Source organism: Myotis daubentonii, chromosome 12 (assembly GCF_963259705.1).
Source record: "Myotis daubentonii chromosome 12, mMyoDau2.1, whole genome shotgun sequence".
Lineage (NCBI taxonomy): Eukaryota > Metazoa > Chordata > Mammalia > Chiroptera > Vespertilionidae > Myotis > Myotis daubentonii.
In genome coordinates this window covers 14,981,185-15,123,784 of record NC_081851.1, presented here as the reverse complement: position 1 = coordinate 15,123,784, position 142,600 = coordinate 14,981,185, and the positions used below count along the sequence as shown (strand labels likewise).

At 50.1% G+C, this 142,600-nt stretch overlaps 1 protein-coding gene and 2 pseudogenes across 1 annotated transcript; 2 read left to right on the top strand and 1 right to left on the bottom strand.

Moving 5' to 3' along the window:
• The first annotated feature begins 40,995 nt into the window (after nucleotides 1-40,995).
• LOC132213910 (protein Daple-like) lies at nucleotides 40,996-129,841 on the top strand. The gene is made up of 33 exons (XM_059660790.1): nucleotides 40,996-41,055; nucleotides 41,611-41,705; nucleotides 48,437-48,542; nucleotides 52,822-52,891; nucleotides 56,780-56,838; nucleotides 57,626-57,709; nucleotides 60,675-60,815; nucleotides 61,251-61,369; nucleotides 62,075-62,156; nucleotides 62,470-62,619; nucleotides 65,741-65,887; nucleotides 67,071-67,197; nucleotides 70,268-70,413; nucleotides 77,397-77,534; nucleotides 79,956-80,366; nucleotides 80,857-81,098; nucleotides 83,893-84,036; nucleotides 86,179-86,325; nucleotides 86,431-86,470; nucleotides 87,947-88,092; nucleotides 90,708-90,797; nucleotides 92,509-92,747; nucleotides 98,459-98,653; nucleotides 115,660-115,676; nucleotides 123,231-123,344; nucleotides 123,756-123,869; nucleotides 124,872-124,955; nucleotides 125,301-125,594; nucleotides 126,771-126,884; nucleotides 127,932-128,078; nucleotides 128,514-128,633; nucleotides 128,775-128,913; nucleotides 129,429-129,841. The coding sequence occupies exons 1-33, from the start codon at nucleotides 40,996-40,998 to the stop codon at nucleotides 129,839-129,841; spliced, it is 4,734 nt and encodes a 1,577-aa protein (XP_059516773.1).
• On the bottom strand, nucleotides 44,968-47,164 carry LOC132213856 (V-type proton ATPase subunit D-like; annotated as a pseudogene).
• LOC132213855 (RNA-binding protein 7-like) lies at nucleotides 71,123-72,075 on the top strand (annotated as a pseudogene).
• Nucleotides 129,842-142,600: the final 12,759 nt, after the last annotated feature.

The following is a 142,600-nucleotide window of genomic DNA, read 5'->3' as shown; positions in this document are numbered from 1 at the left end:
ATCCCCCGTCCTCCCCTACCCCCTAGTGTCTTTTGTCCATTGGTTATGCTTATATGCATGCATACAAGTCCTTCCGTTGATCTCTTACCCCACTCCCTCCTGCCCCCCAACCGTTTCCGGCCTTCCCACTGCAGTTTGACAATCTGTTTGAGGCAGCTCTGCCTCTGTATCTATTATTGTTCATAAGTTTATAATTGTCTTTATTATCCATGAATGAGTGAGATCATGTGGTATTTTTCCTTTATTGACTGGCTTATTTCACTTAGCATAATGCTCTCCAGTTCCATCCATGCCGTTGCAAATGGAAGAGTTCCTTTCTTTATAGAGCAGCATAGTATTCCATCGTGTATATGTACCACTGTTTTCTAATCCATTCATCTACTGATGGGCACTTAGGCTGTTTCCAGATCTTAGCTATGTTGAATTGTGCTGCTATGAAGATAGGGGTGCATATGTCCTTTCTGATTGGTGTTTCTGGGTTCTTGGGGTATATTCCTAGAAGTGGGATCACAGGGTCAAATGGGAGTTCCATTTTCAGTTTTTTGAGGAAACTCCATAGTGTCTTCCATAGTGGCTGCACCAGTCTGCATTCCCACCAGCAGTGCACGAGTGTTCCTTTTTCTCCACATCCTCTCCAGCACTTGTCGTTTGTTGATTTGTTGATGATAGCCAGTCTGACAGGTGTGAGATGGTACCTCATTGCTGTTTTGATTTGCATCTCTCAGATGATTAGTGACTTTGAGCATGTTTTCATATGTCTCTTGGCTTTCTGAATGTCCTCTTTTGAAAGGTGTCTGTTCAGGTCTTTGCCCATTTTTTGATTGGATTGTTTACCTTCCTTTTGTTAAGTTGTATGAGTTCCCTATAAATTTTGGAGATTAGGCCCTTATCAGATATGACATTGGCAAATATGTTTTCCCACATGGTGGGTTTTCTCGTTGTTTTGTTGATGGTTTCTTTTGCTGTGCAGAAGCTTTTAATTTTGATGTAGTCCCATTTCTTCATTTTCTCTTTAGTTTCAAGTGCCCTAGGAGCTGTATCAGTGAAGACATTGCTTCGGCATATGTCTGAGATTTTGTTGCCTTTGGATTCTTCTAGAATTTTTATGGTTTCCTGTCGCACATTTAAGTCCTTTATCCATTTTGAGTTCATTTTTGTGTATGTTGTAAGTTGGTGGTCTAGTTTCATTTTCTTGCATATATCTGTCCAATTTTCCCAACACCATTTATTGAAGAGACTGTCTTGGCTCCATTGTATGTTCTTGCCTCCTTTGTCAAATATTAATTGAGCATATTGGTTCGGGCCGATTTCTGGGCTCTCTATTCTATTCCATTGATCTATATGCCTATTCTTGTGCCAGTACCAGGCAGTTTTGAGAACAGTGGCTTTGCAATACAACTTGATATCTAGTATTGAGATCCCACCTACTTTGTTCTCTTTCAGGATTGCTGTAGCTATCCGGGGTCTTTTTTTATTCCAGATGAATTTTTGTAGAGTTCGTTCTAGTTCTATGAAGTATGTCGTTGGTATTTTAATGGGAAGTGCGTTGAATTTATAGATTGCTTTGGGTAGTATGGACATTTTAATGATGTTGATTCTACCAGTCCATAAACACGGTATGTTTTTCCATCCGTTTATGTCTTCCTCTATCTCTTTTTTCAACGTCCTGTAGTTTTTTGAGTAGAGGTCTTTTACCTCTTTAGTTAAGTTTACTCCTAGGTAGCTTAATTTTTTTGGTGTGATGGTAAATGGGATTGTTTTTTTTTTTAGTTTCTCTTTCTGAAAGTTCACTGTTGGTGTATAGAAGTGCCTCAGATTTCTTGGGGTTAATTTTGTATCCTGCTACATTGCCAAATTCATGTATTAAGTCTAGTAGCTTTTTGATGGAGTCTCTAGGGTTTTGTATGTATAATATCATGTCGTCTGCAAATAAGGAGAGTTTTACTTCCTCTTTTCCAATTTGGATGCCTTTTATTTATTTTTCTTTTCTAATTGCAATGGCTAATACTTCCAGTACTATGTTGAATAGGAGTGGTGAGAGTGAGCATCCCTGTCTTGTTCCTGTCCTTAGGGGAAATGGTGTTTGTTTTTGTCCATTGAGTATGATGCTGGCTGTGGGCCTGTCATATATGGCTTTTATTATGTTGAGGTATGATCCTTCTACTCCCACCTTGCTGAGAGTTTTTATCAAAAATAGGTGTTGGATTTTGTCAAATGCTTTTTCTGCATCAATTGATATGACCATATGGGTTTTTTGTTTCAGTTTGTTTATGTGATGTATCACATTTATTGATTTTCGGATATTGTAACATCCTTGCATCCCTGGAATAAGTCCTACTTGGTCATGGTGTATGATCTTTCTGATGTACTGCTGGATCCGATGTGCTAAGATTTTGTTGAGGATTTTGGCATCTATGTTCATGAGGTATATTGGCCTGTAATTCTCTTTCATTGTGTTGTCTTTACCTGGTTTTGGTATTACGGTGATGCTGGCTTCATAGAATGAGCTTGGAAGTGTTCCTTCCTCTTGAATTTTTTTGTGGTAGTCTGAGGAGGATAGGTTTTAGTTCTTCCTTGAGTGTTTTGTAAAACTCCCCTGTGAAGCCATCTGGTCCTGGGCTTTTGTTTGATGGAAGCTTTTTGATGACTACTTCAATTTCTTCCATAGTTACTGGCCTGTTGAGATTTTTAGATTCTTCCTGATTGAGTCTTGGAATGTTGTATTTTTCTGGGAATTTGTCCATTTCCTCCAGGTTGTCTTGTTTGTTGGAGTAGAGCTGCCCATAGTATTTTTTAACAATCATTTGTATTTCTTGTGGGGTCTGTTGTTATTTCGCCTCTATCGTTTCTGATTTTGTTTATTTGGGTCCTCTCTCTTTGCTTCTTGGTGAGTCTGGCTAGAGGTTTGTCAATCTTATTTATCCTTTCAAAGAACCAGCTCTTGGTTTCATTGATGTTCTGTATTGTTTTTTTGCTGATCTATGTCATTTATTTCTGCTCTAATCTTTATTATCTCCTTCCTTCTGCTCACTCTGGGGTTTTCCTGTTGCTCTCTTTCTAATTCTTTGAGTTGTAGAGTTAAATGATTTACTACCATTTTTTCTTGTTTTTTGAGATAGACCTGTAGAGGTATAAAGTTCCCTCTCAGGACTGCTTTCATTGTGTCCCATAGGTTTTGGATTGTTGTGTTTTCATTGTCATTAGTTTCCAGGATGTTTTTAATTTCTTCTTTGATCTCATTGGTAACCCAATCAATATTTAATAGCATGCTATTCAGCTTCCAGGTGTTTGAGTATTTGGGTTGTTTTTGTTGTAGTTTATTGCTAATATTATGCCATCGTGGTCTGCGAAGATACTTTTTATGATTTCAATCTTCTTGAATTTGGGGATACTTTGATTGTGACCCAATATGTGGTCTATTTTTGAAGATGTCCCATGAGGACTTGAGAAGAACGTATATTCCCTGGCTTTGGGGTGAAGTGTTCTGAAGATGTCTATTAAGTCCATCTGATCTAGTGAGTCATTTAGGATTGCTGTATCTTTGCTGATTGTTTATCTATAGGACTTATCCAGTGCTGTCAGTGGTGTATTAAAGTCCCCTACTGAGATTGTATTGTTGTCGATCTCTCCTTTGATATCTTCCAGGAGTTATTTTTTTAATTTGGGTGCTCCTGCATTGGGTGCATATATGTTTAGCAGGGTAATATCTTCTTGTTGTATTGATCCCTTTAGTATGATGAAGTGGCTTTCCTTATCTCTTGTTATGGCCTTCACTTTGAGGTCTATTTTGTCTGATATAAGTATTGCTACCCCAGCTTTCTTTTCCTTTCCATTTGCCTGAAAGATATTTTTCCATGCTTTCACTTTCAGTCTGTGTGAGTCCCTTCTAATGAGGTGGGTTTCTTGTAGACAGCAGATGTATGGGTCATGTTTTTTTTATCCATTCAGCCACTCGATGTCTTTTGGTTGGAGCATTTAGTCCATTTACGTTTAAAGTTATTATTCAAAGGTACTTGTTTGTAGCCATTTCTTTTTTTGTGTGTGGCTGTTTTCTTTCTGAGCTTTTTATTTCTTCTTTTTATACCAGACCCTTTAGCATGTCTTGCATTTCTGGCTTGGTGGTGATAAACTCCCTTAGCCTTTTTTTGTCTGTGAAGCTTCTTATTTCCCCTTCAAGTTTGAATGGTAGCCTTGCTGGATAGAGTATTCTTGGATTCAGCCCTTTGCTTTGCATCGCTTTGTAAATTTCTGTCCATTCTTTTCTGGCCTGATGTGTTTCTGTTGAGAAATCCTTTGATAATCTAATGGAAGATCCCTTGTTTGTGACTTTCTGTCTCTCTCTTGTAGCCTGTAAGATTTTCTCTTTGTCCTGAACATTTGCCATGGTAATTAGGATGTGTCTTGGTGTGGGTCTTTTTGGGTTCACCTTGTTTGGGACTCTATGGGCTTGTGTGACTTTTTTCTTCCCCACCTCAGGGAAGTTTTCTGATAGTATTTCTTCGAATAGGTTTTCTAATCCTTGTTCATCTTTCTGTTGTTCTGGTACCCCTATTATTGGTATGTTGTTTTGTTTCATGGTGTCCCAAAGCTCCCTTAGGCTCTCCTCCTGTCTTTTAATTTTTGTCTCCAATTGCAGTACATTTTGCGTGTGTTTTGCTTCCTTGTCTTCTAATTCACTAATTCGGCACTCCGCTTCTCCTAGTCTACTGTTAATACTTTCAATGGTGTTTTTTATTGCAGCTATATCACTCTTCATTTCTTCTTGGGTCTTACTTAAGTTGTTGATTTTTTCATCTGTTTCTTCTAGCTTCTTCCGTATGTTATTGATTTTTTCATCTGTTTCTTCTTGCTTCTTGCATAAGTTGTTGATTTTATCCTCCATCTGGTTTATGCACTCTAGGACCCTTATTCTGAATTCTTTTTCTGTCATGTTGCATGCAGTAGAAGCAAAGCCTTCTGAGCTCTGGTAACTGTGGGAACAAATGAAGAGATTGAGGACAGGGAACTGCAGATGTCTCCTGTCCCCTCCTCTGCAGCCAGGACTCTCAGACGGGAGAGGGGGACACACAGACACTGGGGTTAGAATTGGAGGGCTGAGGACTGCTCCCCTGGGATTATCTGGGCAGACTGGGAGCCCCCAGGAGGGATGCTGACTGTCCTCACTCTCTGGGTGAGTAGAACTCCAGAGGGAAACTTGGAGTAGGACCCCACACATGGACCCAGACTAGCTACTCCCTGAGCGACAATAGGCGATACAAAGACTCTGCCCCTGTTGCCAGAAAACCAAAATAGTTCCACCTCCCATCCCATATAACACCAATGGGAAAGGCACTGTGTTCATTTAAAGACAGAATTCAGTTCATGAGGCTGAACTCAGATATTAAATTGAGCTAAATATTTTCTTTTGCTCCTCTCCCCTCTATCCATTGGTGGGGGACTCAAGAGCAAATTCATTTAGAAATAAGTATATAAGCTACAATTATTCTGCACATTTAACATACTGAATATATTTGCTACTTTGAGCCGTACTTATCTTTATTCATACAAAACTGCAACTATATCTGACATTTCTTCTTAAAGGTTTTTCTTCCTCGCTACAATGTGCAAAGGAAATTTCTTATTATAAAAATAGTGCTATGGTTTCAGCTGTTGTGTTTCTGTGAAATAAGCTGAGCTTCTTTCACCAGATACTGAGCAGGCGTCTTGTGAAAATAGCACAAAGGCTCTTGTGACGGGAGAACCCTTCCTAGTATCTAGTGATAAAAGTAAATTCAGAATTTGTATATATTTCTTAAACAGAAACCTTCAAAAGTCATTGCTGAATTCCCACTCAGCACTGGGGACTCTTTGGTCCTAGCACAGGCCTAGGCACCTTCTGAGAGGGAGATCCAGTACTGAAAAGGTCAGTTCTAGAAATGTCTGCAAAACATACATTTGGCAAACGAATGAACAAAGAAGCAAAGAAACACTCATAGAGAAGATGTTCCACTCTGCTGACTGAAAGTTTGCTTTCCAAAGGAGGTTTGAAGCTTCCTACTGTTTTTTCAGCTTCTTTGATTTTTAAAGGCAGGACCTTTGAAGTCTAATGGGAGAAAGACAAGAAAGTGCCCCCCACTGTGGGTCTGCTCACCCACAAATGGCCTCCAATGCTGGCCTGCTCGCCCCCAATTGCCCACAATTACCGGCCTGCTTCCCCCCCTCTGCCTTTCCTGCTGGCCTGCTTGCCACCCAACTGACATCCTGATGGCCTGCTTGCTCCCAACTGCCCCCTACTGCCGGCCTGCTCCCCCCCCCCCACCTTTCCTGCCAGCCTGCTTGCCCCCAGCTGCCCTCTCCTCCTGGCCTAATCACCCCTAACTGCCTCTGCCTTGGCCCCACTACCATTTTGGGGGACACCTTATATTTACATTCTGTTGGTGTCATTTTCTATCACTTGTCTGACCTCTTTGGATCTGTTTTGGGGGACAGCCTATATTTACATTCAATGGGGACTCATTGTCCATCAATAGCCTGCCCTCTCTATATCTTTTTGGGAAACATCCTATATTGACATCAATTGGCATAAATTTTTCTCCTGGGGCAGGGGTGGGCAAACTTTTTGACTTGAGGGGCACAATGGGTTCTCAAACAGGACTGGAGGGCCGGAACAAAAGCATGGATGGAGTGTTTGCGTGAACTATTATAAATTCAAAGTAAACATCATTACATAAAAGGTTACGGTCTTTTTTTTTTTAGTTTTATTCATTTCCAACTAGCCAGATCTGGCCCACGGGCCGTAGTTTGCCCATATCTGTCCTGGGGTCTCACCTCTAGTGTGTATATGGCCGGTTTCCTGACACATAGTTTCCGGTTTACTAAGGTGCTCTCCTGGGATGGGCTTGGCCTGGGGACTGGGGCTCTATAAAGAGGTTTTCCTTTGGAGTTAATGTGCTGACAAAGAACTGGGTGTGCAAATGTGTTCTGTCTCTGAGTGCTGTGACATGTAATAATTAGCCATTGATTCTGGAACACAAGGATGGGTTTGTAATAAAATGAGTTGGAGTAGAATTGAGTCCTGGATTTCCTCACCGCTCATCATGGGCAGCGATGTCCAGGCTCAGGGCTCTCCACGTCCGCCCCCGGGTCCTGGGCCCCTGGAATGCAGACCTCCCTCGGCCAGGAGGCCAGAGAATGGGAAACCAGGTTTCCTGTTTCCCAGGCAACCGATCTTCCCAGGACTTGGTGTATTTTAAGTCACTCTAAGTGGAATCTCATTTTGATTTGGGATTTATATCACAGCAGGAGCTCTGCTTACAATGATCCTTGGGTTTTCCAAGGCCATGCAACTAGGAAGAGGCTGAGGAGGGAGGAGGACGGCAGGTGAAGATCCCCCCTGACCTGACCTCATGGCGGCCCGTCCAGCTGCCGCCTGCGTGTCCCTCCTCCCTCACCAGCCTCTTCTGTAAGGTGCCTCCTGTGGCTTCCTTTCCCCTTCTTTCCCAGGCCCTGTCCCTGGGGGAGCCGCCCCCTCCGCGAGCTGCCCTACCCAAAGCTGGGAGCCAGACTGAGCGTGTGGACCCCTGCAGGCCGCCTCCCCTGCGCCATTGCCTGTTGCAGGGTCTGAACCTGACCGGTCACCCCTGGGAGCTCTCAGCCTCTGTCCCCTGATTCTCTCCCATCTGGGACAGCTCTTCAGGGCGCAACTGGCCGGTCCCTGGGTCCCCCCTCATCCTTTCCACAAACACTCATTGAAGCTCCCTGTGTGCTCGCTCCCGGGTTCCACCGTGGAGGCAGCCCCCTCCCTACCCCTCTGCTGGGCTGAGCCACCTGCTCCCCAGCACTGACTGCTCCTGAGCTTCAGGCCTGAGGTCGCTGCCTTAGACCCCCTGCCTGGGCTGCGGGCTTCCCACTCTCCCTGGCTCCTCTGTGCTCCCTGCTTATCCAAGGCCACCAGCTGTCAATCACAGAAGCCAAAACCTGGGGTGCAGGCTGGACCCTCCACTCTCTACTTCCCACAGGTTGTTGCTCCCCTGAACCTGGGTCTGGAATGCATCTGGAATGTGCCAGCCCCTCTTAGCTGACTGTCCTCATCCCAGGTCTCCCCGATACCCGTGTCCCTGGGTCTTGGCAGGGACTGGCCAACTGGTCTGCCTGCCTCCCACAACTTCTCAGGCCCCTGGAACCTCTGGCATCCACCCTGCTCATCTACCTTTGTGAACCTCCCTCCCTCAGCCTCCACACCAGCTACACCCGTCCTTCTGCGGACTATGTGTTTCATGTGACGCACTGCGGGGTGCACCCCACCCACTCTCACCCCCCTCCAGCCCCAGACAAGCTGGTCGTGCACACAGCTTTCACTGCCATCTTCCCCAAAGGCTCCCAGCACTGCTAGCCCAGGCCTCTCCTGGGAAACCCAGATCAGTTCCCAGCTTGGAGGTCCCAAAGACACATCCACCCCACAATGCTCAGCACACCGTTCATGCTCCTCCCCCACCAAAGCCTCTGTGCTCCTCCTCTCATCCGCTCTAACCCCTTCCCCCAGACCATGCTGGGCATCGCCCTCCCTTCCCCGTGTCCTATCCCTCACTCCCCCAGTTGCTCCCAACTCTGACTTCTCACTCACATACCACCCAACCCAGGGGTGGTCCCCCCGGGGCGGTGCCACAGGGTCCTGTTGCTGAGGGAGCACCCAAACCAGGCCCTCCTGAGCTCCAGGGCCCCACCTTTCTGCACTGGCTGGTAGCTGTGCGCTCTGGGGGGTGGTAAACATTCACATGACCGCTCAGGCTCAGGGCTGAGGTCTGCCTGCAGAGAGGGCGGGGTCACCTGTGGCACCAGAGGGGCTCCCCCTGGGGAGAGCAGGAAAGTGAGAAAATGGGAAAAGGTCACACACACCTTGGGAAGGAAGCATCCAGCCAAATTTTATCAACCAACCAGAGGAAGAGGAGGGAGTATATTTATATGTACACACACACACACACACACACACAAACGCACACACACACACAGACTCATACACACACACACAGGTATATAAACATGCAGATACACAGCCCATTGACTCCCTTGGAAAGCTCTCCTTCATTTTTGCCAAACAGGTGAATTTATAGCCACCTTATGCTTGCTCTCGATGACGGATGAGTGTCATTCCAATGAGAATGTTGGGTGATGCTTGCTGTTATGTTAGTAAGTCAGACAAACTGGAGGTGCCTATGAGATCCTCACTCTTTTGTTCATGATGTGAGTGACTACTCAGTCAGGTAGTGCTTTTCTGAATGCCAGCCAGTCCCTCAATTCTTATAATGTGTTGGCACTGCAATGCCTACAGAGGTCTTTTTAAAAAACAGAGAGACAATTTACGTGTCATAATATTCACCCAGGACACACTTTTAGGTTTAATCTTCACTATTAACATTTTGTTCATCACTTTCTCAAGTCTAGAGACAACAGGCACAGACCTCCCACCCACCCTTTTTAATAAATATTCCAGTTTTTCCTCAAATCTGCCAGCCCATGCAATGTTTAATCTTTGTAAATACTAGCCCCTGAAATGAGTCTACTGTTACCTGGCTTTCATTTAAATCCATTTCCTGAGAACTTTTTATGGCGATCATATTTCATTGCATGTATCACACTGTCGTAATCTCTTTTGCTTAACTGTCTGTCCAGAATATTTTACTATTTTTAAATGAATTTATTATTTTAACCAAGAGGAGGAGAGTGCAGACTCTACCACATATGCTTGAATTTCACTCAATGATTTGAGTGACTTCTCTGCCATAAGAACTATTGGTTTTGAATGCTAGAAGAAAAATTATTTTTTCTCAATTTTTATCCTATGTAGAATTAAAAGCCCACTTACTAGTATACAATATACTTATAAGTTCAGTCTGCATTGTTAACGTTATCCATACTCTTTTTTAAGTCTAAGAATTCAATAATACATTAAGCGAAGTCTAGATTTCTAGTATTTGTCATTTTCCCTCATAAAAATATTCTCATCATTGTCTGTGTTAAACTGCTAAAATGATGGTATCGAACATTGATATGATAAGATTTGAATAGCACATCATTGTATCTTCTTTCCAATGTACTGATACAGTAGCAAAAAAATATGCTCAAGAAATTTTATAATTAAACAATAAAATAAAATAATTGGGAAGTGGCAAGTTTTATACATTTTTAAAAGGTTTTTTAAAGTACAATTGTTTTAAATGTACATTTTTTAAACATATGCTTTTGATGGTTCCATACATGCCTGCATCCCTGAAACCAAATTCATCTACTCTTCTCAGTCTTTCTTTCTCTGAATGTGGAATAACTGATGCAATGACAAATTTTGTCTTATATTTTGACATATAAGTCAATAAACTAATGATGCATTTGAAATATTTCCATGTAAAGAAAACACTTATGAATCATATTATAGACTTTCCTCATTATATGTCATCAAGGTGGTTCTCCTGTCTATCTAATCTCAGGTACTTTAGTGGGTTATTTTGCTTAAAATCCCAGTATGTCTGGCCATGTGCGGATTGTGCAGTGAGTCACAGTCTCCTCTGGATAACCCCAACGCTGCAGATTCCATCAAAGGTGAGAGCAATTACAAGAATCAACCAACGAATCTTTAAAATCAGTGGAAGAACAAAGAGATGTTTCTCTCTCTCTCTCCCCATTTTCTCACTCTCTAAAATCAATATATTTGTTTAATTCACCCTGTCAATCCATTCACATTAGAACACCTGCACAGCCCAGGGACCCCATGGTGACGAGAAGCCAGGTTTCATGAGGGCAGAGCATGACATGACTGAGGGAACATGAAGGGAGGTACCTCTGCTGTTAGTGTAGCAGGTAGGGAACCGGGGTGAGCTACACAGTCACCCACAAGAAATGATGACGTCAGTGTGCTCCCTGGAACTAAAATCAAAGCAGCCAGAAGAAGCTCTGGGCCTGGACAAGCCCCTGTGGTCTCTGCACCCTCCAGCCAGGTGTTGAGGTGGGGCTCTTTCAGATTCAGGTGGTTGAGGAGCCCAGATTGCTCTCAGGTGTCAAGGCTGGGAGCCACGGTGGCAGCTGGGCAGGTGGGTGTGGGCAGGCAAGAGCCCTGAGCAGTTGCCAGGGAGAGTTGGTGCTACGTCCTCGTGTGTGACTCTGAGGCCCTCTCTAGTCCAAATCCAGACTGCTGGCCACTCTGTCTCATGGTTAGTGCGAAATGGACTGAGTTCTGCTGCATGAGTTACTAATGGACCTGACCTAGGAGCCGGCATGTGCTCCAAATAAATCAAGGGAGGTCCCACCTATTCCACTGTAATAAATTGCTTCCAACATTGACCTGCACAGACTGATTATCTGACCAGCAGGAGGGTTGCTGGCTGCTGAGCCGAGTGAGCCTCTGGTGTGATGGAAGTGTCTTGAAGTTTAGCAACTAAAGGAGGTGATCAATCAAACTACTAAGAGAGAATGGCCCTGACCTTTCCTTACGGGGTAAACATCCACCCCAACTCGGCCAGTGTGGTTCAATGGTAAGAAGGTCATCCCGCACACCTGAGGGTGGCGAATTAGATTCCCAGTGGTGGGCATGTACCTGGGTTGCAGGTTGGATCCCCAGCCCCGCTTGGGGTGCGTGGGAAAGGCATCCAGTCAATTGGTCTCCCTCACATCAATGTTTCTCTCTCTCTCTTTCCCTACCTAACTCCTACTTTCCACTCTCTGTGGAAGTCATGAAAAAATATCCTAAGTTGAGGATTAACTAAGAAAGGGAGAGAGAGAGAGAGAGAGAGAGAGAGAGAGAGAGAGGACCATTCACCCACTGCCCTGAGATTGAATGTCTGCCTGCACAGCGCCCCCCTCCTCACTCTTTCCTGCCTTTGCTGGGGATATTCCTACTGTAGTTGGCACATTGTCTGTCCATCCTGGGGGTTGGCAGAATGAAGCCCAAACAGGTGGCCTGGTAGGAATTTGGGTTCTGTGTCTGCCTAAGAGGAGCTGGCCAGGCACCGTCTGTCTCCACTCAGTGCTCTCTCTAGCCTGCTCTTCCCCATCCCGAAGTCACCTGACCCACTGCGGCTGCACCTCCTTCTGTATGGGGGGGCACCTCCTGATTCTTTGGTCTGATCGGTTCATCTTTGGAAAGTCCTGCCTACAACCATCCCACAGCACCACTGGAGGTGTTTGAGTCTCTGTTTTTGCATTCTGGGGGTAATTTCCCACTTTGATTTAATTAAAAATAAAGCCCCGTCCTTAAAGGTTCCTGGAGGTACCATGGATTTTCCAGGAAATGGTGCTGGTTTTTTTCAATGGCGGGAACATTCTGCAATACCAGGGTTTCTGGAAGGAGAGGCTTGGCCTTTACATCATAGCACATTGTAGGGATGCATTGTGGCTAGTGTCCCCCCTCCCTAGGTTTGGCCTGTGCAGAGCACACCCCTGATCCTGTAGTGAGGTGATGAACCCTGACCTCTAGGGGACAGTGTGCTGCTGGGCTGTGAGGTTGAACATGGTTAGTGAGGGCGTTTACTGCCAGCCCATGGGCCTGGGTTCTTGAGTGGGTGGGTGGAAGGAAGGCTCTAGAGACCAGAACTTGAATCGGGCTGGATGGAGGGGAACCAGCCAAGGGCAGGCACACATGAGATCTGTAGTGTCTGAGGGCATGGATGTTGTTGAGCCCGCCTCTTCCAGACTCTGGAAGTACTGAGTCTCCTTCCTTTGGGAACTGGGGTTCTAGTGGGGGACAGCCCACAAACCATGGGCAGGAGAGCTGGGACAGAAGGCGGGAGCTCGGGGGAAGGTGGAGCCAGGGCCAGCAGTGGGTCCTTCCTGAGCAAGTCTAGGAAGGGGTGGCAGAGTCCAGGTGGAGGGGCTTCAGGGAGCAGCCAGGCCCTTTTGGGAGCTGAAGGGTGGCCCTGTGGCTGGTTTGAACAACAGGATCAGAAGGTGGGGTCCTGGCTGGGCTGTGGGTGCTCGGTGAGGACTTCACTTTCCCCTCGGGAAGATTCGCAGTTTATCTCAGCCCCCGGCTGCCTTCAGAAGGGCTGCTGTGGGCACCTCCAGCAAACTCCATGCCCAGAGGTAACCTTGCAGGACTGAGTGCAAAGGGAAGGTCCAGGGGCTGAAACAACTTTCAGGGGCTGAAACACTGCCAAATTGTAATATCTCTCCCATCCTCTAGCTGGCCACTTCCATCTCTATTATGTGCTGTGACACCTGACTCCCACAAACTGGGAGCCAAGCAGGAAACCCAGTCCTCAGAGTGACACTCTCCTTCCTAAGCTACCATTCTCATCCTGAAGTGATTCCGCATTTTAAAGTAATCTACAGCTCAGGTTGGTGTGGCTCAGTTGGCTGAGCATCGACCCATTCACTGAGAGGTCACTGGTTGGAGTAAGCCCTGGTCAGTTCACTTGTCTGGGTTTCCTGCTCAGCTTCCAGTAGGGGGCTTGCAGAAGGCAACCGATCCTTGGATCCTGCTCATGGATGATTCTCTGCCTCTCTTGGTCTGCCTTCCTCTCTATCTCTAAATTCAGTAACAACATATTTTTTAGAATAAGGTGATCTATACCTCCACTCTGGTCCATACACTCTCCACTACCTTTTTAAGAAATCTTCATCCTGAATTGCTCCTCAGAGTTCCAGACTCTGGTGAAATACCCTCAGTACTATGTTATACCCTAACAGCCTAAAAAATAAAGTTTTTATATCCCCAACGAACATTGCTCTACCTATACATTTACCCATCTCAGTTGGTGATGCTTCCATACCTCCAGCTGCTAAATCCATGACATCCCATCATCCCTGACTCTTACCTCTCTCTCTCGACCTCAAAATTAGAAATCCAAGTGGCCACACCTAAAACACTAATCCAGAATCTAACTGTTACTTCCATCTCCACAGCCACCCTCCTGGGCCAGTTACCATCACACTAGCACGACTCTCTCAATAGCTAATTTCCTAGCCATCCTACTGCCTCCCTCACACCCACATTATTCATCATGCTGCAGCCACAGGAAGTCTAATGAGACCTGGGTCAAGTCACCTGTCTCCACTGCTCTATAACCCTCATTGCTCCCATCACCTGCAGCACAGACACCCAAGTAGTCACAACATTCGACTAGACCTGACTCCTGTCCCATTGTAGCAGTTCCTATGTAAGAAAAATAAATGGACACTTGCTAGTCCCTGAATTAGTTCAGCCTTCACTCCAAGCCTTTGCACATTCTGGAACCCAGCCATGGAAGGTCCTATCACATCCAATTCCACTGAATTGCTTGCCAAAACCAGGGACCACTTATGTAACTCTAAACCTGGACTTAGGATTCTGGGCTTGGTGTCTCTTCAAGATCCCCAGATCCAAGGACTGGAAGAGTGGTTGGACAGTACCAGGATACCACTATCTCAGAGGCAACAAAGTGTGAGGCCGTAAAATAAGCTCCACAAACCAGTAGGTCTAAGCGATTGTGTATTTGCAGGAATCTGTGGAAAGGGAAAGGGCTGTTGAGAGCCTGGAAACCACCTCCTGGATCCATAGACTCAGGCTGCTCTTTACCCTTGCCCAGCCTTGGGGCCAGGTGATCTAGAGATGACTGCATTACCTCAGGCCTCAGGCCTCAGTGCACACTCTTGACAAGTTCATTATCTTTCAAAGGACTTCACTTTCCTTTGGGTATCCTCTCTCTTCCTGTGTGTTCTTCCTCTGAGTGTTTTTGGGAAAAGTTTAGAACCCTACCTCAGACAATGTCCCTCTTTTGTTCACACCCATCAACTGCCTCAGCTTCCTGAGAATGAAAGGAAAACTTCTCGCACAAAACGTTGCCTCATCTTCTCTATTGCCTTTAGGCACAACACAGGCCCAGGATTCCCGAATTCTCCCAGCTCAGCCACACCAACCAAAACCTCATACATTGGCATTGCAACCCTTCACCCTCTTTCACCATGTCCCACTGTGTGCCACCCATAAGGAACTCACTGTTTTGGACAATGCGACCTGGACTGCAGGACCTGACAGGTGCCCACACCTGAGGCTGGAGGATACATGGTGAGGCCTAGTTGAAGTCTGTAGGAAGAACGGAGCCTCAGAGATGCGGAGGCCTCAGTCCCGCCTGTTTCAGCTTATCAAGCCTCAGATACACTGTTGCTCAGCGGGGACACTGCACCCGATGCCTTGTCCTAATGAGGACTCCGAGCGCTGGGGCCTCTGCCTATGATTACAGAACAAGGAGGTGAAAGTGACCACCAAGAGAAAGAGGAAGTCATGCCCAAACCAATGAGCCCCGGAATAATGCCCTGGTCCTGGGCTTTCATTGGCTAAACCCAGCCATCATTGGGCGCAGTGCCCTTTGGGTGATGTACTTATGCAGGCTCCACAGGTGGCATCAGGATCCGAGGCACTCACTCATGGATCATTGCAAATATTCATGTTGGGGTGCCCACCTGGTGTTGGGAAATAACATTAGGTTTCAGGGACTGGGCACAGGTTTCTGGGAAGTGTTGTCTGCAACTGATCTCTTGATTTGAGATATTATTTCAGATTCTATAAAACTGAGAATCCTCACTGAGGTCAAAAGTATTATTTCAATATTCCTGAAGAGTGTAAATCTAAATGGATATATAATTTTTAAGCTTTTTTTCTTTTAAATTTGACTTTTAGAGAGAGGAAATGAGAGGGAAAGAGAGAAACATCGATCAGCTGCCTCCTGTACACCCTCCACCCACTCCCTGGGCATCCAGCCAGGAAATCTGGGTTGTGCCCTCACCAATAATCAAACTGGCAACCTTTGTGTGCATGGGAAGATGCTCAACAAGCTGAGCCACTCTACTGGGCTGATTTTGTATATTTAATATAAAAATATCACATTATTAAAAGGAAAAGCAGGCTATGACAAAATATATGTGATCTCATCTTATTAATAAAAACAAATTTGAAAGGATACATAGTCCAAGTTCACATGTCGCACATTGTCAGAATGTTTGTAGTCAGTGCACATTGTAAAGCTATGGGGCTAAGAGTTACTGAATGTTTACCACATGTGCCAGGTTCTGGATTCGGTGCTTTACATGCATTATTATTTCAGGTAACCCTGTCTGCCACCTGAGGTCATTTACCCATCTGTTTTACAGAGAGGAAATCCAGGTTCAGAGACTCAATGTAAATTGCCTGATTGTAGAGTTAATACAAGGCAGGGCTGGAAGTCAAACCCATGTTTCTCTAATAACAGAGTTCTGGCTTCTAATGTGAGGCTCTGCTGGCTCCTAGAACTTAGAATAGGAGATGCGTAGCCATTAGGATGGATAGATCTTATTGTGGGTAACAAACAGCCCCAAAGCTTTAGTGGCTTATGGTATAGAAGGCATCTTTCTTGTTCATAACACATGCCCACCCTCATTCTCCTTGGAGCAGTTAAAGGAAAAGCCACCATGTAGGTACATGTAGGTATTATCAGAGATTGGCTGAATGGGTAGGCATGCTCACTGGTTCCAGGCTCTTCTGTTACAGGTGACAGGCTTCCCTCCCACCACATTTCATTGGTCAAAGCACATAACAAGGTTGCAGCCAGCTTCAGGGGGTCAGAAGGAAAACCTGGCCTATTCGGTGGGCCCCATGAACTCGACCACACAGTGCCAACCTCTTTGGGGGCTGTGCAAGGGCAAAAGGGAGGAATGGGGAGTGGTAGGAAATGACAGTGGAGATCAGTCAAGATGGTTTTCTTTCTCTTCATCCTCATGGACTTTGTCACCGAGCTTCCCAAAGCCTTCACTGGCAGGATTCAAAGGAGTGAACTTCAATGCGAGGAGTTTGGTCAGATGTCATTGGCAGCAAACTCAACCCACTTCCGAGTGTGGCCTAGTGTAAATAAATCCATGAGAGCCTCAGTCCACCCACTATTTGGAGGTGAAGATGCACATGTTAGGAGTGTTGATTGGGTACAGGAATGCAAGCACTCGGCATCTGTGTTCTCTTATGTCAACATTCAGTCACTACCTTGTCTCCAACTCTCTGTTCCTTTTCCATTGCCAGGTGAGTGTTCCATCAGGTGGGGCTGATGGTAAGAATGCTGACCTTAACATCAATGGTGAACCTGGGTTTCCATTCATTTTGTGTGTGAACCTCTGCTAAATGTGGTCCCTCCATGTGTCTTCTCATCCCCATTGGAAAGAGAACTGCACCTCATTCTCCCTCGTGGCACCAGTATTTTTCTGTGGCCATGCGCGCCCAGTGGATGACCAGATCACAGAGGTCAGGCAGTGATGCCCTGTGCAGCCCCACACACCTTCCTCTATTAGGTGTCAACCTAGCTTTCTCAGGGGCAATGGTGTTACCTGCTCTCCAGGGCCTGAGATTCCCACAGGACTCTCCCAGCCCTCTCTTGGGGTATCCAGTGTCTCAGTTTTTTGGGGGGGGACTTGGAGCCTAGGATTCTTCTCCCTCAGCTTTCCCCCATATTTGCCCTTCCACTTATTCCTTTCCAGGAATCCTGGATCTTCCAGCTCCTCACAGGTTTAGAATCCTCCCCAAACACACACCTCCACACTCTATAACTCCTTTCTGGCCTCTGAGTCTCCCACAATTCCCCACCTTTTCTCAGCAAGACCCTTTACTTCATCCATCCCTGGGGCCTGAGGTGGGTCCCCCTTGGGGACAACCTCGGTTTGGATGAGCAGGGGTAGAAGGAGCTCAGCCTGGAGGGTGGGGAAAAGAACATATTGTCCTCTCCCTCATCCCTCAGGAGATTGTCTATGCAGCTGCCTGTTGCCGGGGTGCATAGATGCACAAACTCACAGAGAAACAACAAACACAACAGGCACAGGAACACACAGGACAGAACACCCCCAGCCTCAGCTGGGCACTCAGGTGCAGGGCTTATGCCCAGGCTCACAGACCCACATTGTAGACATGTGCAACACCTTGAGGGGAACACACAGACACACAAACACACACCGACACAAACACCCTGGGCCACCCAGTCAGTACAGGCCATACCCCCACACACAATAGACACACAGAGGCACATACCAGAGCAGGCATACACAGACACAGAACACTGACACCAAGAAAATACAAACCCACACAGATAAAACCAGGAACACCCAAAGGGGCAGCAAATTCACACATACAACCAACAGCCACACATGCAGACTGACACTCCCCCAAATGCTGAGTCAAACTAATACTCTGTTCTGAAGGAAACATTAAGAATTAAGGTGCTGCCTGGCCAGGGGGTTAGATCCTTGGTGGGGCATGCCCGGGAGGCAACTGATTGATATTTCCTATGACACTGTTTCCTTTTATCTCTCTCTCTCTCCCCCCCTTATTCTCTAAAATAATAATAATAATAAACATATCTTTAGTTGAAGATAAAAATAATAAGAATAAATAAAATGTTGACTTTTCAAAACATACCATTAAATCTAAAACAATCTCTCTTAAAACAGTTATCAGAATCATTTGAACTCAGGGCATGTGTGTCTCCTTTCACCTAAGAGGCTACTAGAATCCATATCATGGATCTCAGAAAAATCTCACACTATCAGTGTCATTGTCATGCTCCCCAGCTTGCTTTCATTTAAGCACTAACTCCCATGATTGCTGAATAAAGTCATCTCTTTGTTTTTCATTTAGGTTAGACTTTGAGTGTTGAAAATGAACTTACCCATGGGAGAAGGTCATGCTGAGGGATCCAATGTAGCTTTAGACACTGGAGTGTTAGAGTCCATAGTGAACTGGAAACTGTTTTTAAGAAGAGGTACCCAGGCCCTAGCCGGTTTGGCTAGGTGGATAGAGCGTCCACCTGTGAACTGAAGGGTCCTGGATTTGATTCCAGTCAAAGGCACATGCCCTGGTTGCAGGCTTGATCCCCAGTTAGGGGCGTGCAGGAGGCAGCCAACCAATGATTCTTTCTCATCATTGATGTTTCCATTTCTCTCTCCCTCTTCCTTCCTCTCTGAAATCAATAAAAAATATTTTTTTGCAAAAGAAGAGACACCCAGGTTTCTAATGTGTAAAAGCACTGCTGTGACACAGGAAGCACGAGTCAGCCAACTTGCAGGGCTTCTTACAGCAGAGCAGCCCCTGGAGACCATGTGGAGGCTGATGCCGGGTTTGTAAGGATGATTTCCTGACACTGATGTACTGTAAATGTCTAAGGTTCCTCATTATCTCAAATATGATTTCATCTATTGCATACCCAGCCCATATTTGTGACCTTTGGCCAGATTCTTTTTTGAAATTCTGTGGAAGCTTACCATTATTACTGGCTTCTCGTAAATTTCTGCATTTGTCATTTCCCTTTGGAGAACTGTCCTTGAGGGGAATATAGTGAAGTACTTTACAGATAAATGTTTAATCATAATAAGCAAAAATGTTTAAGCCCCTGGCGTTATTATCTGCATTCAGGTCTGTGAATGTCCCTCTGGAAGCTGATTTTGCTGAAGGGGCCACATACCAGCCCTTCAGGAGGCAGCCTGGGGATCAAGGCAAACGGTGGGGCTTCCTGAGAAGGTCATGTCCTTTCACAGCACCCACTGCCCAGCCATGGCCCACTTGCTAATCCTGGTTGTCCAAACCAGCCACAGGGACTTATCTCAGCTCCCAAATGTGCAGGGCAGGCTCCCTGTGGGCCCCCAACCTGCCCTCCGCCACCCTGTCCCGGACTCTCTCAGGGAGGCCCCCACTGACCACCCTTGGCTGCACCTTTCTGGCTGAGCTTCTCTCAACTGTGCTAGCTATACCACCCATTATCTGTGGGCTGTCCTCCACCAGAACGCCAGCTCCCAAGGACGGGGGGCTCCATACTTCCAGAGTCTGGAACAGTCTGGCTCAACAGTGTCCATGCCCTCGCTCCTTACAGGTGCTGCCCACCCTTACCTGCTGCCTTCCATCCAGCCTGAGCCAAGTTTTCATCCCTAGAGCCTTCCCTCAGTGCACCCACTCTCGGGCCCAGCCCCATGTGCTGGCAGGAAACCCCCTCACTGACACTGTCCAAAACCCCAACTTCTCTGCTGTCTCAACCACATCCCCCATTAGCAGACTGTCCCCCAGAGTCCTGGGTCCATCACTTCACCACGGGAGCAGGGGTCTGCTCTGCACAGGCCCATCTTAGGGAGGGGACACACCAGCCACAATGCATCCCCTTCATGTGTTATCTTCTTGAAACCAAGCCTTGCCTTCCGGAAACCCTTGTATTGCAGAATGTTCTAACCATTGAAAAAACTCAGAACCATTTCCTGGAGAGTCCATGCTATCTCCATGACTGGCTAGGGAAGGAGACCTTTATCCTATCTAATAAAGAAGGAATATGCAAATTGACCATAACTCTGCAACAAAGATGGGTGCGCTCACAGCCAATAAGGAGGGAATAAGCAAATTGTTGTGACAAAGATGGAGGCAGCCAGGCCAGGAAGCTTGTGACAAGGCAAGCGGGTGAGCAGCATGATAAGCGCCATCAGCAGGCCCATGCCGGCCATCCACTGCTGCGACCACAGCACAGGGCCCTCACTGGCCGGGGGCAGCAGTGAGGTGGGAGGCGATGTGGGCACCAGCAGTCTCACTGTGGTGGCCATGCCATCAGGGAGAGGTGCGGCAGATGACAGGTTTCAGAGCTTGGAGGTGCCCAGGGCAAGCGCCCCCCGCGCCCATGTCGAGCTGCGGAGGCTGGGGGCGGGGGGTGTGGCAGGGTTGGACCGCATTTGGGGAACACCCCAGAGGTCAGGGTGGCTGGGCCCATGGAGGGAAGTTATTTCACCTCTACCACCTGGCTCACCTGTACAGTGTGCATCAGTCACAACCCCTGCTTGCTAAGAGAAAATGAATTATGTCTTCTCACTTCTGAGTGATGAAATTATGAAAACTTCTAGCTCTTGGCAGTATCTTTTTTATATATATACTAGAGCTCTGGTGCACAAAAATTTGTGCACTCGGGAGTGGGGGGCGGTCCCCTCAGCCCGGCCTGTGACCTCTCGCAGTCTGGGACCCCTCGGGAGATAACTACCTGCTGGCTTAGGCCTGCTCCCGGGTGGCAGAGGGCAGGCCCAATCCCTAGGTGTAGCCCCTGGTTGGGCCCAGAGCAGGGCCGATTGGGGAGTTGGGGTGCTGCCCCCTGTCATGCACAGAGCAGGGAAGATTGGGAGGTCGCGATGCCACCCTCAGTCACGCTCAGGGTAGGGCCGATTGGGGGGTTGGGGCACAGCCCCCTGTCACACTCAAGGCAGGGTCGATGGGGAGGTTGCGGCGCCAGCCCCTGTCATGCACAAAGCAGGGCCAATCAGGGGGTTGGGGCACTGCCCCCTCTCACTCACAGAGCAGGGCCCATCAGGGGGGTTGGGGCTCTGAACCCTGTCACACACAGAGCAGGGTCAATTAGGGGGTTGGGGAGCTCCCCCCTCTCACACAAAGAGCAGGGCCCATCAGGGGGTTGGGGCACTACCACTCTCACACTCAGGACAGGGCCAATGGGGAGGTTATGGCTCTACCTCGTCACACACAGAACAGGGCCCGTGGGGGTGGGGGTTGGAGCGCCGCACCCTGTCACACACAGAGCCGCAGGGCGATCAGGGGGTTGGGGAGCTCCCCCTATCAGATACAGAGCAGGGCTGATCAGGGGGTTGGGGTGCCTTCCCCTGTCATGAACGGAGCAGGGTGGATAGCAAGGTTGTGGCCCCGCCCCCTGTCACACACAGAGCCGCAGAGTGATCAGGGGGTTTGGGCACTGCCCCCTGTCACACTGATCCTGGTGCTGGGAAGCCTCGCGGCTCCGCTGATCCCGGTGCTGGGAGGCATATTACCCTTTTACTATATAGGATAGAGGCCTGGTGCATGGGTTGGGGCCGGCTGGTTTGCCCTGAAGGCTGTCCTGGATCAGGGTGGGGTCCCCACTGGGGTGCCTGGCCAGCCTGGATGAGGGGATGATGGCTGCTTGCAGCTGGTCACACACCCTTCAGGATGGGGGTCCCAAATGGGGTGCCTGGCCAGTCTGGGTGAGGGGCTGAGGGCTGTTTTCAGGCTGGCAGGTGACTGAAGCTCCCAACCACACCTTTTTGGCTTTTTTTTTTATTTTTTTTTTATTCTGGGCCAGCTTTAGCCCTGAGGCTTGGCTCCAGCTCTGAGGCCTCGGCTGCTGAAATCAGGTATCTGGTTTGTTTGGGTTCTATAATCGAAACAATGTTTCAACTCCAGCTCTGAGATCCCGGCTGGCTGAAAGCAGGTTTCTGGGGTTTGGTTAGCTTCTATATTTGTAACAATGTTTCAAACTGCAAGCTCAGAGGCCGGCAGCGGCAGGCGGGGAATGATGGAGTCCTCCGTCACTGAAGCAAGCAAGCCTCATGTTACCTTCAAGCTGCCTGGCTGCCGGCCACCATCTTGGCTGGCAGTTAATTTACATATCACCCTGATTAGCCAATGGGAAGGGTAGCGGATGTACAGCTAATTACCATGTTTCTCTTTTATTAGATAGGATAATATACAAAGTAAATCTATTCCCAGATTGTAAATACAAAGTATTTAGCCATTTACATGCAATAAACATTACCATTTCAAGAAAAATTATTTTAAACATAATATTACATGTCAAATGTTTTTTCAGTGTCTATTGATATGATCATGTGATTTTTGTCTTTCAATTTGTTTATGTGATGTATCACGTTTATTGATTTGTGAATATTGTACCAGCCTTGCAACTCTGGGATAAATTCCACTTGATCATGGTGTATGATCTTTTTAATATATTGCTGGATGCCATTTGCTAATATTTTGTTGAGGATTTTAGCATCTATGTTCATCAGCGATATTGGCCTGTACTTCTCCTTTTTTGTAGTGTCTTTATCTGCTTTTGGAATTAGGATAATGCTGGCCTCATAAAAAGAGCTTGGAAATGTTCCTTCCTCTTGAATTTTCTGAAATAGTTTGAGGAGTATACTGGTAGGTGTTAGTTCTTCTTTGAATGTTTGGTAAAACTCCCTGTGAAGCCATCTGGACCCAGGCTTTTGTTTAGTGGGAGTTTTTTGATTACTACTTCTATTTCATCAGTTGTTATTGGCCCATTCAGGTTTTCTGATTCCTCCTGGTTCAGTTTTGGGAGACTATATTTTTCTAGGAATTTGTCTATTTAACCCCCATTGTCCAGCTTGTTGGCATAGAGTTGTTCATAGTATTTTCTTACAATTCTTTATATTTCTGTGGTGTCAGTGATTACTTCTCCATTTTTATTTCTGATTTTATTTATTTGGTTCCTCTCTCTTTGTTTCTTGATGAGTCTGGCTAATGGTTTATCAATTTTGTTATCCTTTCAAAGAACCAGCTCTTGGTTTCATTGATTTTTTTTGTATAGTGTTTTTAGTCTCTATGTTATTTATTTCTGCTCTAATCTTTATTATGTCCTTCCTTCTACTTACTCTGGGCTTTTCTTGTTTTTCTCTTTCTAGTTCTTTATGTTGTAGGGTTAAATAGTTTATTGCTGATTTTTCTTGTTTTTTGGGGGGAGTTTTTTTCTTTTTAGGTATGCCTGTAGTGCTATGAACTTCCCTCTCAGGATTCCTTTTACTGTGTCCCAGAGATTTGGGGTTGTTCTGCGTTCATTTGCATTTGTTTCCAGGCAGTTTTTTCTTTCTTTCTTGATCTCATTGGTAACCTATTCATTGTTTAATAACATGCTATTTAGCCTCCATGTGTTTGAATGTTTTTCAGTGTTTTTACTATGTTGATTTCTAATTTCATTGCACTGTGATCTGAGAAGATGCTTGATATGATTTCAATCTTCTTGAACTTGTAGGGACTTGTTTTGTGTCCTACCATGTGGTCAATGTTTGTGAATGATCCCTATGCACCTGAGAAGAATGTGTAGTCTGCTGCATTGGGGTGAAATGTTCTATAAATGTCAATTAAACCCATCTGATCTAGTGTGTCCTTTGGAGTCTCTGTTTCCTTGTTAAGTTTTTGTCTGGGACAACTATCCAGTGAAGTCAGAGGGGTGTCAAAGTCCCCTACTATGATTGTATTGTCGTCAATCTCTCCGTTAAAGTTCTCTAGAAGTATTTTTTATATACTTAGGTGCTCCTATGTTGGGTGCCTATATGTTTACCAGGGTTATATCCTCTTGTTGGTTTGATCCCTTTAGTATTATGTAGTGACCTTTGTTGTCTCTTGTGATGGCTTTCATTATAAAGTCAAATTTGTTGGATATGAGTATTGCTACTCCAGCTGTTTGTTTTTCCCCCCATTTGATTTGAATTTTTTTTTCTATCCCGTTATTCTCATATGCTGTTTGTCTTTTGTTTTGAGGTGGGTCTCTTGTAGACAGCATATGGCTGGGTCATGTTTTTTTTTTTTTTTTTTTTTTCAGCTACCTTATGCCTTTTGATTGAAGTATTTAATCCATTTACATTTAGGGTTATTATTGAGAAGTACTTATTTATAGCCATTTTAATTCTGTATGGCTAGGTTTCTCTCTCTGTTTCTTCTTCTCATTACAGCAATCCCTTTAGCATTTCCCTGTAATGCTGGCTTGGTGGTGATGTACTCCTTTAGCATTTTTTGTCTGGGAAACTCTTTGATTTCTGTTTTGAATGATAGCCTTGCTGGATATAGTAATGTTGGTCTCGGATACTTGCCTTTCATTACCTTGAGTACTTCATGCCATTCCCTTCTGGCCTGTAGAGTTTCTAATGAGAAATCAGGTGTCAGTATTATGGGAACTCCTTTGTAGGTAACAGTTTTCTTTTCTCTTGCTGCCTTTAAGATTCTTTGTCTTTTATTTTTGGTATTTTAATTATGATGTGTCTGGACATGGGCCTGTTTGGGTTCTTCTTGCTTGGGGTTCTCTGTGCCTCCTTAACTTGTGTGACTTTTTCCTTTACCAGGTTAGGGAAGTTTTTTGCCATTATTTCTTCAACCACCTTCTCTATTCCTTTCTCCCTTTCTGCCTCTTCTGGCACACCTGCTATTCTAATATTGTTACATTTCTCATTGTCCTACAGCTCCCTCAAGCTGTCCTCCTGTTTTTAAATTTCTTTTTTTTTTTTTTTTGTTCTCTGACTGAGCAACATTTTCAAATTTTCAACTCTATCTTTAAATTCACTGATTTGATCCTCAGCTTCCCCTAATCTGCTATGTATTTCTTCCAATGTGTTCTTTATTTGTGTTAGGTCATTCTTTATCTCAGACTGTTCTTTTCTCATAGTTACTATATCTTTTTTCATGCTGTTGAGCATCTTTACCATCATTACTCTGAACTCTATTTCAGATAAGTTTTTTTTTGTTGTTGTTGTTGTTGTTTTTTTTTGTTTTTTGTTTTTTGTTTTTTACCTTTGCTTCATTTATCTTTTCTTCTGGAGAATTTTCTATTTCTTTCATTTGGGGGTTGTTTCTTTGTATCCTCATTTTGGGTGTCTGTTTGGGTTTGTGACTATGTGTTAGGTATATCCTCTACACCTCTCAATCTCTAGTGCAGGACAGTGTTAAAGGCTGTTTCTGACTAATTAGATCAGGCAAAGACTCAAAGCCTCCTGAGACCACCTCTGCCTACAGACTGATAGGATTCCAACTTGAATTGTGCCCAGGCAAGTGTCCTCAGGTGTGGCAAGGGTTTTTGTTTCAACAGTGTGGGGCAGTTGCTTCTACCTGGAGGCTAATTGTTATTTTTAGTCTCTTAAGTGGCCTCAGGGCAAGGTGTTTTCCAATAGGGTGTGTCAACTGTCTTCCCTGCAGGCAAGGTAAATGTCTATGTGGGAAAGATGTCCTTTGCTGCATGAGAGAATGACTCAGCCCATGAAATTTGGGGTATCTGCCTTCTGAGCTCTGCCCTCCAAGTCCCTAGTCCTGACTTCTTCTCTCAACAGCTCTAGTCCACTTCACCCTCCCTCTACCAGAGGACAAGGTGGGTGGCTCCACAAGGAATTTTGTGTGTTGGCCCTTTAAGAGGGTGTCTTAATTTTCAGCTGTCATCTCCTGGCAGACAGCACCCTGCTGCTTTGCATTGTCAGATCTTATGGGGTACCCTTCTCAGTTTTGGTACTCACTGCTGGGGGACCCAGCTTGGGGATTAGATCCCAGAGTTGTCAGTGGCAACCCCCCACAGCCGAGATATCTCTCTAGATTTCAGTTGCTGCCTGTGGGTGCCTGGCCAGCCCGTTTTGCATCTCCAAATCTCCTACCAGTCTCTATGTGGTCTCCACTTTCGGTCCTCAGGTATCAGGGTTCTCTCTTGTGAATTTTCCATTGATTATTGAGGAAGTTTTTCTGTATTTTAGTTGTAATTAAAGTTTTTTCCTGGGAGCATGTCTGTGCTGTCCTTAGTTTCCATTGTTCTAGGACAGTGATGGCGAACCTTTTGAGCTCGGTGTGCCAGCAGTTTGAAAAACCCTAACTTAACTCTGGTGCCGTGTCTCATATAGAAATTTTTGGATATTTGCAACCATAGTAATACAAAGACTTATATTTTCTATATTCATTTATATATTTAAATGCCATTTAACAAAGAAAAGTCAACCAAAAAAATGAGTTCGCGTGTCACCTCTGACATGTGTGTCATAGGTTTGCTATGACTGTCCTAGGAGCTATATTGATACACATATTGCTATGAGATACGTCTGTATGTTGCTGCCTATGGATTTTAAATTAAAAAAATTAATTTCTAATTACAGTTTATAGTCAATATTTTTCATTTATTTTTTATTAAGAATAATGAATAGAAATCCTGCCAGACATGGAAGCCATTCCAATCCCAACCTAATTGAAGCCAGAATGTTTTAAAGCCCAAAGACGGAGGACCTGCTGGGCCCATTCTCACAAGTGGCCTCTGGGGACAAGGCATCACATAGTTCCCTGGACCAGTGCTCCCACTGGCACAGTTCGCCAGCCAACCACGGCATGGTAAGCAGAGAAATGGAAAGATATTGGAAAATGTTATAGCAATTTCACAGATTATTTTTAAATATATTTTTATTGATTTCAGGGAGGAAGAGAGAGGGAAAGGGAGATAGAAACATCAATGATGAGAGAGAATCTTTGATCAACTGTCTTCTGAATGAGCCACACTGGGAATCAAGCCCACATGTGCTCTGACCTGGAATTGAACCATGACTTCCTGGTTCATAGGTGGTAAGTGCCCTTGACCAGAATCAAACCTGGGACAGCTTTAGTCCACAGGCTGACACTCCAACCACTAGCCAAACTGGCTAGGGCTAAAATGGTTAGTTTTATGTTATATGACCTCCATTTCAGTAAAAACAACAAATGAGAGGAAAAATCAGGCAATTCTTTGCCAGAGATCTGGGAGCATGGGAGTGGGCAGCGGTTCCCTTATTGGATTCCCTGGCAGCCTCCCAGCTGTGGTCCATTGGCTCTCTCCTAGCATCATCCTGCTCCACCACCTAATGGCCAGGGCCTGGCCACCCTGCTCTGCGCCCGGGGCTGCTCATGCTGTTCTACCCTCCGTGTCCAGGTAAGGCAGCCCTGCCAGGGAAATGATGGGCATGCACTTTCCCTTCCCTATTGCTTGCATTTCCTGCCATTGTCCCCCTTCTGGCCTGACCAAACACAAGGCGTTTGTGTTTTTGTCATTCCTCCTTCCGTGGCCAGGGGCTTCCCCCTCACACCTGCTTTCCCACCTCCTTCATGGCCTGAGCAGTCCTCTCTCCCCTTTGCCTCGATCCTCTCTCCTCTTTCCCATTCTCCCTCACATTATGCATTTCTTACCCAGTGAGTTCCCACTGTGGTACTGTCCCTGTGTGGCACTCACCACGCCCTGTGGTGATGTCCCTGAGCATCCACAGGAGTCCTGGCCCCTCTCCCTGAAAAGAGCCGCTGACATGATTGTTCCCACTGACCTTGAGAACCCGTGTCCATTGGAGTACCAAGCGTGGCCTCCAGGCTGCTCAAGGAGACGACCTGCATCTCTCCGGGGTCAGGAATTAAACTCGTGACCCTTACGTCCCTGGGCCAATGCTGTAACCACTGAGCCAAACCAGCCAGGGCAACAATTTTTAACATCTAATGCATTCTACCACTGAGAATACAAAATTATTACAGCTCTTTGGATCACTCTTCATATCTACACTTAAAAATAGTGTGTGACATATAATAATTTTAACAAAATTGCATAAAAGCAGTGATTCAGTTGTATCAAACAAATGAAAATGACAGAGAAAAGACTGGAAAGAGACATATTGTGAAGTTAATAATGATGGTGGCTGGATGGACCACAGCTCATTCATTCTTGAACGTTTTTAATATCTCCCGACTTGTCTATCAGGTAAAGTTTTAAGTCTTTCAACATTTTAAAATAGTCAGTATGCATCTTTTGTTTCATTTTTTTTTTTTGTTAATCCTCACATAAGGATATTTTTTCCATTTTTAAAAAATATGTTTTTATTGATTTCAGAGAGGAATGGAGAGGGATAGAGAGATATAAACATCAATGATGAGAGAGAATCATTGGTTATCTGCCTCCTGCATGCCCCACACTGGGGATTGAGCCCACAACCTGGGCATGTGCCCTGACTGGGAATCAAACGGTGACCTCCTGGTTCATAGGCTGATGCTCAACAACTGAGCAACACTGGCAAGGCTCCATTGGTTTTTAGAGGGAGTGGAAGGGAAGGAGAGAGGAAGAGGGAGAGAAACATCGATGTGAGAGACACATCGATCGGCTGCCTCCTGCATGTGCTCCGACGTGGAGCAGGGGATTGAGCCTACAACTGAGGTACATGCTCTTGACAGGTATTGAACCAACAACCCTTCAGTCTGGGGGCCAAAGCTCTATGTATCTGAGAACCAATGCTCTAGCCACTTAGCATCACCAGCTAGGGCTCCTTTTTTATAATAGAAAATGTAAATCTTTAAAAACATAGTTCAAAATTGAGCCTCTGGCTCCAAGTGGGCTCTGCATATTCTTCGTGCACCACAAGAGGGTGTAGAAGAGGCAGGTCACATAGGAATTCAGCATTTGGACCCCTTGTGGGGCTGCGTGTTCTTTGTACCCCACAAGAGGGCACAGAAGAAATAGCAACCATTAGGAATTCAGGCTGTTACACATGAGAGGGGCCTCACATTCTCTGTGCACCAGAAGAGGGTGCATAAGAGACAGATCCCATCAGGAATTCAATCTTTGGTCCCTACTAGGGCTGCATGTTCTCTGTGCACCACAAGAGGGCGCAAAAGAGACAGCACCCATCAGGAATTTATCCTCTGGTCCTCACATGGGGCTGCATGTTCTCTGTGCACCACAAGAGGGTGCAAAAGAGACACCACCCATCAGGAATTTAGTCTTTGGTCCTCACATGGGGCTGCATATCCTTCGTTCACCACAAGAGGGTGCAGAAGGAATGGCTCCTATCAGGCGTTCAGCCTTAGGTCCTTTTGCGGGGCTGCAAGGTCTCTGTGCAGCACAAGAGGGTGCAGAAAAGACATCTCCCATCAGGAATTCACACTTGGGACCCATTGCGAGGCTGCATGACCTATGGGCACCACAAGAGGGCGTAGAAGAGACACTTTCCAACAGGCATTCAGACTTACGTTGCCACATGGGGCTGCTTGTCCTTCATTCACCACAAGAGGGCGCAGAAGAGGCATCTTTGATCAGGAATTCAGCCTTTGGTACCCACACCTTTGGAATACCTTTGGAATCCTTAGAACCTGATTTATGCTCACATCTTTGCCTAGGTCTCCATCATTCTATCAGTTGGAAAAATATACTTATCTTGGCAGAAATATTGTAATGTGTTGGAGTTGTAAGCCAGCTAGGTGTCTGTAGCCAAGCAAGAGTGTTTTGTGAGGACATTGAAGACACCTCTGCCATGTGACACCTTTAAACACAGTCAGGACTCCCTTTCACTGTAGAGAGGCTCTGCAGGGAGCTTTTGAGTTTGTGCTTCTGGAATGGCATGGCCGGAGACAGATCCAGGGCACTGTCACCATGCTGCCCAGGCCTGCACATTCCTTCATGTGGAGCTAATCCAAAAGGGACAGGAATGGGGGGGTGGTGTCTGCATTCTTAATCTCTGTATTGACAGTCTGCCCCCAGCATCAACAGCCTCTTCTATTTGAGGACCCCCTACCTGAGGGGCACAGCCCCACCTCCACTCTAGGGGCAGGGCTTGGACAGCACGGAGGCTCGTCCAAGTTCTGCTGGTGTGTGCACAGGTATTCCAGTGAACACGGATGAGCACAGGCCAGTCTGCAGGGGCCGGTTTACACCCACAGCTGGTTCGCGGTGAGGGATAAGCAGGTGAGAAGTCTGGTTGCTGATCCACTTCTCCTGGTGATCGCCTTTCTCCAGTCTGGAGTCTCCAGGTGTTTGCCCCTTTGCAGAATCTGGGATCTCCATAATGATGGTCTCAAAATGCCCTTTAATGTAAAGGGATGAAATGAGAGTGTCTTTTTTGAAGTCATGGTTTTCATAGGCCATGTCTGCCATGTACACTGCCCCCACACAGGGATGGGCAAGGTTCCTACACCCTTTCCATCCATTTCGGGAGCAGATAAGTTTCAGGTAGCTGTGAGAGAATGTCATGCAGGACAGTTCACAGTTCTGCCCTCATGACCTTGAGAAGACATGTGACATCCCTAAGCCTCATCTGTATAATGGGAATATTTTTTGAGGACCCAACAGAGATAATACGCATTGTACAGACTAGTATTACAAGGAGGTTTGTTGTTCCTCAGTTTAAAAAGAATACCTAGCAGGTCACAATTGTAGGAACATCCCCCACCCACCGAACTAAAGTGGAACTTTGAAAACCTAGAACCTCATTCAGCCTGGGCCCTCCTGTCCCTGAGGGGCTGGGACTCCTGTGTGAGCTCCAGACCTCCATCCTCCTGTGAATCACGGTGATGCCGCTGACTGGATGTCCCTCCTTGCCCCCTCAGTGTGCAGCTGAGTTCACTCTGAGACTGTGTGAGGCCCGCAGGATGCGAGCCCTGCAGAAAGGCACCTTCGAGAAGGTGGCGGTGTCCCTGGTACCAGCTTTCCCAGCTGGAAACATCCCCCACATCTGCACCCTGATGCCCACCCACCCAGCCTTCTCCAGAGCCCAGTGGTTCCTGGACGAGCTGTTAACTAGGTGAGCACGGTCCCCTCTTCAGCACAGTGGGGCCTCTGCCCACTGCTAGCTGTGGGTCTTCACAATGACAACCTCATAGGGCTGTGGCAGGCACTGCTGTGGGGACCAGCCATGGCAGGGCCTACCTGCCGCCGGCTCTGCAGAAAGGGCTGCTGGACCGTCTATGGTTGTTCATGCCAATTATGTCTCTCTGTCCCATGGAAAGTTCCCTGACTCTCCCATCAGGGACCTGTGGCATCTGAGTGTGGAAAAGCACATGGGGAACAACCTGTCAAGCAGTGAGAGATGTCACCTCGCTGACCGTGTCCTGGTCCTTGGTGGAGCCACATGGGGGATGGCAGGGGAGAGCAGGGCCTCAGGCCCACTCCGATGCACTTGACACCGTGCATTAAGCTCTTACTCCCAGCAGGCAATTTTGGAGACACTTAGCCTGACTTAGTGAATGAAACAGACACAAAACCTGGGCCTCAGTTCTAGGCTGTGGGTCCAGACGTCACGCTGTCCACCATCCATCAGAACTGATGCCATCAATGTGTTTTCTACATTGGGAGGCACACCTCCTTACAGTGACCAGGGTACACACCGCAGGACCAAGTCATAAAGTGAGTGGTCTCTGGGTCCAGAGGGAGGGCCCCCAGAGTCAGCATCGTGGGGACTGTGGGTGGGGGTGGAGAGTGCCTGGCAGAATCCTAATCTTATACATCATCTGTTTCCCAAGAAAGGCCTGGGCTCTGGAGTCTTCTATTCCAGGAGGACAGGAGTCAAAGACGACAGTGGGTGGGGTCCTGGGCCTTGTAGACCCAGAGGAGACGCTGTGCTGAGTTGTCCCTCACAGTCCCCTCCCACCCCCCACAGACCCACCCCGCTCTGCCTGCCCCTCTCCATATCCATCTCCCCTGACCGCGGTGGCCAGGCTCAGAACAGGACTGTGGTGAGCAGGCTGCTCACAAGTCTGTCTCAGTCCTCAGCCCAGATGCCCAGGGCCTGGAGGGTCGGGGTGGGCAGTGCACTGGACCTTCAGGAGAGCTGCCAGTGGGAAAAAGAGTCTCACACAGACTCCGTGTTGAACCTGCTGGATCCCACAACTGCTACAACCAGGACAGCCACACAGGGGCTGGGGGTGGCATGGGGCTGTCCCCTGGGTGGGCAAGGGGGGCCTGCACAGAAGCTCAGATCTAAGCAAGTGTGCCATGGGAGGGCAGAGTGGAAGGAAATCCCAGGACTCTGACTCTGCTGCCCACCTGCCTCTCCCCAGGGCCTTTGCTGCGATGGTGGGGACCTGGCTGGACCAGTTCCAGGGTTTGGGGCATCCCCTTCCTTTCGCCTGCTTCAAGGTAGAGCAGGCCTTGGTGCCCGTCAACTCCCCTGCCTCACACCTGGTGGGCCACGCCCAAAATCTTTGGGTTGAGCTAGAGCATCTGGAGCCCACTGAGGCAACTCAAGAAGGTGAGGGGGAATGATCATCTGGGCAGATGATCTGGGGAGGGCAGGCTCATGGGCTGGAGTTTCCCCAAAGGCAGTGGCATCTTTCCTGTCCGTGGAACGTCATGGGAAAGCCAGGTTTGTGAGTAAATCTGTCTCTTCCTCCTGCTCCATGTCCACGCCCAGAGCTCTGGAGCCAGAGGAGGGGCCTGCCTGGGAGCCAGCACCTGGTCCAGCACCCACCCCAGCCTGGCCTGGCCTGAGGCAGTACCTGAAGCTATTATGGAGCCAGCTACAGTAAAAGCCTTCTCTCCCTCTGTCCTAAGAATTCTAGGCATTAGCTCATATAAATAAGAGGAATGCACTATTTCTAGAGGCCTCGTGCACAAAATTCATGCACTCTGGGGTGAGAGGGGGGTCCCTTAGCCTGGCCTGTGCCCTCTCACAGTCCTGGAGCCAGCAATCAATCGCCCCAAAGAGGTAGGCCTCGCCCACCGGTCAGGGCTCCGTGATGGATTGCCCCCACAGAGGGAGGCTCTGCCACCCCCCACAGCCCGCCAGTCAGTGTCCTGGGCCTCCTTTTGCAGGGCAATCATGGGGCGATGACCGAGCCTCTGACCAATTGCATCGCATCCACCTTTGCTGGCCTGGCGCCAGTGGGTGTCATAGCGTGGTCATCTGGAATGTCATCTGGATGGTTGTTCTGCTGTTCAGTCATTCGGTCGATTTGTATATTATGCTTTTATTACAGATGAGAGAGAGACAGGGAGAGGCAGAAAAAGAAACATGGATGAAAGGTGGAACAGTTGTCTCCTGCCCATCCCCCACTGTAGATAGATCCCCCTAAACCCATTCATGTACCCTAACTGGGAGTTGATCTGACAACCTTTCAGAGCAAGGGACAGTGACCAAGCAACTGAGCCACATCAGCCAAGGTAAGACTAAATGTATGTGTGTATATAGCCTATATAATAAAGTGGTAACATGCAAATTAACCCTCATGCCATCATGCCATCACAAGATGGCTACACCCACAGCAGAGGCGGGGTTCCCATAATGAGCCATAATGAGATATCAGCAGGGTCCTGAGGCTGCATGGCACTGGGCTGGGGCAGGGGACCTGAGGCTGCACCCCCTGCCAGGCTGGGCTTGATGGGGGACCTCAGGTCATGCCCCTCACCCTGTGGGGTTTGATGGGGGACCTCAGGCCATTCCCCCTGCCCTCGGGGCTTGATGGGGGTGGCCCGGCTGGGTCTGGATCTTGCCCAATGGGGGTGGGGCCAGCTGGATCTAGGTCTCATGTGATTTTGAGGAGTACACGGGTGGGCAGGGACTTGACTCTGGGTCTCATGGCACAGTCCAGACTCTGACAGGAGAAAGATTTTCATATACAGTTTACTAATTTTCTTTCATCTCTGACACTTCTATTATAGAGAAAGGGCAAATAGCAATATTAAAATATTTCCTCTAATTAATTCCCTTTTAATGTCCATGAATTTTATGCACCAGGCCACTAGTGTGTGTGTATATATCTATCTATATCTATAACTATATCTATATCTATATCTATATCTATATCTATATCTATATCTATATCTATATCTATATCTATATCTATCTATCTATATCTATATCTATATCTATATCTATATCTATATCTATATCTATATCTATATATATATATATATATATATACATACACTAGGGGCCCGGTGCACGAAATTCGTGCACTGGGTGTGTGTGTGTGGTGGGAGTGTCCCTCAGCCCAGCCTGTCCCCTCTCACATACTGGGAGCCCTCAGGCGTTGACCCCCATCACCTTCCAATCGCAGGATCGGCCCCTTGCCCAGGCCTGACACCTTCGCCAGAGGTGTCAGGCTTGGATAGGGGACCCCCATCTCCCCCTGATCACTGGCTCTGGCCCCCGCCCAGGCCTGAGGCCTCTGGCCCAGGAATCATGCCTGGGCAGGGGACCCCCATCTCCCTCTAATCGCTTGCTCCACGCCCCACCCAAGCCTGACGCCTCTGACCCAGGCTTCAGGCCTGGGCAAGGGGACCATTATATCCCCCCAATCCCTGGCTCAGCCCCCCGCCCAGGACTGATGCCTCGGCCAGAGGAGTTGACCCTCATCACTCACCGATCACCAATCACCGGATCAGCCCCTTGACCAGGCCTGAGGCCTCTGGCAGAGGTGTCAGGCCTGGGCAGGGGACCCCCAGCTCCCCGCGGTTGCAGGCTCCACCCCTGCCGAGGCCTAACGCCTCTGGCCTAGGCGTCCGGCCCGGGCAGCAGGGACCTGCAGTGGCAGCGGGGGGGGGGGGGCGCCACGATCGCGCGGGCTCCGCCTCTGCCCCTGCAGGATGCCTCTGGCTGAGGCGTCAGGCCTGGGCAGCGGGGACCCGCAGCTGCAGCGGCCCCGCAATCGTGGGTTCGCTTTAGGCCAGGCAAGGGACCCCTAGCTCCCGGGACTGCCAGCTTCGACCGTGCCCAGCTCCCATCGCTGGCTCCACCCCTACTTCCTGCTATCACTGGCCAGGGCAGAAAAGGCACCTGATTCTCCCATCATGGCCTTTGCCCTGCCCCCCAGCTCTTAGCTCCCCCCTGGGTTTCTGATCACTGTCAGTGGCAGGGGGCTTCTTCCTGCTTTCCCTTTCGCCTCCCTGCATTGTGCCTACATATGCAAATTAACTGCCATCTTGTTGGCAGTTAATTTGCATATAGCCCTGATTAGCCAATGAAAAGGGTATCGTCGTACACCAATTACCATTTTTCTCTTTTATTAGATAGGATAGAGAGAGAGAGAGAGAGAGAGAGAGAGAGAGAGAGAGGGGAGGGAAAGGGAGAGGGAGAGAGAGAGAGATAGAAACATCAATGATGAGAGAGAATCATTGATGGGCTGCCTCCTGCATGACCCCTACTGGGGATCTAGCCAACAACCTTGGCATGTGCCCTTGACTGGAACCTCTAAGCTAGGGTGGGAGAGTGTGATGCTAATGAGGATCTCAAAGTGTGACCAGAGAAAAGGGGTGAGGGAGAGACAAGAGTGGAAAAGAAGCTAAGATCAGATCATGGAGGGCCTAGACGGATACGCTAAGGATTTTGGACTTATTTCTAAAGGCCATAGGAAACCATTGTTAGTTTTCATAAGAGACATGATCATATTGACATTTTCAAAAGATCCTTCGGGCTGCCCGTAGAGAATGCTTAGGGACCCGGCTATACTAGAGTTTGACAGGTCAGAGAGAACACATGGTATCAGGAGGCCCTGAGGTCAATGTGGTTTAGTACTCTTGCTGCTCACCTTGATGGCTTCACACTAGAATCGTTGTATCAGGAATGTCAAGGTGGAAATCGATCCCACTCATGGGACTTGACAGCTTATGTCTACAAGTTATAATAAGGTAAGAAAATATGCTGGATCTGTTCTCAGACCAAGAGACTCTGAGAATAACATGGAGAACTTGCTAAATACCAGGATTTACTAAAGTGCTAAGGAAAAGGGTGTGGACTCAGCTCAGAGATAGAAAAATAGGTCAGTGGCACCATTATAGGCACCAGAAACAAACTCACATCTAGAAACTTGAAAAATAAAGGTGGCATTGCAGATGGCTGGAGCAGACACGTATGAATCAATAAGGAGTGTGGGTGCCACTGGGGAGACATGGGAGGGTGAGTGACATCAGACCGAATCACAGCGATGGTGAAAATCGGTGCCATGTGCACAAGGATTAAATGCATACAGAAAAAACTGAACATCTGGAAGAGGATATAGCATAGTGTCCTCATCATAATGTAAGGATTGTTTAAACAAAACCCAAAACCACTGAGAAATCTCACCAAATTAAAATGGAAATCTCTGTTGAAAGGACATGGTGAGGAGGGAAAGGGAAGCTTCCTGGCGCACAGAGCTAGAGGAGGCTAGAGCCCAGCATTTAGAAAGAAAGAACTAAAGTCCATCAGGAGAGAAGCAGAAAACCACTAGAGCAGAGGCTCTCAACCTTCTGGCCCTTTAAATACCGTTCCTCATGTTGTGCCCCAACCATAAAATTATTTGCGTTGCTACTTCATAACTGTAATGTTGCTGCTGTTATGAATCATAATGTAAATATCTGATATGCAGGATGGTCTTAAGCGACCCCTGTGAAAGGGTCGTTTGACCGCCAAAGGGATTGCGACCCACAGGTTGAGAACCGCTGCACTAGAGAAATGGGGAGGACGTAGCCACCAGTACCTCCCAGGAAAAGGTCCTTTTCAGTGGCTGAAAAACACGCAAAAAGATACTCAACATGACTAGTAGCCAGGAAATGGACACTAAGACCAAAAGGATGCCCAGTTTCACTCCTGCCAAGATTGGCAAGGATACTGAGCAATGAAGCACGGCCCCTGTGCTGATGCCTAAAGTAGAGCAATACTTGTGAAGCCGCTTTCCTCCTGTTACATCCGAAGCAGCCCCTGCCCAGGTGCCAAAGATTTCACGGACAGGAATGTTCACAGCACAGATCTTAGCAACAGCAAAAAGCTTCACATAACCCAAATGCCCCTCCGCAGGAGAACAAATGTGGTGCAGCCGTAAATGCAATTCTGCCAGGAGGAGTTTACTCCAGTGACAATAAGTCAGCTACAGCCATGAGCACTGAAGGTGAACAAAGCTGAGAAAAAGTGCAAGATGCAGAGAGACACTCACAGCATGACCTCATTTACATAGAGTTGGACTACATTCATAATTTAATGAAGTATTGTACAGAGGTGCATACCTATGAGGTGAAACTGAAAGGGAAATCAAAGATATGGTAAACATAGTATTTTTTATCCACAATAATATTTTACTTTATTTATAACACAAATATTTCTAAATATTCAAAATTAGGAAATTATAGCATAGCCATACAATTGAATATGATGTTTTAGAACGATATATATAATGACAGAAAGTGCTTAATGATCAGGTGACTTGGGTAAACATAATATTTCAAATAGTGGTTGCCACTGGTGAGGACAGAGAGGGCTGTGATGGGTAGAGGGCATTCAGGGTTTTAGGAGGATAGCATTCTGTGTCTTACACTGGGTGCTGAGTAAGCATATGGCTGTTCATTTTTCAGTTTTAAAACTTTATATATACATATAAAGATACTCAAATAAATGTTCCCAGCCCTGGCCGATAGGTTTCGGGTTTGCTCTCCGGTCAGAGCACATACAAGAATCAACCAAATGAATGCATGAATACGTGGAACAACAAATCAATGTTTCTGACTCGCACTCACTCTCTCTCTCTCTCTCTTCCTCTTATTCTGAAATCAATCAGTAAAAAATAAAACACCACAAATAAGTATTTCCTTGCAAAAACTAAATCAAGAAGTAAAGATTCTCAGGATTTTGTTTGAGGGACTAGTTGGTGTCAACACTGTGATAATAGCATCTAACCAGCCAAATATGTTTTTCCTTGAGAACAAATCTTTTAGTCATGGGACTAGCCATTGATGGACTGGCTGCAAACCCAAAGGACGTACAGAGGGCCAATTGACAAGAAAAGATGCTCAATGTCACTAATCATCATGGAAATGTAAACTAAACCATAGTGAGGTATCACCTCACACCTGTCAGAGTGGCTATCGCTAATCAGTCAACAGGTACCAAGTGATGGTGAGGATGTGGGAAAAGGGAACTGATGGTGGCAATGTTAGGACTCAGCTGAGCCACAGCACAGTGCAGAGGAGTCACTGAATGCGCAGACTGTCCACTGCTCCTGTGTGAGTTTCACTTGATGATTTTGGACAGCGCACATTGGCATTATTGATATTTAAAAAAATTTATTTTATTGATTTTTTACAGAGAGGAAGGAAAAGGGATAGAGAGTTAGAAACATCGATGAGAAAGAAACATCGATCAGCTGCCTCCTGCACACCCCCTACTGGGGATGTGCCCACAACCAAGGTATATGCCCTTGACCGGAATCGAACCTGGGACCTTTCAGTCCGCAGGCCGACGCTCTATCCACAGAGCCAAACTGGTTAGGGCAGCATTATTGATTTTTGTTAGAAAAATACACGGGACATATAGTTGGCTGTGCCACCTTAGGTTGATAATTGCTATCTAAGAGGGCATTGAAAAGGGGATCTTTCCTATTTTCTTATTCCCAATTTCTGCTTTTAACTTTATAGACATACTGGAGACTTTATCTCTTCACATGTATTTATTTCATATATGAAAGGGTACAGACCTGTACAGTTCTTTCTTAACACTTTTACTTTATTAGTAACTTTCTCCAAGTAAGGGATTCCGACTCTTTTTTGCTTCTTACCATCCCCTCTTCCTCATCCCCTTTCAAAGCCCCACATGTACAGCCCACATATCTTAAGTGTGGAGATGTTTGCTTATGACTCATCATATGTTTAAAGCCTGTAGTTCAACTTTCCCCAACTAGGAGCCTGATTGTAGCGCTATATCTATTGATTAACAATCCCATGGCAGAACATTCTGAGGGTCTGACTCAGATGGCAGTAAAGCTGCTTGCATACTAGTAAATAAAAGAATTGAATTGTTAGTTTGGGTCAAGGTATTCTCTGAAACTATTGGGAATTTTCATAGGAATTTATAACTAATAAAATTTGAAAATTACCTTCTAAGATCTAATGGAGCCAATTTTCTTTTAATCCTAATCCGAGAATATGTTTATTTATGAGAGAGAGAGAGAGAGAGAGAGAGAGAGAGAGAGAGAGAGAGAGAGAGAGAGAGAAGAGAAAGAGAGACTATCTTCAATGTGAGAAACATCAATTGGTTGCCTCCCATAAGCACCCTGACTGGGGATTGAACCCACAACCTAGGTATGTGTCCTGACCGGGAATCAAACCCACAACTTTTCAATGGAATGATGCTCCAGCCAACTGAGCCACAGCAGCCAGGGCATGGAACTGGTTTTCAGGAAAGAAAACCTTATAATTACTCCTAGAATTTCTGCATACCTGAGGTCCAAAGTTCAGCTAAGTCATTGGGAGTTGATGGAACACCTTGAGGCCTTTGTTGATTGACCTATAATGTATGCAATGTGCTCATCACTGTGCCTGGCTTGCACTCACTCTTTTGTGGTTTCAGGCTGCCTGATCCTGTTTTCTATGTCACTGTTATGTGTTTTCTTTAAAACAGTTCTAGGCTCATAAATTTTGCTGCATTTCTCTGAAACCTTGACCCTGAAATTTGGAAGCAGAGAGTTTAAAATTTTAGCATCCAGTTACCATCTCATTGGCATAAGCTCATATAGTCAATAGTTATTGAAATCTTGATTCATGTAATTATAAAAGAAGTAATTTTCGATATATCAAGATTATTTAAATTGTACGTCATTTGCTGTGTTCTCAGTTCAGGAAAGTACATTTATAACTTTGTTTCCTGTTTAGATCACATTTTGTTTTACATTATTTTAAATCTCATCATGCTTCCCACCAATGAAGGCTACTAGATTTATGTGGTAGGTTCTGTAAGATGAATTGATGTAGGTGGTTATGAAAAAATAACACCTTCAGGAGGGGTTTTGTTTTTCATTTTTGTTCTTTGACTTTAAGCAATTTGATACTATTCATTGGAGCTGGATGGTTATTAAAAATGCTAATTGGTACCCGGCCCCCATCATAAGTCCATGTACTTAAAATTTTTATATTTATTTTTAAATTAAAAAAACTTTAGTTTACCAAAATAAAACCATTACTAGTTCAGAAAATAATTTAAACCCTTTTAGTTCATTTATTGACAGCCTAGCTGTTTAAATTTTGTTCTGAGAATCCTGCATATCTGTTCTCTAAATGTCTTTCTTGGATGTGCTAGCATAATGCTCCTTGCACAGAAAGTTATGTACAAAATCTTTGTGTTGAAATATTTTCCAAATACACAGCTTCATTTTGTTCATGTTTCTTTCTTCTAAATTACATATTAGCTAATATTCTAACAAATCGTTTTAGAACATTCGACTGGTGGAGCTTAGGTGTTGTATGAACTACTGACTGGAGCATCTCCTTTCACTGCCAATGGAGAGGAGAATTCCCAAGCTGAGCTACTAGGTCAGAATTAACAAAATAAAATGAATGGTTACCTCAAAGGAACTGGTCAAATTTCTGTAAGTTGGCTGATGGAAAAAAATAATTTGTAAAATGGAAATTGGCAAAATTACGTTTAAGTGGTTAATTTCCATTTATAATCCTATAGGATGTAGATATAGAACCTTTATATTTCCTTATATCTTATGTGCCCAGAGAGATTTTAAATTTCATAGAGATTTTTAATTTAAATTACATAATGTGTGTGTATTCCGAAGCACTGAGCATTGGGTAGGAGCTGCCAGAGCCCCCGACCCAGCTGCGTTCCCTGCCAGAGCCCTTGGGAATATGGGGCCCAGAGCTGTTAGGAATACAGGCTCAAGAGCCGTTTGGAATGTGGGGTGAGGAGCCTTTTGGAATGTGGGGCGAGTAGCCGTTGGCACTGCTTGGCGCAGAGCTGGTGGGCACAGAGACGGTGGGCCCAGAGCCTGTGTGCAGAGCGATGGACGGTGGATACAGCCTCAGGATGGACGTTGCTGTCCGCGAGCTCATGGAGCTCTTTCTGCAGAGCCCGCTGGTGGCGGGGGTGAGTGCACCTGCCTCCCTTCCCATTGCGGGTGCCCTGGCTCCTCTCCCGCCCCCCTGGGGTCTCCACAGACCCCACCCGCCTGGGCCCTGGCAGTCCCGGGACTCGAGAGTCTTCGCAGGTTTCCAAGCTGGGGGCGGGGGTCCACGCCTGGGGCCTGAGGGGTTTCCTACTCTGGACCCCATGCACTGGGTGCAGGACCCCGTGGCGCTCCCAGCCCTGGACTGAGATGAGTTCACCTGCTCCTGCCGGGGCGCTAGGCTGCGGGTCCAGGAGCGGACGGGATGTGAGTCGTCACCCCGGCCCATGTGGCTGGACCACTCGGGAGAAGCACTCACTCCCCCCAAATACCCTGATGTAGAGTTTGAACTGAGAGCAGCCGGTGGATGTCCGTGACAGGTGAGGGTTGGGGGGGGAGGGGTCTCCAAGTGGGAACGTGTACCGGCTGGGATGGGTGCAGCCCACAGGGCCCCGCTCGCCGTTTCCACGGGAGCCTCAGAATGTGCACATGGGGTGACCTTTCCTGCCTTTCTGTCCGCACCCCCCTCCTCGCAGGTGAAAACTTTGAGCCCAGTCGCCAGCGGCAACGGTGAACACCTGTACATGCACTTGGTGGATGGCATTTTGTTACACCAAGTCATGTCGGAAATGTAAGTTGTCTTCACAGGCAAAGGACAAAACTTTTGATTTAAGGGTGTAGAAATGGAAGCATTTGATTTAAGGTTTGATTTAAGGGTGTAGAAATGGAAGCATTTGATTTAAGGTTTGATTTAAGAATGTAGAAATGGAAGCATTTGATTTAAGGTTTGATTTAAGGGTGTAGAAATGGAAGCATTTGATTTAAGGTTTGATTTAAGGGTGTAGAAATGGAAGCATTTGATTTAAGGTTTGATTTAAGGATGTAGAAATGGACGGTTGCTATGGGAGGGTTTCTCGTGGGCCAGGGGTCCCTCAGGCTATGGGCCCTTTGGCTGCCATTCGTTGGGGATGAACTGCAGGACACTGGGTTGGCAGTTTGTCTGATGAAGGATATTCAGAACTGAGGGACTGGCAAGCACTTGGTGTAGATGGTTCAAACTCAGCTATTAATGTGGTTTAAGCGATGACATTTTAAAAATAAAGCTTTTGAGGGGTCATGGAACTGCAGCGGACAGTGTCTGGCTACAGGAAGTGTTGGGTGGGTCGGGAGCACTGAGCGTGACTGAGGTTTCACTCCTGGTTAGGACGCCGTGTTTCTGAGCCACGTCATCTCCCCTGTTCAGCTGCCCCACAGGGAGTGCAGTCGGTTAGGTGGCTTCTCCCGTTCTGGATTGAAAGCCACTGTGCTGGGAGAGACACAGGGGTCAGGATGCTGAGGGACCCATTTAGCATCTCAAACAGGGTCTGGTGGAGGTTGCACTTGTTAGCGTGCATGCGGGACCACATCCCCTCCTGCTGCTGAATTCTGCAGAGCCTGCCTGACTGCCAGCCTGCCCCACGGAGGTGGTGGCTCCTACCTCTGCACTGTGTTTCAAACTCAGAAACTGCAGGGGAGGTGCTGGAACTTAGCGTCAGTGTGGTTCTGAGGCACTTGAAGGAAAAGAGAACATCCCAACGTTCTCCTTGGAGCAACCCCTGATGCTCACCTACTCACCTGCAGCTAAGCTGTCAGACTTGAGCATAAACCCTCTGGCTAATGAGAATCGGCTCCATTTGTGGCCCACGCAGTGGGAAGAGTTAGCTTTGGCATATTACGTGTTTTAAATGGACTTACCTCAAAAGATCTGTTTTAAGAATTTCCCAAGCACATAGCTCCTTCTGTTTTAATAAGTCATGTGCTATCATGCTGTGGGAGAGGCACTTCAGTACTACTGTGTTTTTTCAAAAGCCCCACCAACCTTACCAACCCACCAACCCTGTGTTTGCTTAGATCATAAACAACAAATCCGTTAGCTTTGGCAGTACTTCTCTGAGAACACGGATGGAAATGAGTTTTCCTGGCATTGTCTCGGGGCAGAGTCAAGTTCTGGCAACCACCCTTCCCCCTCCCCCACCCATGGTGTTAGACCCTGAAAATTACTGGAATCCATTGGTGTGGGGGAGGGGGGGGATGAAACTCCCACCTGTCCTTACCCAAGCCCAAGACTGTTTAAAGAATGAGCAGCACCCCAGCCTCTTCCCTCAGCTCTTACAGGCAGAGGGAGGACAACAGCCCGGGGGCTGTGGCTCTTTCTTCCCTGGCTTTGGAATCCCTGAGCTTTCACCACTTGTTTGTGGATCTGGAGGAAAGAAAGCCTGTTGGACGTTCCTGTGAGAAATGCCAGCTCATCCCTCATTCACACTTGGCCTGTGGCTAAATTCAGTTGGAAGGGCTTTTCCCCTCCCCTTGACAATTTCAAATGTTATTTTCTCCTCAGTGATGTGCCCAGGGAATCATCCAGAAGTGAGAGCCCACCCATTTGAGGGTCTTAAGGCCTTAAGCAGGGCTTCTAGGTCTTTCTGGTGAGGGCAGGCACTGAAGAGGGACAGCGGGGAAGCCCTCTGGGTGGCGTTCCAGAAGGAGGAAGTGCAGGCGAGAGCGGCCCCAGCAGCAGAGTTTACTGCTTGGGGAGGAGCATGACCTGCTCCAGGTGTGGACATGAGGACATTGGTGGCCTTTGGAAGTGGTGGGGATTGACTGGGAAAGGGGTGCAGGAGAACTGGGAGGGGGAGGGGTTTTCTATATAATGACTGGAGTATGTTTCATTTTTAAAAACTCATCAAGCTGTCACTTAAGATGTATGCACTTCACTCTATGTAACAATCCCCTCAATTAAAAAAGAAAAAGAACCCCAGCCCTAGTGTCCACACGTAGGGAGCCAGCGGGGCCTGAAGTCCAGGTATCTCACATCCTAGCTGCCTGACGCTGGGCGGGGCACTCATCACCTCAGTTTGCTCATCTGTGAAATGGGAAGTGAAGTGCCTCCCTTAAGAGATGGTTGTGAGGATTAGATGAGATGATGTGTTAGCATGTAGCGCAGCGCCTGCCACGTAAAAGGTGCTAGTGTCAGTCACTCACTTATGTGTATACCCTCCTTATCCAGGAAGGATTTGAGGCACCCCGTAAGAATTGTTTTTGTGTTTCTTCAGTCTTCCTCCCACATTCTTAGTTTCCTAGATGATGATAATTCATAGCCTTAGCCCTCTCCCATGAGGTCTAGGACAGAACCTGACTCTGGGACCCACGTCCTAGCCCCACATCTGACACTGCACTGAAGCTAAGCCTGTTTTCACTTCTGCCAAGTGGGGAAATGTAACTGCCCAGCAGGGAAGGCTGTTCTGCTTTCCCAAAGCCCGTGTTGGGAGCGTCGACTGAGTGCTGTTCACCTGTTTGGACCAACTCTCCCCAGGTTGATGGGACTGAGGAAAGAGAGCAGCAATCTGCTCACTGGCTTGCTGGAGCTCAGATAAGAGGTTACCTAATGCTTCAGAGCCACCAGGTGGCTGGCTGGAGCTCAGGTGACTGCACCTGGGCAGTGAAGAAGGCTGAGGTAGGGCAGCAGTCTCTGGGCCCTGGCCTCCCAGTGGCATGAGAGTGAGGCCCAGAACTGGTGTGTGTGTGTGTGTGTGTGTGCGTGTGTGTGCGTGCACACCCATGTGCCTGCATGCCTGTGCTGGTGTGCATGTACTTGTGAGAGTGAACACCATTTTGATTTGGCCCAGATTGGAATCAGCAGCATTAGATCTGTTTTTCCCGCAGCAGGAGAGGAGGGGGTTACACATCCTGGGCAAAGTGGGATAGACTTTCCTTAGCAATAGTTGGCTTGTTTGGATTTGGTTCCAAATAACCTTTCTCTGCCTTGAGAGCCTTAAAGGAGGGAGTACTGATGGATGATCATGGTAATTAGTCTGATTGCTCAGGTAGGAAATGCCAGGGCTCTTTGGAGTGGAGCTTCAGTTAGTATTGCTCTTCAGAGCTGGTGGGAGAAGCAGGGGGTGAGAGCCCCGGCCCCACCCTGGTGCGTGGAGTGTGCCTGTGTGCTGAGGCCCTTTGGTTGCTGGCACTCCAGGGGAGTTCCCGTGTGACTCACTACAGAAAAAAAATGAAAGCTCAGGCGACAGCAACAACAAAACAGGAAAAAGCTCTGCGTGTTCCCTACGCTCTGCTATGTTAAGAAGCACATTTGTCAGTTTATGAACTTGTTTCTTATTTCTTAACTAGAGGCCTGTTGCACGAAAAGATTTGTGCAATAGGCTTTCCCTTCCCCTGGCTGCTGGCACCAGTTTTCCTCTGGCACCCGGGAACCAGACCTTCACTCTGGCCACCGCCTTCCATCTTCGCTCTGGACACAGTCTTCTCTGTGGCTGGAGCCTTCAGTCTTTGCTCCTCGTTCCGGCGAGAGTCTTCAGTTTCTGGCCAGAGCTGCTCCTGTAGCTCCTTCCGCCCTCCACCCTCCCCCTCATAGCTTGATCGCGCCTGCAGACCTCACTGTGGGGCTCCTGTGTCCCGGGGGTGCTGCCTTGCCTGCGGCCCCGCTTTTGGATCACGATCAGGATCACGGGCCGCAGGCAAGGCAGCTCCTGGGTCCCGGAGGTGCTACCTTGCATGCGGGCCAGCTTTCCATCGTGATTACCGGCTAGGGGGCAGGCAAAGGCGGCCCCGGTTCTCCAATCCAGGGCTGGGAAGCAGGGCAAAGGTGGCCCCTAGAGCCGCCTTTGCCCTGTCCCCTGGCACTTGCCTGCCGCCTGGGTTTCCAATCACCGTTCTTCCATCCTTCCCCTTTCTCCTCCCATCATTGCGCCTACGTATGCAAATTAACTGCCATCTTTCTTGGCAGTTAATTTGCATATCATCCTGATTAGCCAATGGGAAGTGTAGCGAAGGTACGGTCAATTACCCTTTTTGTCTTTTATTAGATAGGATGTGCTCTCATCCAGGGAGAACTGCACCCTGCAGGTAAATCATTTTGTGATGCCAGGCACACTTCTGCAACCAAAGAGCCTTTGTGGTTTGAATTCTGAAAGCCTCCTTTGTTCCTAAATTAATTTCCACTGAACCGCTCACCTTTATTTCCTCGGTAATGAATGGCTCCATGGGAAACATGTAACGTGTAGGTGGCTTGGCCAGACTCTCCTACTGTGTGGGGTCAGTAAGAACTGTTGTCACCTGACAGTTGAAAAGCGGTCCTCTTGTTTCCTCATGTGACTATTTTAGGGGACCCAGGGCAATTGAATGAAGCCCTTGGCTGAGTATTGCCTGCAATGGATAAAGGGGTTTGCATACATGCCATGCAAGGTGGGGACTCCTAGTGTAGCTAACAAATATGTACTTCATGGCTGCAGTTAATTTAATTAATCTAGTCTTTAACTAAAATGGTGCCATGTTAAGACTTTGAAAGAACCAGGGCAGGAAAGATTGTCAATCAGAAGAGCCTCAGCCTTCTCTTCAGACAGAAGATTGCCAGGCTCCTCCCCTCCCCAGGGGCCCTTTGTTACACCAAGTCTTTCTCAGATTTTTCCTTGCGATTCTTTTCTTCTCCTGTGTTTTCCTTGACCTATATGACTCTTCTCGCTCTCTGTGTCCAGCACTGCAATGATGTATGCAGGGACATGTTCAATCCAGGGGGTGATGACATGTTCAGCGGCATCTGCACACCTGTTGGTTATCTTCATAGCTTCATCCCAAGTCACCAAGGAAGGCTGCCAGAGGCCAGATCCACCAGTAGCCCCATTGCTTTGGCATAATTCCTCACTTAATTTTGCCAATTGTTCCCCACCTCTGGCTAATCTCGTCAGTTCATAGCTGTCAGTTCCTTCATGGGCATGTTCAAATACTGGCCAAGTAACACCTGCTACATCCTCTTTCTTCCCTCACATGTTCACTTGGGCTTTGTTTACATCTTGGTGCTCAAGTCCCCTGCTGTGAACTTGGCCTCAGTGAGTGGGAGACATCTTCTCTCATCACTTCACCCATCAACATTTAAGTCTCTACAATCTTTAGGATCTGTGGGAATCAAAGGTGAAGGCATGGGATTCTTTCTTTAGGAGGTTTATGACCTGTCGGTGCTCCTTTTAATCGGGCCTTCATCATGGTCTGTGCTATTTGCCAGGGAAAGATTTCAATTCGGTCTTTGCAGACACTGTATCTCATTCACAGACATTCTGAGGGTGACTGTTTTCTCGGGTTCCCAGCCGGGCAGTGGGGGCTGCCACAGCCCCAGCCCCAGTGTCCTCCTCTCCAAGTCAGCTGCTTTGTCTTGGTTGACTTTCAAACAGCTTGTGGTGGTGGTGGTTTTTAAATTGTACTTCCAGTGACATCTGACACGTATTTGTAGATATTTTTCCTATTTGTCAATTTTGTATTAATTATTGGCTTCAAATGAGCAGAATGGCATTGATATGGATTTCCATGCCTCCCCCATCTCCCCTTCGTTATGGAGGGGGGCAGGTTACTGCAGAAAGAGGAAGAGGCCTGCCTCTCTTCCATCAGACCAGCTCCCAGGAGGCTCAGTGCCCTCATGAACCCAGGAAGACAGCCCTCATTTGAATTATCACCCCTCCCTGTGTCCTGGGACAGTAACTATTGGGGGGGGGTTGTTATAAAAAGCAGGCAAGGTGGCAGCTAAGGCCTCCTGTTGAGTCTGTTCTCTTCAGATAGGAAAACTTTTTGAGCCTGAGAATTTTGAGAAATATCCTGAAAACATATCGATGGATGAAGTTATATGTCGCTTGATTGAGATTTCCAGTTTTATCACGACCAGACCTGACTTTTGCTGGAGAGTGAAATTAAATGATGCTTTGGGGGTTCCCACATGAATTGCTTGTCTCCACTGCTAGAATGTCTCCTAGGCGGCGTTGTACACCATATAGTGCCACAGACTGATGATGTCGGTTTGTCCAGGTGGAATTGTGTCCCTAGAATGTAAAATCACAGGACCAGCCCGAGACCCAGGCTGGTGACAGAGGAGGGGAACCCATGTGAAGTAGAACATTAATGATTTTATTGATTTAAGTTAGAAAATGTACCATGTTTTCCCTTTTTCTTTCTTGATGGTTCATATATTTTGGCGTGTTCAGTTCCTAACACTCTTAATCTTTAAATATATTTTGGGGTGGATTACTGATTTTCACACAGTGTAACCTTTTGGGTCTGCACTGCATTTGGTGGCGGTTTGTGGGTGCTGCCAGGAGTGGGATCGGGATGACTTTGACTAAGGGCCTGAGTAGGGTTTGCCATGGGGTTGGGAGGGATGTGAATTGTCTAAGGTCCACGGCTCGGCAGGGGCAGGATTAGGGTTTGACTTGGGCCACACTGGTTTCAGCCTCACACTGACCCAGGCTTGGTGAGGGCTACCCAGGCTGGGGAGGGAAGTGTGGCAAATACTGGGAGACACCGTTTCCAGTCTCGTGTTTCTTCCCCTAGAGACCCCAGGCCTAATCAGCGCTTCCACCAGCACGTGAACAACGATGTGAACCTCCGCATTGAGAACTTGACCATCTTGGTCAGACACATTGAGAACTTCTACCAGGTAAGGGCAGCTCTCTGTGCCCCAGGACTTCTGTGTTCCTGGCAATGTCGTCACTCAAAAGGTTTCCCCGCAGGAAGCCCAGAGGAAATGGTGTTCACGGTGAGGCAGCTGCTCGCTGGCACTTGGGGGTTTATCACTGGCATCTTTTATTTCCCCCCGCATTGTGAGAAGGGTCAGATGTTGGATTGCTTTACTTTGTCCAGCTAATGTCCTTTGACCGGTGTGCATGGCATTGGGTCTGGTGCTGTGAGGGCCTCAGAGATGAGTCGCCACTGCGGCCCCAAGCACCAGGCGCATGGGGAGTGTCTGGAATGGACTCTGGGAGGGGCACGCTGATCTGGTTATTGTCCACAGGTCAGCGAGTCTTTGTACAGCAGTAATTCAAGGTGTTGAAGGAGATATGGGACCACAGAGGGTTATGTTGGGTCAGGATCATAATGGATGAGCCCCCGGGTGCAGATGGCAGCACTGGAGTTCAGCGTGTAGAGTGTTCACTTGTCATGCTCACCGTGTCTCTATCTCAGATAGTCCATGGCAGGAGGACCTGATGGTGAAGGGCTGTTAAAATCCCCACCCCAGCCTTGGGAAGGTGGGGTGAAATCTTTGATCTTTATGGTCTTTATATGACCAGCACAGATGCCATATGGACTGAAACTGCCCTGCTGGGCCCTGATTTTCACACATTTTCTGAGCATCAATATCCCCTCTATAAGTTTTTTTAAGATCTCAGGTGAAGCCCAATGACTCTGATTGACTTGGGGGTTGGGGAACCCTAATGCCCTCTGCTCAGCCCCTTCCTTTTCCCCTAGGCGATCTCTGTGGGTTCTTGGGACCTCAGGGAACATGGTTTAAGAACCACTCATTGGCCTGGCCTGTGTGGCTCAGTGGTTGAGCATTGACCTATGAACCAGGAGGTCAATGGTTCAATTCCTGGTCAGAGAATATACCTGGGTTGTAGGCTCGATCTCCAGTGTGGGGCCTTCAGAAAGCAGCCAATCAATGATTCTCTCTCATCTTTGATGTTTCTAACTCTCTCCCACTCTGAAATAAATCCTATATAATAAAGAGGGAATATGCAAATTGACTGTCACTCTGCCACAAAGATGGTGGTGCCCACAGTCGAGGGGTGGGGGTGGGGATGGGGGAGGGTTCCATAACACAAGAAGGCTGCACCCAGAGTGGAGGCCAAGTTCCTTTAATGAGCCTTAATGAGCAATCAGCAGGGACCTGAGGCTGCATCCCCCAAAACCCTCCCCCATGGGGCTTGACAGGGGTCCTCAGGCTGCCCTCCCCCCATGCCATGCCAGACCCGAAGCTATGACCCTGCCCAGCGGGGCTTGACAAGGGTGGGTCCGGCCAGGTCTGGATCTAGCCCAATGGGGCAGAGGGCGGCCTGGTCTGGGTCTCACACAATTTTGAGGCGCACGTGGGTTGACTCCGGGTCCCATGGTGTGCCCCAACTATGACAGGAGGAAGATTTTCATATACATTTTACTAATTTTCTTTCATCTCTGACACTTCTATTATAGAGAAAGGGCAAATAGCAATATTAAAATATTTCCTCTAATTAATCCCCTTTTAATGTGCACCAATTTCATGCACTAGGCCATGAGAGAGAGAGAGAGAGAGAGAGAGAGAGAGAGAGAGAGAGAGAGAATATATATATATAATTTTAGAAACACTCACTGCCCAACAAGTCCCAGATTTATGACTGGGTTTCACTGAGATCTTGGCCAGACTCCGCTTCTGAGCCCTGTTCCCAGCATGCAGCTGTACTCATTCCATCGCCTGTTGGCAACAGAGCACCATGACTCTGAGCAGCCTCTGGGCAGGGCCTTTGAGAGCTCAGATGATGGGGCTGAAGTGGCCTTGTTTCTTTGTCTGAGGGGAGCCACACTCAGCGCCGGGCATGCTGTAGGCTGGTGGGTTTCATCTAGTGCTGCCCACAGGCAGGGGGCAGGGGTGGTGCTGCCATTGAACTTGGGTCTGGGTGTGGAGGGGCTTGATTCCTGGCTGCAGGCACCATTGGTGGTTAGCAGGTGCTTTTGATGCTGTGTGCTAAGTGCCAGGGAAGGCGGATGGTGCCAACAGGTCAACAGACAAGACTCCTAACTCAGGCTGCGTGGGGGCAGTTGGGCCGGCTTCTTGGAGGAAATGACACCTGAGTGGAGTGACGGTGCACAACTGAGTTTCCAGTTTGGAGGGTTGTGGGCGGGAGACGGGGGAAAGGGCATAGACGGGCAGTAAATCCCGTCCACGTCTGTCACAGTCAGCACTTGCCCCAGTTGCTGGGATGATGGCCTGTTTTCCTGGTTTCACATGAATCAAAACCAGGGAGATGCCAAGGTGAGACTCTGGACAGGCAGGCCTCCCGCCTCAGGTGTAGCTGGGAGGGCATCACCTCTCCCTGGGGCTGCGATGGAGGCTTCAGGGGCAGGGAGGTGTCTGAGGCTCTCCTTGAGCAGCACAGAGCAGGCAGGCTCGGGCGAGCTGTGTGGCCATGAGCATGCGGTCCTCTCGTCTCGGCGGCCGTGGAGGGTGCACGCCACTCGGGTCTGGGCTGGACAAGGGGGCTCGACCATGTGGAATTGCAGGCAGTTTGCTGCTCTTGGGCACTGGGTAGCGCTCCAGAACACGGGAACCGTCCCAGGAAGGAAAAGACAGCCAGTCCACCCTCAGGGCCCAGAGAGAAAGGCAGGTAGAAAGAAGGACCCTGCCTCCTGGCCCGGCTTCTGCACTGGCAGCTCTTTGAGGGCAGGGCAGGTGTGCATGGCAGCCTCAGCCCCTCGGCCTGAGAGTGAATGTTTGCTGCAGCACTTGCTAAGGGCTGCAGGGCGTCCCTGCCTCAGTCCTTTTCATGCTGAGAAAGCTGCAGGCCACTTGCCTCTGGGCTGACACGGGCAGGTGTGGGCAGGGTTGTGGTGTGTATTTCCTTCTGATTTATTGGAAAATAAAGCTAAGTTCTGCCCATATAAGTAATATGTGCCTCTTACAAACAGCTAGGAGAACATACAGGTAGTAAGAATAAGAGCCACCCAGAATCCCACCACTGAAAGACAGTCACTATGAGCGGTGTTAGTGTTTCCCCCCAGTTTCTGCATGAGTAGTTTGTGTTTCACTCCCTGCCTTTCATATTCTGCCTTTTTTTCCCTTCCAGCTGACATGATAGCATGTGCATAACTGGTTACTGTCGTGAAGTGACAGTCAAGAAAGTTTTTCAGAAGAAGTACCACCCAGCGTCACCTTGTTGTGAGGGCTTGGATGAAGCGAGACAGTCATTCCTTACTCTGACCAGGGAGGGTGAGAGGTCACCCCCACATAGAGTGGGATCCCTCTGCCCATGGCTTTTCAGTGAGACACGTCACAGTCACCGAACCCAGGCCTGGTCTTGTTTGCCAGGCAACACTTCAGCCACCCTGGCTGTCCTTCTCTGAGGCTTCAGGGCAGGGCACTTAGGAATACCAGGGGCCCCTCTGAAAAGCACCAGCTATTCAAGAAGCTCAAGTTTTTCCTCTGAAAACCTGGGGAGACTTTGTCCTTGACCTTTTACAGAGGACAGGAGCGGGTGAGAAGCAGCATGGCCAGGCTCACCTGAGCGCTGGTGTCTCAGCCAGTGTCTCCGGCCTCCTCCTGGCACGCTGCTTGGACTCCCCTGGGCTTGGGGCCAGGACTCTCACAACCAGCCGGTGTGGCTCAGTGACTGAGCATCAACCTATGAACCTGGAGACCACGATTGGATTCCCAGTCTGGGCACATGCATGGGTTGAGGACTCAATTCCCCAGTAGGGGACGTGAAGGAATCAGCCTATTAATGGTTCTCTGTCATCATTGATGTTTCTCTCCCTCTCCCTCTCCCTCTCCCTCTCCCTCTCCCTCTCCCTCTCCCTCTCCCTCTCCCTCTCCCTCTCCCTCTCCCTCTCCCTCTCCCTCTCCCTCTCGCTCTCCCTATGAAATCAATAAAAACGTATTTAAAAAATTAAAAAGACACTCACACCTGATGCTGCTGTCCTGGCATGTAGACTATCTTCTTCTTCCCAGGGTCTCTGCTCATATGCAGACATAATGTTTATTTGATTATGACGAGGATTGGAAGTCCAGGTAGCTCTGACTTTTCACATTTATTTATATTCTAACTTTTCCTTCCTCTTACATAGCATGTTCCCAGTTACCGTGTAGTGGCTGTGCGCTCACCCAGTGACTGGATAAGCTGTCATTTTGTTAGTCATTCTTTATTTTCGTTTCCTGTTCTCAGTGGTATCTTTCCTCTTTGTTTCTGTAGGAAGTTCTCCAGCAGCAGATCGTAATGAGCCTGCCGGATGTTTCAGTGATTAGCAAAGACCCGCTGTCTGGTGAGTGAAACCCGCCCCCCCCAACCCCGGCGGGCTCGGCCAGTGCCAGTGGCTCTGGGCAGCTGTTGGACACAGAGCTCTGGCTGCCAGCTTGGAGCCAGCAGAGTGAAAACACGTGATCATTCCGGTGAGATTTTGAAGGAAGGGTGTGTTCCTCTGAGGCATGAAGCCAAAGCCCCTGCTTCGGTGGGCTTAGGGGCCCGAGTCTTTGTGGCCTCTCTGGGGGTCTCTCCTCCTCAGTAAATGTGGGGTCAGGGCCACCTTCACAGGGTGGGTACCTTTTGGTAAGAAAGGAGGAATCTGTGGAAGAACTCACATCTCTCTTCCACGGGGACCCTGTGATGCCCTTTTCAGTCTGTGGTGGGTCTCACCAGGAAGTCCTGGCATGTCTGTCATTGGGCCCTGAAGCCCGAGAGGGCAAGGGTTCCAAGTCCTAGCCTCGGACATGTGCTGTGACCTTGAAAGACAGAATGAAATGTGCTCCTGGACATCTTCCAGAAAGTCAGAGTTAATTCATGCTTGTCAGGTGGCTCCCTGGGAGTTAAACAGGGCGGCGGATCTCCTCCCACCCCATCCTGTGTCTCTGCCTGCACCACGGCTCCCGGACAAGCACCCTGTTCTCTTACCTCTGGGCCTTTGCACGTGCTGTTCCTGTGCCTGCAGCGCTCTCGTCCCTGTGTCCTAAATCTCCCCCCTCACCTTGTGGGTCTCAGCTCAGAGGTCACTTCCTTTAAGAAGCCTTGCCTGAATCTCACTGCAGACTAGAGGTCCTTCTCTCAGGTTCCCTTTCCAGCTTTTCTTTGTGGATTTTCTTGGTCTGAGCCAGAGGACTGTGTTGATTACAACAAAGCTCCCAGCAGCCAGAACACATGGGTGCCTGGAAGGGAGTTGTCTGTAGGTTTGTTTCTTCTTTGCCTGCTTAACTGTCCCTGAGCCAATCTCACTGACAGGGACCCACTATCTTCTCTATGTTTGAAACTATTCAAAACCCACAATCTGGTAGATTTAAGAGAATAACAGTTTTTCTTACTTTAAATTCCTGAGAGAAATCAGCCTCCCATAAGAAATTAGAGAACTTCTGCTTTTTCTCTCTCTCTCTCTCTCATAAGTTTCATCGGAATCTGTGTAGGGATAAAAATCACAGGGTGCTTTGTTTGCACCACATGTTTTATTCCACTCACCTGGTGAGAACAAACAGAGCACTGCTTCACCCGAATCTCCTAGTGCCCTGTTTGCTGCCCCAAAGCTTATTTTAAATCATTTTTTCCCATGAAGATTTTTTCTAAAATTAATTCTCTACCTTTAAAACCTTCCCACTCTAACCCCGTGTTAACAAAACTTAGCAAACCGAAATTCTATACTTTTATAACAGTGCTCTGGTTCAGATTTAGTTTTGTCTTAATGCCTGATGGATGTGAACGAATGAATAGAATGAATGAATGAATGAATGAATGAATGGCTCATGGTTGTCATGTGTGTAACTGCTGGTGCTGAGGAAGCGGAACCCTTTGCTCTTTCATTGAGCCGCCTCACACTGTAGATTGAGCTCATGTGTGTCTGTGTGTATCTGTGTGTGTCTGTGTGTACAGGGTTTCTAGTCTCCTCCTTGCTTATGGTCTTGCTACTAGCAGTGGGCCTATCCTACATGTGTTTGCACTTTTAATGCTGTTTTCCTCTGCTGTGACTGGGAACAAAGATTCTCAGAGCTGTTGGAGTTATTCTAAAGTATGGTACACTTAGACCCTCTGCTGTGAACATCAAGATTTTCTGTGTGAACTCTGCCTTCTGTTTCTGCTGTCTGAGCCCTCCAAACACGTTCTTGCTTATGTGTCAGCTCTCTGGTGGCTACAGCACCATGTACAATCCTGGGGGAAGTGAATCGCTGTAGGAAGAGCAGCTGGTGATGGCTGGGAGGGTCTGTGCCTGTAATATCCACCAAAGGGCTTACAAGAGGCACTTGCCTGTCATGTGGGGACTGACTGGGGGGACCCTGGGTGGGACAGTCACTTGGGCACACGGGCTGGTGGGCGAGAGCACTGTGACCATGGAAAGGTTTTAGTGGGACTGTTTGGAGGCTGTTAACACTCCTATGCTCGTTCTCTTTCTTTTTTATCAAAACTGAAATTGTGGCTGATCATCAGCTCAGCATTAATAGAGAAGTGAGTCAGGGCTGTGATTCTATTTATGAATGACTATGGATTGGAGCCTCTTGGGGCAAATGAAATGCCTCAAGTGAAAAAACAATCATAAGGCTTTGAGAATTATTCCATTTAAACACTGAGAAGTTCTACTCTTACTAGCAAAGGGAGTTTTTGACCATAGTAGTTGGATCTGCAGCACCCACCCTTACTGAGCATATTGCAAAGAGCTGGATCTGGATGGTCTGAGGGGACCCTGTGTGATTTTTTTTTTGGTCCTGATTGGCAGGGCTGAGAAGGAGAAGTGTGATAGTGTTGGTCTGGGTCTGGGGAAATCGGGCTTATCATACGTTGGTGTGAGAGAGTGAAATGGCAAAAGCCTTTCCTCCTGACAATTTGGCAGTAGAAAAAGCTTAAAGGATGAGTTTTCCCTTAAGAGGTAAATAAGAATCTGCTTTATAAACCAGCAGCCTGGGGTGGGGAACCTTTTTTCTGCCAAGGGCCATTTGAGTATGTATATAATTCGTGGGCCATACAAAATTATCAACTTAAAAATTAGCTGCTATATTTGGTCAAACAGTTCATTAACTCGCTCCTAATGCCTTGGGAGGGCCAGACCAAATGATTTTGGAGGCCTTATATGGCCCTTGGGCAGGACATTCCCCACCCCTGCTTCCAAGCCCTGGCCTGGGTGGTTCAGTTGGTTGGGCATCGTGCCATGCATCAAAAGGTTGCTGGTTTCATTCCTGGTTAGGGCACATGCCTGGGTTTCCGGCTCTATCTCAAGTTGGGGGGATGGGGGTGAGTGGGAGGGGGTGTGCAGGAGGCAGCCTGTGCATCTCTCTAACACCGATTTGTCTTTCTCTCCCTTCCTCTCTAAATTTCTTTTTAAATAAATTGCTCTTATTTCTTCTAAAACCAAACAAACTAGCCACTGAGATGTTGTTTAGCATCATTTAGATCAGCGGTTCTCAACTTGTGGGTCGTGACCCTTTTAGCGGTCCCCTAAGACCATCCTGCATATCAGATATTTACATTACGATTCACAACAGTTGCAACATTACAGTTATGAAGTAGCAACGAAAATAATTTTATGGTTGGGTCACAACATGAGGAACTGTATTTAAAGGGCCAGAAGGTTGAGAACCACTGATTTAGATTAAAACATTGAAAACTTGAGCCTCTGGAAGGAAACTGGTAAGTTTGTGGCCTTTGTACAAAAGTGACGCCTTACGTTGTCTGGGTTTTCTTTGGAACATTCCAGCCAAACACTGACAGAAACAAACGGGAGGAGGAGGGCGGCGGGACAGATGTGCAGGATGTTGGCAGCGTGAAGCTGGGGGATGCGTCGGGGCTTGTCTATTTGCAATGCTGCAGGATGAACAGGGAGAGTTGTGTGCACCTCACCTTAGAGCCCACTCAGCACTGCCTGCGGAGACGCTTCTCTGCCACTGGGCTTGCTTCCTGCACACACTGACAAGAGATGCTGACGCTGGAGTTCCTGGATTATCATGGGACAATATTTATGACATATTTGAGTGGGAAAGGACCACACATACTTAGGTATAGAATTCTCATTTGGCTTAAATAATATACAAGCCCATACATAGAAAACAGATGGCGGGGTACACCCAGGTTGAAATGATTTTTTTTAGCTTATCTGATTTCCCCCGCAACAGCAGAGTGGTGTATCACCGGTGAGATTTCATGAGAAGATGAGTCTATTAAATATGTTGCTCTTTTGATTTAGGACAAAGTATGGAGGAAATGGAGAAGATGCTGGTGCTGGTGCTGGGCTGTGCTGTCCAAGTAGGGCTTGGGCAAGGGTGGAGCGGGCCTGCCCTTGGCCATCTTGTGTGTGGGTTTGTGGGGATAAACTCCCCCTTAGTGAGTGAGGTAGGAGGGACGCTGCCTTCAGTCCAACATGACACATCCCAGCTTCCCGAGAGAAGGGACCACTCATTAGGTGGCAGCCGATTCTACTCCCAGGGCACCTTTGGCAAGAAGCAAGTGGGGATTCCTCAGCCCGGGGTGTCCTTAGCAAATTGTCCCCAGTATAGGGACACCTAGACCAAAGACCAGAAACTCCATCCAGCCTGGGGGCCCCATCTGACCACCCCCTGATTTTGGAAAAAACTTTCATGGGCACAGGGCCACACTCAATTCTTCCTGTATTATCTCTGGCTGCTCGCACAGCACATGGCAGAGCTGAGACTGAATGGCCCGCAGACTCCGAGATGTTCCTACATCTGGCCCTTTGAAGACGAAGGTTGTCACCCCTGGTGCTCTTGACCTTTATTGGTTTAAGAGTCACTGGAGCTTGTTTAACGTGCAGATTTCTGTGCTTCACCTCCAGTGTTTTCAACCTGATGGGCTTTTTGAAAACAAGTTCCCCCGGTGATTCTGCTGTCGGTGGTCAGAGCAACTTCTGGAGAAACCTCTGTCTAAGGGACAGGAGGGAAGACCAGCTGATGGTTATAAAGGAGGAAGCCAGGGGCTGGGTGGGCAGCTCATTTGGAAACTATTTCTGTGGCTGTGGTGGGCCCAGGTTGCCTCGCTTGCAGAATGCTCCCATTAACACGCGTTACCTCCGCAGTGCGACAGGAAAGGGGAGTTTATTGAAAAAATCCAACAGCTTGACATTGAGACCCAGGTCAGGATCCTGGCTCATATCCGGCAGGTAGGTGTGAGGCTGGCTTTGTGGGGCTTAGCCGTGGACCCCCTCTACCGTGGCAAGCAGGAGGCAGGCTCTCACCACCAAGGAAAAGTTTAAAAACTACATCACCCACTAGTGATTTTCCTAATTTTAGGTTTCATACACGAGACATATTGAACCTGTTTGGAAAGGTAGTCATCAGCAAGCTAAAACAAAATGGGGGGAAAATTTTTTTTAAAAAAATTATACACCCAAATCAAGTCTTCATTTGCCTCCTCTTCTTGCCTAATATGGAGCCAGACTGGTTTTGAGTACTGTCAAGGGGCTTGGGCTCAGAATTTGATGTGCCCTGAAAATGTGTTCTGGCCAATGTGGCTCTGCTTCCCATGGCTGATCTTCCTGGGGAAAGGGTGTCCGTTTCTGTCAGGGACGTGGCAGAGAAACAGGCTGCCAAGTCCCAGAAGGGCTGTCGCTGTAGACTGGGCCCTGGGGTGGGGTCGGGAGGGCTGTGCACTGAGGGCAGCCCCTCTGCCATGGACCTCGGTGACATCAGAGAAGTGGTTTCCCTGGAAACCGGGCCTGTGGGGGCAGCACTGACCTGAAAGTATATTTCCCTGACACGCCCCTCCTCCCTCCAGAAGAAGCTTGTATGATTTAGTTATCTTAGGGGATGTGGCTCAGCCTTCAGTCTGATTGGACAGCTGAGATAAAGGCATGAAAAAGGCATGAGCAGGAGCACAAAGGAGCAGGTGTGGGTCTGGCAGGGGTGGCTGCCATACCCCAGGCCGGAGCCAGGGACAGGCTGGGCTGATGGGCACCATGGGTGGTGGGTGCTGAGTCAGCACTGGAGCAGGAGTGAGAAGCCACTGGTCGCAGTCAAGGGGAAGTCTGCATTGTCCTAAATACGCTCAGCTATTCATGACGGTGAGCGGCCACCTGTTAGCCTGAGGACCATTCTGCTTTTTATTTTTTTTAATCCTCATCCCAGGATATTTTCCCATTGATTTTGAGAGAGAGGAAGAGAGAGGGAAAGACTAAGAGAACTATCAATGTGAGAGAAACACATGAATTGGTTGCCTCCTGAGTGCTTCCTGACCAGGGCCTGGCCAGGGAGGATCCAGCAACTGAGGTACATGCCCTTGACCGGAATCTAACTCGGACCCTTTGGTCTGCAGGCCAATGCTCTATCCACTGAGCCAAACTAGGTAGGGCTATTCTGCCTTTTAATTATCCTTGTGTGTCCTTGTGTTTTGAACATGTATGTATCTGGGTACTAGGTCTTTGCTACTCACTGTTTCCCTGCTCAGCCAGCAGGATAATTAAAATAAAGGAGGGGGGAGGGTTTATAATGCAGCCAGAGGGTCTTGAGTGATAATCACATTTAGGCCTGGCCCTGCGGACGGGGCTTCAGAATTATTGGTGCTTCTCAAGCATTCAGGTGCCGGGCCCCATAAGAGACCCACCGAGTCAGAATTGGGGGAGGAGCAACACGAGCCTTTAATTAAGCTGCTCCTGTGGCCCAGCCGGTGTTGCTCAGTGGTTGAGTGTCAACCCAGGAACCAAGAGGTCATGGTTTGATTCCTGGTATCAGACTCCATCCCCAGTAGGGGGAGTGTAGGAGGCACTTTCTCATCAATGTTTCTCCCTCCCTCCCTCTCCCTTCCTCTCTCAAATCAATAAAAACATATTTTAAAGAAGTAAAACATTTTTTTAAAAAGCTGCTCATGTGACTGCTGTGTGGCTGGGTTGTGTCCCAGGATCCCCTGGGACATGAGAGGCCTTTCCCCAGCACTGGGGCGGGGAGTCCTAGAGCCCAGCCTCGGAGCCCCACATCCCTGCCTTTCTGGTGCCTCTCGCCACAGGCAGAGATTTCTCTGAATTCTCTGAGACCCGCTGAATCCCAATGTTTCCTTTGTGAGGTGGGAAAGGTGAGAAAGTGGATGTCAGTTGAGGAACTGAAAGGTCCTTTTTACTTGTGTTTTTTTTTTTTTGTGGGGTTTTTTAATCCTCATCCAAAGATATTTTTTACTGCTTTTTAGAAAGGGTGAAGAGGGGAGAGGCAAAAGGAGAGGGAGAGAAACACATTGATGTCAGAGAGACATAGACTGGTTGCCTCCCGCATGGGGCTGGGGATCAAACCATCAACTGAGGTATGTGCCCTTTGACCTGGAATCAAGCACGAGACCCTTAGGTCCACAGGCTGACGCTCTAACCACTGAGTGAAACCTGCCAGAGCAGAGTTTTTTTAAGTTACTCTCCACCTCCACTTACCCCTCTGGAAATTGTGAGAACGTTTGTGGTGCACATCACTCAGTGGATTGCCATTTGTTTTCCCCTTTTGAGGCCCACGTGCACGAACACTCACCTTCCCAAACTGAGAAGACAAGGATGGAAACAGCCCTTCTGCCTCCTTAGCAGATCTGGGATCAGGTTGAGAAGGTGAGGTCAGGCCGCAGCCGATTTTGCTCAGTGGTTAGAGTGTCAGACTGCCAACCAAAGGGTCACAGGTTTGATTCTCCGTCAAGGTCATGTACTTGGGTTTCAGGTTTGATCCCTGGCCATCTTCACGTTAGATTTTATTTGGAGAATAAGATGCTATCCCTCCTCACCCTCCACTCCCAAGGCTTACCCTCTTTGTGTGACACATGGATAGATGTGACTGAAATCCCTGGGACAGTTGAGGGAGCTCCCACCCTGGGAGGAGTGCTGTCTGGTGGGAAGTCAGTGTCCTCCTCGAGCTAGTGTGAGAGCAGCAGTGGTGTGTGAGGAAAGAGCTGGGCTGCAGAGTGTGGCTGCACTTGCTGAGGAGCCTGCTCGCCCCCACAGGAACTTGGTGGCTGAAGGTTAATAATGTCAGTGAGGTGGGTCAGCTGTGGGAGAATGGGGACTAGGTCCCAGGGGGCGTGGCCTTGGTAGGTGGGTGCTCTCGGGGACCCCAGCGCTGCTCCCTGCCCAGCCTCCGCAGCACCTTACCCTTGTGTGCCCACAGGTGACCCGCCACCAGGAGAGCCTGTTTGACATGCAGAGGTTGGAGGTCCCAGACATGGCCCTGGAAGAGCTGGAGTCTCTCTCCAGCAACACGACTTTTTGCCTCAGGAGGCTCGTAACTGAACGAGACAGTTGCAGGGAGGTGTGTTTGCGGGTGGCCCAACAGCCTGGGGGATGGCTGGGGAGGGGCCTGGGTCTGGGGCCCTAGTTATGGCCGCGCTCCTCATCCTGACTTCCTCTCAAACTGCACACTGTCTGTCCTCCTGGTCCATTTCTGAGGGGGCAGGGCGTGGGCACTTTCCCTGCAGGCCCAGTCCCCTGAGACACCTGTGTGAGGACAGAGGTTGAGCTTGGGGAGCCTGATCCATGCCCTCGGCCCTTCTGTCTCACTAAATATATCCTCGCTTCTTAAAAACTCCCCACCTTCTCCTGCCTCCCTCCTGGCTTTGCAGTCGCGGCTGCCATCTTCTCTTTTACTTTCTTCCATCTTTTGGTCATTCTTTACCACGTTCTAGTGCGGGCACTGTGCCGGGCACAGGAGCATGCCGGTGAGACCCCTCTGTCTGCCCTCCTGTAGCCGGTCGTGACCATGACCCAGGAGTGGAACACCAGCAGCCGCCCCAGCGAGGACACGCAGCCCCTGGCTGTGGAGCTGGCGGACACCAAGGCCACACTGCACGGCGTCAGGCAGGAGCTGTGAGTCCCCCAGTGACCCGGTCTTTCCACTCTTGTGCCCTGTGTCACCACCCGTTGCTCGCACATGTGGTTCACTGCCATGCGGTGCAGCAAACGGGGCAGCTCTCACAGTGCCCTGGGGTGACGGGGCTCTGCGGCTCTGCTTTGAGCTGGGACCCTGTTGGGCCTGGGCTAGGGCGCCCCCTCCCCTCCCCAGGCCTGCACATCAGGGTTCTGCTGGGCCTGTAGGGCTCCGTCCGGTCCAGACCTGGCAGACTAAGAGCAGCAGCCGGCCGCTCAGCCTCGGGCCCAGTGTGGGTGCTCTTGGCTGGAGGGAGGATGTGTCTCTCCTGTCCCGTCCAGTGGGCCTGCTCCCCCTTTCCTGCAGCTGGTGATGGCACCATGCCCGGTATCTGGGAAGCTGCCCCCTTCACCTCCCTGCCAGGGGGCCTCCCTGCCTGCCTGGCTGTGGAGGGAGCAGTGGCTCTGGGGGCTCCTTCCCTGTCCGCACCTCAGAGGAAAGCTCAGGTCTGTGGTGTAGTCTGAGAGCTGAAGTGACAACTTAAAGCTCACCTTGGACTCCAGAGCGTTATTGCAGCCCCACGTGCAGACGCCCTCCTCACGCCTAGAAGCCAGGACCCCCTCCTTCCCTGCTGTGGTCTCCCAGGTGGTGGGCTTTCCGGATGCTTCTGAGGAGCCCTCACCACGTGTTCTCATCGCCCCCAGGGAGGAGAAGACGAAGCAGCTGGCGGACGCCAGGCATCAGTTGTACCAGCTGGTGCTGGAGCTGCAGGAGGCCCGGCGCAATGTGAGCAGGAGGCCTATCATGTGGGCCGGGGGTGGGGGGCTGGGACGCCCCAGTCACCGGGGCCACAGGCCCAGGAACATGACCTGGGACACCTCTCCCTCCCGCTCAAAGCAGCGCTGCCTGAGAGCCAGCTGTCCTGGGAGCTGCTGGGGGATGACATGCTGCAGTGAGAGCATGTGGGGCCCCCACACAGGGGCCTGCACATGGACCAGCTTGGCCGCCCCTGGCTTCTCCTGGGGCTGCAGGGACTTGGGCCTTTCCCCAACCCCGATGGTGCCCTGAGCCAGGTCCCCTGCCTTTGCCCACCTCCCAGAACATGGAGCTGGCAGCCAGAGCCCAGGCTGCCCGTGCCCCCCTCCCTGAGCTGGACTCCCTGAGGGAGAAGGCGAGGCACGTGGAGAGGCTGGAGATGGGCCTCAGGCAGAAGCAGAAAGACATAGACTTCTATGCAGCCCGCATGAAGGTGAGTCTGACCCAGGTTAGGTGGCCGGTGGGCACTTGGGTCCTGGAAGAGTGGAGAGGAGCCGTGATGCCTCCCCAGCTGGCCCTCTCCCTGCACTGCAGACTGTCTGCCAGACCCCTGGGCTCCCTCTGGTAGTGGAAGGAATAGGATTCAGATTGTGGCTGAAAGGCCCTGATTCTTCTAGGACTTTTCCTTCTCCTCCTTCATGCTGTAGTGATGACTTTCTATTCACTAATCTTTTTCTTTAAGACTCCTTGTAATTTCTATGACTAAATCTTACCAGGACTGTTTCCTCATCTATAAAACAGAGATAACTGTGCTAGTCCGTGAGGTTTATACAGTGAAATAGGAAAGATATATGGTATTTGGGCAAGTCCCATATGAAGCTCTCCGTGGTGTAGCCTACTCAGATCTCAAGGTTATGGGTCTGTTCAGGGGAGGGTGTCAGGGCTGAGGGGGGGGGGATGGAGACCAAGACCCAGGCAGGGTTACTGACACTCTGACCATGCATCCGACGGCTCACATCACCAGCAGGTTTGGGACCCTCTCTTTGAGGATTTGGGAACGTTGCTTCCTCTGCTGAGCCCAGGGTTAGAGGCAGTCTGAGGGAGTGGTGTGAAACCAGGATGTCAGCACACACTGAGTGGGCTGCTGGGTGGTAAGAAATCATCCCGCTGCCAGCAGGAAGCTTGTGAGGGGAGCACAGGTCTGGGAGCACAGGCTGTCCGTCTCCTGGCCAAGCAGCTGGTAGGCAGGTGCACTTGGCCAGGCAGTTTGGCCGGAGACTTCAACATGCTCTCCTGCTGCGGACCGGCCCAGGGGTCCCGGGGCCAGGTGGTGCGGGTTGGGGATGACTGTGGTCCAGGCTTGTTGGTTCCTCCCACCTACTCAGGGTGTGTCTGTTCCCCCAGGAATGTTGGTGGCTCACTCCCCTACCCCCTGGGGAGAAGGCGCCCTGGGTGCTGTGCCCAAGCAGCCCGGCCCAGGAGAGGTGGGGGTGGGAGGCCAGCTCTCGGCTTTGTCCTGGAAATGGTCCCCTGGCCCTACTGGTGATGAAGGGCATCAATCTGCAGCACAGACAGGTGTGGGGCACGGGCACCCTCACTCACAGGTAGGAGGGTTGCGGAAGGTCATGTGCAAGCTTCCCCAGGCTGCCGCCTCCGCAGCCTCCTGCACACGGGGAACCTAAGGCAGGCCCACATCTCAGCCAACACTCTGCCCCGTGGATGGGGGTAGGTTTCAGGGCTCAGCCTCTGTCTCTGTGTCTTTTCTGGGCCTGTCCAAGCAGCCTCGCCCAGTCATGCGGACGCAGTGACTGAAGGCCTGTGTGGCGCCAAGCCCTGCGCCAGGAGCAGGGGATCTAACACAAAGCAAGACTCGCTCCTGGCACTGGGGAGCTTCTGGGCTTTTGCAGGGTTTCCCGTGGGAACCCCTTTTTCGTGTTCTCAAGGTGTGTGCCTCTGGATAACAGCAGCAACATTTCTCATATTGATTAATAATTTTGCTGTGAAACTAGTAATGCCTTACACATGGCATTAGTAAATGAATTACAAGAGAAATAGAGTGGTCCGTGAAGGCCAGGCCACATAGAGAATGAGTCACACTGTTCTCCGAGGCCCATGTGCCGGGGCCCAGGGATCAGCAAGGACAGTGCTCACGCCCCCAATTCCGGCTGGGTTTTGAAGGCTGGGTAGGAGTTGGTTGTAAGGGTGAAGGGGCAGGCTGTGCTATGGAACTCAGGGCCTGGGATTATGGTGATACTGGTGAGTACTGGTGGGTAGACCGGCTGGAACACTAGATCAGAATGCTGGGGGCAGTGGCCAAAGAGGGAGAGCTGGGCCTTCTTCCTGCGTGAAGCCCCTCCATGTGCTCCAGCTCACATCGCTGATACTAGTCCGGGCTCCTTGAGGATGGGGTGCAGGCTGCTGAGGGCAGTGAAGAGACAGGTCTGGAGCTCTCCAGCCTGAGTTCAAGCCCAGCTTCACCCCTGGCTGGCTTTGTGACTTGGGGCTCATTCCTTAATTGACCCAAGTCAGCCTCTTTGTGTGTAGGAAGGGACTGTCCCTGCCTCCCTCTGGGGGCTGTTGTGCAGAGTGAATGCGGCAGAGACAGAGAGCACCTAGTGCAGGGCCAGGGTCAGGCAGAGAGGGGGCCGCCAGGTGAAGCCAGAGTCAGTCACCAAACCCTTCCTGCTGCCAGGCTTTGACCAGAGCTGTGTCCACTGGCGGTAGGTATACGGTTTCCCCTCTACCAAGAATCCGGGGTTCTTGCCCGTGTGGGGAAATGAACACGTGATGGATAAGCAGGAGCTACTGGCCCGCACCCATGAGTGGGGCAAGCCTTGGAAAACTGCTCCCTGAGAGAAACAGACACATCCATGTGTATCTGTGCTCACAAACTGTGAGGACATTCAGGGGAGACTCAGCCCCCTAAGACATGAGTGGCGCTGGGAAGACTCTGGAGGGCAGGACCAGGGATGAGGGGAATGAACTGCACGGTTCCCCTGTGTGCTGGGCACTGGGATAGGAGTAAGTGCCATGGACTCCTATGAGGTGGCCTTCGAGGGCCCAGCCACTGCGTTCCACTCCCAGCTTGTGCCTGACACACAGAGGCCCATAGTACTTGTTTGTTGTGTCTTACAGACTCCTCATTTCCAGGAAACTGCTGAGAGTAGGTGTGTGAAATGTTCAAATAGGAAGTGCATATTGAACAAAAGCTCATCTGAATTTTGTTCCAGAACCAAGATCAGTGGAGTGACTGTGAGAGGCCTAGCCTCAGTCCTCAAACCCAGGACTCTCAGCCCCACCCCTTCCTTCTTAAGTAAAGGGGCTCAGCCAAGTCCCACACTTGTCCAGGTGCACTCATTTAACCACCCGAGGCTGTACATGTCAGACACTCTCACAGTGTTCCCTTCCCGAAATTAAATAGTGTCTTGCTTCGGGGATTTTTCCATCTGGCTTGGCCTAATGGAGAAGGGCAGGGGCTCAAAAGTGGAGACAGAACTTCCCATGGCAGCAGGGTCACCACTAGGCTGTTGGTTTGGGTCCAGGTGCCTGGAAGAGCCCTTGTCATGACCAGGGGCCTTAACCTCATTGCTCTCATGTGTGTTCTTGCTGACCAGGAGCTAATTGAAGACAACTACACCTTAATGGACATCAAGAGCCTTCTCCAGGAGCAGCTGACTGTCGCTCGGTCCCGGGTCGATAAGCTGTATGAGCTTGAAGAGGAGAACGTGCAGCTGAAATCAAAGCTGCACCGCCTACATTTGGTAGGACAGGCTGTTGTCGCCACGTGTAAAACTGTTGGGGCAGTTTTCGGTTCATGTTGTGCCCTTCTCTGATGTTCAGCTACTGTGTCGGTGCTGCTGCCAGCACAGTGACTCGCTGACGGTGGAGAGTCGCTTGCTAGGTTCAGTGGCTTGAGTGGGCACCACTGAAGCCTCCAACACAGAGAGGGCCTGACGCTGTGTTGCTTTCTTGTGAGGATGGAGGGATTGGGCCTCTGTTGCAAAAAGGGTCTCCTCTGGCATTTATGATGTGGGTTGAGCTGTGATGTGTGAGTCCCTACGGCCTTTCCAAGGCGTTAGGCCTGCTAAGGGGCGACGGAGCTGCCATCATTATAGCATTTGCTCTAAAGCCCTGTGCTGTACGTCACTTTGTTCAGACACTGCTCAGAGAACTTCATCCCCTAGGACCTAGTGCTGGGGTGGGCAACCCCTGGCATGCGTGCCAAACATGGCACGCCAGTAACTTTTGCTGGCACGCGAAACCCTCTCTTATAATCTTTCATTTACAATTGTGAATCTTTGTTCTCAGTGATGAATTTTGTTAAGTCTCATAATAGGAGTAGCCTGACGGATGAAAGTAGTAGCTCATGCATATCTCTGAAGGTCACGAAATAGAAACCTGATGTAAAATCTCTGTCATCAGTGATGCAGCAGCAAAAGTTCCACTGATAATATCAAACAGAGTCATAACATTTTCTGTCAGACTATCAGTGTACATGTATACATTAAAAAATAAATGTATTTTTCATCATCATATACTGTGTTTTTGTTACTCAAATGAATTTTATTATTTCTTCAAGGTTCTTCACATATGTGCACCTTAAGAGATACCAAGTAGGCATAACATGTTCTCAAAAAATTAGGGTTGGCACACAGAAGAATTTTGAGTCAGAGATTTTGCTGGTTTTGGCACGCACTCACAAAAAGGTTGCCCACCCCTGACCTAGGGCCTTGGTCACTGGGTCAACATACTTTTTAGTGGTTGTAACTCTCACAGCTGGGCCGTGTGTTGGAGTCATTTCTGTGCAGCTGTGTTTTTGGAAGTGAGCAGGGGCATGGAGGCCCTTCATCCTGGGGAAATGAGGGCAGATGCACAGGGGCCGGGATCTGTCCAGAGCGTGCCCCAGTCAGCATCCTCACCCCACCCCCTTTTCTGCACATTCAGGCCCGGGACACAGACCAGCAACACCTTGAGGAGCTGCGGGAAGAGAACTTGGCCCTCAAGGCTGCACAGGGGCAGAGTGTGGAGGAGTCCACCCACCTGCGCTGGGAGCTGGAGCAGCTGTCAGAGGGTAGGCAGCAGCCGATGGTGCCATGGAGCCAGCCTGATTGAAAACAATTACACTTTAATGGATACCAAGGGCCTGCTCCAGGAACAGCTGACTGTTCGGCTTCTCCATAAGCCAGGGAGCTGAGCCCTTGGCTCTGAAACTCATATGTCAGCCCAAGTAAATAGGGTTTTATTCAAGGGCCATTTGAAACTGTTTCATTGCAATTCTCTCCAAGAACATGAAGGGCCTGGCAGCCTTGAAGTCAGGACATGAAATGCAAAGGAAGTGCTGCCAGATTTCTCAGTTCCCATTCAGCTAGACACAGGAGCTTCCAAATGACAGCACGCTGACACCCAGAGGGTGTCTTAGATCTCTCCGTGGAGCACTGGAAGCTCTGGATGCAGGAAACGTCCCCAGTGGTCACTCGCCTCCATTATAGTTGTACCCGGGTCATGGTTTCCTCCATTGATTTCATCATCGGACAGATGAGTGTAGTCTGCTCTCCGTCTTCCTGGGCTGGGGCTGCTCAGTGGCTGCTGTTCAGGGGACCCAGGCCTCTTCCACTTCCTCTGGTGTTTTCCCCCTCCCAGCCCCCAGAGGAGGTGAGGGGTTGGCCAGGGAAGGTGGGTGGGGTGGCCATGCAGCAGGAGCCTCAGCACCCAGCAAACAACAAGCCAGTTCCTGTGTCCAACAATAGCACGCGTGCACCTGTGAGTGCAGGTTAGGCTTTGCTTAGAGCCAGGAAGGCCTTTGGCTGGGTTGGGGAGGAACTATTTCTCAATTCTGAGCAACATTCCTCAGCATCATGGAAAGGCTGTAGAAAGCAGCTGGGTATTCCTCTCTTCAAGGCGTCCCATCAGCTCCAAACCTAAAATCAGTTCATTGAACTATGAGTCTGTGTGAGAAGTTAGTTCTTTCTGTGGTTTGGTGTCTCCTCACTCCTGGGAACCCAGGCTCTGGGAATTCAGGTTCCTGGGGAGCACCACTGCCCCCTGGTGGGACACAGAACTGGTGCTGGCTGACAGGGAGTGGCTCAGACCAAATGTGCTTGTTAGAGACCAAGGTGGCTGATGGGGTTGGAAAGCCTCCCTGATTCAGATGCTCAGTGTAGCTTATGAGCCCTTTCAGGTCAGTGACTGACTTCTTGGTGTTCCCAACTCCTACTGCTTAGCTGGGAGCTCACGAACAAAGTGTGTATACTTATGTGTGGTTGGGGTGGTGGCTTCTTGAATCAGAAAGGCCTGGTTTAAAGTCCTGGCTCCTCTACTTGTTAGCCAGGTGACCTCTTCTGCACCTCAGTTTTCTTATCTGCAAAATGGGGGTAATGAAGCTGCCTCACAGGATTGCTATGGGTATCTTGTGAGAAAAGGCAGTGAAGCATTAGACTGTGCCTGGCCCGCAGGGTGCCAACAAAGGATGGCTTTTCTTCTCGCCCTTGTCTTATCCAAAGATACCCATTGCTCTGCTTCTTGGGGTGCTCATGAGCAGCCCTATTAGCAGTACAGTGTGATAAGGCTCCCAGGGCTGAGTGTGTGGCCCTGGAGGGACAGGTGAGGGAACAACCCTGACCCCTCATACATTCATGGTTTCCTCCTGAACAAGCCCTGGGATTTATCCAAAATCACGCACCTCCTGGTGGCAGGGCGGGGCCAAGAACGCCCTTTCTTCTCAGGTCTGTGCTCCCTTTTCTGTTCTGCATTCAAGCTGTTTAAAAGCAACAGAGGAAATCTGCCTTTTTCTGGCTTTACCTTATGTTTTCATCTCGCTTAGAATTTTTTAAGCAATTTGGATGTATTGTCTCATTCTTTTTATTTATTTTTCTTAAATTTTGCTGATGAGAATGAGCGGAAGAACTCGTCAGGGGAGGACTCGACCTCGCTTGGCTGAAAAGGTGGTGCGGGCTGATCCACGGAGGGCTGTAGAGTAGATGCAATCGGCTGTGGATCTAAGCAAGGTGTTAAGTCAACGTGGCCTTGTGGTGCACATGTTGAGACGTACGATGACAGGCTGAGTCGACTTATGTGCCTCTTAATGTCAGCTATTTCTTCCTGAATGTCCTTTAGGTCTCTCAAAACATGGTGTATCATTTCTATAATGACCTGAAATTGAGGAGCAGATGCTTCAGGAGGTTTCTTTAACATGTGGATCAGCTGGAGAAGCGCGGTTCTAATGCTGCAGCCTGATTCTGCAGATTGAGTCTGGGCAACTGACAGCATGCCCTGTACTTGGCTAACTGTTTGCTCCATTATCTCAGGATTCAGTGTCACAGATTCTTGAGTAGTTGCTATCTCTATTATTTCCATTGTTTCGGATTCTGATATAATCTTTGTGTGGCTGGATCGCTTGAGAACCTTTCCTTGTCTCCACTACAGCAGCATGTGCTATTTCCTGGGATAATTTGGTCTTCTTCTGTCTCCTGGCAGCTCTCACTCTCGTCACTGGATTGGACATCGTAGTGGCTGGTCTCTAGTAGCCTATCGGCAATTATCGCAAGGGCGCTAGTGAGAACTCTTAACGACATTGTGTCCCTGTCTCATTCTTTTTCAATGCAATTGTGAAAGTACAAAATGAAATCTCTGACTGAAGGAATTTACCCAGAGGTGGCAAGTACTGGGCATATGTGCCCCATAGCCTCTTCCACCCACAGACATGCGGGTCAATGATCGTGTCCCCCCTAAACTCCCGGACACCCACCACTCTGAGGCTGGCACAGAGAACACACTCTCTTTGCCATCTGTTAGTCTCTGCAATCCTTGACTAGATGGTCAGGTTACAACTTTGTAAAAAAGTGGTTCCAGCAGTTCCACCATCTTGAACTTTTGCATTGGCTTCTCTCTGCCATCACCTGCTTTCTTCTAAGTTCTGCTTGCTCCCCTAACAATCCCAGCTGAACCAGCAGAGGGGCCATAACCGCCCGAGGAACCCTCATGTGCAGACAGCAACAGCACCCTGGGAAAAAGGGATGGCACCCAGCTGACACGCCCAGCCCCCCAAACCCAAGGCTCAGGCTAATGGCCATCTCAGCGCCGGGGGCAGAGAGCAGAAGCTGAGGCCCCTGGAATATGGGCTCTGACTCCACTTTGCTCTTCAGCCTCCAGTTGCTTCCTGAAGCTGGACCAGGAGAAGCAGAGCCTCCAGGGCACCATCCAGGGGCTGCGGGACGCCTCCCTGGCCATGCAGGAGAGCAGCCTCCAGCGCCAGGAGCTGGAGAAGGAGAACCAGCAGCTCAGAAAGCAGGTACCCGTGGGTGCTGTCCGGAACATACGGGCATATAAGTGGCCAGGGGGAGCACCTAGGTGTTGGTGAGCATGCACAGCTGGGGAAAGGCAGAGTCCAGTGCAGCCACGGTTATGGTAGGGGGACAGGAGGCCTCCTGGAGAGGCGTCACGAGGCAGCATGAGGAGTCCCTGCAGCAGTGAGACCGCACACGATGGACCTCTGTGTGCCTCGTTGCCTTCATCTGTGAAATGGGGTTAGCGATGCACCCACCAGTAGGTGTGGTGAGGATGGTGTGAGTTAGTGCAGGCAGAGGGTCCCGCGTGTGGTAAGTGCCTCATGGAAGGAGAGCAGCACCCTGTTAGAAAGCACCGGGCGGGGCCAAAGTGCGGGCCGGGGTCACACAGTGGCTGGTCACTCACGCAGCATCCTGCACCCCGAGCTCCGCAGCAGGTCCGGTTCTGCAGGGGGCGGGGCGGGTACAGGGAGAGTCTCACCTCGAGGCCTTGGCACCGCCCATCTGGGTCCCTTCCCTTTGCTGAGCATCATGGGCTCCAGCCGCTGCCAGTCTCTCAAGGGCTCTGGTCCAGATGCCTGGCCATGTCCTCTGCGGAGGAGGAGGTCCCCGGTGGGTCGCCTCTGTCCTGGCACGAGGGCGCTGTCTGCAGAGACTGTCGCCGGCCCTGAGGCCAGCGGGCTGAGGCCATTGAGGGGAGCGCGAAGGGCCACCATGTTCCTGGTCACCAGGCACAGGGACCCCTCCTTCAAGGCCACCTTCCAAGGCGGCCGCTGTGTCCGTCCCACGTCCCTCGGTCCAGGGAGGCTTCCGCGCTCCAAAGGTCAGTCCAGCCGGTGTCGGGCACGCGGACTCCGGCTCCGCGAGCCTCCCTGGGAGCCATGGCCTTCACAGAGCGCTGTCCTCCGAGCTTGCGCACTCGGTCAGCGCACTTTGACGCAGGCCAGAGGAGCGTGATGACGTTTATGTAGGCGACGCCTGGTGGCCGAGGACCTGGGCTCTGGAGAGTGCGCAGTGGGAGCGTCAGGAGGCCCCCCTTGGCCTCACACGGGAGGGCGGCGCCCGCAGGGGCAGTGGCGGAAGCGGATCTGCTCGCTTAGGTGGCGACCTGGACACTGCAGTGACCGCGGGGCTCCTTTTCCCGCCTTCCCGCCAGGCGGGGCCAGTGATAACAGTGAAAATCCCAGAAGGTAGGATGGCAAAGCAAAGCAGTTTGCATTTGTGAATCTCCAACACGCACTACCTGTTCTTTATGCAACGCATCTACTTAATGCAATAAAACTCTTTGGAAGGCCCAGCAAAACCCAGTTTCCTCAGGAAGTAGCCATGCCTCCCAGCGTCATGTGGGAATTCAAGCCCGGCCTCGACATCTCCTCACAGACACGGAAGGGCCTGGATAACATGGCTCCATCGCCACAGGCAATTGAGAGATCTCTCTCTTCTCCAGAAAACGTTCAGAAACAAGCAGTGATGAACGTTCTGAGACAGATGTCATAGGGCGGGAAATGTGGTTCTCCACAGCTGGATCAGTCAGGATTTCCCCATCAGCTCAGTCACACAATCCTGGTTATCACGAGTCTCCAAGCTCCCAATGGCATCAGGACACACCGTCATTGCTGCGCCAACCAGGCAGAGCTCTCCTCCCTGCCCAGGAGCAGACACGATAGCCGTGAGCAGCACCCAGAGGACACGGAGATGGTCACTTCCGTGAGGACAGGAACCACCTGGCTGGAGCCATGGCCCCGACAACAGAAGAGGCAGCAGGAGAGCTGGGAAGGGGCTTCATCTCCAAACGAGCAAGTGTCCAAAGGACAGTGTTTTTATAGGGTCGCCCTAGGCTGAGTTGGTCTGTGAATGTTTCGTTAAAACTGTACAGAGCAGTTTTATAAGTTGCCACATTTCTTTATAAAATTTTTTAAACATATAGCTATATTCTAATACAGAACTGAGAAGACTTGTGATGGCAGCTTTTACATGGATAGCCTTTCACCTCAGGGTTTCATGAAGAGGAAAGGGTTTTATGCAAAAGAAAGTTCCACAATTCCTAATCGTTTTAGAAATTGAGGAAGGCGCGTGTTCTATGTATCAGTTGTATCATAAAGAAAATATTTTAATGCTCTGTTATCTATGGTATTGCAAGAACCTGCTTATTAGTGAATCACATTTTGTGTATATAATAGAAAACATTCAAGTTGGTAGTCTAAAATGCAGTAGTATTTTGTTAACAAATGAGAAAATGTCATTTCAGTGATTCATTTTACTAACATTTGAGAAAGATTATTGGTGAAGTTTGGTATTAATCATATTGTTTAACTTCATAGAGAATGTAAGTGTAAGTTCTGTGACATGCTCTTTGAGTTTTGCCCTAATTGGTTATCAAGTGTAAATCTTCACTTCCTATTTCTTTCTAAAACATTAGAATTTTCTTGTTAAATCATATTTAAATAACTGAAGTCACTCAGGAAGTTAAATATCTCTAAATGTATTTTTTTAAATTAAAAATTCAGTGCTAGTGTAAATTCTCCTTTTCAGGAAGAACAAAAATGCAAATGCGGAGTCAGATAAAATGATTTACTGAAAGTATGGTTGTTTGGGAAAAGGTTCACAAAGCCTTTCAGTGCTGCCTCTATTACTGAAACTTTTTTTTTTCTTTTTATTACTGAAACTTTAAAAGTTTACAATTTTTAAAGTCCCTAGGGTATGTGTGCAAGGACACATTTTATTATAGGGATTATGCATGTTGTCTTTCTGTTTGAACATTTGAAGGAGTTAAGTCTTATACACGTTCTAGTTTTAAACATTTTAAATCCTGTTAAAGCTCTTATGTATCAAGATGCTTCCCTTAAATTGTAGAACTAGTTTATAAAGGATATATTTGGATCCTGTTTAATAACTATAGCATTTTGTACTGTTACTTTTTAATATATTGAAAACATAAAACAAACAAACAAAAAATAAAACAGAAAACACTGGTGGGTCCCGAAGAGAAGCCGGGGTGGAAGACTCGCTCCCGTGTGGAGACCATGGATGGGCCGTTTCAGGGTTTGGCTGCTGGTGACAGGAGTGCAGTGCCCACTCTCTCCTTTCGGTTGAGGGGATGAGGAAGAGGAGATGGCGGGACTGCATTGCCTTTCTGGACAAACCAGGTCTTCCCAGTAGCGCAGTAGAACAGACATCTGGGAGGACAGACAGGCTTCCCAGCCAGGTTCATCCTACAGTTACCAGGACCCCATTCACATGGCAAGAAGGGCCCCGAGAGGCTAGCAACAGCCTCCCTGTGCAGGTCATTCTGGGTCAGAGGGCCTCAGTCCATGTAGCCACCACGGGTGACAGAACTGCTTTGTGGGCTCTGAGCACACCTTGTCGGGTGCCTGGATTCCGGATGAGGGAGGCGCAAGGGCACTCTTGCTTGCTGACCACCTGGCAGGACTGGTGCTTTCAGGTGTCTGGTGTCTCTCCTGACCTGCCCAGCGGTCCTGCCAGCGTCATTTGCTGAGGCGGCCCCGGCAATGGCAGGGACGTGGGCTGCAGACCGGAGACCTGGGTCCCGGAGGTCATGGCTCTGCTGGAACTTCATCTCTGGGTGAGGCTTGGGACCGCCCCTCCTCCTGTGCAGTGGTTTCTCCAGGCCTCTTGTGGGACATCTGAGGTTCGGTGACTCAGGCTTCTCGTCCTTTGAGGCACCGTGTGTCTTCTCCCCGGGGGCCAGGAGGAAGCCCCTCCTCATGCCGTGTCTCTCTGTGCAGCACAGCTCAGGGAAAGCCACCAGACAGTCTGGGTTTTAGATTCATGTGGGCGGGGCACAGGGTATGTCTCTGTAAATGGCAGCCTGACCTTGGCCGAGATAGAAAGGCTTGACCTTTAGAAAGATGAGAACCTCCAACGGGGCGGGTCCTCAGGGGTGAGCTGCAGAGGCCTGCACTGTAGCCTCTGGCCCAGCTCTCAGCAGGCCTGAGAGATGACCCCTGACGCATCTCCTGCCCTCGGGGTCCACTTGGGTCCCTCTTCCGCACACACAGGACTGGTGGTGGGTGCTGCCTCCCCACATGACTCCTTAGCCCTGTCTCTCAGGTCCCATCCCCACTTCCTCTCCTGATCAGTTCCCTGTAGGACCCCAGGGCAGTCCTGCTGCAGCCCTTGGGAGGCCTGTCTTGGCTCTGAGCCCCTGGTGGGAGGGAGGGGCTCCCTGTCCTTCTTAGCCCATTCGGGGCCTGGCTGCATCATGGGTCCTCCCTAATGTTGGATCGATGGTGCATCTGGGCCATCAGCTAAAAACCACAGGGGACATGGCCTGACATTGACCTCCCTGGAGCCAGGGCAGGCCCAGCCTTGGACACGTCCAGACAACATGGCCCTCTGGGTGGTGTCTGAGAAGGAGAGACAAGGGTCAGCCAGGACAGTCGGCCCGGAGTTCCAGGCCCCCCTGGTGCCAGCTCGGCTCTCCCACCGCCCAGTGTCGCCCAGGCTGTAGGCTCGCTTTGGTTTGTGTAAACCTTAGTTTCCTAAGTTCTCATCCTTCCCTGTAACTCACGACCCTTCTGTGGACCATAGAGAGGGTGCGTCCCCCACCCTTACTTGGCACTGACATCTAAGAGTTCATTCCTTCAGGCAGGAGTCCTGATTTTGAGAGGAAGAGGGCAGCCCTTTGGGGCCTATCATGGGAACACAAGCGCAGCACAGGAACTGATGGGCAGGCCCCTGGCACCCCAGTGCTCTGGAGACCTGGACCTCCCCACAGGAGCCCTCGGCCCAAGCCTGGTGCTTTGAGGATGACGGGAAACCCATCTCAGCCTAGAGAGCTCTCACTAGGGGAAGGGAGGGCCTTCAGGGAAGGACAGGAGTGAGGGCTCCAGTTCCACGGAAAAAAGAAGCAGAGAAGATGGGGGTGTTCAGCGGTGGGGGGGAAGGCGGGTGGACAGGGGGCAGTCACATTTTCAGACCAGAAGCAGCCACACCACATATGCAAAGGTTGGACATAACATTCCTTTCACTGGGACAGACAGGGCGGCAGGGGAGAAGAATTAACAGTAAGATGGGGAGGGGGGTGGACAAGGGAGGAGGTGGGGGGCACACACCCCAGGCCCCGTCTGAGAGAGCAGGCCTGGGGTCGGTCCACTGCGGTGCGTTCGGCTCTGCCGCATCCTCACTGTGGGGCTCTGGGCAGATCACTGGACTCCCTGGGCCGGTGTCCTTCTCTGAATGAGGGGGAGTGACAGCTGTGCAGGGCCTTCCCCCTAAGGGCCGGCTCCAGAGCAGGCGCTGCCATCAGGGCAGATGCCTGCTTCCTGCTGAGCCCAGACCTGGTGCTAGGAAGTGAGGCAGCGATCAGGAAGGAGAAGAAAGGTGTTCTCACTTGTGAGAAAGACTCAGACACATAGCTCCTTGCAGCGCCTTTTGCTGTTGACCCTGGCTGGGTGGGGCTGCCCCGTCCTCGGGTCCCCATGTTGGGGCAGAGGGCTGGGTGTGCCCACAGGGTGCTGTGAGGGCACGGATATGAACTCCACTGTGCCTGACCCTCCCCATCATGGGCAAGAAGCTGCCTGCCTGCTACTTCCAAGGAGTCTGGAAACTGTGCCCAGACCTGTGAGATAAAGGCAGGGCGGCCTCACCCAGGAGAAGTAGGCAGAGCTGGCATTAGAGCAGCGATCCTTCCGGGAGTTTGTCAACCTGCCTGTGCCAGGCCGCCCACAGCCAGGTGAATGGAGCTGGCTCTAGGTCCTGCTGCTCACAGGGTCGCTGGACGTCTGAAGGTCCTGCCCCCAGAGGTTCTAGTCGGTGGCTTGAGATCTGGGATGTTTAAAAGCTCTGAGAGCCACCTGATCTGGATCGTGGGGCTCCTCTGTTTTAGTTTTAGAGCCGTCATCCCAAACCAGCATCAGGGTCACAAGTCAAATGCAGGCTCTTGGGCCCCAGCCCAGAATGACCATGTCAGAAGCTCTGAGGGTGGGAGGGGCCTGGCGCTCTCAGGAGGGGTCAGCTCTTGTTGTACCTGCCTCCTGCCAGGTGTGAGATGAGCACGTCACCCTGACAGAAGCTGGCGCCCATGCCTGCTGCTTGCTGGCCCTGTCAGTTACAGAAACCCGCTTGTGGTCACAGTGTTAGCAGGGAGCAACCCTTTCCTCCTCCCGTGTGGTCATGAGTTTGGTGTCAGTGGGAAGGGACAACAGCACGAGCCTCGCCTGGGAGTTGCACCTCAGGGCCCACCCTGAGACTCAATCTGCATCCATCACGGTGTTCAGGTGTCAGGCACAGAGTGTGAGACGTGTGGGTCCAGGCAGTTCATGTTCAGGGAGTGGGCACTGGTGGTTCCCGCAGAAGAGCTCCGTCTCAGGCCGCTGATTGGGCAGTCGTCCAGGCAGGATGGAGCTGGTCTGGCCTGGGCGCAGTGGGGTGTGGAGGGGGAGCCACATGGGGAATGAGGACAGGCCTTGGTGGTCCATTTACTTGGAGGGGAGAGGAGGGAGAGAGATAGCAGAGGACCCCTGAGAGCAGCTGGATGAATAGGAATGTCACCAACTGGGTGAAGTCCCTGTAGCACATCCAGTGGTGGCTGCTGGCCCCAGGAATGTGGCCTTACCCTCAGGACAGTAGTGGACACGGCCTAAGACAGAAGCAGTGAGAGTGAGCAGTGGAAAGCTGGGAGGGAAGCTGACCGACTGGTGTCCATGGCCTTTTTCTCTACCATGAGCTGGAAGTACACACCATGGGCTGAGAGGTGATGGTCAAGGGTATGGGGAGCTCACTGCCCAACTAGGCCTGACCTGGGCAGCGGCTCAGTGACGCCACCCAGGAGCCAGGCTTCTCCCTTCCTGCTCTGCAGTCATGGCAGTGGCTGATGTACCTCCCCAAGAAGTGGGCAGGAAGATTTTCCCCTTGAGAAAAGGCCTGATAAAGTGTTCCGTGGGGCTGACAGGTTTCAGGTTTGCTTTAAAACACAGTTCACTCCCTGAAACGGACTTTTGCATGGGCTGGGTCTTTGGCTCTGCAGATTGAAGACTTGCGAGTCCAGGTGGAAAGAGAAAAGCAGACCAGTCAGGATCTGGAGACCCTCAGTGAGGAGCTGATGGAGGAGAGAGAGCAGCTGCTCCATGACATAGAGACCCTGAAGGCTGAGAAAGCCCAGGAGGTAGGCCCTCCAGCACCCGTGCCTACGCTGGCGCCTCTGCCTGAAAGAGGGAGAGTCCAGGGTCACAGCCATGTCCTGGGAATCCAGCAGTGATTCCTGGGTTACCAGTTTCCTCGTCAGCTGCAGTCTGGCCAGCAATTCCAGCCACAGCAGGGGGGCAGGGATAGTTATTGCCCCCAGGGGCACTGGCCATCTTGTTTTTGATTGTGATGACTTGGGGGAGGAGAGGGGAGGTGCTCCTGGCTGTGGTGGGGAGAGGCCAGGACGCTGAAAATGTCCTGCTGCACACGGGACAGCCTGCAGGACAAAGAAACATCCCCCTTTAAATGTCCAGCATCACTGAGAACCCTGGCAAACCTCCAGGGTTGATCCACCTCACAGTAAAAGAAGTCCCAGGGTAGGCCTCCCAGTGCTGGGTCAGGGGCTCAGGGATGCCAACCAGGCTCTAGGCTTCTCCCTTCCTGTTCTGCAGTAAATCAGAAGAAGCCTTAATCAATAAGCCAAATTTATTTGGAGTCCTATTCATTTTCGCTAGCACTAGCGGGCCCAGAGGAACTCTTGCTTCTCAAATCCTGGGGCCCAATATGGTGGAAGTCTTTTCAATTTATATCTTTTTCAGCTCTTTGTTTTCCAAATTTGGAATGAGACTTCAGGACCTTCTGAGAAAAAGTCGTGTTTGCTGGGACAGGGCTGTGAGACCATATCTCAAGGCCTGGCTTGGTACCAACACTGACTACTCTGTCTGGGGCATATTTTATGGCCTCTCTAGAATGGGAAGTAGTCTTATTTCCCTATTATTTAAGCAAGTAAATGTTTACAGAGTAGCAGGGTTAGTTTTAAACAGCAGTTTTTACCCAAGATGAAAGTTACTATACTTCATAAAGTGTTCCATGGGGCTGACAGGTTTCAGGTTTGATTTAAAACACAGTTCACTTCCTGAAACAGACTTTTGCACGGGCTGGGTCTTTGGTTCTGCAGATTGAAGATTTGCGAGTCCAGGTGGAAAGAGAAAAGCAGACCAGTCAGGATCTGGAGACCCTCAGTGAGGAGCTGATGGAGGAGAGAGAACAGCTACTCCATGACATAGAGACCCTGAAGGCTGAGAAAGCTCAGGAGGTAGGCCCTCCAGCACCCGTGCCTCCCCTGGCACCCCTGCCTGCAAGAGGGAGAGTCCAGGGTCACAGCCATGTCCTGGGAATCCAGCAGTGATTCCTGGGTTACCAGTTTCCTTGTCAGCTGCAGTCTGACCAGCAATTCCAGCCACAGCAGGGGGGCAGGGACAGATATTGCTTCCCAGGGGCACTGGCCATCTTGTTTTTGATTGTGATGACTTGGGGGAGGAGAGGGGAGATGCTCCTGGCTGTGGTGGGAGAGGCCAGAATGCTGCAAAATGTCCTGCAGCACATGGGACAGCCCGCAGGACGAAGATCCCCCTTCAAAGGTCCAGCTTCACGCTCAGAGCCCTGGATAACCTCCAGGGTTGATCCACCCCCACATTACAGGAAGCCCAGTGCTGGGGCAGTGGCTCAGGGACGGCACCCAGGAGCCAGGCTTCTCTCTTTCTGTTCTGCCAGTCTTGGCCATGACTGTAGTACCTCGCCAAGAAGTGGGCAGGAAGAATGTGGAGGGTGAAGAGACAGAGGGAAGGCCTCCCGGGATCCTCTGTGGACATCTCATAGGCCACACCTGACACATGACTAACCATAGCTGCAGGGGAGGCTGGGTATCAGGTACTTGAGTTCTTCAGCCTCTCTAGTATTGCAGAAAAGGGGGCTTGGAGTGGTGCTGTGTATACTTAAGAGACATGCATCCACCCTCCCCTGATACGGCTTCCAGTCTAGCAGGTTCAGTGATAGATGACAAGCCAGGTGACTTCAGATCTGTGCTATTGAGGGAATATACATGGGTCCAGGGCGAGTATTGTTAGGTGCAGGACATTTAGAATCGTGGTGCAGGGCTTCCCTGAGGTGCAGTCAATCATACTGAGACCTGGATGATGAGAAGGAGCCAGAGAAGCTGGAGGCTGGGGGTGCAGGCAGGTGAGCATTCACAGCAGAGGGAAGATCATGTGCAATGTCTGCAGGGGAGAGTGGCGTGAAGAGCCGCCACTGGGGAGGGCGGCCAGCTTGTCGGGCCCCTGTGGACCAGGGTAAAAAGCACCAAGGAAATCAGTTTCATTGTTTTAAGTAAGAGAAGATGTGGTTTCTGTTTCTAAGTCATCTGGCTGCTGTGAAAGTGTTTAGACTTGAACTGTCTGGGTGAGGATCTCCGTGCCCTTCACCTTGTGTCCATATTAGCCCTTTGGGGAACATTAGGACGTCTTTTGGGTCCATGATGAGATGGTCATTCCAGACCTACACTTTGGGCTCCTAGTTTGGACCGAAATCACGCCTGTGTCCTTTCCATTGTGTTTTCCTGAAGATCAAGGATCTTGAACAAGTGGTGTGTTCGCTGCGGGAGCGTTCACAGGCCAGCAGTGAGGCCTGCGTGCAGGACATTGAGAATGAGAGCAAAGTCCTCCACCAGACGGTGATGGAGACCAGCAGCAGAGTCAGCAAGCTGGAGCGGGAGCGGCAGCAGCTGCACCAGGACCTGGAGCAGGTGAAGGAGCAGGCGACGCGGGCCCAGGAGCTGGAGCGGGAGCTGCACTGGCTGCAGGAGGAGAACGAGATGCTGGCCATGGAGGTCAGCGCCCTGAGGACAGCCCCCGAGAGGGTCCACGCCCTGGAGCGGGAGAGCCCGGACCTGTTGCTGGAGAACCAGAGGCTGCAGACGTCTCTGGACACCCTGCAGCCCGAGGGTCTGGAGCGGGACAAGCAGCTGGACACCAGGGTAATTCTGGCCTCAGAATGAGTTAGGACGGATTCCTCCCTGTCAACTTTCTGGTGGTTTGAATGCGGTTGGATGGGTGTTGTGTAAATATCGGAGAAATGGGTTGGTAGTGCTGTTCAGGTTCTCTATGTCCTTACTGATTTTCCATGTACTTTTCAAAGTAGTCAGAGAGGGTACCCAAGGAGCTTATCCAGAGAAAGGGCATAAATTGCCAAGAAAGGTCACAGGGGCATGGAGGGGCCCAGGACTAAGCTTAGGCCCATGTGACAGTCTGTTTCTGCCCTGGCCTTCCCACAGCAGTTCCTTAAGTGCAGGTAGAACTGTCCTCAGCTCAGCTGGGTGTTGCCTGTCCTGAGGGTCCTGCTATTTTGGTGTCCACACTTGACCTGCTCTTGGCCCCTCCCTGCATGTGGGGATGTGGGGTTCTGGAGTCTGTGGTCCCCCTGGGCCTGCACCTGGTGAGGCATCATCCCCTTCTCCCTCCCGGCAGGTGGAAAATTCCACTCTGAGCTCCCAGAGCGCCTTGCTCACTGCGCTCACAGAGCAGAACACGCAGCTCCAGCACCAGCAGCTGGTGGCAGCCCACGAGGCCCTGCAGCGGGAACACGCGTGCCTGGGTGCGCTCCATGAGCACCTGTCTGGGGAACATGAGGCCCTCATGGATGAGTACAGCCGCCAGAAGACACTGCTGGGACGGACCCTGGAGCTGGAGAGCAAAGCTCTCAATGACAGGTGCGTGCCTGCAGTTGGTGGGTGACTGACGGGCTCCCCTAGGCTCCTGTCTCCTCTTCACTCTGGCCCCTCATGTTTCCTCTGGTCCCGCTGCTTCACATTGAAGAGAAGTAAATAAATCCACCATCACCCTCAGCGATGTGGAGTTGGTGCGCCTGGAGGCTGAGGGGCAGGAGGATACCCCAGGGGAGAAGGGTGTGCCCACTAATCCCGGCTCTGGGACACCAGGTGTCAGCATTGGCGTCCCAGCTCCCCTCAGGATTCCTACCCCCTCTTCCTTTTTTCTCCAAACCAAGGACAAGGAGGGGGAGGTTCACCTCGGCTGCCTATGTTCAGGGGCGTGCCTTACCGAGCTCCCCGGGCCTTTTCCCTGTACAAGTCTCACAGTCTTGGCTTCTGATTTTCTTTTTTACTTTTAATTTTGGAAGCTTTGGAATATATGGACCCGTACGGGATAGTATAGTGAAAACCCCATGTTCCCCTCACGTGCAGCAGAATTACCAATACTCTGTCATTCTCATGTCACCTTCACCTCTGACTCTTCATACACCTTTTTTAAAGGTAAAACTGATGTACCTTAAATGCATAAATCTTAACTTTGTGCTTTTGCCAAATCAGGGCTTTGTGTGCATGTAGTCAGCCAACTTCGGCTGAGCTCCTGTCCTGGCAGATCCCTGACTGCAATGGCCCCGGCAGGTGCAGCAGGACCCAGAGGCTGGGGGAGGTGTGTAGTGCACAGGGCTCCAAGGCGGGGGAGAGAGAGGGAGAGATGCACTACAGAGAGGCTCTCCCACACTTGGAGCAGCACAGGAGGGAGCTGTCCACTTCCTGTGCTTGTGAGTTGTCCCTGCTGAGTACTTCTCTTGCCTCTGCCTCAGCAAGATGCTAGGCAAAGGCTGGGGCTTCCCTGGGAGCAGCTGAGGTGCAGGGATTTGGCATCACAGGGACCAGGAGGGCACTGAGCCTGCAGAGCCTGCAGAGGGCACCTGCTGCTACTTGATCTTGGGGGCGATGATGTTCATTTACACACTCACCCAGTGCTTCCTGTGGACTCTCTCTCCTTAGCCTTCCATCCCTTTCTCCACCCAGATTCCCATCCTTTGGGGGTGCCGAGACATCTGCTCCTATCAGACTCTCGTTTCTTCCAGCCAGAATGAGCATCTTCTGCCTTTGGCATCTCCATCTCTGCCTCCTCCGCACCCATCCTGTGTTCACGAGACGCTTAGTGAGCACCCACTGGGCGCCTGGTGCTGTCTAACATGGTTTGAATGCACCCAGCTGACTACTGATGGGAGCCTCCTGTGGTGCCCACCCCTCACCAGGCACTGCGGGCCCTACCCTCAATGCCCTATGATAACCGTGTGGATATATTCTTATGGCTGTTAACATGGGAAGGTTTGTGCAGGTGGCATTTGACTGGTCTGAGGGAGGAGTTCATTGCTCTGCCTATGACTCCTTGCTTGGTGGACCTACTGTGTGATTCAGTGGTTTTTGCTGGTTGGACAGATACCTGGAGGCCCTTGGTGTGTCTGCAGCAGGGCTGCAGGTTGGAGGTGGAGGTGCCTGGAACACTGGCCGGGGGCTCTGTATTCATTTCACCTGACACTTGCCTGGGACACTCGCTCCTTCTTTTCCCTGGTGGACATGCACTGGGTGTCAAGCCTCGTACCTGGGAGTCAGTGGGGAGAAGCACTCGCAGTTTCTGCCCTGCAGGAGGGTGGTTACTAATGGTTGCAATATGCTTGATCCTGTGCTTTTCCAAGACACAACAGGGAAGCAGGAGGTGGGGACCCTAATGGTCCATAAACTGTTTGTCAAACCTGAAAGCCTGATAGAGCCTCCACCCCCACCTTCCACTTCCCATGTCCCGTCCCAGCAGCCTCCACCCATGGCTAAAGGCCACAGGAAGGAACGTTTGTCTTCCAACAGCCACCTGAGCAGGTGTCTGAGTCTGACTCCGCACAAGTGTTGGCTCCAGGCAGATGGTACAAGTACAGCTGATATGGGGTGGGCTTGGATGGAGGGCTGCAGGCAGGGGCTGAAACCCTGGAACCTGGGTGGTCTCTGCCAGCCTGTCTCTGGGTGTGGACACCTTAGGAATGGGGTCTGGAAAGGGTTTTGCCTGCCTGGGGAAGATTGAAAGGTGATGACTCAGTCTCCACTTTGTACCTGGGGGGCCCCCCGAGTCACCCTGAGCAGGGAACGTTCCTGCAGGACGAGGCACAGACTGGGACTGGTCAGGGGCTCCCTCTTGTGTTCTGCTGCCCCCCAGCGAGGACTGTGGGGGACCCTCTTCAGACTGAGACAGGAAGGAAATAAAAGCCCGAGCTGAGGGGGAGGCTGGGGGAGAGAGAGGGCAAGGGCTGGACTGGGGGTGCCTTGAGGAGCAGGGTGCGGAGTTGTGTTCCTGAGCTGGGGTGGAGAGCTCACCCAGGGCCCGGTGAGGGGGATCAGCTGTTATGGGCGGTGGAATTCTGCTGTATTTGCAGTGGTTTCTTTGAGAAGGGCGTGGAGTTCAGAAAACAGTGGTTTTGTTCCCAGTGGGATGAAGGAGGGAGGCTGCTTTGACAGGGACTAGAAGGGGCCATGGAGACACGTCGGGTGGGAGGAGGGGGACTTGCCTCCTGGGCTGGAGGAGACCCCCAGAGCTGGCCCAGTGTCTGTCCCCTCTCTCTGTCCATCCCCGTCCCCTGTCCATCCCCCTCTCCCTCAGCTCTGCAGAGAGAAGCCGCTCACCCAGGCTTTGAGGTCTCCCTGGATGTCCATTCCTAGCGGGTGTGTTTCCCTTCAACAGATACAAGGACCAGCTCCAACATAAGGCGGCGCTGGAGCAGCTGGGGACGCTCTTGACCACCGAGCGGGAGGCTCTGCAGCAGGAGCAGAGGACGAGCGCCATGGCCGCCGAGGAGAACCAGAGGCTGCAGCGAGAGCTGGACAGGTAACCACCAGGCCCCCTGCAGTGCCTCTGCCGGGATGTCATTCAGACTCACTCACTCAGCACCCGCTGAGCTGAGCTCAAGCGAGACCCCTGGTGATGGTGCATTTTTACCAACCCTGCCCTGGAAGCCCCTGGTGGGAACAAGGTAAAGGGGCCTCCAGCTGGTGGCTGGAAGGAAGGACTCGGCAGCTGGGATGGGGCATTGTCTCGGTTTGGACAGTCTCCCCTCCCACAGTTATGATGCTGATGACTGTCAGGCAGGGGCACCTGCATCCTCTCACACCAGCGATTCCGTGAGGGAGACAGGCTCGGTCCTCAGCATTCACGCATTCCCATTTGTGAATTCACCTCCTGGCTGAAATGTACTGGTGACCCCCAAATCAGTGCCCGTGGCCTGTCATGGACGTGCCCAGAGTGGGAGATACTGGAGTCTCCTGATGTGCACATTTGCAGCTGAGGTTGAACAAGGCCTTTGACCCCAGACTTGTTTCAGCTCTCACCTACCAGCGTCCTCTTCATGGGCCACTGAGTGCCATGGTGTTCTAATTTGTGCGCTTTGGTGGCGATTTCGCTGTTTGAAATGGCCCCCAAATGGAGTGCTGAAGTGCTGTCTAGTGTTCCCAAGTGCAAGGCTGCGCTGGGCCTCACGGGGAATATTCGAGTGGCACACAAGGGTCATTCGGTCCCAGGTATGGTGCTGTTGGCTCTGAGTATATTACACGAGGCATTTTTATGTCTTCATCAGTTGACAAAATGTGACCAGAGACTGTCAGGAACTGGTGGGAAAGTTTCAGTACTCACTAATTCAGGGTTCGCGTGGCTGGGTAGAACATTATACTGCAAATCACGAGAATTGACTGAGCTATTGTTATCCTTTAAAAAAAAAAAAAAAACACAGCAACAGAGGAGGAAACAGGCTCAGGGAGATTAAACAACTTGTTTAAGGTCAATATTCCTAGTTAGTGACACAGGCAGGATTCAAATCCAGATCTTGCCTCAACCCAGAAGTATGACCACATGAACCCTTCCTTCCCACAGCCCTGATTTAACATGTGCTGTGGGGCTGTAAACTCAGCTGCCTGCAGTGGCCAGGCAGGTCCAGCAGGTGGGGAATTAGAGTCAGCAATAGACCAGGCCCTGGTGGAGAATACACCTCAGCTAGAGGCTGTCAGCTGGGAGGCAGGCCTGGCTGCCAGGTCATCCTTCTTTATGCTTTTTTTTTTTTTCCTGAGAAGAAGATATCTGAATGTTGATGGGAAACTTAAAATTTTTGAATGCTGGTAAAATAATTTTTTTTAAAGCTGCTTTCTGGGGGCGGGACAGAGCACCGGGAGGACCTGGAAACATTTTTGAGGCTCTGGACCCTTAAACCTAAACCCAGCGATTATTCACAGGACCACAACAGAAGAATCTTTTTATCTTTTTCTGTTTCCTTTCTTTGTTATTTTATTTTTTGTAGTTGACTTTATTGGAGAGACATCAATTAATAAAACCATACATGCTTTAAAATGAAATAAAATAGGATAAAATAAGTAAATGTTAAAAATTAAAAAAAAAAAAAAGCTGTGTGAGCCAAACTTGACACACCTGTGTTCAAATTGAGTCCATGAGCCTCTGGTCATATGAGCTTTTTGGTATATATCTTCCCCAGGAATCCCACTCGGGTAATGATGATGGTGATAATTTCAGTGGGTTTAGGTAACAGTCCAGAATCTCCTATTTTATTTATTTCAAGTGTTGAAATTAGAAAGGGGCTTGGAATTGGAAGAGCAGGACATAGACATAGAGTCTTAGAGCAAAAATGGTCTGATTCAGTATTTAAGTGTTTGAAACAAAGAACCCTTTTCCAAGTAGGCAGATGTGCCAAAGCAGAAAAGCAGAAAGGACTTTTACAGGGATGCTCTGTTGCCGTGGTGTCTGAGCCTGCCTGTCCTTCTCCCCCAGCCCGCAGTGGGGCACCTGGGGTAGCCTCCTGGAACCCCAATGAACACAGTTTGAAAAACGCTGATTTTGTTCAACCCTTCATTAACACATGAAAAAAACTGAAGCCCAGAGAGGTTGCAGTTTAGATTAAGGTTGCACAACTGGGACAGAGCCTGGGAATGCGCCTCAGCCCTTGGCCCTGTGTCTCTCCACCCCTAGGGCCAATTCCCTGCACCAGCAGCTGAAGGGGGAGCAGGAGGAGCTGCAGACCCACAACAAGAAGCTGCAGACCTCCCTGAACGACACCCAGCTGGAGGTGAACCGCTGGCAGGCCCTGTACGAGGGACTGAAGGGGAAGCATGAAGAGCTGCAGACCCACAGCAAGAAGCCGCAGACCTCCCTGAACGACACCCAGCTGGAGGTGAACTGCTGGCAGAACCAGTGCAACTGGCTGAGGGAGGAGCTCCAGAGCACGGACATCTCGCTGACCGAGCAGGACAACCACTGCCAGGTGAGGCCAGGGCTGGAGGCCCCAGGACCCTGGGTGGGCCTGCTCCCTGGGCTGATGCGGTGGGCTCAGCCAGGTGGGAATGGGTCCTCATTGGCATCTCTGCTCGAAGGGTGTGTGTGAATGTCACTCAGAGGCAGAGAGGAAGCCAGAGGCAGTTGACTGGGACAAAAACCATGACTGGCAGGGGTGTGCTACAGAACACCTTTCACCTGATTTTTGCTTTTTGTTGGGGAGGTGCATGGAAACAGTCAAGTACCGTTTTATCTCTGTCCTCTCGGCTGAGCACTCTGCTCTCTATGTCATCTCATTTAATTCTCACAATGATCTTGTGAGCTGGGGTTCCCATCCTTGTCCCTCTGAAGTAGCGGGTTGGAACCCCGTTTGTCTGAAGACAAAGTTTGGGACTTCCTGCTACACCAACCGTGATGATATTCTAGAGCAGGAGCTGGCCAGCCTCAGCCCAAATTTCAGGTCCAGCTTCATGCCTGTTTGTGTACAGCTGAGAACCAAGAATAGCTTTCACAGATTTTAATGACGGGGGAAAATCAAAAGTAGGATAATATTTGGGGGCAAGTGAAAGTGACATGAAATTTAAATGTTGGTGTCCACGAGTAAAGAATTTTGGTTTGTTTTTTTAAACACAGACACACCCATGCATGTGCATTGTTTCTCTGGCTCCTTTCCTACTGTAATAACAGAGTTGAATAGTTGCAATGGAGACCACTGTTGGCCCGGAAAGCCTAACATATTTAGTACCTCGCTCTTTACAGGATAAACGTGCCAACCCTGCCTAGAACAGAGATGTGCAATAGGAATATAATGCAGGCCACCACATGTAACACTCAGCTTTCTAGTAGCCATATTCAAAAAGTAAAAGGAATCAGGTGGGATTGATGTAGGGGTCTGTTTTATTTAACCCTTATATCTAAAGTATCACATGTAACCCCAAAAGCTTATTAATGAGATTTTTTTATAATATGTTTTTACTGACTTTTTGAAAGAAACATCCATCAGCTGCCTCCTGCATGCCCTCTACTGGGGAATGGAGCCAGCAACCCAGGCATGTGCCTTCCTCAGGAACTACACTGGTGATTTCTTGGTGCATGGGATGACACTCAACCAAGCCACACGCACCGGGCAGTTTATTAATGAGATATTTTACTATTTTTTGAATCACTATTAAGTCCTCGGAACCTATTATATATTTTGCACTTATGGCTCATATCAGCTCAGACTGGCTGCGTTTTCAGTGCTCAGTGGCCACACGTGGCCAGTGGCTGCCTGATTGGACGGTGCAGCGGCAGAAGGCTTGGCCATCCCCATGGCATTGGCCGTATTGGTCATGCCAGCTGACGTAGATCATACCAAAATGGCCATCTTTGTGCACGTGGCCTTTTTCTCTTTTTGGAAGTCGATTCTCAGCAGTGGAATCATGGGAGCGTGTGGTGTTTGAGACATTGTCCATCTGTGTTTTAGCTGCTCTCCCGCCTCAAGGGCAACTTGGAGGGAGAAAAACGTGACCTGCAGAGCCAAATCCAAAGGCTGAAAGAGCAGAACCAGAGGCTTCTCCAGGAGGATGTGGAGAACAAGGACCAGCTCCATGAGGAGCAGCAGCAGTACGTGTGAGGGGTGTGGGCTGACGGACGCCCGTCAACAGAGGGGTCGTGGCTTCCAGCTCCATGACTAGACCGCGCCATTCTGGGCAGCAGAGTACCCCCTGGGTGCACTGGTGTCCCAGGCAAGGGGACAGACTATCTTACCAGCACATCTTTCTCATTTTCTGGGGAATGGTTCTAGATTTCTGCAAATAGGGGTGGTTGGCTTTGTTGGCTTTTCAGAGACACTGCCCCCTGCCAGACACTTCTTAATCTTCTTTTGGGATCAAGTTCACTTTGAAAAATACAACAGTGATAAAGAGAGGCTCCTAGGGAAGGACTTCAGATCGCAGGCTGAGCCCTTTCTGGGTCTGTTTTTCCCTTAATGGGCTGGAGAGTGGGTTGTTGGTGCACAGTGGCTGTCCTCCCTCTGCTGACATTGCCTTTGCTGACAGGCCTGGCCTTGTGAGGTACACATAACCAGTTACCCGGTCTTCAGGAACCGGTAGGGGTGGTGGGATGTGAGCAGAGCTATGTGCACACAGAAAGATGCTGAGGAGCTTCCTGGAAATGGAAGGAAGCATGGTGGTGGGAGTTGGAGTTCTGCTGCTGACAGGGATGGGGAGAAGGCTAGCCAGTGTGTCGGGGGAACAGGGGGTGGAGAACGTCAAGGTGGAGCTTGGTGTGGTCTGGGTGCAGGGAAGGTGCAGGGAGTGGCAAGAAGGAAGGCTGGGGGAGGCAGTGCTCAGCCATGGAAGGCTTCCATGCCCGGCTAATGAGTCAGATTCACTGGGAAGTGGGTGATTAAGGGATGCTGGTGTACAGGGCCTAGGAAGCTGCCAGAAATGAGGGCAGGAAGAAGAGCCTTGGTGCTGGAAACCTTGTGGTTTGGAAGTCAAGTCATCTGAGATGCATCTTGTGGGTCCAGGGTGGTCTTCACCCCTCGGGGCTGTGCTGCTGGGACTGTCCTTCCTTGTGATCAGGAATGGCTGGCCAGTGTGGGACAGAGGGACATGGCCACAGTGGCCACTGGGGCACTATCCCAGCTCCCCAGGGTGATGATTCTGCTCACTGATCTCCCAGATTCATCTGCTCTTCTACAGGGGGCTCAACACCTACCAAGGATGGTTGACATGGGAAACCACACTGTACTTTTGGGGTAGAAGTGAGAGATTGTAGCCTGAAGAGGGCTCTCTCTAATGCAGCTGGTAAAAATTACCAGCAGAGGCTGGGCAGGTGCAAACTAGAAGAGTGGGGACCTGGTACCCTGGGGATGATCTGATGATGGTTTTGCATTAGAAAGTGTCTGTAGGAGGTCAGAGAGAGGGTAGGCTTCCTGAGCCTGCTCCGAGCAGAGTCTGCCCCAGTCTGGGATAGCTGGACCATGAGTTTGTGGGGCTAAGGGACAGCTGTGGGAACACAATAACACAGACTAGAAGAACAGAGTCCGAAATGAGGGCGCTGGGAGCAGAGCAGGTCTGTGGCCAGGGACCCAGTGGTTTGCAAGCGATCACTTCTCGCGGGTGCTCACTTCGTGGTGAACTTGTGGGAAAGCCCTTGGATTAGGGGGCCTGGGCACCTTCTTGACTGAAGGAACCTGAGCAGCTGCCTGGATGCCAAGGACTCATTTTCAGGCAGGAAAAGCAGGGGTCTCAGCTGTCAAGGCCACATGGGTGAGGAGACAGGAACAGGACAGGCGCCGGCCGCCCAGTGGGGGCGCTGTATAGCGAGCACTGCGTGCATGGCTCCTAGACAGACAACAGGAAAGCATGGCATGCCTTCTGCTTCAGGAAGGACAGGCTCCCTTTCCCAGGAGCAGAGGTGGCCTCTGGCAGCCCAAGGTTTAAGAGGTGTCTCTCTGGTCCTTTCTGTGTTTTATAAATGTGAACTGACTTCCCACATTTAGGAATTAAGAGATTGTGCTTCAGAGCTGGGGCTTCTGGATCCTTCGGGAAATGCAGTCAGAAGCTCCGCCACATGGAGAGCGGCGCTTCGTTTGCAGGCCCCGCGTTAGGTCCCAGGTGGCACCAAGCGCTCAGCCTCGCCACAGGCCCCCACTCCTCCCTCAGGTCCTCCCAGGCCGCTTTGCTCCTGACCTTCTCTGTCTGGCTCCCAAAAGGCTTTGAGTTTGCTTCACTAGAAGTGTTAGCAGAAGCCCAACATTGGAGTGGGCCCAGGTCGGTGGTCTGACTTTGCTAAACTGACCTTTTTAACCTGATGCCCGTCTAACTCACCGAGGGCAGACCCCTCCCCACCACTAAAGGTATCGTTGGTCTGCACCCGCAGGAGCTAGCCTAGCCCTGGGTCTGACCCGAGTGCCCAACGTCCTGAGCTGACATGGCTGGAACCCTCGGGGTTTCCCAGCTTGAGTGTCAGATGGTTCGGGGTCTCTCTCCTGAGGTGACATCCAGCCTGACCCTCGGTGTTCAGCCGTCTCCTCGACGTGTTAGGCTCCTGGACCCACGTCACATGCTTCCATCCCCGTATTCCCAGCTCAGGGGTCATGGTGGTCATGAGCACCGTGATGTCTGAGTCCCAGAAACACACTGGCTCCTTCTGGGCCAGGTCCCAGGCGGGGGTGATGCGTCAATTTATGTGTTTTATTTTAAAAACCAGATTGTTTTTTCTCTCTCCTCTGTTAGAGACAAATTAAATGCCTTACAGAGACAAAATGAAAAACTGGAAGAAAAAAGCATGGCTCAGCACAAGGTCCATGATCCAGCGCCAAGGAAGTGAGTTGATTTAAGCGTCAGTAGCTTACACACAGGACAGAAAGCTTGCTTTTTCACGAGTGGGGGAAGCTGTAGCATCTAGAGCAGTGGCCAGTTTGTTGGGCCCGTACCTTCCGCTGTATGGCAGGTCCCTGTGTGCAGGTCCCTCCCAGCATGGAAAGAATTTAGAGTTTCTTTCAGTCCCGCCCTCAGTTCTCAAGGTTATCCTATGAGGGATGGTGAATGCTGCTGGCCAGGAGCCTGTTTAAGGGCAGAGTCTGTGCTTTTAGAGCCACTAAAGCAGGCATATCAGCTTTTGTCTCAAGATTGCCGGACTTAGAAAATTATGCTTCAGTTTTGGGAAGGAAGCTTGGGGCAGATGCCTGGACCAGCACCCCTGTCTTCAAGCACAGGGACCTTTTGTTCTGCCCTCCATTCCTCTGGGTTCACTGGACCCCACCCCCAGGGCAGGTTCACAAACATGTTCCCTTCCACAGAGAGCAGCAGCCCCATTGGTGGGCCGGCTTGGTCCCCGAGACTGCCGGCCTCCGTCAAGCAGGGCTCCCCCTGGGCCAGGGCCTGAGCCCAGGAGCTGCACCTTCCCATTGACCTGTCCCAGCCCAGCCTTGAGGTCAAATCACATGAATCCGGCAGGGCCTCTCTGTAGAAATCACAGAACCACAGAATTTCAGAACCGCCACCTGACCCTTCTGTTGACAGGGAAATTGAGGCACGGGTGAGGAAATTGAGTGACTTGTGTAAGAACAGTGCTGTTTCGTGGCAGAGCCAGGATCAGAACCCAGCTATGGTCCCTGTTAGATTAGAATGCTTCATTTCCTGTTAGCTGCAATGTATTACACTTTACATTCACAGTTACTTATTTTTTTTAATCCTCACCCAAGGGTATTTTTCCCATTGATTTTTAGAGAGAGTAGAAGGGAGGGAGGGAGGTGACAGCAGTGGGAGAGAGAGAGAAAAAGAGAGAGAGAGAGAGAGAGAGAGAGAAAGAGAGAGAGAGAGAGAGAGAGAGAGAGAGAGAGAGAGAGATGAGAGATGAGAGAGACACATCAATTGGTTTCCATCTGCACACACCTCGACCGGGGCCGGGGATCGAACCTGCAACCCAGGTATGTGCCCTTGACGGGGGATGGAACCCACCACCCTTCAGTGCTCAGGCTGATGCTCCAACCACCAGGCAACCCGTCCAGGGCTCACTGTTTTTACTTTAAGCGGCCCACTCTCCTGCCCTCTTCCCCTCACCCAGATTCCTCAATGCCGGGAATGGGCAGAGTATGCCAGCCTATTTCACGTATTATTACCGCTAGCAGAAAGTGAGGAGGTCCCTGACTCTTTCTGAAAATAGCCTTTTGGTGGAATTTTGCTAACCAGCATGATTAGGTCAGCACAGCACCACTTCCTGCCCTTTGCACAGTAATTAAGAGCTGAGAGCTGGGTTTGAAGTTCTGTTTTTCCGAGGGGCTAGTGTGGGTTCCTGCATGATGAAGGCTTCTACCACCCCTGGGTCTGGGCGAATTAACTGCACATTGTGTGCCACCTCCTGAACCTCAGGTGGGATGAGCATGGTGATGGCAAAAAGCACCCTCATTCTGAACCAGATTAAGCGCCACCTTCTCAGGCTGGTGATGGAAATCCCAGCTCGCATAGGGCATCTGAGACACCTGCTGGAGGGGCAGTGAGGGTTGGCTGTATCCTAAAAACCTACTTCTTACAGGAAAAAGCACTGGATTGGAGCTAAATTCTTACTCAAACTCATCAAACTAAAGAAAGGCGGTTCCAGAGAACGACGAAAGTCAACCCCAGAGAGGCCTCCCTGCCTGCTGGGGTCCTCAGACCAGGCCTCGCCCAGTACTTCTCAGCCTCTTCAATCGCAGCTGGAGCCCCTCGAGGCCACCCCATGCTGCTCAAAGGGGACAGAAGAGCAAGGCACCTGCAGGGGGCCCAGGGGAAAAGGTAGGAAGGGCTTTCTTGGCTGCAGGCAGGAAGTGAAGGGGAGAGGATCTTAGGTCTCCCTCAGGGATGGGAGAACCAAGGAGACTGCGTGCTAGGTGTGTACATGTGTGTGCGTGTGCGTGTGTGCATGTGTGTGTGTGTGTGTGTGTGTGTGTGTGTGTGTATGATGCTGAAGGGGGCGTGCTCCACACATGCACATCTGTCTCCTTTGGTATGTGAACATCCAAGTAGGAAATATAACCCCCAGTGTTGTTGTACTCTCATCCCAGAACAATTCAGTTCCTTTAGCATGAGGAGCCTCATGCCTCATGGACACTGTGGTAGGGACTCGAATATCCAGACCTGGTGTCCACACAGTTACTGCAGAGAAAAGCTCCACAGCAGAGGATTTTGGGGTTCCCTGTTTCCTCCAGGCCTACAACAGGCCATTTCTGTAGGGAGATCCACGGTGCACTTAACACGTGATTGACAGTTGCAAGGTCTTCAGCAAGGCCTCTTGTGGCTCTGATCTTCCTGTCACTTTGACAAGTGGGTCTGGTTTCCTTCTCTAACTTGATCTGGCCTTGAGTCCTGCCACCACGGGGTGCACTGTACCTCATCATTCAGGGTTGTCATGTGGAATTGCCATAGGTTCTGAAGCGGATTCCTAGTTGCATGTGCTGTATGTATTTAATGGAATCTAAGAGGCAGTCAGGACAAGGGTGCTCACATAAGAAGATAAATGGGTTGTGGCAGTGACGATTTTTTCATAATTGCCACCTGGCTGACAGTGACTGTGAGTCAGGATCGAACCTGCATCCTGATTTCAGAGATGTTAAGGTTTGGGAGAGGGGCTGTTGGGGTCCAGCCCCAGCAGGTCCATGGGTTCCCAAAGGTGTGGTTGGAGTCGGGGAAGAAGGAATGACACGGAGACAGCGTTCAGTTGATCAGCAGCCTAGCCAGGTTCTCTAGTCAGGTTCTCCAGCCAGGTTCTGTCTTTATTCTCCTGTTACATCTGTATTTATACCAGTTGATTTTAATCCTATCTATTCTATTCCAAAGGTTAGGGCCTTTTGTTATCTCCATTCCAAGGTCACTACTCTATTTTTCTGTTAAGCTACAAGGAAGTAACTGAAGGAGATTATCCTAAGTAAAGATTATGTAGCTTAATCGTGATTGTTCATAGTTAAAGTGATTAACTACCCTCCTGGCACTTAGTTAAGGGGTTTTACTGATTTATTCCCTTCCTTAGTCCTGTTAATTTCTAACTCCAGGGAAAAATCCCCACCTGGGGAAACAACCTTTCTCAGAGAGGTGACCTTGGTTAAAACACATACTGCTAAGTAGGGGAGCAAACATATTAAAAACAGTATGCCATATATGCCAGGTCCCTTGAAACATATGCTGTGCAGATGTTTCTTCCCTGCAGCGACTGTGTCAAGCAGCAAGGATGGACCGGCTTCCGGCAAGGGGGAAAGTGCACCTTACTTGCCTTAAACTTGGCTTAGTTTTCAATTAAGTTTTAAATATCATTTCATACATGACTTACCTATAAACCTGCCAAACATGCACCCTGAGAATTTAAATTTTATGAAGGACACCTGGACTTCCTGAAGAGCAGCCCAGGCCTGAGACTTGTGCCCTCTCAGGGGCGGCTGTGACAGCACCAGAGCCCGTGACAAGCCGCCTCCTGAGTGTGACCTGTGTACATGCCTTTCTGGGTGACATTCACCACTTTAGGACCTCGAAATGCAAAAAGCAAAGTGTGCACAAGCATCCATACCAGTGTTTGGGGACTAATGCTCTCATTCCCAGTCTTTACAGGAGGTGGATTAGGTCAAATGCTCACATGCAGGGAAATGATAATGAAGCTTATTAACATTTATCTTGAGGCGTCTGTTGCCACGGGTGCTCATGGGGGCTACATAATTTTTTTTACATTCACCACCTCCCCTTGTGTTATTGTCTAAGTTGACTTAATTAATGATAATCAGCCTAATAGAGCTAGCAAAACTTTCAGAGAAAAGATGCTTGACTGCCCTGGCCAGTTTGTCTCAGTGGTTAGAGTGTCAGCCCTCAGACTAGAGAGTCCAGGGTTTGATTCTGGTCAAGGACACATGCCTGGGTTGAAGGCTCAATGTCCGGCCCAGTTGAGCTATGTGGGTGGCACTGAATCAATGTGTCTCTCTCACATAGATGTTTCTCTCTCTGACGCTGCCCCTCCCTTGTACTCTCTCTGAAAAAAAAAATATTCTCAGGTGAGGATTAATAAAACAAACAAACAACTGTTTGGATCCCTGAATGAGGAGGTCAGTGGTAGATATTAGTAACGACAGCCATGTAATGGGGGCTCTTTCTGGGCTCAGCACCCTTTAGCTAGTTTCACATTTTACGTCTCTCCTTTAGTTCCAAGTGCCATGTGAGGCAGGCACGATTCCTATCCCCTTTTCGGGGCTGGGAAAGTGATGCTTGACAAGAATAAGCACTTGCCCAGAGAATAAGGGGTGGTGCTGGGATCTGAACCTGTGCCTGACAGATTACAGAGCCTGAACTCTTAACCACTGTGAGCACTGCCTGCAGTTGAAGCTGCTTTGGTCCCTGAAGGTGTTGACCAAGCCTGGGGCACCAGCATTGCATAGTGGGTTCTTTCTCCTGTGGTGTGAGCTGTGGCCACCAGGTGGTGGTGTGGACAGAGAAATAACAGCAGGCCTGCTATGGACTTGAATCCTAAGTCAGAAATAGGATAAATCAGTTATGCTCATGTACATGACATGTTCAGGAAGTTAGGCCAATTGGCTGCTCCGATAAGACTCCATAATTTAAAGGTAATGAAGCGTAGGTTTGCAGTAGAGGATGCGTAGGGATCTAAATGGGAATAATTCTTGATGTTGACAGTATTTTGATCTGAAAAAGATGAATTTCAAACTCATCCTTCCATAAGAGGCTGTTTGAGATGCACAAGGACTACTAGTGAGCAGTTCAGGTGGCCTGTCCCATTGCAGCAGCCAGAAGCACCCCAGGAAGTGTCCCAAAGTGTTTGAACAGGAGCAGGAGTTAGTTGTGTGAGAGCCAAGTTGCCAGGGAGCTTGTCATTAGGGCCTAGGAGTAAGAAAAACCTAAACTAGTAAACATTCTTATTTGATAGTTTAACACATTGACATTGAAAAATAGTCTAAGGCATCGGCTCCTAGAGCAATATAGAATCCTCCTCACGTGCTAAGTAAATCCTGGGCACAAGGATGCCACTAAATTAATTAAGTGGAGTCAGAGCATAATGGCTCACTGAGTCCTGATTCTGGTTGTGCCGTGGGTATTGTTTCCAAATCTCCTGGACAGGACAGGACTCTGATTTCCCAAGAACATTTAGCTAATGCAGTCATTTGTTATTATTCATTTCATTTATTTGCTGTTTTGTTTTGTTTTTCCTTCCTCTCTTGGGTTATCCAGGGGATCACAATTTAGCAACTCAGCACAAAAAGAGTCACTTTTGGGGAAGCAGAACCGAGGAAAAGCCCAAGTCTCCATTGTCCCGTCTGGCTTTCTGTAAACGCCTGAGGTTCTCCTCTTCCTCTGACATCGAACCTGCTTCTAACTAACCCCTCCCTTTCTCAGACACTGGGGATTTCTAATCCATCAGTGTCTTCACAATGTACCTGCCTTCATGTCTGAAATTCAAACAAACAAACAAACAAACAGAAAAACAGTAGCTAAAGGCCAGATGACCCATAGTGGACCCCTCCTCCTGACCCAAATTCCAAGCCAAGCTTAAAGTAGCCAACCTGGATTCTGACTTTAAAGGAAACCAGTTGTCCCAGCCTCTGGACCTGACTCCAGCACAGGGCAGTGTTAGGGGAGCCTCGGGGCATCCACGCCAGGTCCCTGGGCCAGGGTGTCTGTGCTAAGTGAGGCCCTGGCCCCAGTGCCGCCCCCCTCTCGCACCTGCAGGCTTGTAGACCATGCCCCTGTGCAGCACAGAACTAATCAGCGGTCGCTATGCTTCCGAAACTATGTGGCCCCTGTCAAGTGAGATTTTTTCAAGACTTATTTTTGGGCAGCTAACTTTAAATCTGCTGCCCTTGTCTCCACTTTCTGTGTCAGAGCGCAGAATCTTGGCAGTCCCTTTTTAGATGTGTTCTGTGTTTGAAAAATTGACTGCTCCACTCAGCATCTCAAATAATCGGATTGATGTTGCCAAGCCAGGGTTCAGCCCAGAGTGACGTTTTAGGACCGTGCTGAGGTCCTCTGACGTCTTGGATGCTGCTGTGAGGGCAGCAGTGGACAGACAGGACATCAGCTCACAGTCACCATCAGCTGGGAGCACTGGTCCACAGAAGCCTTTAGCTACTGCATTGTTTTCTGTCTTCAACATCCTCATACCATCTCCATGATTTTGCAAAGTCTATTTCACCTGAGTGATACTTACATACTTTCCCTTGAATCGACTTGTGGTTTCCACTTTATTTTAAAAAGAAAGATTGTTATCGGTACTGTGAATGGAAAACCACTATCATATAAACACAAGGTCACCGTAAAAGTAAAGGGGTGACTCTCGCACTGCTCCTGTCAGTTGATGTGGCACTGACTTTGTCACATGAATCCCTCTGATTCCTGGGCTGCCGTGTGCTGGTCCCCTGCCTACCTGCCCAGCATGCTGTTGGAAACGCACGCTCTCTGCCCTGGCTGCTGTCTGGCGCATCCGCCTCCCTGCTGCTCCTCAAGCTGACTTCACACAGTGAACGCCTGTCAGATTCATTCCACCAGACTTGAATCTTGCTTCTCATCAAGGTTATCTTTCAGAATCCAAATCTCCCCTTGATTTCAATTGCAAGGCTTGGGTGCTTAAAACTTCCCCATGAGTCCAGACACTGGGGGTTTGAGGGGCAAGGGGGGCAGGTCCTGGGAGAGTGTGGAGGGCCCAGAATCCCCACAGTGGGCGTGGCTCCGGGACCATAGCCCTCCGGCTGCCTGGAGCAGGACACTGTGTAAAACAGCCTTGTCCTGATGCTCTGAGGAACTCCAGCCGCATTCGTTTTTCACTTGTATTTGGTTAGCCATCCCCTTTCCTACTACAAGGTAGTTGAAGATATTTTAGGAGTGTTTTTCCTCCCAATGTTGTTGTTGTTTTTATTAGGATTTTATTTAACTTTGACTAGAGTATATGTTCACAGTAGAAAATTCAGAGATTGCCAAACATACAAGGTAAAAATCATTCTTGCAGTCAGTCACCATGAGAGATGAAGACTTCTTAAACAGATGACTGTTAGGGTGGCAGTGAACTTCTTTCTCAAATCATAAGGGAAGCCCTTTGGCAGGGTGCACATCTTGGACCTGGAGGGCCTGGCCCACAGGTCGGGAGTGGACCTGAGAAGCCACAGGCCAGGTCTACTCACTAGTGAATCAGGGATTGAGGGACATGGCAGGGGGCCCAGTAGCTAATGTGTTGGACTTTTACCAACATTTTGCTGAGCCTCCTGAGCTCACCCTTTATTTTCTCCGGGCTGTTGGAGGCTCACACTGTGAGCCATGGTTAGAGCCAGGGCAGGCCTCCCGGGGCGTCCAACTCAGGCTGCCGCCAGGGCCCCCCCTTAGACCACAGCCTGTGAGGCACACAGCCCCGCTTTTGTCCCTGGGCTCCCTGGCCCTGCTGCCTCTGCTTCTAGGCCTCAGTGTGATCGCCCCACCTTGGCATGGGATTTTACAGCCTCATTTCTCACTGTCCTTCTCTGCCCCAGGCCCTGGGGACCTAATACCAAAGGGAGTGGCCCCACCCAGAGGCAGCCTTGACCGCATTCCAGGAGATGCCTCCGCTGACCCAGCCACCAAGCCCCGGCCATCAGAGCTGGGCTCCGGGGCCTGTTCATCCTCAGCCATCACTACAGCTCCTTCCAGCTCCACCTCCACCTCCCGCCACCCAGGCCGCACCCACGGTGAGTCACGGGTCCCTCCAGAACCAAGAGAGATGAGCATCTCGGCCCGAGGTCCTTCCCAAAGACCCCGGCTCACAGGGGCAGGAGGTGCCTCTCAGACTGAGAGGTGGTCAGCAGGTGGGTGACGCTGTGGACAGGATGGCGTCCCACACACACAGGTTCAGAGCTCAGCTCCACCTACAGCTGTGCACCTTTGGGAGGGTAACTCCGCCATCTGGACGACTGGGCCTGAGCCCTGAGACCCACACCACTGCTCAGGAATTGGTGGCACCAGGTGGCTTCCTAATGGAGGTGAACCAGAGTTTGGGCTAAAATCAGGCAACATTGGAGGTTTATTCTCCAGGGAAGAGACTTGACTGGGTCCCTGCATTGGAGGTCGGTCCATGGCGTGGAGGGCAGGTGTCCCAGACTGAACAACAAGGGGACTTGGGGAGGATTGACAGGTTGGATGTCTCCTAGATGCCAGTAGCCCAGCGTGCTCTCACCTTAGATGGGACATTACAGTCCTCTTCAAGGCATCGGATTAGTGGGAGACACTCCCAGCAGGGCAGTCGGGTCACATCTTGCCAGGGGGAGCCCATGAGAGGTCAGGGTCCCCAGACACCTCAGGAGCACCTGCAACACCAGAGACAAACCGATTTGAGAGCAACAGGGTCAGCGGGCATTGTTACAGAGACAAAAGCTTTAAAATGTCCGTCATGACATCAGAGTTAGCCACTTTGCAGGGTGCAACCAGAGCAGGATGCTGTGAAAAGGAGCATCTGGGGATGAGCACTGGGAAATTTAAAATATGCAACAGAGGGGAGAAATACAGCTTCAAACTTAAAAAGACATTCTGCTTATGACCTAGAGATGACAACGTCTGAGGACAGCAGAAGAGCTGGAAATGACTGCCCTGGAGGTGTTAGAAACTGACGAGAAAAGAAGTGTTTATGATTTTTCATCATCTTACCTCCCACTGAACCCTGGAAGCTATGACAAGCATAACTGTGATTTAACAAGCCCAGCAAAGACACACAGGGCCTCTGCCCTCAATGCTGCCAGGCTCAGCTTCAGAACCTGGCCCCTGGTTTACAAATCAGAAGCACCCCTGGGAGAAGGTGAGGTGAGTGAGCACAGGGCAGGAGGCAGTCCCTCTGTGCTCCTGGACAGACACTGAAACGGCAGCCACTGACTGTTGGGTGTCAGGGGTGCTGTGCCCTGCGTGGCTGGCGTGGGCTCGCTCTGTGTTCCTTGTGGCCACTCAGCAGTCGGCCCAGTCTCCCAGGCTCTGCAGAGCAGAAGCCCTGCCTGGGCTCCAGCAGGAGCCGGGAGCACCACCTCCCCTGGGCCTGCCAGCAGGCTGTGTGGCTCCAGGCCCGGCCCACCAGGCTAACCATTGGGTTACCACAGCCTGGATCCCCACTGAGCCAGAGCCCAGGCCTGTTCAGATGCCTGCGGAGCCTGCCCGAGGGCCCTCAACACTGCACACCCAGCACTGCCCACGGCGATTCCTGGCAGCGCAGTGCTCACGCTCAGGGGGACCTAGAACTGTCTGCAAAATGGAGACCCTGGTGTCTGTTTGGAGGGGACCCAGGGCTGCTGTCAGAGAGCAGCTGGCAGGCCTGAGGCACAGGGCATCCTAGTCCTTCTCAGGGAAGAGCAGTGACTGGTGGCCCATGGATTCCCGACGTTGCTGGTGAGGAGATGCTGGTGCAGGCTCATTCTCTAGGGAACCCGCCTCCTCCCTCAGGTGGTGGTTCTTTCCTTTACCTTCTTCCAGGCCCCCCCAACCCCCCCCTGCCCCCTGCTGGAGAGCCCAGGCCCCTGGGAGGGGATTGCTCTCAGGGCCCTGCTTTGGGTGCAGCTGGCCCTGGAGGTGGAGGGGCTCCTGGGATGCTAAGTATCAGCTGCCTTTGCTGCATGGCCCTTAGGCCAGGACACTGCTGTCCTTTGGAGTCCCAGTCATTGCGCAGGAGGAAGAGTGATTTAAAGTTAAGTCAGAGAGAGTCCCCAGTGTGAGGCTGTCCCAGCAGGAGAAATGGGGAGAGATAGGACATGCAGGGCACGTACTCCCTAAGGGCAGGGTCCACCCACCCCTCCCTCCTCCAGGAGCTGGACACGACCACGACTCAGGGCTGGGCCAGAGTCAGAGGTGGCCGTCTGGCAAAAGGCCCAGGTTCCCCGTGGATGTTCCAGGTCCGCTGACTCACCAGCATTATGTTCTCCACGGGCTAGAATTCAGATGACAGCCCCTGTGAGTGGTTCCCAACCACAGGCAGCACGGGGAGTGGGCGGTGCATGGTCCCCTTCAGCCTGGATTTCAGACCTGTTTCCACCATCAGTGCTTTTCCTTCAAGCTAAGGCCTGTGTGCAAGTCCCACACACAAAGGAGGTGAAAGTGGAGGTGTTATGCTGAAGCGGGAATGGGGACCCGCAGTTCCTCAACACCCCTTCCCTGTCTCCCTGAGGGGCCTAAGCATGCAGCTCCTGCTTCCATCTCTCCCGTGATGGGGGGTCACTCTTCTGGAGGCTCAGACTGCCCTTGCCTGAAGGAAGGCCTAGTGGCCCAGGCAGAGAGCACTGATTGCAGGAAGGTCTCACCTTCCTCACCTGGAGTGGAGTTGCCCAGAGCAGCTCCCAGTGGTAAATTTCATCTTAGAAATTGGTGGAAACTCTTGCCATCTCATGGAGGCAGAAGGGAATCAGGGAATGAGACCAGCCTTCTCGACCATTAACAGGCGCTTTGGGTCTTTATAATTTCCGAAGAACAAAACCCTAGGAGGGTGGGGAGCTAAATTTTTAATAAAAAAAAAACTGAGAGCATTTACATTGGCTTCGGCGTCTGAAGTATCAACAATAAGTGCAGGAGGAGCACTATCTCCCACCCTCCCGTTGCCTAGAAAGCTCCATGGTGCTGGCATGGGCTCCTGCAACTTATGGGCAGAGACAGGCTCTGTGGGGGGCATTGTGACACCGCGGAGCCCTCCCCTCTTCACACTGGGTGGAGGGTAACACGACAGGAGGAGTCGGCCACTGTTCTTGGAAGTGTCACCGAGGGGCCAGATTTATGCTGAATCCGCTGAGGAAAGGGATTGTCTTCCTAAGTGTTCTGATTCCTCGAGCTTCTCTCATCAAGAGGCAGAGGCGAAGGGGTGGGCAGAGCAGGGCTGGAATGGACGGAGGCTTTGGGAGCCGCTGATCTGTATCACAGTTGCCTTTCAGTGACACGTCCTTTTCCAAGAGGAAGGTGGGTTTTTTTGTTCAAGTTTTTCCTTCTCAAAGTGGGGGCTGGTTCTGCTTCTGTGCTCTTCATGGGAACCAAGTACTTGTTGGCTAACCCCAAACCCCCGTGCTAAGAGGCTTTATCTGATGCTTGCTATTTGGGGAGCGCTCGAGGGCTGGGGACCTGGGAGCCCTGTGCCCCAGTGAGTCCAGAGCAGACTGCTTGGCGGGGCGGGAAGGAGATTAAGGACAGCAAACAGCCATGGAAAGCCAGCACGTTCTTTCCTCCTGAGACCACAGCATCTGCCCCTCGGACCACCAAGGGGAAGTGGGCCCTGGAGCGGGCTCAGGCTTCATTGGGCACACGTGGCGCACACACTCTGCCCTGTCCTGGCTCCCGCCCTCACCAGGTGCCACTGTCCTGGTCCAGGCAGGGTGTTTCCACGTGTTCTAGAAAGCTCCATGTGTAGTAAGGGTGGGCTCCTCACCCCTCTAACACTTCGCTTTCTCAGAGCCGCCTTGTTTGGTCTAAACAAATTTCCTTTGTTTGAGCCCAGCCCCAGACCTCACAGACACAGAAGCACAGGCTGTCATCCCGCACAGCTCATGCCCACTGTGCACAGGGCCAGGCACTCAGGGGAGGTGGGTCCCCTCCTGGGGCATCTCCAGAATCCAGGTCTGTGCTCCTGGGGGCGCTCCCCTGAGCTGTGGCAGAATCGCTCTGTTATGTCCTAATGGTCATAGTGGAGGGCTGAGTCTGGGCTAGAGTGGGTCATCGGCCCTTTCGGTTAAGGATTGTCCTTTCCGCTCAGGTCCCAGCCAGGCAGCTTGGAGAGCCATAGGGATGCATCCAGTGACAGCTCACCTCAGGGCCTGAAGGGTAAGTTGGCTTTCCTTCTGGGCACTTTCCAGTGCCCTTGGATCTGGGCTCTGAGCTTTGTGTTGTTTGTGTGATTTAAAGAAGACAATTAGCAAGTTCTTCACAGCATGATGGGTTTGCCTCCATAGGGCACATCATACAGTTTCAGGCTCAGGCCTGGGAGTTTTCACGGATTTGGGTTCAGATCCCTTCTCCTCACTGACTGGCTCTGGGCACCTGGGTGAACCACCCATCCTATGAGTCTGAGTTCCTGCAGCTTCCGGATGGGTACAGGGCCGGGAGTTCCAGTCCATCGTGGTCAGAGGACACGGGTGAGTGTGATTCCTTTACAGCGTTTAAGTTTGTTAATGGTGCAGAAGATGGTCTGTCACTGTCCCAAGGGCTAAGGAGTGTGGTGCCTCACAGCTGTTGCTAATTTCAGCTTTAGCAGGAGCTCTGCACTTCCCTCCCACATTATTTTGTTTTTAACCCCACTGTGAACTTCTAGAGAATCCCAGCATGTCCTTGCCATCCCCAGTGCCAGCCTGGGAGAAGTGTGCTCTGGGCTCCCAGCAGGGCTCCCTGTGTTCCGTGAGCCGGAGGCAGCACAGAGCCCACTGGAGGTAGGTGAGCGAGAGTGAGAGACTGACGTGTGTCCCTCTGTGTCCCCTCGCCCTGACACCAGGTTCCTCCGACCCCGCCGGTTCCACCACAAACCCAAGAGCAGTGAGGACCTGATGCCCAGCAGGGACACAGCACTCTGCCCCGCCCCGCGATGCCAGCACCTCAGGACACACTACCCTCAGCCTCCAGGAGTATCTGCCACCCAGGATGGGCCTCTCCACCAGGAGGCATCCAGAAGAGGGGTGTGGCCCAGCCCCAGGCTTGGTGTGGACCTGTGCCCCCTGGAGCAGAGGATGGTCACCCTGGGGGAGTTCCTCTAGGAGCTTGATCGGGCTCCCCCTATGCTGTGTGAGGCCGGGAGTGCTCTTTACTCTCTCTCCCCTCAGATGGACCTGGACCAGAGGGAGACCTGGACAGCAAAGTCACAGAGAGGGATGGGGTGGGGCTGGCGCCACCTGGCTGCAAAGCTGGCTTGGATGGGGGACATAACCACTAGCCAGAAAGTGACTGTGCTGGCAGCCCGTCCAGACCTGGGAGGCTGTTCTCTCCATGGATGCAGGGAGCCGGCAGAAAGGCCAACATGGAGGGCCTGGGCCATGCAGTCTCTGTGCAGGTACTCTACGCAGCCGCTGGGCAGGAGGCGGTCCTAGACCCTCTGTCAATAAATAAACGGGAAGGCTGTGCTCCAATGACCCTTTACTTGTGGACATTGTCCTTTGAATTCTATAGAGTTTTCACAAAAGTCTGCTTAAAAAAAATTAATCATTTAAAAATGTAAGAAGACTGCTTAGCTCATAGGCCATACAAAAGCGAGTGGCAAGTCCCAGCTGGCTTTTCTCAGTGGTTAGAACATCAGCCCATGGACTGAAGTGTCTCAAGGTGGATTCCAGTCAAGGGCATGTACCTCAGTTTCAGGCTCAATCCACCAATTTTGATTGGGCATGTGCAGGAGGCAACCAGTCATTGTGCCTCTCTTACATTGATGTCCCCTCCCCCAACGCTTAACCCCTTCCACTTTCTCTCAAAATCAATGGGAAATATACCTCCTCAGTTGAAGATTAACAACAACAAAAAGAGAGAGTAGATGTTAAGGGGCTGTAAAAAGTCCCCAGCACACTCCGGCCTGTGGCAGCAGCTCATACGTCCATCCATCTGCTGCCCTTTCTGCGCACTTACCCTGTGCCTCCCTGGGCTTGACACTGGGAAAATGCAAATGCCAAGGTCACAAACCCTGGAGACTGGAAAGAGGGAATGACATCAACGCCTCTCATGCTGGATGGAGAGATTCTGGCCCTGTCTCTGGGGCCCAGCCTACTGTAGTGGTTTTTGTGGGCAAGAAAGACAGCTATCAGTGCAGCGTCTCAGATCAGCTTTCCTTGAGCACAGGCCATAAATCACCATTTTCTAGGTCCTAGAAAGCAATTGTACTTCATTTTAATTAAGTGATCTGGGTGCTGTGCACAAATCCAATGCCTGGTGGTGTTTGCTCCTGCCAAGAAGTAGGTATCTCAACACCGAGAAACACAGCAATGAAAGGAAGCTCTCGCAGCTCCTCATTCAGGTGGAACGTGTTCGAGGACCTTTTCCCCAACACCAGAAAGGTGACACTGGGCAGCCCCGAGTCCATGGAGAGGGCTTTCCCCAACCTCGATCCTTATCATGGAAATGAATTTATTTGAGAGACCATGATTGCGTGTGATTAAGCCGATTTACTAAAGCAGTTAAAGCAAGCACCTTTATTAAAGAAGCAGGGCGAGCAGACCTATCCATCTGGCTTAGGAAGTGCAAACAGGCTCTCAGCTAATCTGAAGAGCCGGTTGGGTGGGGGTCTGAGGCGTTTTACATCCTCCTGATTGTAGGTCTCAAAATTCCTCTGCTGACTGTTTGGTGCCTATTCATTCTCAAGGCCCCTCTTTACTTTGGCATGGCCTTCCCAGAATTCATGAGAGGCACCTGGCAACTTGATCTTGCCAAGCCGGAGACTGCTGGCGTGTCTGTTAGGGAGTAAAAACAAATAAAACTGCCATTTTCCCTTTCTCCTCCTCTCCTTTTCTTATTCTCTCCTTAGGGAGGCTTTTACCCATTTGCTCTGTGTCCTTGGCTAGAGAAGATAATGGCTTGTTATTCATAAGCTGGTTGCAAATGGCCCACCCTGCTTGGCCTTGTTTTAACTTTCCTGTCTCAGTTGCCCATTCCTCCTGCCCTGGAATTGCCCTAGCTCCTTGCTGTGTAACAAAGGCGCGGCCAGAGGAGCAGCCGGAACCCACAGGCCACTCTGATCTTTAAGTAACTGGTGCAGACGCCATGCTATTCTGTTTCTGAAAAGTGAAGCATGAAGCAAAATGAACCTTGTTTTAATTGAAGAGTAGAGTGTGACAGGCTCTAGATATGTTTGGACATCTGTAAACAGAGACTGTGGGCTACAACAGAGGCGGAGAGACTGGGCCACCAAGTGCTGTGTACAGTCTCCCGCTCCCCTGGACTATGCAATGTGGCCGCCCTGCCAGGACTCACTGCACGAAAGGTTCTACGCGGCAGGCACTGTGCCCTGGGAGCCAGGGTTCTGGAACCAGCTGCTGCTGGGCTTTCTAACACACACTTCTTCCCCATGGGTTAAGATAAGGTGAGCATGATCCTGGCAGGTCAGGACTCCATTCAATTCCTGACTCAGGCACTCAGAACAGAGTGGCCTTAGACCAGGGGAGGGCAAACTTTTTGACTCGAGGGCCACAATGGGTTCTTAAACTGGACCGGAGGGCCAGAACAAAAGCATGGATAGAGTGTTTGTGTGAACTAATATAAATTCAAAGTAAACATCATTACATAAAAGGGTACGGTCTTTTTTTCCAATAGTTTTATTCATTTCAAATGGCCAGATCCGGCCCGCGGGCCGTAGTTTGCCCACGGCTGCCTTAGACTATTCACCAAACCTCAGAGAATAAAACTACTTGGGATGAAAAGAGATTGCTCCTAAGCACCAAGGGCACAGTGAACATTCCAAAGGGAAGAGCTACAGACACAAGGGTATTTGGAGTGGACAGGAATAGTAACAGCCAACATCTACTGAACCTAATACGTGCTGGGTGGTGAGCTGAGGACTTTACCTCATGCAGTCATCTCAGCCCCCTTTGAAGCCTTGTCCCACAAGGTTTCACCCACAAGGACCCAGTACAGAGAGGGTTAGGGACTTGTCCAGGCCACCCTCCTAGTAGGTAGCAGAGGTGGGATTCAAACTCGTGAACTATGGCTTTCAAGGCCAAACTCTTAACTGCTTTCAGTTCAGCAATGCTTAAAAAGCACACGTGCAATTTTATGGCATGAATAGTTAATTTGGAAAATTCCATTCCTGAAGATTTTGCAAGAAGGAGAAATTTCACAATGAGGACAAGCAGAAGAGGTTGATCCAGCCCCAAAGAAGAGCCTGCTGGGAGGTTGCTGGGCGAGTGCTCAGCAAGAAAAGCAAAACTCCCTGCTGCCCCATCCACCTGCTCCCTCTGCCTCCCTGCCAGCTGCTGGGGTATCTTCTGCCTTCTTGCCACTGTACATTTCCCTCCAGGGACTCGCCTCGGGGCCCAGTCAGAAGGTATGGAGTTGGAAGCTGCCCAGAGGAGTTAGAAAGTGAGACATCCACCTCTGCCTTTACTTCCCTGCTGCACTCCAGCTGCCCTCCATCCCTGCCCCTCCAACCTGTCCTGACAACCAACTCCTGCAGCGCCCAACCCCAGACACTCATTCACAGACAGGTGTGGGGCACCCTGCTGTGAGCCAGGCACTGGCGGGAAGGAAGGCCATGCAGAGAGACAGCTGTGGGACAGCGACCCCACTGGGCAGTGCAAAGAATGCTGGGAAGGGAGTCAAGGGAGCATTGAGGGCCCACAGCACAGATTGCCTGGGCCAAACAAGACACTCCATAGGGGAAGTCACTTTCCTGTCTGAAAACTGGGGCTGGCGTTCAAGAGGTCTTTTGAGTGGAAAGGGTCATGGGATTTGATACAACAAGGTGCTGAGGGTCCAGCTCAGGGTGGTTTAAGATGGGATACAGGTGGTGATGATGGCTGTGGACTCACCTGCCTGGGTGTGAATCTCAGTGCCTCCATTTATTACCTGTGTGACTTTGGGCAAGTTACCTGACCTCTCTGTGCCTCATTCCCTCATGTGTATAATGGGGATAAAAGTATCTACCTCAGAGTGGTGAGGATCAAATGAGCTCATGCATTTCAGTGCTTAGAACAGGGCCTGGCACAAAGTGCTCAAAAACTGGGAGCTCTGTCAGAGGGAAGCTGACAGAGATGGGAAGAGATCAACCAAAGAATGTGTACCAGTTTGCATATATGCTTACTCCACGGCCACACTCAAAGGGGTGGTGAAGGCCTAGGTGGGGGAGGGGAGTGGGTTTGAAGAGGTCAATAGGAGGAAAAAGGGGACAGATGTAATACTTTCAACAATAAAGATCTAAAAAACAACTGGGAGCTGTGAATATTGTTATTGTCATTTTGAGCCTGGGGGGCAGAGGACCCTAAGGCCTCCGTGAATTCTCAACAAGACCAGTGGGAGGTCCTCTGTGCTGTCCCTGCCCACCCTTGGATCTTCTTGTTCAGGCCCTGGGAAGTGGTGAGAGTGCGGGCTTGGAGGAGCTGCTCCTCCAGGTGCAGGCACGCTGGAGGGAGCACTGCCAGTGCTGAACAGCAGCGTGGGGCGTCCCAGTTCCTCTTCTGCCGGGGTCCAACCCCAGCAGGTCCAGGTGTCCCCAAAGGCATGGACAGAGTCGGCGAAGAAGGAAGGACACGGAGACAGCGTTCAGTTGATCAGCAGCCTAGCCAGGATCTCCAGCCAAGTTCTGGGCTGGATCTCCAGAGAGGTTCTGCTTCGGATCTCCAGCCAGGTTCTGTGGCCAGGTACTCCAGTCAGGTTCAGTCACCAGGTTCTAGTCAGGTTCTCTTGCCAATTTCTGTAGTCAGGTTCAGTCCAGGATCTTTTGCCATGTTCTCTCCAGCGAAGTTCTTCTGTCTCTAGAGGACGTTCTGTGTAGGTTCTGTGCCTAGGCTCTGTCTCTCTTGGTCCTGTCTTCCAAACCCTGTGTCTTGCTACATCTATATTTATACCAGTTCATTCAATCCTATCAATCTCTATTGCAAAGGTTAGGGCGTTTCTTATCTCTATTCCAGGGAGTAAAGATTATGTAGCTTAAGCATGATTGTTCATAGTTAAAGTGATTAATTACCCGCCTGGCACTTAGTTGAGGGGTTTTATTCCCTCCCTAACTTCAGGGGAAAATCCCTACCTGGGGATTCAACCTTTCTCGGAGAGGTGACCTTGGTTAAAACACAGCGCCAAGAAGGTAAGCAAACATATTAAGAACCGTATGCCATATATGCCAGGTCCCTTGAAACAGCAAGGATGCACCGGCTCCCGGCACTCTTCCGGGTGGGGTGTTTCTTCTGGTTTAGCAGCCACCCCTCTGCTGGCACCGTGGCCACCTGGTAATTAGTTCCTAACACATTCTACGAGGCCAATATAACCCTGTGGTCCTCGTGGGTGAAAAGACAGTTAACCATTTCCTAGAGCTCCTCCACACAGCTGACCCAACACTTCCTTGTCTTCCTGCCAGGCTGTGTGTTCCCTGTTCCCTCTTAGACCAAGGGCCGCTGTTAGGTGCGGGGAGGCGGGGGGTGGGGGATTACAGTCCAAACAAGGGCTTGGGCCTTGGAGGAGGATACAGCTGGCCTATGAGTGGCCACAGAGCGCAGGCTGGGGTCGCTGGTGGGTAGGGCCTCCTGGCTGGCAATGGTGTGGACAAGGGAATCCTGCGGATGCAGGTAATCCCCAGAGAGCGATGCGGGCGGAGAGGGCGTGGGAAGGCTCTTGGGGATTTAGCAGTGGGCAGAGGAGAGACCACTGACTTGCAGTCAGTGGCTTTGGGCAGGTCACTTGCTGTAGCTGGGACTCTGTAAAATGGAGATAAATACTAGCCATGACCACCTCCCAGCAGGCTTGTGAGGACAAAAGAGAAGTGAGATGGTTTAAGAAGACAAAACTGAGATGCTTTGCTCTACACATCCCTTTCGCCCCCACCCCTGCAGCTTCCAGAAGACAGGAGGGAGAAGAAGGGAGTTTCCCCAAGGAAGCAGGCTGGAGCAATATGGGCGCACTGGACCACATGGACCAGAGCATCTGCCGTTGAGAGCTCGGTTCTGGAACCGGATGGCTTGGGTCCAAATCTTGGCTCTATTAGAGCTATTAACTTGAGATAATCATCTACGCTCTTTTTAAGCCTCAGTATCACCTTCTTTTTTCATTTATTTTGCTAAAGTTTGTTGTTAGTATATAGGAAGGCAATGGATTTTTGCACATAGATTTTGCATCCTGTAATTTGACTGTGTTTATTGTTTCTCATAGGTTTTTGGTGGAATCTTTAGAGTTTTCTATATATGGAATCATGGCATCCACAAAAAGTGACAGTTGTCTTCCTTCCCTATTCGGATGCCTTTTATTTCTTTCTCTTGCCTTATTGCTCTGGCTAGACCTTCCAGCACTGCAGGGATATTGAATAGGAGTGGTGAGTAGACATCCTTGTCTTGTTCTTTATCTTAGAAGAAAAGCTTTCCGTTTTTCACCATTGAGCATGAGATTACTTGAGGGTTTATCATTTATGACCTTCATTATGTTGAGGTACTTTCCTTCTTTTCCTATTTTATTGAGTGTTTTAATCATAAATGTATGCTGTATCTTTTGAAATGCCTTTTCTGCATCTATTGATAAGACCATATGATTTTATCCTTTCTTTTGTTAATGTGGTGTATTACATTGATTAATTTGTGTATGTTTAGCCATCCTTGTGACCCTGGAATGAAACCCACTTGATTGTGATGTACTGTTTTTTGGGGTGTACTGCTGTATTAGATTTGTTAGTATTTTCTTTAGGATTTTTGCATCTGTGTTCATCAGAGATATTGGTCTGTAGTTTTCTTTTTTGTGTTATCTTTGCCAGGTTTTGGTATCAGGATTATAGTGACTTCATGGAATGTGTTGGGAAGGTATTGCCTCTTCTTCCATTTTTTTGAAGAGTTTGAGAAGGATAGGTTTCAAATCTTCTCTGAACATTTGGTAGAAATCACTGGTGAAGTCTTTTGGCCCTGGACTTTTATGATTTTGATGGTTGTTTCAATTTCCTCACTGTTGATTGGCCTATTTAAATTTTCCAATTCTTCATGATTTAGTCTAGGAAGCTTACACATTTCCAGAAACTTATCCATTTCTTCTAGGCTATTGAATTTGATAGCATATAGTCTTTCATAATATTCTAGTATGATCCTTTGTATATCTGTGATGTCTGTGGTGACTTCTCCTCTCTCATTGCTGATTTTGTTTATATGGGTCTTTCCCCCTTTTTCCTTTGTGAGTCTTGTCAGGGGTTTGTCAATTTTATTAATCTTTTCAAAGAATCAGCTCTTTGCTTTCTTGATTTTTTGTGTAGTCTTTTTGTTCTATATTTTATTTAATTCTGCTCTAACTTTTATTATTTCCTTTCATTTGCTAACTTTGGGTTGCTTTTGTTCTTCCTTCTCTAGTACTTTAAGATGTGATGTTAGGTTGTTTACTTGGGATTTCGCTTGTTTCTTGAGATAGGCCTATAATGACATAAACTTCCCTCTTATTACTGCTTTTGCTGCATCACAGAGGTTGTGATACGTTATATTGTCATTCTCATTTGTCTCTATATATCTTTTGATCTCATCTTTTATTTCTTCTTTGACCCAGTCATTTTTTAGTAGTATGTTGTTTAATCTCCACATATTTGTGGGTTTGTTTACTTCCTTTTTGCCATTGATTTCTAATTTCAATGCATCATAGTCAGAGAATATGCTTGGTATCATTTCAATCTTCTTGAACTTGTGGATGCTAGTTTTGTGACCTACCATATTGTCTATCCTTGAGAATGTTCCATGTGCGCTGGAGAAAAATGTATACTCTGATGTAAGGCTCCATAAATGTCAATTATGTCCATTTGGTCTAGTGTTTCATTTAAGGCCAATATTTCTTTCTTGATTTTCTGTTTGGTTGATCTGCCTAGAACTGTCAATGGAGTACAAAGGTCCCCAACTATGATTGTGTTTTGATCTGTTTCTCCCTTTAGTGCTGTGAGTAGTTGTTTTATATATTTCAGTGCTCTCTGGTTGGGTGAATATATATTAATAAGTGTTATGTTTCCTTGCTGTAGTGTCCCCTTTATCATTATAAAGTGTCCATCTTTGTCTCTTGTTATCTTGAAATCTATTTTTTCAGATATAAGTATGGCAACACCTGCTTTTCTGTGGATGTTGCTTGAATCTACCTTTGTCTTTGCAGCTTAGATATGTCTCTTGTAGGCAGTATTTAACTGGGTTTCATTTTTTGATCCACTCTACTACTATGTGCCTCTTTAGCGGTGAATTCAGACTATTGTCATTTAGGTTAAGTATTGATGTATGAGGATTTCCTATAGCCATTTTATCTTTTGTTTTCTGGTAGCTCTGTGCCTCCATTGTTTTGTGTTTGTTTGTTTTTTTCTCTTTATGTTTCTGTCAGTTGTTTTTGTTTGGTGGTATTCTATTTCCTCTTTTTTTAGCTATATGTCCTGGTTTGGTGATTTTTGTATGTGGTTACCATTAGGTTCATAAAAAGTGAAGTTGCATATATACCATAGTTTTTTTCCCTTTTGAGTGCATCTGACCTTCATCTTCCTTTGCCAGTTCAGACCTTTCCTTCCTCCCGTTTTATGTTTTTGTCACAAATTATCCCTGCTTATGCTGTAGGTTTTTTGGTGATCTTACTCGTAGTGTTGTGACCTTATGTTCTTTGTTTTAGGTAGAATAACTCCCTTGAGTATTTCCTGCAATGGAGGTTTTCTGGTGATAAAATCCCTCAGTTTCTATATGTCATGGAACATCTTCATTTCCCCTTCATATTTAAAGGATAATTTTGCTAGATATATTATTTGTGTGGGGTAATTTCTCTCTCAGACATTTGAATATTTAGTTCCACTCTCTTCTGGCTTGTAGCGTTTCTGTGAGAAGTCTGATGAAATTCTGATGGGTTCTCTTTTGTAGGTCATGTCCTTCTTTCCCCTGACTGCTTTGAGAATTTTTTCTTTTGTCATTAATTCTTGACAGCTTCAATACCAAGTGCCTTGGAGAAGGCCTCATTGGATTGAGGTGACTAGGTGTTCTGTTTGCTTCTTGGATAGGAGGATCTAGTTCTTTCCCTAGATTTGGGGAGTACTCATAAACTATTTGTTTGAATAGACTCTCTGTACCCTGCTTCCTCTCTTCCTCCTCTGGAATGCCTAAAATTCAAATACTGCTTTTTTTCTGATGGAGTCATATAGGCCTTCTAGAGCTTTCATTTTTCTTTATGCCCATGTCTCTCTCTTTTCTTCCTTCTGCATCATTTCTTGATTCCTATCTTGGATATCACTAATTCTTTCCTCCATCTGGTTGGTTCTATATTCTCTGCTCAGTAGTTCATGTTTAATCTCTTTAACTGCATGCTTCATTTCCAAAATTTCTGATCAGTTCTTTTTTAAACTTTCAATTTCTTTAGTAAAGTTCTTGTTTTGTTCATCGATTTGTTTTCTGAATGCTCTGCATTTTCTGTCAGTATTTCCTCACATCTTGTCAAGTATTTTCAGAACTGCAATCATGAAATCTCTGCCATTTATATCACAAATTTCCAGGTGTTCCAGCTCGCTTTTTGGGTATTTTTCATTTTCTTTCTTGTCATCCTCATTGCTGTGTCTCTCTATGGTATTTGCTGTCCTTCTTTGCTTAAGCATTTATCTCTGAAGAGGTCTTTCTATTATTTTCCAGTAGAAGGCCCTGAATCATGAGACTTTTTACCTCTGTGGTCTCCCAGTCTTGAACTTCTGCCTCTTCTGTAAGACAGTACAGCTGGGCTGCTTGGGGGTGCAGTTTATTTTGCTCTTACCATAATAGTGACCTCTGACCTCCATGAGGTTCCACCCCAACCACCCCTCCTGGGCATCAGTCACAGAGGGAAACAGCGATTCTACTGCAACAGCTCTAGGTTTACAGATAATATACTCCTGGATCCGGCTCCAAGGGCAAGAGGCAAGTTTCGGGATTCCAGGGGGTTCAGGGCTTTGTGGTTCTGTTTCTTTGTCTGACACACCACCATCAGCTCAACAGTGGAGAGCTGCACAGCAGAACCCCGTGAAAGTGCTCTGTCAGGCGTCTGCTGACACAATCACTGTTTGCTTCCTCACCACTCTCCCTTTGGGCTGCCCCCTCTATCCGCCCCACCCCCCAGGCGGCTCTCTGTTCTTCCCAGCCAAAGGGCTAAGCCACAAGCTCCCAGCTGCACAGCTGCATTAAGGGCCATCACCCCATTTATTCCCATTGCCCACCTTTATATGTTTTAGTGTGTGGATCTCTCAGGCATGCATCTGTGTTGAGCAGGGATTTCTTTGTTGAATTATAGCTGATTAACTTGTTGAAATTCCTGAGAGGAAAAGGTGCACTCTCAGGGTACCATTCCTCTAACTTCACCTCTGGTGAGGTGTCTTGAAGATGAGGGAAGAAGCTGAAGGTCAGGCACCTGACGTGAGTGACTGGGCAGGCAATAGACTAGTGGAGATGGAAGCGGGGCTGGCCTCACTGAACATGTCCTATGTGGTAGCAGGAAGCTGGTTATGTCAACTTTCTCCCGGGGAGGGTGGTGCAATCTGGGTGTCCTGAGAGGGTAGAGGGGCTGAAACTACAGAAGAGCTGCTGTCCCACAGAGAGGATAAAGTGACAAACAAGCCAGCAGTAAATGTGAGTGGGAGGGACGTGCAGCAAGCACCCACCATCTACTGCCCAGTAGCAGTCCTTTGTGCCTGTGGCCTTCCTGTCTTACAGGACTAAAGGCTCCATGAGGGCGGGAGCCATTTCTTCCTTATCTCTTGGTCTCCTGTGTCTAGTCTGCTACTGTGGACATTATAGCTGCTCACAAATACTTGTTGAATGAAACCCAGAGGTTCTGGGCTATCGTGTAAGCCATTCCATCTTTTTAGGCCTCTGTTTCCTTGTCCCAAAATGGGGAAAATCACAAGTCTGTTGTGAAAGCCGGGCAAGGGGGCAGAGTTTATTACTGTAAAAGATTTTGCAAACATAAAGTGTAAATGCAGTCACTACATTTTGAAATACAAATTCAGTCACTATATTTTGAAAACTTGAATCAGGCTTTGATCTCCCAAAGGCTGTGTCCTAGTTCTGGCCACAGGTTTGGCTGGGTCTCAAGTTCCCCTTCTAGCTGCCTCTGCTCCCCAGCCTGGGAACTCATGTAGGACACTTGATCAATAGCAAGCCCCAGACCTTCTGGACCTTTGAGTCCTGGCTACTCAAAGTGTGGTGCACGGGCCCACAGCACTAGCAGCACCTGGGAACTTGAGGCAAATTCTCCATCTCCATCTCAGACCCCTAGGGTCGAAACTCCAGAGGTGGGGTTCAGTAACCTGTTGTAGCAAATCTTCCAGTGACTCAGAGGCACCCAAGTTCAAGAACCACTGTCTAGAACAGGGGTGGGCAAACTTTTTGACTCGAGGGCCACAATGGGTCCTTAAACTGGACCAGAGGGCCGGAACAAAAGCATGGATGGAGTTTTTATGTGAACTAATATAAATTCAAACTAAACATCATTACATAAAAGGGTTCAGTATGTCCTGCAACTCCACTTCTGGGTGTATACCCACAAAAACTGAAAGCAGGGACTCAAATAGATATCTGCACACCCATGTTCATAGCAGCATTATTCACAATAGCCAAAAGGTAAATACAACCCAAATGTTCATTAACAAGTGAATTAAAAAACAAAATACAAAATATACATAGAGAAGAAAGGAAGGAAACTCTGAAACGTTACAACATGGATGAGCCTTGAGGACCTTATGCTAAGTTAAATAAGCTGGTCACAAAAAAGATACTGCCTGACTCCACTTCTATGAAGGACCTAGAATAGTGAAATTCATAGACAGAATGTAGAATGGGGAGTGCCAGGGTTGGGGGGTGGGGAGCAGAGGGGAATGGGGAGCTAGTGTTTAATGAGGATAGTTTTTCAGTTGGGGAAGATAAGAGCTCTGGAAGGGGGTGGTGGTGACAGTTTCACACAATGTGAATGTACTTAATGCTGGGAACAGTGCACTGAAAAAATTGTCAACATGGTAAATGCTATGTTATGTACATTTAACCACAATTGAAAACAATGATAACACTCCACTACCCTCACTGGAATGCCAGGAGAGGAGAGGGCAGAGAGGTGAGCCTGATGGAGTCTTGTCTTCCAGGTACTGAGAGGTTGCGGGTAAGTCTCAGGTGGGAACTGAAGGTGGCAGGGAGATGGAATGTGGAGCAAGAAGACCTGGATTCTAACACCAACACTTCCTTCCTCAGGTTGGCTTTGGGTGAGTCACTTCCCCTTTGGGACCTCAGTTTCCTCACCTGTGAAATGGGGAGTTAGCATTCACTCATTCCTTCCAGAAGTGTTCATGAGTGCCTCTGTTATGCCAGGAACCATTCAAGGTACACAAGGCCCTTGGAACTTACATTCTCAGATCATCAACAAGCCGACAAGTCAATAAATGAACCCAATCTCAGATACTGATGGGTGCTCTGTGTAGCAGTGGAATAGGATGGTGAGATGGTGACTGGGGAGAGGTTGATTTCAGCAGGGTGGTCAGGGAAGGCCTCACAAGGAGGAGGAGGTGACCTCTAAGCTGACATCTGGCAGCAAAGGAGCCAACCCTGAGGTGGAGGTAGAGTTGGGGTGAAGGCAGCAGCGCTCCAGTAGAGCCAGCGGCTGGTGTCAAGACCAGGAGTGAGGCTGGGTGACCAAGGCACAGAAGCTGGCCAGTGTGGCTGGAATGTGGTGGTGATGGGCAAGGTGTAGGGAGCTGGAACCATGTTGGGCCTTGTAGGTTCCATAAAGAATTTGGGTTCTGCCATAGGTGTGATAAGAAACCATCTCAGTGGGTTTAAGCAAGAAAGAGGTGGATCTGGTCTGCATTGTAGGTGTTGGGTGGATAACGGTTGGAGGCATGAGGGGAAGACCTTGGCTATAGAGAGAGAGCCACAGGGAGTCCAGGTGAGAAGGGAGCAGTTTTGGACCAAACCCATCTCTCACCTATTTTAGTGACATTTATGAAAGCTGCAGGGCCCTTTCCCAGAAAAAATGCACATCTATATGATAAAAGCCTAAGTGACTATTACAGCGGAATGACCAGAACGACCAGTCACTATGATACGCACTGACCACCAGGGGGCAAATATTCAACACAGGAGCTGCCTCCTGGTTGTCAGTGCACTCCCACAGGGGGAGCGCCGCTCAGCCAGAAGCCGGGCTCATGGCTGGCAAGCGCAGTGGCGGTGGTGGGAGCCTCTTCCGCCTCCATGGCAGCACTAAGGAGCAGCGAGCCGAGTGGTAAGGAGCAGCAAGCAGGCAGGCAGTAAGGAGCAAGGGTTCCTGGACTGTGAAAGGGTGCAGGCCAGGCTAAGGGACCCCCCCCCTCCAGTGCACGAATTTTGTGTACTGGGCCTCTAGTACTTATATAAGATTGAGAATTTGATTTCCAGGGAATGCCTCAAGTTTATCCTCCATGAAGCCCAGGGAGGGAACTGCTGGACTGATGTCTCTGAGCCCCTCCCCAGCACACTGTACCCACTTCATGAGCCCTGGCTCGGGGGCCACAGGTCCAGCAGGAACCATGACAGAGCCTGTAGGATGTAGGTTGTGGAGGGAGGGACTCTGGCTTCCAGGTTGAAAAGCGAGGAGCCCCAAGTTGTTAAGGAAGCTCCACTTGACCTTCCAGACCCCTAACTCACCTGGAGAGGAAAGGTCCCCCCAGCCAGGCTACTCTAGCCAGTGTCACCCATGTGTGGACTGAAGTGAGGCCTGGGTTTGCTGGCCAACTGCCACCTACTTTGCAAATGCGGGTGCCTCTTACTGCTGGAGAGACAATGGGCCAGGGTCCCTGCACACCAGGCCTGGGCTGTGGCAAGACCTCTCTGGTTCCAGGGAGCATGCTGAAGAGTGCTGGACCCGATGGGGTAAGCCAGCCCACTCATGGGTGTCTTCTGTTGCAGGAGGAAGACAGTGAACTGTCACCTGTAAACTCCCCATTGAGGCCCCTTCACTAAAGATCAACCTAAGGAGCATACACTATATTATGTTCAAATTTAACTTTAAAAAGAGAAATTAGAATTCTTTAGACATCAAGGAAAATTCATGCATAAAAGCCACTCAGGTTGAATGAATGTTTTCAACACACAAGTGGAATTATCCTAAATAATAAAGAGGTAATATGCAAATGGACCATCACACCCTCACAAGATGGCGGCACCCACAGCAGGGGTGGGGCCAGCTGCTCCACACGCCTGCCACCGGGGTCACCTCAGCCCTGCCAGGAGCCTCGGGTCCTCCTGAACCCCCCACTGACTGAGGCTCAGGCAAGCAGGGCTGGCCTGAGATGCAGATAAGCTACCGATGGTGGCTGCCCAGCTGCCCAGGGCCGGCCCGAGGCTCAGTAACCAGAGCCAAGCGTGGCTTGCATTGCCAGCAGTGGTAGCAGCAGAGGTGTGATGAGTCATTGCCTTCCCCTGATCACTGGGTCACCTCCCACCCCTGGGGACTCCTGGACTGTGAGAAGGGGCAGGCTGGGCTGAGAGACCCCCCTCCAGTGCATGAATTTTCATGCACTGGGCCTCCAGTTTAATTATATCAAATTTCTCAAATTTCATATTGGTGTATTAAAAAATAACTTAGTATAGCATTTAAAAATAGAAATACTGTTCACATTGATAAAGTTATTTAAGCACATACATTCATTCTGATGGAATTTTAACACAAATCTGGATACTGGAGAACCTTCCTGGCCCCACAGAACTGGAGTTTAATGGGCACAGCATCGGGAGAGCTCATCGCTGGGGCACAGGGTTCAGGGGATGCCATTGGCTGAGGCACCACAATGACTTCCCTGGAACCAGTCATTTGTGGTGTCCTTCATGCCATGAGTGAAGGTTAAGTGAGAAGTGGACCAATAACTTCTTACCAGTATTTTCACCTCCATTGAATTCTTGGCCTGCTGTAGGTGGTCAGGATCTATGGCTTTAACTACAACTCTCTGAAATTCTGTCCCAACCAGAACCATTTGGTTGTGGAGGATCTCAGTCTGACACAGGAGTGGGAGCAGGGGAGGCTCTAGGAAGCCCTGGTACAGCCCCGAATCCTGGCAGCACAGGGCACAAGGAAGGCGCCCGGGCTCTGTCACACTCTGCAGGGAGGAGCGGGCCAGGCCATGGTGAGGCTGAAAAAGAACCTTGACTTCAGAAGGCCAGCTCCCTAAGCAGCTGGTACCCACAGAGCGGGAGCCCCCAAGCCAGGAGGGCCCGGAGCCCGTCCTGCCCTATGCCCTGCCCTGGCCACCTTCTGGGGGAAGGGAATGGAGTACCTGCAATGAGCACTGCTGGGGCTGGCCCTCAGAGGTCCCAGCACAGACTCCTCACCATGGCCTTAGCCGCCCCAGAGCCCACGCCCCCTCCGGGCTTCCAGAGGCCACTTGGTGCGGGTAACCACCAGCAGAAGCTCCCTGACCTGTGGATGCAGCATCCTCCACAGCTACCAATGCTGAATTCTGGCCAGGCAGGATCCAGGCAGGGAGCAGCGCTCTTCGAGGGGTGGGGTGGCGCCCTCTGCTGGCGGGAGGGCGGCAGTGCCAGAAAAGGCTCAGCAACCTCAGTATGTCTCCTCTCAGAACACTTGGTCCCCTGACGTGGTGGTGAGTGCAAGGATATGTTCTCACTTCGTACAGGAGATCCCTAACAATTATGGACAAGAGGCCTCTTCAGAAACTGCCACCAAAGGAACCCTGCTCGTCAGCAGGGCATGAACCTTTTCACACATGGGCTCATTTACCTGGATGCCCATCTACCCATAAGAAAATGTGTTGAGTTATTCTTGCTTGTGTTTACCAGTAGTTATGGGGTATTTCATACTCAGCTTGCTGCTCTGAGACTTGTGTTTCCACTCAACCCCAGGCCTCTGTCTCCTTCGTGTGGCCTGTGATACCTCTCCTGGGGTGTGTTCTACAGTGTCCCCAACCCATGCCTATGGGAATAGTGGCCGTGACCTTATTTGGGATAGGGCCTTTGCAGATGTAATCAAGTTCAGAGGAGGGCTTGGATTGGGTGGGCCTTACCTGCAATGACAGGTGTTCTTCTAAGAGGAAATTTGGACTCACAGGCCATGTGACTGGGACTCAGGGGTGGGTGGGGGGATGGGTCTCCAAGCCATGGACCAAGGATAGCTGGCCGCCACCAGCAGCTGGGGTGGACCTCGACCGATTTTCTCTTGCGGCCCAGAAGGAGCCCACCCTGCCCGCACCTTGATTTCTGGGGATGAGTATTTCACAGACAAAGCCGGGCCTTGGCCAGCCTGCAAACCACCCCCAAACGGCCCTCAGCTCCTCGCCCAGGCCAGCCATGCCCCCGAGCGGGTACTCTCACCCTAGTGGGGGCATGGCCAGCCTGCAAACGGCCCTCAGCCAGTATTTCACAGGCTGAGGTGGGAGCCCTGGAGACTGGACGAGCTTCAGTGTGGACAGCTCTTGTCATTGCCCACCTGCCTGGATCACAGTCTCCTAAGCTCCTGGAAACAAGTGCCCCAGGCGAAGAGACTCCCAGCCAATGCCCCCAGTCTAGGGGTTTGGAGCAGGGGGAGGGGGTGCCTGGGGCACTGGCCTGCCCCTGATCCCTGGGTACCTCCCACCGTGCCGACTGGTGGGCCATGGCTGACTTCTGCCCGGGGGCCTGGGGACTGGGGACGAGTGTGCAGGGCTGTGCAAGGGAGAGGCAAGAGCACACACACTGCCCTTGGTGAGGATGGCGGGGCCGGTGCAACACAGGGTCAGGGAGAAAAGCCAGATGGCACGAGGCAGCCCCTAACTTCACCAGCAAGAAAACAGACCCAGAGAGGGAAGGGCTTTCCACAAACTCATCCACTCAGGGCAGGTCACACCTGGAAACCTGAGCACAGCCCACTGTTTCCTTCTGTTCCTCATTTCCCGCCCAGAAGAGGGGGAGGCGGAGCTGACTGGGCGGACTGTGCTCTGTCCTCAATCCACCAGCTCAGGCGCCTGGCGAGGGTTTCATCTTAGGCCACAAGGAAGAGAAATGAGTGAAGACCAGCCCCACTCAAAGCCCTTGCAGCCACCTAGACCCTTCTCCTGATCTTGGAAAGGGGGTGGTAGGAGGGAACCAGTGAGGCAGGTGAGGGGAACTCAAGGCTGAGGCTATGCAGGGGATGGCCACCCCACCACTTTTCCCTTCAGGCTGCCCCCCGCTGAGCAGCGTGCCAGCTGGGCTTCCCTTTGGTGACACAACCAGTCCTTTCCCACCACAAGGGGGGTGGGCAGAGCCCATGGAGGCCCAGTACTGACCCTGCTCTGGGGACTGCCACCTTCTGTCAGCACCTCCCAGCCTGGAGCAGGTGTTACAGAAGACCGGAGAAGAACCAAGCAACGCTTAGAGAGATGGAATTACATTTATTATTACGCACGGGCCCAGAGAAAAATGCCTCTAGAATTCTGGGCGAAGTCACACAGGAAGTTTCCTGTATTTATACCTTTTTACCCTCTTTGTCTCCCAAATATGGGGTTTTCTGGTCACCTTTGCGAGTTCTTAAAGAGCCCCTGTTTTCTGGGGCTTTGAAACCTCAACCAAAGGCTTGGCCTGGTGCCAGCACTGAGAAGTTCATCGGGGAAGGTTTAATGGCCTCTCTGGAATGGGAGTAGTCTTATTTTCCTTATTATTTAACCAAGCAAGCATTTACAGAAGCCAAATAGTAGGGTTAAAATTTCAAACAGTTTTTGTATAAGATGGATACTTCATTCCCCACTGGTTTTATGTACATGAGTCAAATCATTGACTCTTTTGTGTCATTGTTGGGGAGGGAGTTATATTGACCCCTGAGAACTATAAGCTTCATAGAATTAATTCTCTGCCAAATAAAGTCAGTGGGCCTGTTTATAAGATAAGGGCCCAGAATGAGGGCCAGGAATAATCTCTAGAGCAGTGGTTCTCAACCTGTGGGTCGCGACCCCTTTAGCGGTCGAACAACCCTATCACAGGGGTCGCCTAAGACCATCCTGCATATCAGACATTTACATTACGATTCATAACAGTAGCAACATTACAGTTATGAAGTAGCAACGAAAATGATTTTATGGCCGAAACCGGTTTGGCTCAGTGGCTAGAGCGTCGGCCTGCGGACTGAAGGGTAACAGATTCGATTCCGGTCAAGCGCATGTACCTGGGTTGCGGGCACATCCCCAGTAGGAGATGTGCAGGAGGCAGCTGATCGATGCTTCTCTCTCATCAATGTTTCTAACTTTCTATCCCTCTACCTTCCTCTCTGTAAAAAATCAATTAATATATATATATATATATATTTTTTTTTTAAAAAAAGAAAATAATTTTATGGTTGGGTCACAATATGAGGGACTGTATTTAAAGGGCCATAAGGTTGAGATCCACTGCTCTAGAGGGCCTGAAGAGTCCTGGACTCTCTATTTTGCCTGGTTCTCTTAAGCTGGCTGTGGTAAAGACACTTCGGGATCCCATCGAACTTGATTGCCATGAGGGTGGTCCTTTTCAGGTAGGAGTCAGTCCTTGGGTGGCAAATTTCTTTATCTAAACATAGTCACCGGGTTTGAAAGGATGGACCAGATCAGAAGTTGATACAGGCAGAGCATCTTGCACGTGCTTCTGGACTGCTTTCTGGGGGGAATGTAAAGCCTGTAAGGCCTCGAATAAAGATTGGTTATGCCAATGGACATAAGACACCGGGGGATAGGGGAGGCTAGGGGACTGTCTAGGGTGGGGGGAAAAAATGGACACATACTTTAAGCAATAAAAAAAAGAAAAAGATTGGTTATGGATTTCACATTTTTTAGATTGGGTAGGTCAGGGTCTGGAAGAGTCACTAGAATCTGTAGAGGCCCCACTGGTTTTAGGGCAGCCTCCCAGGATGCTTCCTATGTAGCCCTGTTCCCTATTGCTTCTGTGGGGTCCTGTACCTTATAAATAGCATTATGTACATGAGCCATTGCAAATGAGTATCTGCTATCAGTATAAAGGGGCTCAATGGGCAGCCTGAGGAGCTACAGAACTACACACAGGAACTGCAAAACTCATTGAATGACAGACAAAGGGAGGTTAATGGCTTCCATTCTTAGTGCAACTGGCTAATAGAGGAAGAGTTTGAGCTGGAGACCCACACGAAGGGGGTGCAAATTGCCTGAAAGGCACACAGCTGGAGGTAAAGTGTTTGTCTGCCCAGTGCAATTGGCTGAGCAAGGAGCAGGAAGAGCTGCAGATCTACACCCAGGCACTGCAAACCTCATTGAATGACAGGCAAAAGGAGGTTGACTACTTGCATTCTTAGTGCAGCTGGCTAAGAGAGGAAGAGTTGGAGCTGGAGACCCACACCAAGGGGGTGCAAACTTCCTTGAAGGGCACACACCTGGCGGTAAAGTGCTGGCCTGCCCAGTGCAATTGGCTGAGAGAGAAGCAGGAGGACCTGCAGATCTACACCCAGAAACTGCAAACCTCATTGAACGACAGGCAAATGGAGGTGATCCGCTGGAATGCCCAGTTCAAGGGGCTGAATGGGCATCAGGAGGAGCTGTAGATGTACACTCAGGAACTGCAAACCTCACTGAATGACAGGCAAATGGAGGTTAACTGCTTGCATTCTTAGTTCAGCTGGCTAAGAGAGGAAGAGTTGGAGCTGGAGAACCACATCAAGGGGGTGCAAACTGCCCTGATAGGCACACAGCTGGAGGTAAAGTGTTTGTCTGCCCAGTGCAATTGGCTGAGCAAGGAGCAGGAGGAGCTGCAGATCTACACCCAGGAACTACAAAACTCATGGAATGACAGGCAAATGGAGGTGATCTGCTGGAAGGCCCAGTTGAAGGGGGTGAATGGGCAGCAGGAGGAGCTGCAGATCTAAACCCAGGAACTGCAAACCTCACTGAATGACAGGCAAATGGAGGTTAACTGCTTGCATTCTTAGGGCAACTGGCTGAATGGGCAGCAGGATGAGCTACAGATCTACACCCAGGAACTGCAAACCTCATTGAATGACAGGCAAATGGAGGTTAACTGCTTGCATTCTTCGTGGAACTGGCTGAATGGGCAGCAGGATGAGCTACAGATCTACACCCATGAAATGCAAACCTCATTGAATGACAGGCAAATGGAGGTTAACTGCTTTCATTCTTAGTGCAGCTGGCTAAGAGAGGAAGAGTTGGAGCTGGAGAACCACATCAAGGGGGTGCAAACTGCCCTGATAGGCACACAGCTGGAGGTAAAGTGTTTGTCTGCCCAGTGCAATTGGCTGAGCAAGGAGCAGGAGGAGCTGCAGATCTACACCCAGGAACTACAAACCTCATGGAATGACAGGCAAATGGAGGTGATCTGCTGGAAGGCCCAGTTGAAGGGGGTGAATGGGCAGCAGGAGGAGCTGCAGATCTAAACCCAGGAACTGCAAACCTCACTGAATGACAGGCAAATGGAGGTTAACTGCTTGTATTCTTAGGGCAACTGGCTGAATGGGCAGCAGGATGAGCTACAGATCTACACCCAGGAACTGCAAACCTAATTGAATGACAGGCAAATGGAGGTTAACTGCTTGCATTCTTCGTGGAACTGGCTGAATGGGCAGCAGGATGAGCTACAGATCTACACCCAGGAACTGCAAACCTCATTGAATGACAGGCAAATGAGGGGATCCGCTGGCCAGCCCAGTTCAAGGGGCTGAATGGGCAGCAGGAGTACCTTCAGAGCTACACCCAGGAACTGCAAACTCATTGAATATCAGGCAACTGGAGGTGATCCCCTGGCAGGCCCAGTTCAAGGGGCTGAATGGTCAACAGGGGGAGTTGCAGATCTACACCCAGGAACTGCAAACCTCATTGAATGAGAGGCAAATGGAGGTTAACTGCTTACATTCTTAGTGCAACTGGCTAAGAGAGGAAGAGTAGGAGCTCGTGACAGGCAAATGGAGGTTAACTGCTTACATTCTTAGTGCAACTGGCTAAAAGAGGAAGAGTAGGAGCTCGAGACCCACACCAAGGAGGTGCAAACTGCCCTGAAGGGCACACAGCTGGCAGTAAAGTGCTCTGCCCAGTGCAATTGGCTGAGGGAGAAGCAGGAGGAGTTGCATATCTACACCCAGGAACTGCAAACCTCACTGAATGACAGGCAAATGGAGGTGATCTGCTGGAAGGCCCAGTTCAAGGGGCTGAATGAGCAGCAGAAGGAACTACAGATCTACACCCAGGAACTGAAAACCTCATTGAATGACAGACAAAAGGAGGTTAACTGCTTGCATTCTTAGTGCAGCTGGCTAAGAGAGGAAGAGTTGGAGCTGGAGAACCACATCAAGGGGGTGCAAACTGCCCTGAAGGGCACACAGCTTGAGGTAAAGTGTTTATCTGCCCAGTGCAATTGGCTGAGCGAGGAGCAGGAGGAGCTGCAGATCTACATCCAGGAACTGCAATCCTCACTGAATGACAGGCAAATGGAGGTTAACTTCTTGCATTCTTAGGGCAACTGGCTGAATGGGCAGTAGGATGAGCTACAGATCTACACACAGGAACTGCAAAACTCATTGAATGACAGGAAAATGGAGGTGATCCCCTGGCAAGCCCAGTTCAAGGGGCTGAATGTGCAGCAGGAGTACACCCAGGAACTGCAAATCTACACCCAAGAACATCAAATCTCACTGAATATCAGGCAAATGGAGGTGATCCGCTGGAAGTTCCAGTTCAAGGGGCTGAATGGGCATCAAGAGGAGCTGCAGATGTACACCCAGGAACTGCAAACCTCACTGAATGACAGGCAAATGGAGGTTAACTGCTTGCATTCTTAGGGCAACTGGCTGAATGGGCAGCAGATTGAGCTGCAGATCTACACTAAGGAACTGCAAACCAAATTGAATGACAAGCAAATGGAGGTGATCCCCTGGCAAGCCCAGTTCAAGGGGCTGAATCAGCAGCTGGTGTACCTTCAGAGCTACACCCAGGAACTGCAAAACTCATTGAATATCAGGCAAGTGGAGGTGATCCCCTGGCAGGCCCAGTTCAAGGGGCTAAATGGTCAACAGGGGGAGCTGCAGATCTACATCCAGAAACTGCATACCTCACTGAATGACAGGCAAATGGAGGTGATCTCCTGGGAGTTCATGTTCTATTGGCTGAATGGGCAGCAGAAGGAGCTGCAGATCTACACCCAGGAACTTCAAAACTCTCTGAATGACAGGCAAATGGAGGTGATCTGCTGGAAGGCCCAGTTCAAGGGGCTGAATGAGCAGCAGAAGGAGCTACAGATCTACACCCAGGAACTGCAAACATCATTGAATGACAGGCAAATGGAGGTTAACTGCTTGCATTCTTAGTTCAGCTGGCTAAGAGAGGAAGAGTTGGAGCTGGAGAACCACATCAAGGGGGTGCAAACTGCCCTGATAGGCACACAGCTGGAGGTAAAGTGTTTGTCTGCCCAGTGTAATTGGCTAAGTGAGGAGCAGGAGGAGCTGCAGATCTACACCCAGGAACTGAAAACCTCATTGAATGTCAGGCAAATGGAGGTTAACTGCTAACATTCTTAGTGCAACTGGCTAAGAGAGGAAGAGTAGGAGCTCGAGACCCACACCAAGGGGGTGCAAACTGCCCTGAGGGGCACACAATTGGCGGTAAAGTGCTGGCCTGCCCAGAGCAATTGGCTGAGGGAGAAGCAGGAGGAGCTGCAGATCTACACCCAGGAACTGCAAACATCATTGAATGACAGGCAAATGGAGGTGGTCTGCTGGAAGGCCCAGTTCAAGGTGCTCAAAGGGCAGCAGGAGGAGCTACAGATCTACACCCATGAAATGCAAACCTCATTGAATGACAGGCAAATGGAGGTTAACTGCTTTCATTCTTAGTGCAGCTGGCTAAGAGAGGAAGAGTTGGAGCTGGAGAACCACATCAAGGGGGTGCAAACTGCCCTGATAGGCACACAGCTGGAGGTAAAGTGTTTGTCTGCCCAGTGCAATTGGCTGAGCAAGGAGCAGGAGGAGCTGCAGATCTACACCCAGGAACTGCAAACATCATTGAATGACAGGCAAATGGAGGTGGTCTGCTGGAAGGCCCAGTTCAAGGTGCTCAAAGGGCAGCAGGAAGAGCTACAGATCTACACCCATGAAATGCAAACCTCATTGAATGACAGGCAAATGGAGGTTAACTGCTTTCATTCTTAGTGCAGCTGGCTAAGAGAGGAAGAGTTGGAGCTGGAGAACCACATCAAGGGGGTGCAAACTGCCCTGATAGGCACACAGCTGGAGGTAAAGTGTTTGTCTGCCCAGTGCAATTGGCTGAGCAAGGAGCAGGAGGAGCTGCAGATCTACACCCAGGAACTACAAAACTCATGGAATGACAGGCAAATGGAGGTGATCTGCTGGAAGGCCCAGTTGAAGGGGGTGAATGGGCAGCAGGAGGAGCTGCAGATCTAAACCCAGGAACTGCAAACCTCACTGAATGACAGGCAAATGGAGGTTAACTGCTTGCATTCTTAGGGCAACTGGCTGAATGGGCAGCAGGATGAGCTACAGATCTACACCCAGGAACTGCAAACCTCATTGAATGACAGGCAAATGGAGGTGATCACCTGGCAAGCCCAGTTCAAGCGGCTGAATGGGCAGCAGGAGTACCTTCAGAGCTACACCCAGGAACTGAAAACCTCATTGAATATCAGACAAATGGAGGTGATCCCCTGGTAGGCCCAGTTCAAGGGGATGAATGGTCAACAGGGGGAGCTGCAGATCTACACCCAGGAACTGCAAACCTCACTGAATGACAGGCAAATGGAGGTTAACTGCTTGCATTCTTACTGCAACTGGCAGAATGGGCAGCAGGATGAGCTGCAGATCTACACCCAGGAACTTCAAAACTCTCTGAATGACAGGCAAATGGAGGTGATCCGCTGGCACGCCCAGTTCAAGGACCTTAATGGGCAGCAGGAGCAGCTGCAGATATAAACCCAGGAACTGCGAAGCTCATTGAATATCAGACAAATGGAGGTGATCCACTGGCAGGCCCAGTTCAAGAGGCTGCATGGTCAACAGGGGGAGCTGCAGCTCTACACCCAGGAACTGCAAACCTCACTGAATTACAGGCAAATGGAGGTTAACAGCTTACATTCTTAGTGCAACTGGCTAAGAGAGGAAGAGTAGGAGCACGAGACCCACACCAAGGGGGTGCAAACTCCCCTGTAGGGCACACAGTTGGCGGTAAAATGCTGGCCTGCCCAGTGCAATTGGCTGAGGGAGAAGCAGGAGGACCTGCAGATGTACACCCAGGAACTGCAAACCTCATTGAATGACAGGCAAATGGAGGTGATCTGCTGGAAGGCCCAGTTCAAGGGGCTGAATGGGCAGCAGGAGGAGCTGCAGAAACACAGCAAGGAGGTCCAAACCTCCCTTAACTCCAAGAATCTAGAGGTGAACCTCTGGCATGCCCTGTACTAGGGACTGAAGGGGGAGCAGGAGGAGCTACAGACCTACCGGAAAAAGCTGCAAACCTCCCTGAAAGGCACACACTTCGAGGTAAACTGCTGGCCTGCCCAGTGCAATTGGCTGAGGGAGGAGCAGGAGGAGCTGCAGATGTATACGGAGGTACTGCAAACCTCATTGAATGACAGGCAGCTGAAGGTCAACCTCTGACAGGCCCTATATGAGGGATTTTCGGGAGAGCAGGAAATACTTCAGACCCACACCAAGGAGGAGCAAACCTCTCTGAACGACACGAAACTAGAGGTGAACCACTGGCCCGCCCGGTGCCATTGGCTGAGAGAAGAGCAGGAGATGCAGATCTATAACAAGGAACTGCAAACCTCACTGAATGACAGGCAAATGGAGGTGAACTGCTGACAGGCCCAGTTCAAGGGGCTGAAGGGGCAACAGGAGGAGCTGCAGACCCACTCTAAGGAGGTGCAAACCTCCCTGAACGACACGAAGCTAGAGGTGAACTGCTTGCAGGCCCAGTGCAACTGGCTGAGGCAGGAATAGGAGTCTCAGACCCACAACAAGGAGGTGCAAACCTCCCTGAAGGACAGGAAGCTAGAGGAGAACCGCTGGCAGACCTTGTACAAGGGACTGAAGAGGGAGCAGGAGGAGCTACAGACACACACCAACAAGCTGCAAACCTCCCTGAATGGCACACAGCTGGAGGTGAACTGCTGGCCCACAGAGTACAACTGGCTGAGGGAGGAGCAGGAGGAGCTGCAGATCTACACCAAGGAGCTGCAAACCTCATTGAATGACAGGCACCTGAAGGTGAACCTCTGACAAGCCCTTTATGAGGGACTGTAGGGAGAGCAGGAAGAGCTGCAGACCCACACCAAGGAGGTGCAAAACTCCCTGAACAACTGGAAGCTAGAGGTGAACCGCTGGCAGGCCCTGTATGAGGGACTGAACGGGGAGCAGGAGGATCTGAAACCTATACCAAGATGCAACAGACCTCCCTGAAGGCACACAGCTGAAGCTAAACTGCTGGCCAGCCCAGAGCACATGGCTGAGGGAGTAGGAGGAGCTGCAGATCTACAGAGTAGGAGGTACTGCAGATCTACACCAAGGAGCTGCAAACCTCCCTGAATGACAGCGGCTGAAGGGGAACTGCTGGCAGGCCCAGGTCAAAGGGCTTAAGGGGCACCAACAGGAGCTGCACACCCACACCAAGGAGGTGCTAACATCCCTGAATGACACTAAGCTTGAGGTGAACCATTGGCAGGCCCAGTACAAGGGACAGAAGGGGGAGCAGGAGGAGCTACAGACCCCACCAAGAAGCTGAAAACCTTCCTGAACAGTACAAGGCTAGAGGAGAACCGCTGGCAGGCCCTATACAAGGGACTGAGGGTGGAGTAGGAATAGCTGCTGACCCACACCAAGAAGCTGCACACCTCTCTGAATGAAACACAGCTGGAGGTGGACTGCTGGCACACCCAGTTCAAAGGGCATGAGGGACAGCAAAACAGGAGCTGCAGACCCACACCAAGGAGGTGCTAACCTCCCTGAAGGAAACACAGCTAGACCTGAACTGTTGGCAGGCCCTGTACAAGGGACTGAAGGGGGAGAAGGAAAAGCTGCAGACCCACACCAGTAAGCTGCAAACCTCTCTGAAGGAAACACAGCTGGAGGTGAACTGCTGGCACGCCCAGTGCAATTGCCATAGGGAGGAACAGGAGGAGCTGCAGATCTACACCAAGGAGCTGCAAACCTCCCTCTATGAAAGGCAGCTTGAGGTGAACCACTGGGAGGCCCAGTTTAAAGGGCTGAAGGGGCAACAGCAGGAGCTGCAAACCCACACCAAGAAGATGCAACCCTGCCTGAACTGCACGAAGCTAGACATGAACAGCTGGAAGCCTTCTAAGAGGGACTGAAGGGGGAGCAGGAGGAGCTGCACACCCACTGCAAGGAGGTGCAACCATCCCTGAACAGGAGGAAGCTAGAAGTAAACCACTGGCAGGCCCCGGACAAGGGACTGAGGGGGCAGCAGGAGGAGCTGCAGACCCTCAACAAGAAGATGCTTACCTCTGTGAAGGACACACAGCCAGAGGTGAACTGCTAGCAAGCCCTGTGCAACTGGCCGAAGGAGGAACAGGAGTAGCTGCAGATCTACACCACGGAGCTACAAACCTCCCTGAATGACAGCAGCAGGAGGGGAACTGCTGGCAGTCCCAGTTTAAAGGGCTGAAGAGGCAGCAGCAGGAGCTGCAGACCCACGAAAAAGAGGTGCTATCCTCCCTGTATGAAACAAAGCTGGAGGTGAACCGCGGGCAGGCCCAATGAAACTGGCTGAGGGAGAAGCATGAGGACCTGCAGATCTACACCACGGAGCTGCAAACCTCCCTATATGACAGGCAGCTTGAGGTGAACCCCGCTGGCAGGCCCTGTCCAAGGGACAGAGGGGGGAGCAGGAAGAGCTTCAGACCCACAGCAATTGGCTGCAAACCTCTCTGAACGAAACATAGCTGGAGGTGAACTGCGGGCACACCCAGTTCAAAGGGCATGAGGGACAGCAAAACAGGAGCTGCAGACCCACACCAAGGAGGTGGTAACCTCCCTGACTGACACTAGCTGGAGGTGAGCCACTGTCAGGCACTGTCCGAGGGACTGAAGGGGGAGCTGTAGGAACTTCAGATCCATACTAAGGAGGTGCAAACCTCCCTGAAGGAAACGAAGCTAGAGGTGAACCGCTGGCAGGCCATGTACATGGGACTGAAGGGGGAGCAGGAGGAATTGCAGACCCACACCAGTAACCTGCAAACCTCTCTGTACAAAACACAGCTGGATGGAGGTGAACCACTGGCAGGCCCTGTACTAGGGACTTAGGAGGGAGCAGGAAGAGCTGTAGACCCACACCAAGGAGGTGCTAACCTCCCTGAATGACACTAAGCTAGAGGTGAACCACTGGCCGGCCCTGTACTAGGGACTGAAGCGTGAGCAGGAGGAGCTGCAGACCCATACCAAGGAGGTTGAAACCTCTCTGAAGGACACACAGCTGGAGGTGAACCACTGGGACACCCCGTCTGAGGGACTGAAGGGGGAGCAAGAGGAGCCTTTGCCACTTTAGGACGCAGGCACAGCTTCTCGGGGTCTGGTCTCTCTCACTTCTGCGGTGGTGGGGTGTGCAAAGCAGGTTTAGATGTTTCTGCTGCCTAATACATGGGGAAGGTTGACACCCCCAGAAAACTGAGGCACCTTGGAATAGTAGCTATAAATCATTTCGTTCCATGCTGTACTCTGCTTCTGGACACTTGTCCATCCCTGCCTTTCCCCAGGTCTGTCAGGACCCAACTCACATGGCACCTCTGACTCCCCCTCATGGTGTGGTTCAGCTGACAAGTGTCTCTGAACACTTCTGGGGGCCCCGTGAGAACAGAAGTGCACAGGCCTGTCCTGCAGGACTAGCCTTGGGGTGGGGGACAGGCCACCTTAGTGTTGCCTCATAGTACGCACTCTGGGTGCCCAGCATCTGACTCAGTGGGTGGGGCAGAGTGGAGTTGAAGTCCTACTCAGAGGGTGCAATTCCGGCTGGGTTTTAAAGGCTGGTTAGGAGTTGGTTGTAAGGGCGAAGGGGCAGGCTGTGTAATGGGAGCTCAGGGCCTGGGATTATGGTGATACTGGTGAGTATCACCAGTGGTGGGTAGACCGGCTGGAACACTAGTTCAGAATGCTGGGGGCAGTGGCCATAGAGGGAGAGCTGGGCCTTCTTCCTGCGTGAAGCCCCTCCATGTGCTCCAGCTCACATCGCTGATACTAGTCGGGGCTCCTTAACCACACAGGCTCCATAAGGATGGGGTGCAGGCTGCTGAGGGCAGTGAAGAGACAGGTCTGGAGCTCTCTATCCTGAGTTCCAGCCCAACTTCACCACTGGCTGGCTTTGTGACTTGGGGCTCATTCCTTAATTGACCCAAGTCAGCCTCTTCGTGTGTAGGAACGGACTGTTCCTGCCTCCCTCTGGGGGCTGTTGTGAAGAGTGAATGTGGCAGAGACAGAGAGCACCTAGTGCAGGGCTGGGGACAGGCAGCGAAGGGGCTTCCAGGTGAAGCCAGAGTCACTGACCAAACCCTTCCCGCTGCCAGGCTTTGACCAGAACCAAATCCACTGGTGGTAGGTGCATGGTTTCCCCTATACCGAGAATCTGGGATTCAGGCCCGTGCGGGGAAATGAACACATGCATAAGCAGGAGCTACTGGCCCATCTCCCAGGTGTTAGAACCCATGAGTGGGGCAAGCCTTGGAAAACTGCTCCCCAAGAGAAACAGACACATCAGCGTGTATCGGTGCTCGCAAACTGTGAGGGCATTCAGGGGAGACTCAGCCCCCTAAGACATGAGTGGCGCTGGGAGGAATCTGGAGGGGAGGACCAGGGATGAGGGGAACGAGCTGAATGGCTTCCCTGTGCGTGCTGGGCACTGGGACAGGGGTAAGTGCAGTGGAGTCCTCCTGTGTGTGTGTGTGGGGGGGGGGCTTTGAGGGCCCAGCCATTGTGTTCCACACTCAGCATGTGCCTGACACACAGAGGCCATAGTACTTGTTGTGTCTTACAGACCCCTCATTTCCAGGAAACTGCTGAGAGTAGGTGTGTGAAATGTTCAAATAGGAACTGCGTATTGAACAAGAGCTCCTCTGAATATTGTTCCAGAACCCAGATCAGTGGAGTGACTGTGAGAGGCCTAGCCTCAGCCCTCAAACCCAGAACAGACTCTCAGCCCCACCCCTTCCTTATTAAGGAAAGGGGCTCAGGCAAGTCTCATACCTGTCAGCAGGTGCACTCTTCCAACCACCTGAAGCTGTACGTGCCAGACAGCCTTCCCGAATTTAAATAGTGTCTTGCTTTGGGGATTTTTCCATCTGCCTGGCCTAATGGAGAAGGGCAGGGGCTCAAAAGCGGAGATAGGACTTCCCACTGCAGCAGCGTCATCCCTAGGTTGTTGGTTTGGTTCCAGGTGCCTGGAAGAGCCATCGTGATGACCAGGGGCCTTAACCTCACACCAAGAGCCTTCTCCAGGAGCAGCTGACGGTCGCTTGGTCCCAGGTCAATAAGCTGTACGAGCTTGAGGAGTAGAACGTGCAACTGAAATCAAAGCTGCGCTGCCTACATTTGGTAGGACAGGCTGTTGTTCCCAAGTGTAACGTAGATGGGGGCAGTTTTTGGTTCATGTTGTGCCCTTCTCTGATGTTCAGCTACTGGGTCGGTGCTGCCGCCGGCACAGTGACTCGCTGATGGCGGAGAGTCGCTTGCTAAGCTCAGTGGCTTGAGTGGGCACCACTGAAGGCTCCATCACAGAGAGGCCTGATGCTGTGTTGCTTTCCTGTGAGGATGGAGGGATTGGGCCTCTTTTGCAAAAAGGGTCTCCCTGGCATTTATGATGTGGGTTGAGCTGTGATGTGTGAGTCCCTACGGCCTTTCCAAGGCGTTAGGCCTGCTAAGGGGCCACAGAGCTGCCGTCACCATAGCACTTGCTCTAAAGCCCTGCGCTGTACGTCACTTTGTTCAGACACCCCTCAGAGATTTTGGGTGTCTTCATCCCCTAGGTCACTGGGTCAGCATACCTTCTAGTGGTTGTAAGTCTCACAGCAGGGCTATTTGTTGGAGTCATTTCTGTGCAGCTGTGTTTTGGGAAGTGAGCAGGGGCATGGAGGTCCTTCATCCTGGGGGAATGAGGACAGATGCATGCGGGCTGGGGCCTGTCCAGAGCGTGCCCCAGTCTGCATCCTCACACCCCCCCTTCCTGCACATCCAGGCCCAGGACACAGACCAGAAACACCTTGAGAGCTGCAGGAAAAGAACTTGGCCCTCAAGACTGCACAGGGGCAGAATGTGGAGGAGTCTGCCCACCTGTGCTGGGAGCTGGAGCAGCTGTCAGAGGGTAGGCAGCAGCCGCTGGTGCCGTGGATGCAGTCTGATTGAAGACAATTATACTTTAATGGACACTAAGGGCCTTCTCCAGGGGGAGCTGACCATTTGGCTTCTCCCTCATGAGGAAGCTGAGCCCTTGGCTCTGAAACTCATGTGTCAGCTCAAGAAAATAGGGTTTTACTCAAGGGCCATTTGGAACTGTTTCATTGCAATTCTCCCCAAGAACATGAAGGGCCTGGCAGCCTTGAAGTCAGGACATGAAATGCAAAGGAAGTGCTGCCAGATTTCTCAGTGAAATGAGCGCTCTTTCCTCTCTCCCCTCAGATGGACCTGGATCAGAGGAGAGACCTGGACAGCAACTTCACAGAGAGGGATGGGGTGGGGCTGGCGCCACCTGGCTGCAGAGCTGGCTTGGATGGGGGACATAACCACTAGCCAGAAAGTGACTGTGCTGGCAGCCCACCCAGACCTGGGAGGCTGTTCTCTCCATCCATGCAGGGAGCAGGCAGAACGGCCAACATGGAGGGCTTGACCCATGCAGTCTCTGTGCAGTTACTCTATGCTGCCGCTGGGCAGGAGGCGATCCTAGGCCATCTGTCAATAAACGGTCAAGGCTGTGCTCCAATGACCCTTTACTGGTGGACATTGTCCTTTGAATTTTATAGAGTTTTTTTTTTAATGTCATTCTTAAAAAAAAATTTGTTTTTAATCATTTAAAAATGTAAAGACTTATTAGCTCACAGGCCATACAAAAGCGAGTGGCAAATCCTAGCTAGCTTGGCTCAGTGGTTAGAGCGCCAGCCCATGGACTGTTGGATCTCGGTTAAATTTCCAAGCACTGTTTCCCATCTTGAAATGGTTTCATTACAAGTAAAAATTACTTAGTGAGCTACATTTCACTTCACTCAGTGTGTAGCTTGATATGCTATTGGAGCAGCAACAACCACTAGTGTAGCTGTTAACATTCAAAATCACTAGAGATAGAAAGAGCATTGCATGGTAGCAACTGGAATAATTCAAAACAACTCCCTCCACTAAACTCTTCCTTAATCTTTTCCCTTCCTCAATGATCCCAGAATTTAACTCACCAGTCAAACTCATCTTAGCCAATGGTCCCACTGGCACAGGATGGTACAGAAACAAGGTACACACCCTGGGTTCTACTGGAAGAGCCATAGTTCACTGACACCACTGGAGCAACCTATAATTAAAATTAAAACCATTGTCAAAACTTTTTAAGAAAAAAGATAAAGAATGCCATCTATAGGTGAGTATCTCAGAGGCGGCAAGCTGTGTAAGAGGGACCCATGCACACATGTGGCCGAATCAACCAAAGGTGCTCATTCTCATGTGAACACACTTGCTCTGAGGGGAGACACATTCCTTTCATTTCTATTTGCTGTGAATGGAAACCAGCCGGTCTATATACCAAGACAGCACTCCCCAGGTATCCAAAAAGGGAAACCCAATGTCTAAGTGAATTTTACATTTTACTTCATTTTAATCAATATACATTTAATCTTATAAAGTTATGTGTGGCTCAGTGGTTGAGCATCCACCCATGATCCAGGAGGTCACAGTTGGACTCCTAGTCAGGGAACATGCCTGGGTTGCAGGCTTGATAAACCATAGAGGCGGTGCAGGGGGTAGCCAATCAATGATTCTCATCATTGAGGTTTCTATCTCTCTCAATTCCTCTCTCTGAAATCAATAAAAACATATTTTTAAAAACTTGTATGTGGCTAATATTGACTGTATTGGACAGAGTAGATTAAGATACTAGGAAACAATTGTGAAACAGTCATCCCTGAATCTCAGGACACCTTTCCACCACAAGTCCGCAAAGAAGACATGGACAGGCCATAAGTGTTCACAGTAGAAACAGGAAGCTCACCATCTGACACGTCCCCACTGCCCTTCCCCTCACCACCTCCTCCTGGACTGAGGCACCTCCCTTCAGGAGCAGTTTGACACTAAACTGCCCCATGTTCCTTGCAATTCGGCCTGTTCTACCCAAGGGTTCAGGCAAGAGTCTCATAGTTGATTTCTGAGACACTATTTTCCTCCCTGATATAAAAGACAATAGCAAAGAGAAGGGTTTTTCCTCTCCTTGATGCTGGGAGATTAGCATGAAATCATTGAGCAGCTGAATTCAAAACTGGATCCACCTAACTGTGGACTTGATATTTTGTGAGAAAAACAAATTAACAAGTTACTGTTAGTTTCATCACTATTCTTCTGCTTATAATTCTTAGCTTCCACACTGAATGAGAAACTTAAAACAATTGAGGGTGGACATGGTTGTAGCATTTCATGGTATTGCAAAAACAACAACAACAACAACAAAAATGAAAACAAAAAACTATGGGCGCAGAGAGCAGGACAGGGGAAAGATGAGGGATACCTGAAAGAACACAAGACTTCCAGCGACTAACGAGGGAAAGGCTGGGAAACAGGGCATGGCACAACTCAAATGCAGATAAAGTTCTAGGGGTTGCAAAGTCATGGGATTAGGGATACACAATTCAGACCACAGGACATATAATGTCCCAAGCTGGAGATGGACGCCCACTGCTGGGGGAAGGACTAGCACGTGTAAAATTTGAACGGCTGCAGGCAGATTCCAAACCCAAAGGGCTGTGTCAGGGACGTTGCCAACAGCAGTTTCTGATGATGGCTGCTGCCTTGCTCCCAGCCTGGCCCGGGAAATCTCACTCATTGAAATTTTCACCTGGCCGACGTCAAGGTGTCCAACTCAAACACAGTGTTCCGTCCCAGGCAATTGCCTCATGGGGACACTGAGGCACCGGTCACACTTCATCCACCACATGGATTAGCTCCTACCCGAGTCCTCTGGTCAGATTCCTGCCCCGTGATCGCCTTTCTACCATCTGCAGTCTCCAGGCATTTGCCATTTTGCAGACTCAGTCATCTCCATAATGAGGGTCTTAAAATGCCCATTAATGTAAAAGGATAAAACATAACTTTCTCTTTTGAAGTCAAAGGATTTCACAGGCCATATCTACCATGTACACTGTTCCCACGCTGGGGAGGGACAAGGTTCCCACACCCTTTCCACCCATGTCAGTAGCAGGAAAGTCCCCGGTACCTGAGAAGGAATGTCATGCAGGACAGTACCCAGTTCGAACCTACATGCCCTTGAGCAGACATTTGATATTTCCTAAGCCTCTGTGTTCTCATCTCTATAACGAGGACGTTTCTTGAGGAATGACAGGGCCTGGGCTCTTCATATACACTATTACTACAAGGAGGTTGGTTGATCCTCCGCTAAAGGGAAGGGGGAGGGGGAAGATGCCGAGAGGTGGCAATTGTATGAACATGTACGGGACTTCAGTGGCACTTTGAAGACCTAGAACCTCGTCCTGCAGGGCACTCCTCTCCCTCCTCTCACACAGGTCCCAATGGGGCTGGGACCTCCGGACTGAGCACCAAATCTCCATCCTTGTGGGATTCACGGTCATGCCGCTGACATGGATATCCTTCCTTCTCCCACCCAGTGTGCAGCTGAGCGAACTGGTAACCTGCATGAGTCCTGCAGGATGCAGGCCCTCCAGGAAGGCACCTCGGAGAAGGTGGCCATGGACATGGCACCAGCTTTCCCGGGGGGAATCGTCCCCCACGTCTCCACGCTGGCCTGCTCCAGAGCCCAACGGTTCCTGGACGAGCTTCTAACTAGGTGAGCACACACTCATGACTCTGCCCACTGCTAGCTGTGAGGCATGAAAACGTCACCACATCTTCCCGAGTCTCAGGATGCTCCTCTGAAAAGTGGGCTGCTGGGGGGGAAACTTCATAGCACTGCTGTGGGGACAAGCCATGGCAGGTCTCACCTGCTCCCTGGCTCTGCAGACAGGGTAGGTGGATGTGCGGCGGTTGTTGGTGGCAATTCTTTCACTCTGTCCCATGGAAAGAACTCTGACACACCCATCAGCGGCCTGTGGCATCAGAGGTTGGAAAAGCACATGCAAAGCAACCTGTTAAGCAGTGTGAGGTTTCACCTAGCCGGTCCTGGTCCTTGGTGGACCACACTGGGGATTTCTGGGGAGAGCAGGGGCCCAGGCCCACTCAGATGTATGGCATGATTCTGGTGGGAGTTTCTTTACTCGACAATGTGCACGCACTTTTGGAGACACTTAGCCTGACTCAAGGAATGAAACAGACACAATCCCTGGGCCTCACTTCTGGGCAATGGGTCCAGCAGTCACGCTGTCCATCATTCGCAGGTCGTGTCCACCATCCATCAGGGCTGATGCGATCAGAGTGATTTTTCCATCTGGAGGCACACCTGCTTACAATGCCCGGGCTGACACACCGCAGGACCAAGTCATAAAGTGAGTGGTCTCCGGGTTCAGAGGTAGGGCCCCCAGAGCCAGCGTTGTGGGGACTGTGGTGGGTGGGGGGTGGAGAGTGCCTGGCAGAACCCTAATCTTATACATCATCTGATTCCCAAGAAAGGCCTGGGCTCTGGAGTCTTCTATATCAGGAGGATAGGAGTCAAAGATGACAGTGGGTGGGGTCCCGGGCCTTGTAGACCCAGAGGGGACGCTGTTCTGAGTTGTCCCTCACAGTCCCCTCCCACCCCCCACAGACCCACCCCGCTCTGCCTGCCCCCTCCATATCCATCTCCCCTGACCACGGTGGCCAGGCTGAGAACAGGACTGTGGTGAGCAGGCTGCTCACAAGTCTGTCTCAGTCCTCAGCCCAGATGCCCAGGGCCTGGAGGGTGGGGGTGGGCAGTGCACTGGACCTTCAGGAGAGCTGCCAGTGGGAAGAAGAGTCTGACACAGACTCTGTGTTGAACCTGCTGGATCCCACAACTGCTACAACCAGGACAGCCACACAGGGGCCGGGGGTGGCATGGGGCTGTCCCCTGGGTGGGCAAGGGGGGCCTGCACAGAGGCTCAGATTTAAACAAGTGTGCCATGGGAGGGCAGAGTGGAAGGAAAGACCAGGTCTCAGACTCTGCTGCCCACCTGCCTCTCCCCAGGGCCTTTGCTGCGATGGTGTGGACCTGGCTGGACCACGTCCAGGGTTTGGGGCAGCCCCTTCCTTTTGCCTGCTTCCAGGTAGAGCAGGCCTTGGTGCCCGTCAACTCCCCCGCCTCACACCTGGTGGGCCACGCCCAAAATCTATGGTTGGCGCTGCAGTACCTTGAGCCCACAGAGGCAACTCAACAAGGTGAGGCGGAATGATCATCTGGGCAGATCATCGGGGGAGGGCAGGCTCATGGGCTGGAGTTCCCTTAAAGGCGGTGGCATCTTTCCTGTCTGCAATAAGTCACAGGAAAGCCAGGAGTGTGAGTCAATCTGTCTCTTTCTCCTGCTCCAGGTCCACGCTCAGAGCTCCAGAGTTCTCCGGAGGCAGAGGAAGGGTCTGCTCAGGGGCCAGAGCCTGGTCCAACAAGAGGCCCTGCCCTGGCCAGGCCTGGCCCGAGGCAGTACCTGAAGCCATTATGGAGCCAGCTACTGGCTGCGCTGGAAGCCTTCTCTCGTGCTGTCAGAAGAGTTCTAGGCGATTATCTTAAATAATTCAGAGGAATACATCCCAACTGTACATTTATAATAGTAAATAAGGATAATTTCTAAAAGTACCCACCTATTTATGTAGACTATGTCCCATTAAGTTAAATACTCCTTTTGATTAAATAAGGATGTTTATTAAAAACACATGTAGACTATGTCTTCTCATGTACATATACATAATTCCATACACACACACACACATGTACACATATATGCTGACATGGAAGGTGCTCACTGTATAATACAGTTTTAAAATAAGTTTTGAAACATTTAATTTCTTCTGATATCTACGTATACACTGATAAAATGGGGAAATAAAATCTGGAAATATATACACCAAAATGTTCACACTAGTGAACTGTCAGAAGTGAAACTACTAGAAGTGACAGTTTCTTCTCATTTTGCTTTATGTATAGGTTCTGGTTGACACAAGGATCATACCTCCAATATATAGATAGACAGTGGAGAGAGGAAGGGAGAGGCAGAGAACATAGATGAGAGGTGCACCAGCCGCCTCCTACCCACTCCCGCCAAGGAATTGACCGCAAAACCCTGCCACGTGCCCTCCCTGGGAACTGATCCGGAAACCTTTCAGTGCAAGGGGAGATGCCCATCCAATGAGCCCCATCAGCTGGGCTAGACTCAGTATATATTTTAAAAAATACACTTTGATTGATTTCAGGGAGGGAGAAAGGGCGAGACAGAAACGTAAACCATGAGAGAGAAGCATTGATCGGTTTCCTCTTTCATGACCCCTATTGGTGATCCAGTCTGCATCCCGGGCCTGTGCCCTGACCCGGAATCAAACCAACTGTGCACTCCTGCCTGCTTCACAGGCGGACGCTCAACCACCGTGCAACACTGGCCAGACTCAATCATATCTTTCTAAACTTTCCCAAGAGCCAATTTGTCTCTTGAAATGGTCCCATGAAAGGAAAAATTACCTAATGGGGGGCATTCTACTTCCCTCGCCGTTTAGCTGGATTTGCCATTTGGCCAGAAACAGCCAGTAGACTACCTCTCAACCATACTTAAAATCACTAGGGATAGCAAGAGCATTGCTTGGTTGCAACAGGAGTAACTCAAAACAACTCCCTCCACTAAACACTTCCTGAATCATTTCCCTTCCTCCATGAGCCCAGAATTTAACTCACCAGTCAAACTCAGCTTAGGGAGAGGCAATGGTTCCACTGGAACAGGACGGTACTGAAACAAGGTACGCAGCCCTGGTTCTACCGGAGGGGCCATAGTTCATTGATACCACCACTGGAACAATCTATAATTGAAACGAAAACCACCATGTCAGAAAATTCTAAGCAGAAAGGACAAAGGAATGCCACTGGTGAGTATTTCAAAAGGAGGCACACTGTGCAAGAGGGATCCATTCAGTGCTGTGGCCCAATCATCCAAAGCTCATCGTTCTCATGTGAGCAGCACTCTTGCTCTGAGGGGAGACACATTTCCTTTCTTTCATTTCATATTTGCTTTCAAAGCAAATCAGCTAGCTGGTCAATACACCAAGCCAACACTCCTCAGGTACCCAACAAGAGGAACCTAAATGTCTCAGTGAATTTTAAGTTTGACTAAATTAGAATTAAAAAAAGTTTCATTTTAAAGTCATATGCGGCTGCCGGGCTGGCGTGGCTCAGTGCTTGAGCGTGGACCCCAGAACCAAGAGATCCCTGTTTCATTCCCAGTCAGGGCCCATACCAGGGTTGCGCCCTAGGGGCTACGGGACCAATGATGCTCTCTCATCATTGATGTTTCTCTCTCCCCTTCCCCAGCCTCCTCACTGCCCCCACCCCCACCCCCCGCTCTCTCTGTTCCCTTTCCCTTCCTCTCTCTGAGATCAATAAAAACATATATGTTTAACCAGTTCTATGTGGATAATATGGACCCTATGAGACAGGGTACTTCAAAACACTAGGCAACCTTTGTGAAACAGTCATCCCTGAATCTCGGGACACCTTTCCTCCACAAGACCACACAGAAGAAATGTACGGGGCCCTTAGTGATCACAGTAGAAACTGCAAGCTCACCATCCCACATGTCCCCACTACCCTTCCCCTCACCACCTCCTCCTGGGCTGAGGCACCTCCTTCAGGAGCAGTTTGACACTAAACTGCCCCATGTTCCTTGCAATTCGGCCTGTTCTACCCAAGGGTTCAGGCAAGAGTCTCATAGTTGATTTCTGAGACACTATTTTCCTCCCTGATATAAAAGACAATAGCAAAGAGAAGGGTTTTTCCTCTCCTTGATGCTGGGAGATTAGCATGAAATCATTGAGCAGCTGAATTCAAAACTGGATCCACCTAACTGTGGACTTGATATTTTGTGAGAAAAACAAATTAACAAGTTACTGTTAGTTTCATCACTATTCTTCTGCTTATAATTCTTAGCTTCCACACTGAATGAGAAACTTAAAACAATTGAGGGTGGACATGGTTGTAGCATTTCATGGTATTGCAAAAACAACAACAACAACAACAAAAATGAAAACAAAAAACTATGGGCGCAGAGAGCAGGACAGGGGAAAGATGAGGGATACCTGAAAGAACACAAGACTTCCAGCGACTAACGAGGGAAAGGCTGGGAAACAGGGCATGGCACAACTCAAATGCAGATAAAGTTCTAGGGGTTGCAAAGTCATGGGATTAGGGATACACAATTCAGACCACAGGACATATAATGTCCCAAGCTGGAGATGGACGCCCACTGCTGGGGGAAGGACTAGCACGTGTAAAATTTGAACGGCTGCAGGCAGATTCCAAACCCAAAGGGCTGTGTCAGGGACGTTGCCAACAGCAGTTTCTGATGATGGCTGCTGCCTTGCTCCCAGCCTGGCCCGGGAAATCTCACTCATTGAAATTTTCACCTGGCCGACGTCAAGGTGTCCAACTCAAACACAGTGTTCCGTCCCAGGCAATTGCCTCATGGGGACACTGAGGCACCGGTCACACTTCATCCACCACATGGATTAGCTCCTACCCGAGTCCTCTGGTCAGATTCCTGCCCCGTGATCGCCTTTCTACCATCTGCAGTCTCCAGGCATTTGCCATTTTGCAGACTCAGTCATCTCCATAATGAGGGTCTTAAAATGCCCATTAATGTAAAAGGATAAAACATAACTTTCTCTTTTGAAGTCAAAGGATTTCACAGGCCATATCTACCATGTACACTGTTCCCACGCTGGGGAGGGACAAGGTTCCCACACCCTTTCCACCCATGTCA

What these genes read in the sequence shown, in the direction of transcription:
- LOC132213910 (XM_059660790.1), top strand. Translation starts at nt 40,996, where the DNA reads ATGGACGTTGCTGTCCGCGAGCTCATGGAGCTCTTTCTGCAGAGCCCG. An exon ending in ACATTGAGAACTTCTACCAG is followed by an intron (nt 48,543 to 52,821) that starts GTAAGGGCAGCT and finishes TTGTTTCTGTAG; the next exon opens with GAAGTTCTCCAGCAGCAGAT. An exon ending in AGCTGCACCGCCTACATTTG is followed by an intron (nt 65,888 to 67,070) that starts GTAGGACAGGCT and finishes CTGCACATTCAG; the next exon opens with GCCCGGGACACAGACCAGCA.